Source organism: Hibiscus syriacus, unplaced genomic scaffold (assembly GCF_006381635.1).
Source record: "Hibiscus syriacus cultivar Baekdansim isolate YM2019G1 unplaced genomic scaffold, ASM638163v2 tig00111769_pilon, whole genome shotgun sequence".
NCBI lineage: Eukaryota > Viridiplantae > Streptophyta > Magnoliopsida > Malvales > Malvaceae > Hibiscus > Hibiscus syriacus.
Window position 1 is genome coordinate 4334310 of NW_024063172.1, and position 144179 is coordinate 4478488.

Here is a 144179-nt window from a genome sequence, read left to right on the forward strand (position 1 = left end):
TGTCGGAATTGGTTGAAAAAAGAAGACAAAATAATGGCGGTGACACTTCTTTCTAATGAGCCTTCGAATGACGATTCACGGAAAAATGATAGTTCTCAGTGAGGAGTTAGAGGGGTATTGGTCGCGGGAGGTTGACGGTCACGATGATCGGGGAGATGATGAACACAACGGTCAAAGGCGACGGTAATCGATGATGGAAATGGGCTATTGTCACCAAACTATCACCATACTTCAATAGCCTATAAAACTCTATCTCGTACTCTGAGATTGTCATATCTCCCTAGACCAAATCCTAAAACTGTTGTCGTCTCTTAGCCAGATAACGCCCTCCAAGGTAACAGTTCTTGAAGCGCTCCTTAAAGAAATCTCAAGTCATACGTCAGCAGGAAGGCTGCTCACTATAGACTCCCACCAGGTGTGAGCATTCCTATCTAGCATCGAAAAGACTCCCAATTATCTCCTCGGTGGATCTAATCCAGCTGATCCATGTGGCTCTCAGTGTCATAGAGCAAGTTCTTAGCCTCAATAGGGGCTCCACCAATCGGGCCTCAAACATCCTAACCTCATTATCGATCAAAGTTTGCATAATGGGAACTTCAGGTGTAGCACTCGTTGCTCTAACTACACCCTGAATCAACTGTCTACCTAATGTCTCATCCAAAACCATTCCCGCAGACTCAGTCCCAAAATTGACGTTCCTCTGACAAGTGTTGCCATACCAATCTTGAGAGCATACGGAGGATCACTTGAAACAGAAAAGCCAGAAGGGGCAGGAGGATCTATTGGCAGTGGTGGGTCCTCAGTCGGATCGAAGAATAACAGGTTGACCTCGCGTGCGAGAAGGTCGACGTCCTTGCCTAGCGCTCATGGCGACAGATCGCGGGGCTCACTACACAAGGGTAAAAACTTGGGATTAAATTTAACATTTGGAGTATCGTACACAATTAAACTTCTAAAAATTTGGTGACATGGGCCTTATAGCAAATTTGAAGGGAAAAAAAAATCAAATTAAAGCCAAATGAAATTTGGGGTGTTACAGGGTCGGTGTATAATACTCATATCAGCTGTTGCCAACTACATGAATCCGGGTCTGGATTTATACATTTCGATATCTAAATAGATCCTTTTAAATCTGCACCCTGCAAGTATTTGATTTTGGTTTAATGCATCATCATCGCAATTAGAGACTACTGCAAAGCAGTGATACCAACTGATGAACTATATGCGCAGATGTTTGGTTAGGATGAAGAAGATCAAATCATTTTCAGAATGCATGCGTCGCCTGTCAGGTTGTGACAATTATCATGAAGGGGGACGTACCGAATTATTCTCATATTATTACCATTATCCTTTGTGTTCTTTTAGCCCCTTATATTGGACCACTGGCTTTTACCCTTCATCTAAAGTATGGTATATTTTGTTTCCAAAACTATATAAGTTTATACATTATATAAAAGAAAAGAAAAAACATATTAAATATTTAAAAACTAGTTGAGTCTTGGTTCTTGAATGATGGAACTTGAGCATTAATAATCCATTATTCAAATCTATATAATCCCCCATCTCTTATTAGAAAATTCTCTTGATATTCAAACATCCTTGTTATGGTCGCGTGGTGTTTTCATATATGGTACCTATATATTGATGGTCATTGAACTATGTTTAGATTTTAAATTATTAAACTTTCAAAAGTTATAAATATCATTAAATTTATCAAAATTACTCTTATTGCAATGATTATCTGTTTTTTTTAAGTTTAATGACTATAATGATTATTTGAGTATATTAAGTAACCCGTAGTATACTTACCCCAATATTTATCGTATTACAAAAAACCTAAATGGTAGCATTTTGACCCTTGTAGAGCCTAAGAAACCTAAGCTCGCCCACCTTTTTATTACAACGCCAACTCTAATTTTAAATGTTGGTATAGGTGACGGGGATGCCTTATTTACACAGAACCAACTAATAACTTTGAATTATTTGATTTTCAACTACTTTAACCCATGAATTTTCACTGATAACCTACCAAATACCAACTACACCAACAGAAAATCTGCTTTGTGAATTGGAGTTTAGTTGGAAATTGGGCAGCTACCTTGGACTTTTTTCATAGTCAAGTTTAGGATCATTGCATAGGGATGTGTTATGACATCTTAATATAATTACCGAGGAAAGCCGTTATCGTTAATATTTTTTTAATATTTTCAGTAATTCGTTACTTAAAATATTATGTTTCTATCGAAAATATTAATATTGTTCGTTACCTAAAATATTTAACATTTGGTAAAGTGCTACCTAAAGCATTATTATTTTCTACCGGAAATATTAATATTGGGTGCTACATAAATGTTATTTTTAAAAAACATTACACCTATGTTTACCTCCTTACACCTATGTTTTTTAAAATACATTTGATTTGGCACAGTTAGAGGCTCTTTAAATTGTATTAAAAACATTTGGTAATCAATGTTGAATTACAATTAAAGAATATGGACGGATGCAACCATATCTAAGCTGCCTCATTCACGATGTTGTTGCAAATTTTGCACTCTAACAACGAATGAGAATGAAGCTCTATTTTGATGCATATCAAGTAACATATTTATTCGATTTCTGACGTTGTAGAAGAATAAAATTAGATTAAAAGAATTATTTTATAATAAATATTTAATATTAATTAATCAATTAACAAATCAATATTTAAACTTTTTTAGAATATGTTTTAACTATAACAATCACGACATCACCTGCGCAACCCAATGAATCAACAATATTTTAATGATCAACGAATTATAAACTATAATACGAATATACAAAATGAAGAAGATATAATCAAACATTAAACATCAAACTACCTCAGTTGTTAAATGGATAATTGTTATCTCTTAAGATTTCAGGTTTGATCACCAACGATGTAGAATATTATAGTGTTCATTGTCAAATGATTGAGAGTCTCTAAAACGTGATTTTGGTCTTCGATCATCTTACGGTTTTGTTTCAGTATTTAATCTGATTTATATGCTTCTGTAACGTCTTTAATTACTCTACATAAATAATACACGGATTACTCCATTTAGAATCTTTTCACATCTTTTACATTAATGTCTTTTCTAACTCATCATGCAAACACGGATCTTTTTATTCTATGTAACATTTAGAGTTAATTATGTCCTACATCCTCAAATTATAAATAACATTTTAATTTAGTCTTGCAATTTTTAAATATTTTAAACTCATTCTTAAATTAGTAGTTTTATTTTATAATAGTCTCCAAGCTTTTGAATGTTTCAATTTCATCCCTAAACTTTTCAATGATTTGGGGAGTTATTGGAGCGTTCAAAAGTTTGGGGACCAATTTGGAATACAAGTTATAATTTGTAGATGACTTTGAAATATTCAAAAGTTTGGAGATTTTTAAAATGAAAGCCATAATTTGAAGATGAAATTAAATATTGAAAATTTGAAGGTTCAATTGAAATGAGAATCATAATTTGAGAATCATAGTTTTGAAGATATGTATATAAAAAAATAATTCACATTATTATCTTATTTGAAATTACTACCTATTTAAATTAGGTAATTGATGCTATAAAATAAAAGAATCTCAATTATATTAAATTATAGGGATTAAAATCTAGAATTTAAGTATGATAGAGATAAATTATGCACCAAACTTAATTCAATGGCTTAATATATTGCAATAATGTGAATTTTTAGGTTTGCTTAGAAGATACGAATACTCAACAGTTTTATACAAATTACATGATCACACAATACTAGTGAATTTAAGTAATGACATCCTAGAGATTAAGTGAGTGTCACGTACGGAATCTTAAGTGGAAAGCTTACACGTTTTAACTTGTGTACAACAACGAGGAGATGAATTTATAAAGAATCTGAATTTGAATTGATTTTTAAATCACTTTTAAATAATAAGTGTAAAGCAATTATATATTTGAATAATTCTCTAAAATTACACAAGTATATGAATTAGTCATTTAAAATTAAAATAAAAAAATGTATGTCCCTTGTTCCCATATGTAATGGGATAAGGGGGAGGTAAGATAGTAGGCTGGCCCCCAACACTAGATTGAGAGCAACTTCTGTAGGAGACCTCCGAATTATAAAATGCCCTCCATAGGACTCGATCCCACGACTTTAAGATTAAGAACATTGTACTCTACAATTGAGCTAGATGGTCATTTTTCATTTAAAATTAAAATGATTCATATAAAAGAATACAAAATTCAATCAAACGATTTAGACAAATAATAGATACAAACGAATATCATTATCGACGATGAATGATAAACATTATAGTATGACCGTAAAAATAGACATGACAATATGTTTCGTTTACAATATAATATTATCGTAACTTATTATGTCTTTGGTGATTGGGGTGCCTACAATATTCACACTGATTCAAAGTTATACAATAATTTATAATATAATAATTACATGTGATGTTTGCAAACTAGGACTATATAATTAATATATTTTTAAAATAGTATATATCAATTAAGGATGGACACATGACTTGAATATGATGAATTCTAACATAATTAGATTCTATTATGTTAAGGTTTAAAAAAAATCAAGTATGGGTTAGATTGAGTCAATTTTTTAGAGAATAGGTTTGCCGTGTCATGTTCAAATTTAGGGTGAAAAATACTCGATTCAACCGAAAAATAATGTATATTTTATATATTTAGAGATGATTGCAATAACACTCTTTCTATCTTGTTTTTTCAATTAGATTCCTATTTTATCGAATAATATTAAGATTTTTTATAATATATTTGTTGGGTCATGCCAAGTCAGGTTGGCCAAAAACTCGATCCATACCCATTCGTAATGTTGATCCCTAAATTATGTCATATTCTAAATTGATCCATGAACTTTTAAAGATTTATATGAATCCTCAAACTATCAATATCATTCCATTTGATATGTTCGTTAAAATGCATTAACTCTACTGATTAAAAAGATAATATGTAATTGAAAGCCTCAAGAATTGAATTCGTGATCTTTTAAAAAATTCTCAAAACCTTCAAAATAAATTTATCATTTTAGAAAGTAACAAGTTCAATTTCCAAGATATTATAAAAGTAACTCTCATGAAACTAAAAAAATTTAAATAGAGATGATATCACGTGAACGAAATGATCAAAATGGAATAATATTGATAGTAAAAGATTGATGTATAATGTTTAAAAGTTTAAAGTAATTTAAAATGAAATCATAATTTAAGAAGTGATATAAATATTTTAAAATTTAGAGAATAATTTAAATAAAAATTATGTTTGAAGACACGTATGATATTGAAAGTAGCAAACACAAAGTGATGGCCCTCTTTTAATAAGGTTTCTCTGTCTGATGGAAGGGCCACATCATCACCATCTCCCCGTCCCATCTGCAGCTAATTGAGAAGAAAATTTTGAACAAGCGAGTGGAAACAAATCTATTCCCCTTTCTATATAAACCATTTTATCATCATCGCCTTTTCCTCATTAGTGAACTTTCCTCTTCAGCCATGGCTTCCAATCCAAACTCCTGTCTATCATCTTCCTCTTCGCCCTCTTCTCCATTCAGATCCATGCCAGAGAGTTCTTCAGCAAAATCCCAAGGGAAAACAACAATGAAAAACAGCCCACCGTCAAAGAAGAGCAGCAAGAGCCCAGGTTCACTCCCCAGACCCAGAATGGCTACGGCCTTTACGGCCCGGAAACCAAACCAAAGGAACCTATGAACCCTATGTCACGCCGGTTAAGTTCCACCCCGATGAGCCCTACAGCATGATCCCTGAATCCACAAACAACAAGGACACTTTCACTGGGAAAGGATGGAACACGAAGGAAAACAACAACTACTACAATGGCAACTATGAGTACAAGAAGAATGCCTACGGAGAAGCCATGTTCACAGAGAAAGGATGGAGCACCAAAGAGAACAACAATAACAACTACTACAATGGCAACAATGGGTACAATGGTGAGAAGCAAGGCATGAGCGATACTCGATTCTTGGAGAACGGTAAGTATTTCCATGATATTAGAAACGAGAACAATTACTATCCGAACCAGTTGGAGAACTCGAGGGATCGCTTCCAGGAACGAGTTTCAATGAGAATCGTTACAACATGGGAAGGTACAACAGAACCAAGAGGAGTTCGAGGAGAACGAGGAAGATTCGAGCCATGAAGGAGGGAACTGCTTGGTTTCTTCTTTAATTAAATCGTAAGTATGAAACTTTACTAGTAAAGAAGATTGAAGATTATTTATTGGGTCTTGTGTTTTACTTTGTTATTTTCAGGGTTTGCAACTTTTGCCTTTGAGGCAGATATGCTAAAAGATATGATATGAGAGACTTGTGTGCTTTATATTCTTTTACTTTATCAAACAATGTTGAATAAAAATGTAAGTATGTTTCAATGCTATTCTCTTCGTTTTTTATTTTCGATGTTGGATAAACGCATTAATCGAATTATATTCTAGATCGAGCCAATCTAAAGTCAAATCGGCAGTGATGGTTCATCCAGCATAATCTTGCCAAATATTAATCTTCATGAACATGAGTAACTTATATCCGATGAGTGACATTTCTGGATTTGTTCTTGTGCCTTGCCTTCTTGTTTATGAAATCCCCACATCCTTAAGTTCGCCTCCCATGAAATGATTCCATTGGGGAAAAAAAACTCAAATACAACCATGTATGAATAGGACTAGTGATGTTTATTGGCAGTGCTTTCTCCGGCACTCCACTCCACTCCACTCCACTCAATAGCTGAATATAGATGCATGTGCATGCCTTTGACACTAACCCACTTTGATCTGTTTTCAACTTGCACCCAAAAATCCAAATATATTTCATCTAATATCGAACCTCGAAATTCTTAATACATTAATTGTTTAGTCCACACAAACTATGCTTAGGTGAGGTTTGTTGATTTTGTTAGACTTTCAAAGCCAAGACTAGAAAAAGTAAACTTCATTACCTTCTTTTCTCAAACTGTTACCCTCCATCGTCCTTAGGCAACTTACAAGTGGTCCCTAAATTAGACAATGGAATAATAGCGTAGAGGAGCCAACATTAGGGGTTTAATCCCTTTTATTATAAAATAAGCAAGTAATTATGTGGTACATCTGCTATTCATAATTAGCTTTTAACTTGGAACTAAATAGGGGTTATCCAGTTGGGTTGGGTGTTCATTCAATTAGACTATATTTTGTATTGTTTTTCAAAAGTATTTTTGGAATCTTAAAAACTGATATTTATCATTTTTAACTTTTATTAATATTATCTAAGATAAAATATTTTATTTACTTAAAACTACTTTTAATAATACCTCTTCAAGACGTAGTATTCTTCTCCATTCAATTTTATGATGTTTTCGTCACATGTCATCGTTATGATTGTCTACCATTCATTTTTCACCCACTAGAACATTCGATGTCAAATTAAACAATCAAAAGATTAAATACCACTTATCATCAAATTAATATTATAGTTTTAAAAAATATGTATCTGATTGGATGTGTAACACCTTCGCTTTTAATTGCAAGATCTTTGACAATATCACTAACTTAATCTTCGATATAATTTTTTATTTCTCATTTCTAATTTGTATAATAAATCTATTAACCTTCACAATTTTTCCTCTTTAAAACGCTTCTCTATTTATTAACACTATCAATTAGCAAGGTAATCATCATAGTAAGTTGGAAAACTACAGAATTAAAGAAACATATATAATTCCAAATTCTAAAAAGAAAAAGTACATAAATAAATAAGAGAAAGGGAAAAATCATCCATTTCCATTTGGTTATCTTCTCCGTGAATGGCGGATGTAATGTTTTTGCCTTTACAACATTACCCGCTTTGGTCGGGATATATAAGAAAAAACAGGTTAATATAAGGTTAAAAAAGGCGATATCAACAAAGTTAATATTTTTTTAATATTTCCGGTGGAGCACTACCTAAAATAAAAAAATGTTAATAAAAAAAATATTCATTATAGGCAGCGAAATTAACATTTCTGGTATAAAAAATAACATTTAAGTAACGCTCTACCGAAAATGTTAAAAAATATTAACATTTCCGGTAACGTCTTTACTTAGTCTTATATTAGGTTGTCGTACAACATAATCATTGGTTTAACATATGAATTTATAACATATAACAATTTAAAAGACAATGTTTCTGCATGTCCATTATTTATTAATATATAGTCACTGTGGATTTAATGTTCATACTATACTTTATTAGGTTAGGCTCGACCGTATGTAACACCTTCAGACCGATGCGGATAGCCCGATCCGATTCAGAGTGTCACATTAGGGCCACCGGAGCGACCCACCGTAAAAATAGCAAAATTTAAAAACTCTTCTTAAAAACATGTAAAATCATAAAATGATTTATTATTTTTCAGAAATAAAACGGGTTTATAGACTCTGATATAAAAACAAAATACAATCTATATGCCCCCTAATCACATGTACCATACTCTACAAACAACGCCGGAAGAGCTCCTTTACTGAATTCGATAGATGCACTGATACAATTCGTTTAACCTGCAATGGTGAGTAATAGAGTGAGCTTCGGAAAGCTCAGTAATACAGAACTACCAGATGATGCTACATGACATGCAGATAAATGGGAAGCCATAATTTCCTTATTGAATCAAACGTATATCAATTGTGTATCTCAGTTCATAAGAAACCTTTCATACTATCACGTTTTCATGAGGTCGAATAGGATATCTAGTGTGTTCCATCAATACGATAAAATCATTATAGGTACAAACAAATGATAGTTCAGTAAAATCCCATAAACCATACTGTAGTGAGCTTTTAAACGTATTTTAAAACCATCTTACAAAGAGTTAACCTAAGGGAATCTTAGGGCCTGAGAGCCTACCCAAGAAAGTTTGGGGCCACGGGGACTACCTAAGAACACATCTTAGGGCCGCAGGGCCTACCCGCTACCGAGAATGATCTCAGAGCCGCAGAGCCTACTAAGAGTCACATTAGGTACATAAAAATTTTCCATCTTGATCAGAGCTGTACTTTACAAATATGTATCCAAGATACATATTATATCGTGATACAAAATCCATAAGCCATCACTATTAAGTCGGTGCATCCATAAAACAATAATCATAAATTCAGTGTACCTCATGTTAAAACAAAACAATTTATTAAATATAAGGAACACACTAGAGAAATCCCAATATTTATCAGAAGCATTTTATAGTCATCTGCATGGATAACACGAAACTTATGAAATTTGATCGAATTTCAAGAACGAGGTCATATTGAGAGAACCGATTAATAACCAATCTAATCAGACATTTAAGGTTAATACTTTAGAATCCCACTATGTTTTCATGTGCATCTAGAATAACCGGAGTGATTTGAGTCGAAAAAAAAGAAACGAATATTCAGGGTAATTACCATCCATGACAATCAATCGGATTATCGAACAACTTGAACTGAACAACTTTCAGAACTGATGTGTCGATTGATCAATTCACTGTCCTTCTGGTATTCACTCTATAATACCAACAATTCTTGTCCATAAATCATCTTCAGAATCATCGCTAAATATACCTTAAGGAATCGAAAGCATCCTTATAATCTTTATTTTCTTTCCACATTACAACAATATCAAGAATTGATGACGTATTTGATTCTTAGTTCATAACCATATGGACCGTACATCATATAAGTTTATTGTATTTTCCAGACTCATCCAATTACTTACTAAATTCTCCGTCATTAAGGTTCCTTGGTTCATTTAGCAATTAATGCTATCCCGGTTACTTCATATTTTTCCAGAGTAATTCAGACACTTCTGAGTTTCGGATACATGTTGTACTTCCGTTCAGTTCACTTGGTCATATACTAAAATCATTTGGTATTCGTGATTGATTTATCTCACGAATATCCACTTAATATCGAATGCGCTCTAGCGTTGAGTTGAGCTGAGTACTTCCATAATTATTATCAATCCAAACTTGAGTAGACGAACTATCATTCAAGTGATATCTATGCCATTCAAGTACTAATATAGCACTAGCATTGTTTGCCCGTCTTAAATTGTGTTTCATAACATTAAAGAGCAGTACAACATCCATGTTTATTTGAATTTCTTAATTAATCCAAGACATTTACTTAGTATAGACCATAAGGGCATTTGGTCATTTTGGTGCTCAATGTTTTTCCATTCATTCAAAGCTTGAAGATATCTATTCATTTCTAAACTTTGTGATATTCTTGAGTCATTCCATTACAAGGGTATTTCAATAATTTCTTTCCATCTGATCTTATCATTTAATTCAAATGTATCATCTTTTCCAGTCCTTTCAAACAATTCTGAAAAAATAGCACCATCGATAATTTATTCTTCAGGTATTTACTCATAATCGGAGATTTCCAGGTTAAAAGTCTTTTCAGACATTACTAACGAATTATTAGGAAATTTCCATACAAAAGTAGGATCTCAACCATTAAATCAGTAATTTATCGGTTTAAGAACAAATTCATGTTACTTTCTCATTTAGAGTCAACTTGGACCATTTTCACCTCTCAAAGGCATTTTCGTAATTTCTTAACCAGATAATTTCGGTATTAACTCTTAACGAAAATAATTATACTTTAGAGATCCAATGGTTAATTGCTTTCTCGAACATTCTTTGATCTCGAAATAATTCTTTAACGGACTTTAGTATCTTGCATAAACCTTATTGGGTTAAAACCCGATTATCCAAATTTTCTAAGCAAACTAGCATTTCTTATGCACATGTAGTTTTCTCAGATCAATATATTCCTTTCAAAGTTATTAGTCAACTTCCAGGGACAATTCTTGATATCTTACAACATAAGGGTATTTTCGTAATTTTACCCTACCAGAATATTCTCATAATTTCCCATCCAAGTACCTTTGATGAAATAATTATATGTTACATATCCAAGTTGATTCCTTTATCACTAAACACAGAACTTGAAATTTTAATTCTAACAATCCATCAATTTCTTAAAAGTCATCTGAACCATAATCAGTTACCGAATTTTATCTTATTCGGATCAAGTAGAAATTAATTAACTACACATATGAGACCAATATTATCTTATTCATGCATTTACCAATATTCACATGTTTCATAAAGCATAAAGAGGTAGTAAATATTACCCTCGATTTTCGTGCAATATTGATCGACCATTAAATTCCATTCGAATGCCCTCGATCTTGAAATCATCTTCCAAAATTCCTCAGATGCAAACAATAAACATTTCATCAAAACGAGGCTTAATTCTGAAAAACGGATCTATTCGGGGGATTAATCAGTGAAAACAACTTACCGATTTCGAATTTGGTAAAACGAACTTCAGACCATCAAATATACGAACTCGAACCCAAAATAATTTCCTTCACCATAAAAATAACTTATTAAAATCTAAATAATAATTTGAGGACTCAATTGGTAAAATTGAAAACTAATGATGCCATCACAATAGTTAATTACTTAAATTAGTGAATAAATTGATATTGTAAAACTATTATGTCATAACTATAACCACTTGAAAACTAAGAGACAATGTAAAGATCTCACCAAACTTGGATGACACACCTTGTGATTTACCCATTTTGCACTTTAATATATTAGTTTACCCTTATTCTCATATGTAATGAGATAATGGGAGGTAAGATAGTAGGCTGCCCCAAAACCAGGTTGAGAGCAACTTCCGTGGGAGACCTCTATTTTACACTTTAATACAACCCCAAAATCACGTGCACTCCATTTCATGTTCATTTTCAAAAAAAATTCCTTTCTTCATGTTCTGCGCTGCAAGTAAAGCAAGAAAACTTGCCATACGATCGGTACACTGCATCAACACCTATTTTGTCACCGTTCGAGACTTCATTTACATGTTCGAAGCATCTTATCCTCTTCATCCTAGATCCGACCTCCATTCATCGAGAAACCTTATGGATCATTGTAGATCTACCAAATGCCATTCGGTTTCCTTGAAGAAAAAGGCTCCGATTTGTCTCCTTAAACATTCGATGGAGCCAAGACCGAGCTATGCTGTTCCTCATTGCCATTCTTGTGTTTCCACCGCACGAATATTTCCTCCGACATCCGGATCATCAAAAATTCGAGAGCTTCACCCCACCGACCATTTTATTTCTCTTCTTGATCTACTGCTTCTTTGTTATGATATAAACGAGCTATATGATCGAGTTAGTTGAGTCACTTAAAGTAATTGATAGGATGGTGATCCCTCCTTGCTGTTTTTAAAACTGAAATGTTCCCACGAATATCTTCAATGTGTGGTTTATAGTAATCTAAATAAAATAATAATATTAAAAATAATAAAATTCCCATCTCACCCAATAATTTGTCCTCATTCTACCTAATTCATTATCCTCAATTTGTTTAATAAAATAATGATATGATAAAACAATTATTTGCCAACCACTTCATATCATTTTACCATAATAAACTAACGTATTTTATAAATCTCTTAAATTTATAATAAACAAGGGAGGAAAAATTAAACTAAAGTCCAAGAATTTTCTCCATAATTCTTTTGAATCTAATACTTTATAATTCCTAAAATTTAGCCCCTAAAATATTATTTTTTTACAAAAAAATGTTAATATCAGAAATATTCATTATAGGCAGCGAAATTAACATTTATGGTAGAAAAAAATAACATTTAAGTAACGCTCTACCGAAAATGTTAAAAAATATTAACATTTCCGGTACTTATTCTTATATTAGGTTGTCGTACAACATAATCATTAGTTTAACATATGAATTTATAACATATAACAATTTAAAAGACAAATGTTTCTGCAGTCCATTATTTATATAATATATAGTCACTGTGGATTTAATGTTCATACTATATTTTTTTATTAGGTTAGGCTCTGACCGTAATATATTTATAAAAGAATTGATTTAAACTTTAAAGTGTGATTAGGCCATCTCCGGCGCATCGCTGGAGTGGCGAAGATCTCTCGTTTAGAGATGATCTTATGCTCTAGCCCATCGTGAATTTGTAGTTATATTGTGGCGATCTGCTACAATGCACGCTACAACTGGCGTTGCATTGTAGTTGCGTTACATTTTTTTTTAATTTTTCTGATTTTTTTGTAAATTCAAATAGATTAAATTGCAAGATAGATAAAAATACATTAAAATTAGATAAATAAACATACTAATTTTTTGAAATATAAAAACTACAACAAACATAAAAACATAGAAATTACTAATAAAACTCAAACAACATTTTCTTATTTATTGTATTTTCGCAATGTTATTTGTGAATGTTATTTATGCATTTTATCTTGATATTATTAGAAATGTATATTTTTTTTTATTTACAAAATCAATATTATAATAGTTAAATATTGTGAATAAAGTAGAGTGGTGGTAATGTAGAGATAGTGGTAATGTAGAGATAGTGGTGGAGATGAATTATTGTTTGTCTTTAGAGTAGAGATAAAGATGCTGTAGAGTAGAGATGAGGACTCGAGATGACCTAAGTAATTATTTTGGGACCAGACTGTTTCAAATTTCCAATGAATATAGGGAACCCAATGTAAAGGAAACGGATAAATAATATAAATACACATAACATTTTGCAATATGTATCATATGATACATCAATTTTAATTCTATGAAATTATATACGAGGTATTGATTTCATTTAATTTTTACAAATTATTAAAATTATTATCAAGTAACATCATTATCTTATGGTAAAATGTTAAAATCATCGTGGCATTAAGTTTCACGACGAGATATTAAAATGAAACTTAAACTATATGTTAGGTATGATTTTTTTTAAAAAATAGGTATTAAAATGAAACATAAGTATTAAACTTGTAGTTTACCCCATGTAAATACTAAATTATTAAATTTATTATAAGAAAAACATGTATAATACTTATTAAATTTGACTTCTAAAAAACGTATATTACTTTAGAATTTGAAAACCACTTATATATCATTTATATAAAAAAGTTAACATCTATTTTATTATTATTTTATCTTTTAGAATGAAAATCTATTTTCTTTTCTCATTTCTAACTATAAGAAATGAATTTTTTTTTAATGTTTTTCTTGTTTGGTTGTTTATCTTCTTTGAATTGTTCATTCTTTTCTGAATTAATAACCTCAATCAAATTATTAAGTATTTAACTTTTAATTTCATTTAAATTGAGTGTAATTTTTTAAAAATAATTTTTAATTCAATTTATACTTATGGTTTATTTCAAAATCTATATTTATTAGGTGGTTCATGAATTATCTCTAAAACTTAGACACAATTTTAGATGATATTATATCGATATATTTTATTTCTTAAATTTTCATGTGAACAGATGAATTTTAGTATTTATAAAAATATTCTTTTTATTAATTAATTAATATATTTTTCCCTTAAAATGGTATTCTCAAAAAAAATTGTTGAATTTCGTCATTGGTTACAGGGTTTCATATTAACTAATTCAAATTGATGTATATCGCGCATTTTATTTTATTGGATAAATCTCTTCTTAAAAATTTTCTACATGTACATAGATTTAAATTCAAAATATTCTGAACGATATCAAATTACTTACCATTTGAACTAATATATCATAATTTTAATTATAAACATACAAATCTTACTATTCGAACCCACAAGCTGATTTGAATGATGAAAATCGCTAATGAACGCAAAGAATTGTCCAAAGGAGTATTTTGCCCATCATTTGAAAGCCCAATAGATGATCATTTGCAAGATTATACAAGCTTACCATACGGGAATATACACAGAAAACACCCCTAAATGCAAAACCCCTGGAAAGCCTAAACCCTTGTACAAACAAACCCAAAGACCTCCAAAATCCCGCCACCAAAAATGTCCGCCGCCAGGTCCGTCATCCGTTCCGCGGCCGCCCGAGCTTCAGCGGCAACCAGACTCGCTGGTTCAACCAAGTCTATGCCGCGACCCGCTTGCTCGCCCTTTCGGATCTCCAACCAGAACCCGTTACATGCTCGTATTTTCAGGTAATGGATATTAAATTCTTATATTTTATCTCCTAGGAAATAAATTAATAGAATATTTCTTAATAAATTTGAAAAAAATAGGTCACCGGTGGAGATGAGCTGCTGTGTGGAAACTGCTGCCGTATCACACGGCCACTGCTTCAGCTTTCCTGACTTCCATGCTTTCTGTTTCTCGCCGGAGATCCGGTTGGACCGCTGAAGGTATTTCTTTACACTTTTTTTTTGATCTGTTTAAATTATTAGGTATTAAAGCATTCGAAGTTTCTAACTTTTAACTACATAGGAAGTCTGCCTATTTTTCTGATAGAGAAAGCTTGCGTTCTTAATGACTGAATGAAACTTGAATTGAGAGTAACTAATTACAGAAGTGAGATACTAAAACCATATTTGGTCCTTAATAACAGAAGATGTGGTTTCCCGCCTTCCCTAAGGATAACCTTCAGTACTTTGTTGCCATGTTTGTTATTTGTCGGATATCTTGTAACCAGAAGAGGTGTTGGCAATAAAATAGCAGTAAGGGGAATTTTTTTATTATAACTAGAATTTATGAGGGAAAGTAGGCTGTATCTGCTAGGCATAAACGGCTGCTGGACGACAAGAAGTTTCATAGACAACCACTCAAAAACAATAGCCAAATGTTGCATTGCACTTCCCCTTTCATCTCCCTTCTCTTCCCTTCCGTTTTTGGATAGGTAAAATAATCACTTCTCTCTGTCTTGTAAATAAGTGGAAGAATGTAAACTTTTTTTATTGTTTTGTACGCCAATACAAGACTAGATGAAGGACAAGGCACAGAGAGGGAGTGAATTGTATTTGTTTTTCATTTTAAATTTTTTTGGGACTGCTACTGAATTTTTCTTCGGTGTTTGAGTGGATCATAATTGTGAAATGGCAAGAGTTTGAATGCTATGCCTATAGTTTCATGGTTTTAGAGCCATAAATGAAAAATTAAACGTTTTTAATTAGTAAGTTGATTGTTCCTGAAATTACTGTTAACCTTCTGAAAAGTGAACCATGTTATTTTCTGAATGTTGAGACTTGCTTACTCCTTGACGTACACTATGGATGGGAAAGGGATAAAAGGCTCTCGGTGATGCAATTCAGTACAACTTTTCAAAGAACAAATGCATGAAATCTAAACTTGAGATGATATGGGTTTTGCTTATGCATAATTGAGGTGAGATTGTTATTTGGTGGTTAATAATTAATAAGTTTTCCAACTTAACTTGAACTAAACCTATTTATGTTCTTATTCGTGCCAGTATAAGTAGATATGAGACCAATAATGATTTGTTGTTTCACCCAGATTGCAATGATGATGTATGATGAATGTCGGAGAGTTCGGGCAACATTTTTGATAAATGTACTCTAAGACAAGGTGGTGGAATAAAGCTTTTTATTAGGGTCTTTAGATACTTTCCCCTGTTCATAAATTTAACATTCTTATGGAGTTGGAAGGAATTTAATCATAGATAGGTGCTTTTGAAGGTCTTATGATCTTAGTTTAAAAAAGCGCCGCTTAAGCTCGATTAAAGCGCTAAGCGACTTGAGCGAGGCCTCTGGCGCTTCAGCATAGCAAAAGCACTACGAATTCATTAAGCGGTAGTAATCGGCGCTTTTACAGCGCTTTTAGCAAAGTGCTAATCGGCGCTTAATCGCGAATTTAGAAGATAGGATTCTGGGCTTTAGTAGATATAATTTTTGGGCTTGTTTAGGGTTTAGTGGGCTATTCAGGCTTAGATTGGCTTTTAGTTTAGGTGGGCTAGGGTAAAAAATGTGATTTAAATAAGCAGTAATATAAGAATTTAGAGAACGATTGAGGTTGACCTTGAGCAGTAAAAAATTCCCAGATAGCGATCATCTTCCACGCCTCTCGCCTCTCGCCTCACGCTCACGACTCCTGACTCACGACTCAAGTTTTGATCATCATCTTCCTCTTATCTCACTCGAGTCACGCTGCTGCTGCACTTCATCAACCGGTACGTAATTTTGTTGTTTATATACTTATAGTTTATTGCAAAATTGTGTTTTATAGTTTATAGAATACTGTTCTTCTTTATAGCTTATTGCTTTCTCCTTCTTTAAGTACTTAGTATTGCTGAATTTTACATGTAGACTAAGACAAGCAAAATGCTTGTTAAACTGTTTTATAGTTGTTACTGCCTTACTGGTATAGTTTGTAACTTTGCATACTGGATTACTGGTATTGTTCTGTTATTTTAGTTTGACTTTATGTTTAATTTATCTTTTATAGAATGACTTCAATGGCGGGTAAGGCGGGTTCTTCAAAGAACAGGTCAGAAGACCCGGTTAGGAAATATACAATACAAGATCTGAATAATAAAATCAGCTTTACATGCTCTTTTTGTGGACAAACATTTAAGGGAGGTGTGTTTCGGATCAAACTGCATGTGATTGGGGTTTTAAGGATGCTCGTAAATGTCCAAACTGTCCGGAGCATGTGCGGGAAGAATTAAATGTGTTCATGATGAAGAAACAAACGGCAAAGGCAGAACAACATATGCAAGCAAAAAACTGGATGCACCAACAACAAGCTGATGAATACGATGGTGAAGAAGATGTTGTTGAAATAGGCGGCCGTAGTAGCAAGATGCCCCCACCCAAAAACCAAGGCAAAAAGGTCCTATGGACATGTACTTCACTCCTAATCCTCGAGAAGCAATCAAAGCTAGGAAGGAAGGGAGACAACAACCATCAATGAAACGTGTCGAAAGGACCTTAGGGATAAAGTTTGTCATGAGATTGGGAGGTGGTTTTACGATGCAGGTATTATAATAATTAAATATTTAATTTTTTGAGTTTTAAGTTGCTGGAAGTCTTTTTTTTTGTTTATGCTGATGGAATTTTTTTTTATGTAGGCATTCCTTTTAATGCCGCAACATATGAGAGTTTTCAAATAATGATCGAAGCAATCGAACAGTTTGGCCCCGGGATGAAAGCACCAAGTATGTACGAGTTAAGAGTTCCCATACTTAACAAGGAAGTAGAGGAAGTTCAAAACCAAATTGTGGAAATAAGAAAGAATGGGCAGAAAAAGGTTGTTCAATACTATCGGATGGATGGCGTGATTCCGTTGTTCAAAACGATATCATCAACTTCCTGGTAAACTCCCCAAAGGGTTCGGTCTTCGTGAAGTCACTTGATGTTTCTGATGTTTCAAAGGATGCTGATTTGTTGTTTCATGTTCTTGATAAAATGGTGGAGGAAGTTGGTGAAGAGAATGTGGTGCAGGTGGTGACTGATAATGCATCAGCTTATGTGAAGGCAGGTAAGAGTTGAGTTGCAACTTTAGTCTTTTGATAATCTTTTGTCTAATGTCATCTACTCATCTTATTCCTCTAACTTTGTAGGGAAGTTGTTGGAAGCTAAAAGACCACTTCTATTGGACACCATGTGCTGCACACTGCCTAGACTTGATGTTGGAGGATATTGGCAAACACATTCCTAGGGTTAAAAATGCTTTAAAAAAGGCCATTTACTTAAATGGATATATACTGTCATGTTGGTTTGGTGAACTTGATGAGAAAGTTCACAAACCAAAGAAACTTGCATAGACCGGCCATCACAAGATTTGCTACTTCCTTCATCACTCTTGCCCAGATCCACAAACAAAAAAACAATTTGAGGAAGATGGTGACTTCTTAAGAGTGGGAAGCGAGCAAGTGGTCTAAAGAACCCACGGGTAAGAAAATAAAGTCTTACTTTTTGCAAGAAACGTTTTGGAGGAATGTACTTTATTCTCTCAAGTTGACGGGCCCCTTAGTGAAAGTTCTTAGACTAGTTGATGGAGAAAAAAATCCAGCCATGGGGTACATCTATGAGGCAATGGATAGAGCTAAGGAGGCGATTCGTGATAGTTTTCCGAATCGAGAGGATGATTACAAGAAAGCTTTTGAAATTATAGATCATAGGTGGGAATGTCAACTACATAAACCTTTGCATGCTGCGGGACATTTCTTGAACCCGGGGATCTTTTATGATGAAGTTGGTGGTGTGCTTTGTGAAGAAGTTGAAAACGGTTTTTATGAATGCATGTTGAGGCTTGTTCACTACCAAGAAACGCAAGACAAGATTTCAGACGAGTTAGTTAAATACCGAAAGGCAGAAGGTCTCTTTGGTATTAGCTTGGCTGTTAGGCAAAGGAAAACAAAATCACCAGGTAAAAAAATGCTACTTTATATTTTAAGTTTTAAATTATATTAATTATTCTCTCAAATATAGTTTATGCTTCATGTTCATTTTACATTTTTTTATAGCTGATTGGTGGACAATGTATGGATCTTCGGCTCCTAACTTGAAAAACTTTGCTATACGGATTCTTAGTCTCACTTGTAGTGCTACAAGTTTTAAGAGAAACTGGAGTTTTTTCAACAAGTAAGTTATTTTACATGTTTTTTCTTATAATATTGGAAATTATATATATGCATAATGTTGCTAACATCCAGTTTGGTTTTTTCTTGTAGCTTCACACTAAGAAACGAAATAGACTAGCACAATCTAGATTGAATGACATGGTGTTTGTGAAATTCAATCATGCCTTGGAGCGTCTAGCTAAAAGTAAGGAGATCGATCCTATTCTTTTGCAAGATATTGATGAGAGCAATGAGTGGTTGATGGGAAGAATGGAAGATGATGAAGATGATGATGAGGCGGTGTTTGTTGGTGAGGATTTGATATGGAGTGATGTTGCTGACGCTTCCGGTGCATATGAGTCTAGTTATCTAACTAGAGCATCAAAAGTAGTGAATGATGGAGCCGGACCATCGAGAAATGATAAAGGAAAATCTCCTGCTCATAATCCTATCTCTAGTAGACCATCTCGTAGATGCTTAGTTGATGAAGATGAGATGGAAGAAAATATTGGAGTGTCTACTGATGAAGGAGATGGTGTTGACCGAGTTGATAACGATGACGATTTAGAGGATTTTTAGTTATAAGGAATTGAGATTTAGAAAAATACTTTTGTTCATCTCACTTTAGACTACTTTTGGTGTTAGTGTAGACCATCTTTTGAGATTAATATGCTCTTATAGTCGTATGGTTAATGATATATAAATATTTAAGTGTTTATAATTAAGTAAATTGATATATTTTGGTGTTTAAGTACTTATAAGTTTTGAATATGCATTTACACTTTGATATTTAAGTATTTATAAGATAATTTTATAAATATTCTGTATTTTTGTGAATTTCGGCTTTTTTGACGCTTCGTGTGCATAAAGCGAGCGCTTTCGCTTAGCGCTTAGCGTTTCGGCGTCTAGGACCCTAGGCGCTTTACGCTTTTTAAAACCAAGCTTATGATTGAACGGATCAGATTATGAATATGATTATTTTGTTATTTTATTAATGCCTGTAAAAGCTAAATGAACCGCTCTAAATCTTTAGGAGCTGTAAGGGAATGAGCATTTTCATAAGTATTGTCTTTGACAAATTGAATTTCATGCATATATCGACTTTGGCTGTACCAAACGTCCAAACCCTAGATTTTGAACCTATAGCCTTCCTAGAATACAATCTTTTTCTTCCATTGGCCACTGCTCAAGTTCGTATTTTTTTAACCTGTATTCTCTGTATCCAAATCCTCACATTTTTTGTGTGTTGATGATAGAGATGTGATCTGAACCTTTATAAAATGCAGTTGAAACACAAATATCATTGTTTATCTTCTTTAGTGTGGATAAAATGGTAACAAATTTCTAATACCATGAACCTATTTTCTTCTTACTGTAGATGGATGATTGTTGTTGGGATGTGCGGTGCTATTCATCTCCATGAAAATTCGACCAACCTTGTAGGACTTTGATGCATGTATTATTCTTGGACAAATGTGAAAATCCTATGTTATTACAACATTTGTTTTGAGCGTCTGGAAGTAGGTATCACATACCAATTTTTTTATTCTCTGAATAAGTTAAATACCTTATATCACCTGGTTTCATGTTTCTTTTTCTTCCTGTTTCTCCCTTGAATAATTTGTAGCTTATATGATCAAATGTGCTCCCATGGATAGCATTCTTAACTGAATAATAAATCAACCATCCTTGGTTTCAAGTAGAGTTGATATCTTATTGATGCAAAGTGAGTAATGCCCTGAACTTTAGCACTTTGTCCAACTTGGTCCCTAAACATTTTGTTGTCCATAGTGGCCTTGGAACCTGGCAACTTTTGGATATTGTGACACTTTGATAAAGAAACATATTTTTCTAAACAAAAAATCAAGTGATATGTCAGAATCACATCATTCAAAGGACCAAAGATTCAAGTTCCGTGACCAAGTTGGGAAAGTTGTCATGCACAATAAAGGTTTAGTGGGCATATTGTGAAACGTGGTCAAGTTTAGGGGGGCAAAATGTGATATTAGAGTAGTACGATCTCCATGAATTTTCAATAGCGTCAATGTCAACTCTCATTTAGTTGATTTCCGAGTACTTGAAGTGAATATCCTTTTGCGGCATAATTAAGACTCTTGAGGCTATTCGTCCCACCATTAAGCAAAACATTGCCTTTTCTTTCCAACTTGAAATTTACATAGGTGGTAATTGGTTAAGCAACAACAATTAACTAATCCAAAGGCCAACGCATCTCCTCCCACAAGATATGGCATATAAGAGATTGCTGGGTTGTCACGTTATGCTGGTGCGCCTAAAACACAAACGGGAAAACATGGGGATGATATCCCTCTTTATTATAGAATTGCGTAATACAATAATTGTATTAAATAATTTCTCTTATAAAAGGAAAGTCTCATTATTGTAAAATACCTCACTTGTGCTAATTAAACGATAAAACTTCAACTTAACTATTCCTACGCATGGATTTAAAATAATTTATTTTTCAAGGGAAATATGATAGATTGGTATTTTAAATGTCACATATGTTTATGTACTTAGGGACAATTATAGCTCGAATCAGGTTATTTTTTATTGATTCGAGTTTTTGTCTTTCATATGTTACTTGATTTTATCCAAATTTAAAAAGTTTCATTAACTCAAAATTTAATTTAATTTTAAGTAAATTTACGTACTTGATATGGTATATATAATTTATTTATTAGATAAAATAGAGATTTAACTGAAAAATATATAGACAAAGATTTTATTAATTATTTTAAATATATGAGAATGAGATACTTGTACAATTATTCTCAAGTCAAGTTAAATTTTTTTTATCTTAAACTTAAATTCGATTTGATATAGTTCTTAAAAAAAACTCAATCTAATATAATTTTGACTCAATTTTTTTTAAAAAAAGACAATCTCATAAAATTGAATTAAGTTAAAATTTATTAGATTCGATTTTTTTAATATGTGGTAAATATAAAGTAATATATGTTCAAAGATAATTTTAACCTCTTGATATTGAACACTCACACTTTTAACATTCTCGATGCTCAAATCTAAATCTTCAAGAAATAATAATATTTTTTTACTACGAAGATAATTTATTTCATGCTATATTCTAATCTTATGTTTATCCGGATGTATTGGAATTAAATTTTCCATAAGAAATACAATACATCACATACGTTTGGGTTAATAATAATCCACCCGGCTCCATGTGTATTCAATTGATAAATGGATAAGACTCACTGAGGTCATGATGACTCGACATCCCAATAATAAACAAAGATTTAAACAATTATAGGTCAAACTGTACTTTTGGTCCCTTTGCTATTCTCACATTTAAGATTTAACTATTGTATTTCAGTTTGATATATATCAAATTTAACATAATTTCATTATTTTATTTCAGTTTTTCCATTAAGTGTCATTTTCTAAGCACACAAAAAGAAATTTATTTCAACGTAATGAGTTGGAATGAAGATTTTTCTAAAAAGTTGTGGCTTAATGGACAAACTGATGATAGAAAATGACTACATCTAACTAAAGTGTAAGGACTAGGTTCTAAATTTGAGTATAGACAAGGACTACAACTAAAGATTCGACCACCAATTGTGTAAACTGTAAGGCTTGATAAAGTAAAACAGGGGATCACTTGCAGAACAACGACCCATATGAAAACTAGAAGTCCAAGTAGACAGAGCCAGAAGTGCAGCATCAGTGGTTGGTGGCGGCGGGTCGGTCACAACTTTATCATAGCTTGTGGCTAAGCCTAAACCCGAGAATGGCAGTTGGCAGACCAGAATTTATATTCTATAGTTTTTATATTTAAGCGTAAATTATGCGTTTAGTACCTAAACTATCACATTTGATCCATTTTAATACCAAAACTTGCATTTTTCAAAACTATGTCTAATATTTAGTTTTTGTTTCATTTTTAGTATCACGCTGAAAACTTAACGGCAGCATTTTTTTATGTGTAAATTACATCATTCAAACTATCTTTTCATTTCTAGTTTGGAAAGTTTAAATTTTTTTAATTTAACTACTCAACTTTTAAATTTCTCTTATTTTAATCACTCTAATTTATTTTATTAATAATTTTGTGACATGAATTTTTTATTTATTTTATTAATATATAAATAAAATATTTTTTTAAAAAGTGATTAATTATGAGTAATTTGAAGTTGAGTAGTTAAATAAAAAAAAGTAAATTTTAGTACCAAACTAGAAATGAAAAGATAGTTTGAATGATGTAATTTACTCATAAAAAGGTGCCACAGGCAAATGACCCATTAAGTTCTTAACAATGAGGTACTAAAATTAAACAAAAACTAAAAGTTAGGTATGATTTTAAAAAATTAAAAGTTTAAATACTAAAACATATCAAAATTGATCATTTAAGTACCAAATACCTAGTTTATTCTATATTTAAATATATCTAGAATTAACTTGGATTATTTTTTATGTGTTTTTTCACCTTTTCAAAACATGATATTATCTTTTATTTAATCTTATGATGTTCTTATTATGAATCATTGTTACCGTTGTTCATTCAATTTATTCTATTTGATTATCAAATATTCAGTAGAATACCCAACGTAAAATTAAATAGTAAAGAAACGTTTTAATATCAAATATTTTAGGATCATCACTCTATTTTGAAAAAAAAAATATTTGATAAAATATATAATGTAAATGCTTATAAACTCTCAAAGTTGTGCCAACTAGTATTGGCCCAAGTGGTTGGGATTCAAGAATTTGAGCTTGTAAGGTCAAGTTCGAATCCCACCACCGTTACTCTTGGTGGGCAATTTGTAGAGTCTTATATAAATCTCAATTGAGTCTTAGGTATGTCATGACCTTGTACTGGGTATATATATATATGTGTGTGCGCGCACGCGCTTTTTTTTAAATATATTTAGTATCATATCCGAATTAGAATTTAATCCTAAGATGATGATTAGCTAATAAAATTATTCAATGGATATGTTTTAAAATTTAAGGATCAACATAGAATATAGATTACAGTTTGAGGACGTCTTATGGAATTAACCCAAATTGATATAATAACACCACTATGATAGTCTACATTTAATTAGATAATCATCAAGCAAAGTCCAATTATATAAGAATCTAGGGAGTGCTTTGACTCTGCCGCTGCTCTTTTTCTTTTGTATTTCGACTTTCCTTGGGTTCTGTTTTTGTTTGGCGAGATAAGGCTTCTTTTGATTTGCAACGATGATGGAGCTGTTCGTGCTGGGGTGTACCGGAGTTGTGGTGTTCCTTCACGGAGCCAACTTCTTCTTCCATGTTCTTTCCCCAGCACCTCGCTGTTCGTTCTCTCAGGTTCGTTCATTGTTTTCAAAATTCCCAGAATCTGGGTATTATTATTTCATAAAGCAAGGTTCTGGGAAAAAGATCTCAAATTTCTTATTTTACAAGCTTCACCTGCTAAAACTACGTACCGGGTATTGAGTATTGATTCTGTCATCGGATCAAGGTTCAATCTAGCGTTACAATTAGTAATTTAGTGTCGTTGTTGTTGTGTTTATTGATTCTGATGTTTTAATTTATGATTTTGTTTGGTTCAGTTTCTTGGGATTTGTTGGGTGGTAGAACGAAGGGAGAAACCAGAGGTTGAGAGAGGATTCATTTCTCTGCGTGCAAGTTTTGAATGTGGATCATGCTTTGTAAATATTTGATTATAACTTGGATTTCGTAGCATATCAATGTGATGATAATCATGTACGGTTAAAACAAAATGATATCATCCAACCTATATTACTATTGTTCATGTTGAAATGAAGTCTGATTTTAAGTTTTTGAAGACGTGATGAAAATGTCCTGTTTGAGATCCAATCTTCTCGACTTGGCCGAAAGTGATATTTGCAGATCATCTACAGAATATGATAGCCGATGAAATTGGAATCTTAATATTTTGTTGAGAACGTTAACAAATTATTAAAAGAAAACGTTTAAATTTTCATAGACGATGGCCTTGTCTGGGTTCATCCGTGTGGAAGGTGATCATGAGTGAAGCAGAGGGAATGTTGCAGAACTTGGAAGCAAATCATTTGGTGTACCCTTAAACTAACATTATTTCTATAAGGAGAGTTTGGTGGAACAATGTTTTCATTACATAGAATTCAAGTGTCGCCAACTTACAATTGTTAACTAAAACTGATTAGCTTCATCAAGAGGAGGAGGCAGGTCCATTTCCACTCCTATATATACTCAGAGTTCCACACAGAAATAGAAATGGTAACTTGGATTATGGATTCAGATATTAAAATTATTATTTGGCACATTTAAAATAGCATTTTTTATATATTTCCATTTCTTATGCATATGTTTATTTGGTTTGGAGCCCAAATAGGATTAAATTGCAGGTTCTTCAAATTAGGCGGCCACTTGGACTGGATTGTTTTTGTTTTTGCATATGGCATGGCCCAATTTCAAGTACTCGGTCTCTTGGCATGCGTTCACCAACTGAAACACATGTAGATTATGGCCAGTTGTCTTTCTACTTCATTGAAAAGCACAATGCATTAGCGCTATTAATATCCTCAACAATTTCATCATACATAACTTCGACTCAAAAGTCTATTTGAAACCGTTAAGATGGATAGTGGAGTAATTTTGCTTAATGAAGAGCGTATATTGCACTCAAAGATTGAAGGGAGTGGGGGAAGATGCCTGTCGGGTGAGATCAATACTAGATGTCAGAGCCTACTCATGTGGCGTTTAGAGTGCCCACCAACACGCATAATTGGAACGAAAGAAACGTGTGAGATTTGATTGGGCGGTGTGCGAACATCATTCGGTCATTGCTAGCGGTTCAACAGGTGAATTTAAATGAAGGCGTGGCTTTAGCGGCAAAGTCGCTCGGCTCCTTAGCCAAACATGCCGACAACTTTTCAACTCACGCGCTTCATTTTCTCAATAGAAAATTATTCTATTGATCACTAAATTATTATCATTTTGTTTTAATCACTGAATTTGCTTTTGATGCATTGCATAATCAAATAATATATATTATATTAGTGATGATTTTATTGAAAAACTTAATAATCAAAATTAAACAACGATGATGATGCAGTGACTAAAACGATAATTTACCTTTATATCATTAAATTTTTAAAAGAACTAATATCAATATGCAATTTAATACATAAATTTGAATTTAATTATAAATATATTTTTTTGTAATTATATAATAATTTTTTTTATTTAATAGTAGAATTAAAAATTACATTAATTTCATATATTGAATTAATATAATAATTTGTATTTATATATAAATAGTCAATAATATATGTTGATAAGTATGAAAACAATTTATGAAAATTGGATTAAATTGTTTTTACAATATATTTATTGTATGAATATTTTGGATGCAATTTTTTTTTAAAGTAGAGTGTTGAATGGACGCGCCGGAAGATTGAATGAGAGGAACTCATACCACCGCACACAATCAACCGTAGTATAACTGCCGTTAGATGATCAAAATGATGATAGAGACAGATAGAATGATGTCTTCAAGACAACCCACAAGCCACTTAATCTACGTTTGCTTAAATTTACAAACTGCCATCATTCAGTCAAATCTAGTTGACTGTGCCACCTCGCTTCCTTCAATTCCTCGCAGATTCGTCCTCCCATATAAAAACTCTCCCTCCCGCCCTTCGTTACAAGCACAAACGAAAATCTCAACAAATTTCGTCACTTTCTTTCTTAAAACGGGGTAATTGGAGTCCATTAATGGCGCCGAGGGAAAAAAACGGCGGAAGTAAAGGGAAACGGCAACGGAGATAATAAAGAGGCTCATTTCAGAGGTGTACGGAAGCGTCCATGGGGTCGTTACGCAGCTGAGATCAGAAATCCAGGGAAAAAGAGCCGTGTTTGGCTAGGAACTTTCGATACGGCTGAGGAAGCCGCCAGGGAGTTTCGCGGCGCCAAGGCGAAGACTAATTTCCCCCCTTCCCGGTTAAATTCTCAATATTGGAGGTAATTATAACAATAATGATAGAAACAACAATCAGAGCTCTAGCCAGAGTAGCACGGTGGAATCATCGAGCCGTGAGCCGACGTCACTCAAGGTCGATTGTTCCCCTTTAGATCTCAACCTCGGAAGCGGGGTGGTTGCCGGATACGGATCTTCCGCCTTTCAGTTCCCTTTCGGGAAAGTTTCGCCAGTCGTCGGTGTTTTCGCCAGTCGTCGTTGTTTTCGCCAACGGCGTTCCGGCTGTCGCGGCGTGTCCCCACGTTTTTTACTTCGATGCGTTGGCTCGGCCTAATGTTGTGAAAGGACTACAATTCCAAGTATTGAGATTCGACCATCGTGATTGTCATGAGACGTTCAACGGTGAGGTACAGAGCGACTCATATTCATCGTCCATCATCGATCTATACCACCACGAAATCAAACGGCGTCCGCTTCTCAATATAGATCTTAACCAACCTTGTAACACCCTACCAGTACGACACAATTGATCGATTTAAGGTACTACACAGAATTACTTAAGATGCTACACGAAATTATTGAAGTGGCTGATTAATTTTTTTTTATTTTTTTAAATTAAAATAAATTAATAAATAAAATCTTTACAATGAGGAGTTTCAAATTAAAATATTTATATTTTATAAAAATAATACAGATTGTTTTACTGAAATCAAAATTCAACTTAATAATAAAGCTTTTAATTATAAATGTCATTTTAAAAATACTGAGACGTACTCTAAATCTGCAATGTTCTAAATTGAGTTTTGGTTTATTTACTGCTCCTCACCTGCTGAATTTTACTGACATGTCCACGGAAACAATCCTAAGGCTGAGTTAAATACACTAATAACTAAAACATACTAATTGTATATCACTGAAATACTAGTTATTAAGTTTACTAATATGATATGCTAAATGAGGATATTCACTCTCTACACAACTGTAGACATCATGATACAACTGAGGGATTACTGCATCTCACTGCTCACGTACTCTTTTAGTCTACTAGGATATAGCCCCCGGAATTCTACATCGGATATCATATTCGTGACAAACCAACTTCTTGCGAGTGTCAGGCCTCAGTTTTAAGGACTGCATCTATACTTCGACTCCACCAGTTTTTCTAAGGAATTGGGTGTCCGAATCGTTTCCTAAGCATCAAACAAGACTAGTATTATTTTTCCTTAATTATTTGATTTCTACGTTTAATTAAACATTAATTATGTTCTCACTTGTAGTCTTATTTGGTGATATAAAGAAGTGTTGAGGTGCTTCGAGTCTAAATCTCTCGAAAATGAACTTTTTGACCCAAAACAAACTGAAAGTATCGATTCTAGCCAATAATATCGATACTCCCGTAAAGGTTTCAATATTTTATATAAGTATTGATACTTTTAAACATTCTATTATGCCTAGTTTCGATACTTCCTAGGAGTTTCGAAACTATGACCTAAAGTTTCGATACTCTTGCCCAGAAAACACGATTTTACCCATAAACGAAGAACATGTATCGATATTAACCTTATAGTATCAATACTCTACCTACATAAATCATAAAACAAGCACGATAAACTCTATTTTTCAATCCCAATGACCCTAGCGAGGTCCTCAAACATTCTTAAAGTCTTATATGATATTAGAGAGCATGACCAAGACTTAAAATATGTTGAAAAATTAAACATAAAACCTATCATGGAATGTTAATAAACAGATCATATTCAACTTTCAAAAAACTTTTTTCTAATGATCCTACAACTGGTATGGAAAAGCTAATAGTGTATTACCTGGATTCTTTAGATGCTATAATCTATCTCAAACAACTAGGAATCCACCTTTCTTTTACCCTTGGCTTCTGAACTCTCTTCAACCTCTTTCGTTGACAACATATTTGAAATGAGTTATTTACTCAACTAGAGGCTGAATAAAACTTAAATACATTCCTTATAACTCAAATCTTTTTTAAAATGGCTTGAATCACTTAATTTCTTAAAACCCATAAAAACCCATTTTTGAAAATATAAATCAAATCTTAAGATTAAAAGCTGTAATGGAAACTTATGAGATGAAGAATATGTTTCTTACCTTGATTTCTTCAATTTATGCTTGAAATCTCAAGGGCTCTCACCTCTTTGTTTAACTGTGGGAGAGGAAAGGAAAAAAGAAGCTTGAAATCTCAAGGGCTCTCACCTCTTTGTTTAACTGTGGGAGAGGAAAGGAAAAAAGAAGAGGATATATTTTTAGGCTGATTATTTTCATGGAATTCTCTGGAGAAGAAAGGTTTCATTGCCCTTGAAACAACTATTGATAAATTACATTTCTAGTCCTTCTTACTTTAACTCACCTTTAAAAACATCACTATCCTTAGCTTATTGGGCCAATCTAAGCCCAATACCCTTAAGGATTGGTCTAATTTAGTTTGAAAAATATAATGGGCTCTATTGACGGGTTTCGGATTGATCGAAATTACTGACTCGAAAATCAAGGCATTACAAGCCTGCCATCGTCGATGTCTAGAGCCGGAAAGCACTAATTTTTTATTTGTCGCGTTTAAATTATTAATCTTTTTAGCCTAAAAAACCACATTTATTTAAATAAATAAAACCCCCGGCAGAATGTTAAAAATTACGCGAGAGCGACCGTAAATACTTAATGAAGAAGTTGATCTCCCCTTTTTTGCAACAGATAAATGTTAGTTTTTGTCTGTTGTTTTTAACTATTTCCTGTATTTTTTTTTTCGGATGAGTTAACGTAAGATCAACTTCTTCGGACATATATATATATATATATTGAAACTTAAATCATGTTTTAATGTGTAATTCAGTACTTAAAGTATTGATGTCTAGTTAAGTATTTTAATTTAATTCATTGATCCAAATTGATATTTGTTTTCTACTTTCTTATCTATGATAAGAATCAATTTGAATCATGAAGTATCAAATGATTAAACATAAAAGTTATATTTAAATATCTAATTAGGAAAACAAGGTTCAATGCGGTGATTAGCTAAAATGTTTAATTGAGTAATCTAATGCGATTGGGGGATTACTACGTATAGATCTGCCAATTGGGTTCCATTGTGATTTGGGTAATTTGTTCTTTGGATACAAATCCATTGTTTGATGAATTGATAAGGTAACAACTTTCTTATTTTGCGAGTTACCCTATTATTTCGATGAACAGGATTGTGTGCTGGTAATTCCCCACCTTTGAAAGACACAGATTAACCGATTCCTCGTAGGGATAATGAACTCGAGATCCGTGATTTGAATTGCACGTGTTACCGTCCGATCCTTTTGAATCCGTATGTCTACCGCTATCCAAAATCCTAATCATTCTACTGAAAAAAATTAAAAGGAGGCAAGACCGGGTCCCACGAGGGCGCCACCGCTGTTAGTGGGAAGTGTGGAAGCGCGGCTGCCGCTTTTTCTCTGTGGGGTCCGGTCTTCTGTCGTCGATGCATATGAGGCTCATAGTCAAAGATTTCGCTTTCCCCACAATTATTGATTTCTTATAATAAAATATAGTTTCTTTATTATAATACATACTCGATTATGTCATACGGGGCGATTTTTTTCGATATATCATCAGTGGTCGATAATGTTATTGATCTAACACCTGTCAGATTATATTTTTTGATTTAATACCCTTAATAGTAAAGCGCGTCTCTTGTTTCGCGTTATACGATGATTTGACGCCACGTGGGGTATAGCGCGCCCCCTGCACCGCGTTATACGGTGAGCTGGCGCCACGTGGGTATAGGGCGGCCCCTGCAGCGCGCTATACGCCACGTAGGGTAAGCGCGGATCAGGTACTGCGCTATACCTTTACTCCTGACATAATTTTATATAGCGCGGGGTAGGTACCGCGACATACCTTTAAACATAATTTTATATAGCGCGGATCAGATATCGCATTTTGTATAACTTTCCTCGCTATAAATATCATTCTCCGCCGGTTAATTTCTCACATCTCTCATATCAACTTATAAATTAATACAACAATTCCATCAACGACTCAATAATTCTGGCAATCTTCTCATATTTTATTTAGAAGTTCGTGCGATTTTTCGTTATAAGGTAATTTTGTTATAATTTTTTTATTTATTGTTTATTATGATTATTTGAAAAAAATATATACTAATTATTTTCAATTAATTTTGTGTTTGTAAAATTGGAAAGCGGGAGCATACGTCGAAATAGTTTTGCGGTGCAGGTAATAATAAAATTATATTATTTAATTTATTTATGTTGATGTGTAAAAATTTTATTGTGTTATATGTTCGTTCATATATAATTTATTAAATCGGGTTTGTTTCATTTATTTTTTTTACATATTTAATAGTGTCGCACTTTTAAACTCAAATAATGGCGTAAATTTTATTGCGATATGGATATTAGAGAAAGATCTAGACAAGACAGAAGATGTGGGCATTGTAGAAACCCATGACACACTAGAAAATATGTCCACTTCTGTTGTCATCAAGTAACAATTGATGAGGAAATGATGTATTTTATGGTCAAATAATAATTCTTCTACTTTAATTTGCATTTACTTCAAGTTAATGTCATTTGATAATCACCGATGAAGATTAAAAAAATAAACAATCACTGCAGTATGCATGCCCGTGCATACATCTTAATCTCTCCTTAGAGGCGTCTGCGCTCAACTCCCGAAAATTGGCATCTAACCATTTAACGGTATCCTACCTCCGATAAAATTTTCCGGGACACGTCCTAGACTATCCCGACACAAAGCAGTTCAAGAACCGGAAGCTATCATCCATATCACATCTCCATCCACCGGAAGCCTCAGGTGCATAGAAATATCCTCAAGCGTGATCGTGCACTCTCCGCACGGAAGATGGAATGTGTGGGTCTCTGGCCTCCACCGCTCTACTAAGGCAGAAATTAGGTCTGGCTCTATCTTACAGTGACCCTGATATCTACCTATATAACTGAATCCAGCCTCTACTAAATATGGCAAGACACGACTGGTATCACTAACTTAAGATTCCTAATAAAAGGATCTAATACACGTCCTTCTCCTAAAATAAATAATTACAAAAATTAATTCTTAATCTAATAATCATGCATTAAATGAATCAACTAATTATTACTAATAATTTAAATTAAATTAAAACATTAAAATGTTACCGTATCGGCAAAGTGTCGAGATATTTAATTCTTAATCTAATAATCATGCATTAAATAAATAACTAAATATTACTAATAATTTAAATTAAAACGTTACCGTATCAGCAAAGTGTAGAGATATATGATTTCTATCTGAGCGAAGTAGACTGCATTCCATTATATATCAGCAAAAGAATTATATTAGTAAATATTAAATAAAGTAAAAACATAATAGTAAAAATATTATAAAATATACCTTAAAAAGAGAGTATTTGAGAGAAATTAGAGAATTTGAGAAAATTTAGTGTGATAAAAGTGATTGAGGATGTGGATATTTATAGGGAAGATGAGGACGTGAGTAATTAGGGGTATAGCGTGCCCCCTGCACCGCACTATACCCCACGTGTCAGATATATAGGTATAGCGCGCTTCAGGGGCCGCGTTATACCCACGTGACGCCAGCTCACCGTACAGCGCGGTGCAGGGCGCGCTATACCCCACGTGGCGCCAAATCATCGTATACGCGGTGCAGGGGGCGCTTTACTGCTAAGGGTGTTAGATCGGGAAATACAGTCTGACCGGTGTTAGATCGATAATATTACCGGTCACCGATGATATATCGGGAAAATCGCCGCCATACGGCTAACGTTCATTTTGTGGATTATAAACTATAAAATAGGATAAATTACCTATTTCTTTTTATTTTTATTTTTTAATTATTTTTAAGGATAAATTATACATTTAGTATTTAAACTATTAGTTTTGATCTGATTTAGACCTAAACTTTTAATTTGTTCAAAATCATACTTAATAGTTAGTTTTTGTTTCATTTTAGTACTCACTATAAAAAAATCAATGTGTTTAGTATGTAAACTATCATTTTTTTATGTTTAGCACCTAAATTTTCAAAAAAAATTCAAAACGTATCGTTAAATTTTGCAATGATGTTTTAAAATAAAACAAAAATTAAACTTTATGTATAATTTTAAAAAATTAAAAGTTTAAGTATTAAAATAGATCAAAACTGATAGTTTATGTACTAACTGCATTATTTATCCTATTTTTATATCATATTTAATATTATCATTTGCTTTCATAATAATCAATTGTCATTAAAAATTTACAATGATCTTTAAATATATAGTTTTTTTATTTTTTATTTATATATCATTATTCTTTTATTGTTTTAAATTGATTTTATTCAACCGATATAAATATAATGATATAAAAATTAAAAATATTATAAAATATCACATTATAATTGTTATAATTTTTTAATAATAGATTATCAAAATAAAAATAAAATGCAACGTTATATATATATATACATTTAAAAATAAATAAGTGACCAAAGAAATACACAAATGAATGACCAAACAAATAGTTTACCCTAAAAAATTATCCATACGTGTTTAGTTTCTAGAAAGATAACGTGGATGTATAGTACACATTGAATTACTTCACGTTAATTTCATCAAAGTTTGAAATTATGAGTTAATTAATTCATACATTTTTATAATTTGATATTAATAAAATTTCAATTAATTTTTTTGTTAATCTCATTATTTGTTTTGGTGTTAAAGTCTAACTTGGATTTTGATAGAAAATAAAATGAATGTCGAAAGGTCATTTTAAAATAAATTTGGATTTGATTCATAAAAACAGAAATTAACAAAGGTTAGGAAGCGTTGATGATTTGCATAAAGCGATGGCTGCCGACAGATTCTTGTAGCCAGGGTGCGGGTCCCAGAACGTTCTTATCTGTCCAAACTCCGTAGAGAGTGTTTGGACATTGAAATGGAGGGGCCTGCTACGTCAGGCAGCAACGGTGGCGCTGATGACGAAGTGTTTAAGTGGTGACGGTGGGAGTAGGTGAAGTGTTAGAGAAAAAGGAATCACAAACAGTTTGCGTATTGGGCTCTTCATACGTTTCATCAACTCCAGTAGCGGATTTTGTTTTTCTTACTAAATTAACAAGTTTTTTTTTAAAAATAAAACATTTAATTTTATTTAATTCTTGACTTGAAATATACTTTCTCTAATTTATGCATCCTCGTATTTAACATTGTAAAATATATTTACAAAAATAATTATTATAAATTTTGTACTAAATTCAAACTAAAATAAAATAATCACACAAAATATAACAATTAAACTCAAAATAAAATAACTAAACTCAAATAACGAAGATTGGGTGGGCAATCGTTGCCGATTACGCAGGCATCTACTATTATCTGACAATTGCTTTTCAGTCCCTCGATGCTTTAGTCATTCAAAATAGGGACTCCCTACATTTCCAAGTAGTATTATTTTCAGTCATTTCTTAAGTTGAGTAAAATATATTTAAATAATTGTTGTTTCAAAACGACAAGGGACTGGTCGTGGGTCATTTGAGAACGCATCTAACAAAATTACTCCAACATTTATATAAATATTCACTTTCGTCTTAATTCATTTTTTGGCATTTAAATTTAGTATTTTATTTTTTATTCAAATATTTTATACTAAAAATATATTATATTTTTCACATATATTTAAGTACATAACTATGATGTACCGCATCATTTATAGTAATAATGTGACATGTGTCATTTCATTTAAAGTAATAATACAACATTTTATATTCTCAATTATGTATACGTAAAAATATCGCGTCAACAACATACGTTGACCATCAGTCAATTAACAATTTTCTTCTAACATGAAATATTTTGATCGAAAATTAAAATAATAAGATCTAAAATATTAAAAACAATAACAAAAAATGACAATTTTTTAAATATTAAGGGATAAATTTGTATAATATAATCCTGATTAATTATAATATTGTCATGTAAGATTTATATCTTTTTATAAAAAAAAGATAAAAAATTTAAAAATATTAAAACAAATAATTTTAAAAAATAATTTTATAATATTATGATATGACATATCATATCACTTAATCGAAATAAATTGTTTAATTTAATAATTACTATTAAATTTTTGAAATTTAATTGTTTGAAGAAAAACAAGAAATTTAATTATATTTTTAAAGTTCGAGGGTTTTGATACCTTTAAACCTCATAAGAAAAAGAATTAATGTTTCAATGTTGATGATGATAATCTCATTAAAAAAATGTAGAGAGACTAATACGCTAACTTTTGTAGAGTAAAAGGATGAAATGTCTAAATAGAGAAAAAGATAAGTGAAAAGACACGTCAGCGTAGGTGGTTTTGCATTTTGTTCACGACATTGCCTTAGTGACGAAAAGAGGTATTCGTTGAAAAGAAATATTGTAATACTCTATTTGAGTCTGAGGTGTCACATCAATTTTTAAAACTCTTGTTCAAAATAATAAAAAATTTCTGTTAAAGAAAGCTTCATATTATTTCATCATAAAAATTTACAAACTTATCAGATCATATACTATTCAAATTATTTATATTACATGCTAACTATATCTAAAAGAATCAAATATATATTAAACATTTCTTTTCTGATCTGAAACGTTTTAAGGAAGATGCTAACATGTCTTGCTCCTCTTAGATTCTCTTCTCGCTTCTATAACCTACGTGTGAAACAATCACACGCTAAGTCTATGACTTAGTGAGACATAATTAAATTTACTATAACATATCATTTCTAATTGCTATTATGCATACTTCATGTAAACTTCATAAACTATGGAATGCATTATGTATCAAACATAACTACAAACATATGCATATCAATTCTTTATCTTTATTATAATTCTTATCATTATCATTGATTTCTTTGATCATATGACCCTTTACTCACCATGCATACACATCATATAGCACATATATAACTATATCAATTCACCAACGTATCATCATGAGATTTCTCTAACACACTTAACATTAACAAACATACATATCATGTATAGTGTATTTGTTATTATCTCTTGATTAGCCCATGTACATTGTGAGAACTGTAGATATGTGAGTCTATTGAGGTTGTGCATTAATACTATCACCAAAGCTCATATAAATGCACCGAAGTACCACGTAAAATTGCACTGTAGTGCCGCGTAGAAATGCACTGAAGTGCCATATAAGATTATCCCTAAGGACCACGTAGAAAATTCCTTAAGAATCATATACATATGTCAATGATCAAGTATGTGTCTCAAAAGACCTCACACATGTTCCAAAGAATACATATATGTCCCGAAGGACAGCGTAGGCCCTCGACTCTTGGCATGCCAACTATACCTCTAGCTCTCATGTCGCATAACATGGACATTAATATTTATGTTGTCACACATTCACATATACACGTAGTCTCATAGTTCTTTCACACAGTTCACTGTCATATAAATCACATATCATAGATATGTGTAGACACATGGTTCACTTACACGTAGAACATTTTCATATGATTCACATATCACAGAGCTTATCACATATAATTATATTTTTTTTCATATAATTACATAGTCATATAATATTTCATATGATCTCATAGGTCATATCACATAGATTCTTATTGCATATTTTATATTATATTCTTATACCACTAATTCATAATATAATTTAGGTCAATATTGATTAACTTATTTTACTCTTTCACTTATTCATATAATTTCATTACACCACTTTCTATAATTTATTACAACATCATGCACTCATTTTTCCTATAATTGATACATTAAGGCCATATAATTTATATTTCTAATTCCTATAACATCCTCATATGATTTCAAGTACTTTGTACTATACTTCATATCATATAAAAAATCTAACAGTTTTAGATCATTGTTTCATTTAACATAACGACCTTCCCATATTACTTATCTAACATATTCATATACTCATGTCACATAATAATTTCACCTGACTATATCTTATGTTCATTTCAGACTTAAATCATATAATATCTAAGTCTCCCTTATATAGTTTACGCTACATATTCATAGAATCTTATTTGAATCTTATAGGTGATTGTTATTTATCTTATCTCATTTCCCTTTTATCAGTTACATGATTTATTACACTAACTTTTTCAATAACATATAACTTATATAATTTATTTCACAATATTTAAATACTAGTTTACTCTATTTATTTAATTCCGTTTCATATAATACCTATAATCTTTCTCATAGGGATTTTATAGTTCTTCATTCGATAATTCCTATATCATAATTTCCTTTAAGTATATCACACTTCCTATAGTGCTTATCCTATAGGTTCATATCATCATTATGTTCATGTCCCCTAATATATATATATATATTATTATTCTCCTAGAGTCACCTAATTTATTATCTTCCGATTTATATTCGGTTCTCTTGAATATTCTCATAATCACATATCTTCATGACTTATCACTTATGTGTAGCTTACATTTCATTCTTATATATCATAATGACCATTGGCTTAATTATTCTGTAAATAGAATATACCTACATGCCTTTTCTTTTATAAGCATATCATTACATAACTTATTTTATGCTTTCCCATTAATATATAATAATATTTTCATAAATCATGTATCACACACAAAGTATGTCAACATATAGCACATATAATCATATCAAACCATGCTCATGTTCATTACTTCATGCATTCTACTATAGGAAATAGACTCATCGCGAGTCATATTTCCATTATCACAAGATACCAAAAGTATGCACTCACCTGGCCTCACTAGTCAATATCGATATCTTATCTATTCCCCCCGATCGATCTTACTTGTCAATGTTTTCAGAACTCATTTATGCTCTGTATCTACACAATTATACATTTTAAGGCAATTATTAGATACCTACACCTTGTAATTCGATACTAACAGCTTAAACGAACTTAATAAATCAATATTCACATTTTTCTTTAGGGGGTATCGATACCCTACTGTGGGGGTATCGGTTCCCCCATGACATTCTGTAATCCTGGTTCGTTTGAGGGGGTATCAGTTCCCCCTTGAATGGGTACCGATTCCCCTAGTCCAGAAATCACATTTTCATTCAGAAAATTACTTCATTTCAACTTAAACACTTCATATTCCAACCCCTTTTATATACTAAACTCAAACACACATACTTAAGCCCATTTGTACTCATTTATCCCATCTTAAATCTCAAAATCCTATCTTTCATATGGAATTCAAGAATCATACTAAATTTTCTACTTGTTCTAAATTCAATTCCATCACTCCATATCTTTTAATTAAGTTGACGACAAGACAAATTTATCTTCCAATTTGAGTAATGAACTCTATTCCAAAATTTCATTCAAAAACTCTTAATCTTTAATCTCTCCTAATTCCACCATCCTTTGTTTTTAAGATGATTTAAGCTTTCCTTAAGCTTAATTATCACCCAATGATCATAACCAAATCTTAAATTCAGCTAAATATCAACCAACAAGAGATCTTACCTTTGCTTATGGCTTCACGGTGGAGAAGAAGAGAATGAAGAAGAGAAGTCTGTAAACTTTCTCACATTTTCCACGTTTTATAATACTCAAAAAAATCTTTCCCATAAAAAGACCATTTTTCCCTTTAATTCATTCATCTTTTCTATTTAATCCACTATTAAAATTATTTACTTAAATCCTGAAACTTTTAATTTATTTCTAAATTGAACACAAAACTTTCAAAATTCCCATTTTAGTCACTAATCGGATTTTGGGATATTACAAATATATTGTTTTGTATTAAAGTGAGATTATTATTGATTATAGTATTTTGTTCAAGAATGTTTTCAAGGTGTTACTTGAGATTATTATATTAATATGTACAAACTACACCAACGTAACTAGTTTTTGAGTAAGTTTTCATATTCTCCATTGAAGTTTCAAAAGTGACAAATTTGTCACTAACATTATTGATTGGTAGCAAAATGATCATTAACTTATCAATTTGTAACAAAATGGTCTATCTACCATCATATTCGATAAAATAATGGCGTGACAATGTTAAGAAAACAATTAACATTTAGTTTTGCCCCTAAACTATAGCTAAAAAAATCAAATTAGTCAATGAACAATGATTTTATATTTAATTTAACCCTAAAACTTTCTAATTTCAATTTTTTCCAAATATCCCACAACCTACACTATATTCTACTGCCTTCCTTATAAAATAAAAAATGACGAAGATTTAAAAATAGTTATATATATATATTCTTCCTCATTTTAATTTTTTAAGATGAGAGATTAAGATTGTTATTGTAAGAACACAACAAACAAAAAATTGTAGTATTGTTAAAACAAATGGAGTCAAATGCATCTATTTTACCTAATCAAAGAGACTAAGAAACACAAAAGCAACAAACAAAACAACATAGCTTCAAAACTTGTTAAAGAAGCTAGAGATGGATAATCATACATAGCAAAAAGTGACGCGTGAGAGTGAAGGATGGTTGTGTCTCAAAACAATAAATTGGAAACACTACGAGAATAAATAGCTACCAACAATACAGTCGACAATATAGAATCATGGTGTGATGTTAAAGATCAACAAGACAAAGAAAGAACAAGAACGAATACAAACCCTATGATACTCCAAGTGTTTACGTTTTGGACTATACAAGAGTTGTTATATGGTTAAGTTAGCAAACAAGCTAATGCAAATTAGTAACACATTACATCAATCAATAACTCAAATGTTTTCGTTTATTGATCGTTTTGGGTCAAATTATTTAGCTAATTTCACGTGTTTAATGATGACATTTCTATGTTGGTATTTTTTTGACTTATTGAATAGTTTATGGTTGTCTTGTTAGTTTGAAGTTTGCTATGAAAACTAATGCTAGTTTCAGACCTGCAATTGTCAACATGATTTTTCCTATCAAACCATCAATTGTATGTTTTATTGCTTGTTAATCACTCGTGTAAGCATGAAAAGAACATAAAATGTGCATAAATATAATCATAACTATTCTTATTGTTGGAAGTTGTTTTCTTGAATTTGACCATAGTTTAAGGATTTAGTAAGATTTAAAGATTATTAACATAAGTTCAAGTTGCATAATTTTCATTCACTTAATGCAATGTTACTTCATGTAAAACATTAACTAAGTTCAAATGTCAATTACTAACCCAAAAAAAAAAGATTTTTCCTTACAAACGTAAACACTTGGAGTATCAAAGTGTTTGTAAACTATTGTTGTTCTTCTTATTCTTTCTTTGTCTTGTTGATCTTCAACCTCACACCATGATTCAATATTGTTAACTCCATTGTGACAACTACTTGTTCTCGTAGTGTTTTCATCTTTTTTTGAGACACAAGCATCACTACGGTCTCACGCGCCACTTTTTGTCATGTATAATTATCCATGTCCAATTTCTTCAACAAGTTTTGAAGCTCGATTGTTTTGTTTGCTGCTTTCTGTATCTCTTTGTCTATTTGATTAAGTAAAATCGATGCATTTGACTCTGTTTATTTTAACAATATTGCAATTTTTGTTGTTGTGTTCTTTCAGCAACAATATCAACCTCTCATCTTGAAGAAATGAAAATGAGAAAGTATATATAAAAAATGAAAAAGAAACAATTTTTAAATCTCCATCATTTTATTATTTTTAAGGAATGTGGTTTGAATTTAGTGGAGATAGTGGGGTATTTGAAAAAAAATAAAATTAGAAAGTTTTGGCAGTAAATTAAATATAAAATTATTGTTCAATGACTTATTTGATGTTTTAGCTATAGTTTAGGGGTAATACTAAATACTAATCATTCTCTTAATGTTGTCATGTCATCATTTAACGAAGATGATGGTAGAGTGATCATTTTGTTACAAATTCGTAACGTCAGTGACCATTTTGTACAAATCTACAACATTAGTGACTAATTTATCACTGTTGAAACTTTAGTGGGAAAAATGAAAACATACTCAAACATTAATGACCATTGGTGTAATTTGCCATGTAAACATTTATTCAATATATTATTATATTATTCCATGAATGTGATTCATACATTTACTTTATAAACATATTAAAATAAAGATGGACAAACAATGATTGATATATCTAAATGCAACTCGCCAATAAAGATGGACAAACAATGATTGATTTATCTAAATGCATTTACTAAATTTTTTTGAATGATACGAAATTTGATGTCTCTTAAATAAAATTTTAAGTTTGAGCTTAGTGAATAGAGGAAACAATATAGGAAGAGTTTGTTAAAACATAGACTAGCCTATACTTAGACCGTTAAACAAATAGGTAGGACAAAGATGGAGGCGTATGTATATTGAGAGGGGACAATTGCTTTATAGTCCCTCTTAATTTTGGAGTTGGGTAAATTAAGTCTGGACTCAAAATTTTAGGTTTGATTGTTTTCTAGGTCATGTCAATTTTAAAACTAGGTAAATTAAGTCTTGGTTCCCCAACTATCTTTGGGGTCAAATTGCTTTTTAGATTCTTTTTAATTTTGAAGCCAGGGACTCTAGTTTAAATACTTCTCCATCAATTTTAAAATTAAAGCAAATTAAATTTGAACCCCTTAATTTTTAAAATTTAAATTTAGACCTTAATAATTATATTTAAACACTCAATTTATTATGGTTTATGACTTCCGTGAAAGTTCATCCCGACTCCAGTCTTAGGTTAAAGATACTTGTAATTTACATTAGAGAAAAGAGTCAACCCAAACTGATTTTAAACTTTATTAGAAACCCTTAAGACTAACAAACTCTAAGACCCAACCAATAGATGATCTAAAATTTTAATATAACGAGGATGCACTGCCGGCAATACCATTCATTGTTTTTCCTATGATTTGCCAAACCCTAATGCATGATTTTAGGAACAGGTGCAGTTCGGTTTACCCTAGCTTAGGTAGGCCGGCTTCAGGCACATCGTTGCTGCTTTCCCTTTTGTTTGTCAATGGAGGATGGCTACCATTTTAGGTTTTTACTTTTTCTTCTTCTGATGGATACCATTCAAAGGAAGACTATATGACACGAGACTGCAATGTTACGACACCTAATAGATGATATCATAATTTATTTTCTGTAATATGATTTTATAAAATTTTAACTTTACAATATTTACTTTTTAGATGTTTAAATATAATATATTTTATTAAATAATTAAAAATAATATATATTTAATTATTATTCAATTTGTATTTGTGTTAAAACGTGTTATAGAAACTGAAACAGATATGATTTTAACAACTTTTGTAAGAGGTTTTATTTCAATCTCAACAAATTTGAAAATTATAATAAAATCATCCAATTTTGTAAATAATTTCTTGAAAAACCATATCCCCTATTCCCCAAAACAGTCTCCTTAATTTTGGAATATCTCTTATGTATAACCGGGATCTAGAAATTAAAACTATAATACTCTATATGCAAATTCTCTTAATTTTTAATTTTATTAATAAATTAAATTTAATTTAAAATTTTTCTCAAAATAATAGCCATACAAATTCTTGATGAGGAGTCGCATGGATCCACCACTTGTATAACTAGAATCGTACCAAATTCGGGAGAATAATAGAAACCTAGAGAGTATAGACGGGTTACAGACTTTCCCACGCGCTTGAACAGGCGAATTGGTCTAATATAATAGGCTGCTACTTTTATCTAAACCAGGTCCCTTAACACGCGAAATATAATATGAATGCAAAATGCACACGCATGGTTCGAATTTTAACTGTGTATTTGCCGTCGCCAAGTGTACAATCCCCACTCTCAATACACCACCACGTGCTTCAACTTTTTAACTCTATTTAAAAATCAATTTCTGATCGTCCGATTAAGTTTCCAAATATCGCAAACCGACGATTGGATAGTTTTTCAACAAATAAATTTCAACCTGATTCGAAGCGGTAAAGATTTGGACTGTTTCGGGTGAGTTTACACTAAAAACGGCTACGACTCAGTTTGAGTACCGAGTCGGAAATGGAAACGTATGTACACAGAGTTCTTCACTTTGTAATATACTCTGATGATTCTGATACTAAAAGAAAAAAAAAGGATTAGCCAAAGACAACTAACGATCGTTAAAAGTTAAAATAAAAATAGAACCTTAAAATGCCTGAGAAAACAACATTTCACAGCTAGAGGGGTGGCGGTTCATTCAAATCAATAGGCAAACCACGTCGAACAATCCCCAAAAATGACGCCGTGGACCCATTTTCCGGAACCGGAGGACCGGTCGAAACACCAACAACACCGGTTGGTCCCGTCGATGGCATTTCTTTGATAACCCCAGTTTGAAGAAACTCACCCATGGTGGCAAAATGGTGGTGATGATGATGGAGAGCTGAAGCTAAAGGCCAACGACGGTAAGAGGCAAGATTGAGACCCAGAGAGAGAGCCGGAGGCGGAGGTGGAGGTACAGATGATGGGGTGGTGGGGAAGTTGGTTTTAGCTTTGGAACCGCGGAGGGATCGGGCGGCGCCGTCGTAAGCGAGTGCAGCTTCTTCAGGTGTGTCAAATGTACCCAACCAAACCCGAGTCTTCTTCCATGGATCGCGTATTTCGGCGGCGTATCTTCCCCATGGCCTCTTCCTTACTCCCCTGTAGTGTCCTTCTCTTGAAGACGACATGAGAGCTAAACAATGATAAACAGATACTAAAAACCCCTGCGGCTGTTTTGACTGTTTTCTTCGTTCCTTCATGACTCCTATGTATATATTCATGTGTAATTTTTTAAAGATAAAATAATATCAGTGACCAAAAATCCCATATAATATACGATTTTAACCAACTTTTTCCGGATTTGTCAAAATGACCAACAAAATCGCAATGCGATCGCTAATTCGCAACACGATCTCCATTATCGCAAATTCGCGTTGTATTTTCGCAATGCGATAGTTGAAAATCGCGTTGCGATGGTCTACAGTATCGTTGCGATTTTCCCAATTCGCAATGCGAATAAGTAAATCGCAACGCGAATTGGGAAAATCGCAATGCGAATAAGTAAATCGCAACGCGAATTGGGAAAATCGCAATGCGATACTTACTATCGCAATGTGATAATACAAAATCGCAACGAGATACTGACTTTCGCAACGCGATTCTGACTTTCGCAACGCGATTTACATAGCGCCATTCGTATTAACGCGTTTTTTTTTCAAATTCCAAACACGAATTTTTTTTAATAAATCGGAAAATGAACCGTCCACAGTAATCGCAACTCATAACCTCAAACCCAAAAACACAACACTCAGTCCCATCTCCATCTCTCACTCTCTACGGCGAAATCCGTCCCCATCTCCGAAGATTTCCGTCCCCATCGCCGGCGAAATCCCTCACAACCATTCACAGTCAAAAATCCCTCACAATCATTCAGAAATGGAAAATCAACCTCCGAGGGTTAGTTTTTTTTTTATTTTTATTTTGAAATTTTTGCATTATTTTAGGTTTTTCATATTGAGATTGATGATAAGTTTACTGGTAATTTCAATAATAGATTAACCATTTCACTTAGATTTCTTATTAAATTCATTCGATTGCTGCCAATACTGCTAAATTGTTTAGCCTGTGAAGTTAGTATTTGTCTTTGCTTTGTCTTTTGGTTGAAGTAATGCAGAAGAAGAATAGTTTCGAGAATGAAAATCGCAACGCGGAAATAACTATCGCAACGCGAAATAAAAATCGCAACGCGAAACCAAAATCGCATTGCGATTTTCATTTCGCGTTGCGATTGTCTGGTCGCGATAGTCATTTCGCGTTGCGATTCTCTCGTTGCGATAGTCATTTCCGCGTTGCGATTCTCATTATCTCGTTGCGATTTTCATTTCAACCAAAAGACAAAAACAGTGTTGCAAATTTTAGTTTCAAGAATAAACTACTATTTATGTTTATTGTTTTGTTTTTGGTATATCTTGACAGTGTAATTTTTGGTATATCTAACTTGGTATGTTTATTGTTTTTTTGTAGAAATTTTTTTCGGCTTCATTGACATTAAGGAATAAAGTTAGCCTAGCCACTACAATTGCTTCGAAGCTTTCAACTGCACAAAGAAAATTGTTTGAAGAAACCTGCTTCGGGCCATGGCTGAGAGTACAGCATCCGGGTGGAGATGCTAGTTTGACCCATTTGTGGCTTCAGACCATGACTAGCGATCTACCCGACAGTATACAACGTGATGAGGAAGAGATATGGTTTCATTTTCCACCGGCGTATACTTGTTTTGGGCGGAAGGAGTTCTGCTTAATCATTGGTCTACGATTCGGACACGATGATGTAGGCCGGTACACTCGTCATATCACCCGCCCATCATGGTTATCCAGGGTTTTTCCTGATGAGTCAATAGAGAAGCCGAACTTACACGTCGACGACATGAAGAAATTGTTTAATAAGAAAGATGGTTTTACTCGGATGAATGACGTCGATGTTGTCCGAGTATGCCTTCTACTACTTTTGTATGCCGGCTTTTTAGGCAGAGAGGCCAGACAACCTATTCCTCAGGAGCTAATATTATTGGTAGAGGACCTAAATGCATGGAATCTGTTTCCGTGGGGTTCGTATATATGGAAAGCTACCTGGACTAAGTTGTCGTCTGCCTTTGATGACCGCAAAAGTTTGCGGGGCGATGGGTCGAAATACACTTTGTCAGGCTTTGTTTGGGCCTTTAAGGTAAGAATTTCTATATAATGTTTTCAAAATTATAATTAATTATTTAACAATTACTAATGTTTGTTATTATATTGTTTGTAGATTTGGATATTCGAGGCTTTCCCCAGCATGCGGACATATGCATTAAAATCCTCATATGATATTCCTAGGGCTATTTCCTGGAAGAGGAAACGTATGTTGGATTGGGAAGACTTAATACCATATGCGACAATAAATAATGTAAGTTAACACAAATACTATCATATATAAACAAGTTATTAATAGTAGACGTTTAACTTTGTTTTAGTTTTTATATTTTTAGGAGGCCAACACTCCATTAATGAGACTGACACCCACGGAGGCTGAACTTGCCATTGATTGGTGGCAAGCTAGTCAGCGTTTTTTTGATGGCACGAATGATGAGCAGCCTCCACTTCCTCCACTTCGAGAGCCATCACCTATCCCGTCACATCATCGAGTCTCTTTCTCCGCCTTCACCTCATGATAGGCGACCGACAAAGATGCCACGACTTCTATCTCCATGTTCTCCACATCCACGGGATGAGTCAAGGGAGTTACGTGATGAGGTCAATGCCTTGCGTGAGGAGATCGGTACTCTACGCGATAACGATGGTGCATGGCGTGTGGAGGTGTCTACTTTACGTGGTGAGGTTGCCGCTCTACGTGAGATGGTAGTATCATTGCAGAATGAGGTTCATACTCTACGCAACGAGGTAAGTTTGAGATTTTCCATATTTAACTTGATGATAAATTTACTCGTAATTTCACTTAAATTAACCATTTCACTTAGATTGCTTAGTAAATTTATTCGGTTGCTGCCAAAACTGCTAAACTTTTTACTTTAACACTGTGAAGTTAGTATTTGTCTTTGTTTTGTCTTTTGGTTGAAAGTTTGAAATATATTTATCTTTGTTTTCACTGTTTATATATCATGTCTGTTTATTTACTGATATTTGTATTTTTATATTTAGCGGACCGATAAGGTGGATGCTTTACGTCGGGTTTTTCTTGCACGGCAGAGTTCACGCATCAGACGGCGTGCACGTGCTATTAAGTCTCCGTATACCCCAATAGTGCGAAGACACCGCAAGAAGAAGCCCGACTCGCCTATCATCCCTCAAGAGTCCACTCCTATCGTTGAAAAGGCTCCTATCATTCCTCGAGAGTCCCCTCCCACCGTTCAAGAGGCCACTGTCATCGTTGAAGAGGTCCCTCCCACCATTCAAGATCCCGATTCACATGGCGTCATATGTAGGATTCTTGAGAAACCCTCTGACGTGCCGGACATGATGGATTCAAGTTGGCTCTCGTATGAGTTACCAGCCAGTACCATACCGGTATCTGAAGAGAAGAGGAAAAAACTACCGGACACAATTCTGGATTTTGGGCTATCTACATGAGCGAAGCCAGGGGTGTTTCACTAACATATGCAAGCTCAATGATAATCTATTTGTTGCTTGATCGGTCTTGGTGGGCGTATTATTAGGGGTCGAAGACAATGGCTATTTCGATGGAGGGGTAAGTCTTATATTTTCTTATTTTTCATTTGATTATTTTTTTTGTAATTTATGTAAGTTACTAATATGTCTTTTTTTGTAAAACAGCATATCGATGCGTGGGTGTCACGTCTTCTAATAATTAGGAAACTTAAGGAAAATAAAAGAAATACACGGTATACAATTATGCCGACGTCTTTTAACGCCGTTCACTTGAAGAATCAACGAGATGAATCATTTGCGTTGGGCAATGGACAAGCTAAACTTTATCCTGCATGGTGGGAGGTCGATAAGGTTAGTGTTTATTTTAGATTGAGTTTAAAGGTATTCATAAATAAGTGCGCAAATGAATGAATTATTACTTATGATTGCAGGTGTTTATCCCTGTTTTAGAACGTAACCATTGGCTTCTCGTCGAGCTTCAGATCCCATCCCTTAAGGCAATAGTATATGACAGCATGATAAATTACATATCATTGGCTGATTTAAGAGATATTATTATGGAGCTCTTATTTGGCTAAATACTTGGATGCGATAAATTATTGGACTCGTTCTGGAAACAAGAAGCCAATGAAGCTCAATATTACAGTTAGTAGAGACGAGACCGCACCACAACAAACGAAAGGACCCAGAGGGGATTGTGGTCCTCTCGTATGCTTGGCGTTGGACCGTTTGATCACAGGAAGTATAAAGTATCTACCTCCCACCGATATAGATAGAGCTGCAGTAGGCTTGTGGTTTCGACATTATATGGCTAGATCGATATATACGAGACGCTGCCTACCTGCATCCGCGTTATAAAAATGTCCATAAACAATTGGTATGTTTATAGGCTTGTGGTTTGAAAATGTTTGGTTAAGTACCTAGAATTCAATAATTTGCTGTTTGTAGGTTTTAGATGTGTAGAAAGTGTTGTTTGAGCAAATGTTTGGTTTATGCAGGTTAATCTCAGAAGTGAGCTGCGTGAAAATGATGTATGGCTGCAAAAGTTGATTCAATAGTAGAAGTGTTATTTTCTCTAATAATTATTGCTTATTTTTTTATTGTTTAATTGATTTGTAAAAGGTGATTTGTAAAAGTTGATTTGTTTAATTGATGTTAACATAATTCTTATTTGTGCTTGTTTAATTGATTGAAATGTAATGGTTGATTTTGTTGATTTCATCTGCATTATGTTGAAGGCAAAGTACTATCGCAATGCGAAATGAAAATCGCAACGAGAGAATCGCAACGCGAAAATGAAAGTAACGCGAAATTAAATTCGCGTTACGATTTTCATTTCGCATTGTGATTCCCTCGTTGCGATTTTCATTTTGCATTGCGAAATTAGCGTTGCGATTTTCATTTCGCATTGCGATTTTCATTTCGCATTGCGATAGTAATTTCCGCGTTGCGATGGACATTAAGATGATTGCCTATTAAGTCATAACAACTGGAACAGATCATAGATATTTTCAAACTCAAGTTACTAATACATGCCTAACTGAAAATGTTAAAAGTTCACACATAAATCTACATAATACAACGTTTGCATTTAAAAATCACCTAAGTTAACAGTCCCAAAAGGTGAAGCCAGTTGTGATTGGGATTTTAAAGATGATTGCGATTTTGATTGCCTTTTTCTTGACACCATATGAGCTTTGGATTTTGATGATGATCCATTTTGGTAGAGGAAAGATGATTGTGATGGCACTGGTGATCCACATGTCAACCTTGTATGACCACTTTCCTTGTACCGACTACATGTCGATCTCTTCTTCTCTTCACCCTTAGACGGTATACGATCGTGACATTTTGGTCGGCCAGGTAGCCTTCTGTCCATGGCTGGTGGCAAAACTGTTTGTAAGTCATCTGGTATGTCCCACTCAGAAGGATGTGAAATAGGGTAGACAATCTCGGCATAAGTCTGTCGATATACTTCTGTAGTGTAGCAATCCATAGCGTATGTGCTTGAATCATCTTGGTTTAGATGAAGAGCAACTTTTATAACATGGCCACATGGATAACCAGATGTTGCCATTTCATACAACTACACGTCCTTGCATTTAGATCGACAAGCCCATTTAAGTTTATTATCCAGTACTTCAAACAAAGTGTTTGAACATGGTTCAACTCTCCATGACGTTGACTTCACAACACGTTTCGTTATCTTTTTTCAGTCCATGGTGTAACACGATGTTCCAATGTTCCTGTAAATTTAAATAAATAATACTTAGTAAAATATATAAGTTATGAATTCAAAGAAATAATACCTGCATGGTTCTTTTCTTGTAGTACCACTGTTGAATAGAGGCTCGAAAAAACTCCATTAACATAGTAATGGGTAATTTCCGGGAATGACGACTTAGAGCGTTAATTGATTCTGCACTATTAGACGTCATGAAACCATATCTTGCTCCAAGTTGATGTACTCTTGACCATCTTTCAAACCCGACATCTTCTAGTGTTTGAGCACACTGAGGCAAAACACGTCTTAAACAGTTTATATGCTTATTGAAATCCACTTCCCGATAAGCCTTTACAGCCTTCCAGTATTTCCATTTGTGCTTTTTTATACCAGCAGACCTTGATTTTAGATTTCTATACAAATGAACACCACAAAGTCCATGAAAAGCATCTGGGAAACACCTTTTAACAACGTTGTCAATTGAGTTTGCCCTATCGGATATGATTGTCAGATTGCTAATAGGACCTATGCAATCCCTAAGATGCCCATAAACCATGTCCATGAATCAGGTTTCAGATTTGCCAACCCCGTAAGCTATTGGCAATATCCCATTGTTAGCATCCATGGCTACTGCTAATAAGTTTACTCCAAGGTATCGACCTTTCAAATGTGCTCCGTCAACTATAATAACTGGGCGCATGCAAGTAATAAACGAACGAATCTACAAAATAATATACACAAGAAATATAATCATTTAAATGTGAAATGCATGTAACTAACAGAAATGAGTCAACAGAATTATATTGATTTACTAACCGCAGCACCAATGGCGATAAACAGCAACTCAAAGCGTCCATCTCTATCTGTTTTGATATGAGTTACCGACCCAGGATTTTTCAGCTTTAAATTGTGACAATAAGCCGACAGTTGGGCAAACGATGCTTCTAGCAACCCCCTCAACAATTCCAAGGCATAACATTTGGCTCTCCAAGCTTGAGAATATGATATACTAATCTTGAACCGAGCATTCATGTCAGTCATAATTTCATGTCCCCGATATACCCTGCCATTCAAAAACATTAACTCAGCCAGAAAACCACCCAACACCTTTTTGTTTGCCTGTCTATGGTGAGGAAAAACTTGGGTTCTTGAACATGTATGTTTATCAATAAAAGTCCTAACTTGAAACATTGCGCAATCTTTTATCCTCTTTGCAATCATACGCCACGTACAGTTTTTTTCAATCGTACACCTTGTTTTGAAACGATCTTTGCTTGATTTGTTAACTTTTAGTTGATAGCCATCTTCCACACATTTCGTATACAAAGCTATCTTCAAGTCTTCCTTTGTATCAAAACAATTATCTTTCTTGATACGAATAACTTTTGTGTAACAATCAACTGCTTTCTTTGCCAACTCTTCTTCCGGTAGCTGAAGTAATTCTGGCATATTCCAGTTATACTCCCGTGGCATTTTCTTTTCTACGGGGACTTTTTCTTCTTCTTTTTCTTCTTCAGGATTATATGAATTACAGAATGGATGTTCAACATGTTCATTCACAGTCGTAACTTCCTCCTCATTATCATCAACAACATCTTCCTCGGTAACGGGTGTTTCATCATCAAAATTCGGTATTGACCAATATCAAAATCATTACACGCAGGGTCTGTTTCTTCTTCTGAAACATCATCAAAATCCGTGTATTGACCAATATCAAAGTCCGGGTATTGACCAAGATCAATTTCGAATACTGACTAGTACTCACAATTTTTTCTCTTGGCTCATCATCGTCTAATTGGTCAATACGAAAACCGGAATTTGGTGCTGAAAGTTGATTTGGATTTGGATTAGAGAAAGGTTGTGGGTTTTGAGACCCACTTAGTTGATTACTACCCGCTACTGACCCAACAATACTACTTCTAGGTTCAACAACATACAATGTAACATCATCACTTGAAACATTAATGTAAGCAATGAATCGTTCAACATCTTCATTGTCAGTTAACAAATAAACTTTACCATTTCTCTGATAAGATAGCCTAAATCCACTTAGGGGCTCTAAATTCAATTTCTTTGAAACACGTAACATTAGGGTTTCATAAGTTAACTTCTTTAATGACAGTTTTAGTTGAAGATTCATGGGTAAAGGCATATATTGTAAAACACCATGAACATTCTCCCATGATCAACATTAGATGATTTTATGGTTGTAACTAAACAAACGAGATGCGAAACTAAGACCTGTTGCCGGATGGGGAAGGATGTCGTTGGATATAGGAACGGATGTCGTCGGAGAGAGTGATAGATGGAGATGGAATGAGTTGCGATTTAGGGATTTAGGTTATGAGTTGTTGTTGCTGCGTATATATACACAAAAATTTGGCTTGCGAACTAAAACCTGTTGCGAACTTTGAAACTCGCATTGCGATTCTATATTATCTCGTTGCGAAAGTCAGAATCGCGTTGCGAAAGGCAATCATTTGACCATCGCAATGCGAAATGCAAATCGTAACGATAGAATCGCAATGCGAAATGAAAAAGGCAACGAGGATTAACATGCATAAACTTTTAACAATTATTGAATTCTAGGTACTTAACCAAACATTTTCAAACCAAAAGGAGTATATATGTTAACAAAACTTGCATTATGTGTATTTTATGTGTGCACTTTAAACATTTTCAGTTAGGCATGTATTAGTAACTTGAGTTTGAACATTGCTATGATCTGTTCAATTGTTATCACTTATTAGACATTCATTTGACTATCGCAACGCGAAAATGGCTATCGCAACGAGAAATCGCAATGCGAAATGAAAATCGCATTGCGATTTTCTCGTTGCGATTTTCATTTCGCATTGCGATTTTCTCGTTGCGATAGCCATTTCGCGTTGCGATAGTCTGTTTTTCCTTCAACATAAAGCAGATTGAAAATCAACAAATCAACTATTACATTTGAACACAAATTATATACACATCAATTAAACAAATCAACATTTACAAATCATCTTTTACAAATCAATTAAACAATCAAAAAATAATAATAATTCTTATTTCTTCATCAATTATTGAATCAATGAATCAACAACTTTGTGACCCCGTACATCCATTTCACGCAGCTCACTTAAGGATTAACCTGCAGAAACCAACATTTGCTCAAACAAGACTTCCTACACATCTAAAACCTACAAACAGCAAATTATTGAATTCTAGGTACTTAACCAAACATTTTCAAACCAAAAGGAGTATATGTTAACAAACTTGCATTTGACTTACCAATTAACAATGGACACTTTCATAACGCGGATGCAGGTAGGCAGCGTCTCGAATATATTGCTCTAGCCATATAATGCCGAAACCACAAGCCTACTGCAGCTCTATCTCTATCAGTGGGAGGTAAAAACTCTGTGCTTCTCGTCGTCAAACGCGCCAAGCAAAGGCATACGAGAAGACCACAATCCCCTCTGGCTCCCGGCGATTGCCGTGGCGCGGTCTCGTCTCTGACAACTGTGACATTGAACTTCTTTGGCTTCTTGTATCCAGAATGACTCCAATACTTAATCTCATCCAAGAATTTAGCCAAATGAGAGCTCCATCCCTTGAAAATATCTCTCAAATCAGACAGTGATATGTAATTGATCATGCTGTCATACACTATTATCTTCAGGGATGGGAGCTGAAGTTGGACGAGAAGCCAGTGACGACGTTCCAAAACAGGGATAAACACCTGCGATCATAAGTAATAATTCATTTATTTGCGCACTTATTTATGAACACCTTTAAAAAATTTAAAAAATAAACACTAACCTTATCGACCTCTCACCATACAGGATAAAGTTTAGCTTGTCCATTGCCCAACAAAAATGATTCATCTCGTTGATTCTTCAAGTGAACTGCGTGAAAAGCCGTCGGCATTATTGTATATAGCGAATTTTTTTAATTTTTCCTAAGCTTCCTTATTATTAGTAGACGTGACACCCACGCATCGATATGCTGTTTTACAAAAAAAATACATATATTAGTGAATTACATTAATTTTTAAACAAATTAATCAAAATCATATATAAGACAAATATAAGACTTACCTCCCCATCCAAATAGTCACTGTCTTCAACCCCTAATAGCACACCCCACCAAGACCGATCAAGCAACAAAAACATTTCATCGTTGAGTTTGCTGATGTCAGTGTAACACCCTTGGCTCCGCTCATGTAGATAAAAATCAACTGCGGTCTTAGCCCAAAGGGTATTATCCACAATTGTTTCCGGTAGTTGTCTCCTCTCCACTTCAGATACCGGAAGGGTACTAGCCGGTAACTCATACGAGAGCCAACTCTCATCTATCATGTCCGGAACCGGTGGGGGTTTCTCAATACTTCGATATATTACCCCATGTGAATCGGGCTCTGGAATTGTGGGAGAGACCTCTTCAACGATGACAGTGGCCTCTTGAATGGTGGGGGGGAATCTTGAGGGAGAATAGGGGCCTCTTGAACGATTGGAGGGGACTCTTGAGGGATGACCGGTGAGTCGGGCTTCTTCTTGCGGAGTCTTCGCACCATTGGGGTGAACGGAGACGTAATAGCACGTCCACACCGTCTGATGCGTGAACTCCGTCGTGCAAGGAAAACCCGACGTAAAGCATCCACCTTATCGGGCCGCTAAAAAAAATTAATACATAAATCAGTAAATAAACAGACATGATATTAAACAAAGACAAATATGTTTCAAACTAGCATTGTATTCACCCAAATCATTACTATCATAGTTCACAAAATGCTCAGATAACATTCCAGAAGTAAGCACTTATATAAACATTTAAAAGGACAACATATATAAACATTCCAGAAGAAGAATAGTTTACTTTCGCAACACGAAACTTAAAATCGCAACGCGAAATGACTATCGCAACGCGAAAATGGCTATCGCAATGCGAAATGAAAATCGCAACGACAAAATCGCAACGCGAAATGAAATCGCAACGACAAAATCGCAACGCGAAACACAAATCGCATTGCGATTTTCATTTCGCGTTGCGATTTTGTCGTTGCGATTTCATTTCGCATTGCAATTTTGTCGTTGCGATTTTCATTTCGCATTGCGATAGCCATTTCCGCGTTGCGATAGTCATTTTCGTGTTGCGAAAGTAAACTATTCTTCTTCTGCAAATTGAAACTTGAATGGATTGCATTACTTCAACCAAAAGACAAAAACAAAACCAAAAACAAATACTAACAAAAACAGTTTAGCAGTATTGGCAGCAACCGAATGAATTACGAGTATGAAAAATCTTAAACTTACCTCGTTGCGTAGAGTATGAACCTCATTCTGCAACGATACTACCATCTCACGTAGAGCGGCTACCTCACCGCGTAATGTAGACACCTCAACACGCCATGCACCATCGTCTTTGCGTAAAGTACCGACCTCCTCACGCAAGGCATTGACCTCATCACGTAACTCCCCTAACTCATCCCGTTGAGGTGGAGGTGGAGAACAGGGAGATAAACGTCGTGGCATATTTGCCGTCGCCTATCTTGCGGTGATGGTGGAGAAGAGGCTCGATGATGTGACAGAATAGGTGATGGCTGTCGTTGTGGAGGTGTATAGCCGGGTCGATCAGATGATGGCTCTGGGTGAGGTGATAGCTCTGGGCGAGGTGATGGCTCCCGAAGTGGAGGCTGCTCATCAACCGTTCCATCAAAAAAAACGCTTACTAGCTTGCCACCAATCAGTGGCAAGCTCAGCTTCCGTGGGTGTCAGCCTCTGTAGAGGAGTGTTGGCCTCCTAACAATATAAAAGCTCAAACAAAGTTAAACGTGTACTAGTAATAACTTGTTTATAAACATATGGTAGTATTTATGTTAACTTACATTATTTATTGTCGTATACCGTAGTAAATCTTCCCATTGCAAGGTCCGTTTCCTCTTCCAGGAAATAGCCCTGGGAATATCATTTGAAGTTTTTATTGCATATGTCTTCATGGCGGAAAGGCCTCAAATATCCAAATCTACAAACAATATAATAACAAACATTAGTAATTGTTAAATAATTACTTATAATTTTGGAAACATCATATAAAATTCTTACCTTAAAGGCCCAAATAAAGCCTGTCAAAGTGTATTTGGAACCATCGCCATGCAAACTTTTTCGATCATCCAAGGCAGACGATCACTTATTCCATGTAGCTTTCCATAAATACGAGCCCCACGGAAACAGGTTCCACGCATTTAGGTCTTCTACCAATTTGATTAGATCATTTGGAATAGGTTGTCTGGCCTCTCTGCCTAAAAAGCCGGCATGCAAAAGAATTAGAAGGCATACTCGGACAACGTCGACGTCATCCATCCGAGTAAAACCATCTTTATTATTCAACAATCTTGTCAGGTCTTCTACGTGTAGACTCGGCCTCTCCAGCTCAGGAAAAACCCGGGATAGCCATGATGGGCGGGTAATGTGTCTAGTGTACCGACCTACATCATCGTGTCCGAAGCGTAGACCGGTGATTAAGCAAAACTCCTCCCGCCCAAAACACGTATACGCCGGTGGAAAATCAAACCATATCTCTTCATCACGACGTTGTATATTCTCTGGTAGATCGCTAGTCATGGTTTGAAGAAACAGGTGTGTCAACATCACATCTCCACCGGGATGTTGTACTTTCAGCCATGGCCCGAAGCATGTATCCTCAAACATTTTTCTTTGTGCAGGTGAAAGCTTCGACGCAATTATTTTGGCCAGGCTGACTTTATTTCTCAAGGTCAATTGAGCCGAATAAAAGTTCTACAAAAACAATAAACATACTAAATTAGATATACCAAAAACTACACTGTGAAGATATACCAAAAACAATAAACATAAAGAGTAGTAGTTTATTCTTCAAACTTAAATTTGCAACACTGTGAATTTCGTATTTGTCTTTGTTTTTTGGTTGAAGTAATGCAATTCATTCAAGTTTCAATTTGCAGAAGAAGAATAGTTTCTGAAAATGAAAATCGCAACACGAAAATGACTATCGCAACGCGAATTTGACTATCGTAACAAGATAATCGCAACGCGAAACTAAAATCGCGTTGCGATTTGCATTTCGCGTTGCGATTCTCGGTTGATTTAATAAGCAATCTAAGTGAAATGGTTAATCTATTATTGAAATTACCAGTAAACTTATCATCAATTTCAATATGAAAAACCTAATAATAATGCAAAAATTTCAAAAAGAAAATAATTAAAAAAACTAACCCTCGTTGGTTGATTTGGTTGATTTTCCATTTCTGATTGTGAGGGTGGCTCTGAGAGATGGAGATAGACGGATTTCGTCGGAGATGGGGACGGATTTCGTCGGAGATGGGTGAGAGAGTGAGAGATGGAGATGGGACTGAGTTGTGATTTTAGGTTTTAGGTTATGAGTTGCGATTACGGGATATACTGTGGACGATTCAGTGTTCCAATATATTAATATTCGTATTTGGAATTTAAAAATAAAATACTTGGCCAGGATACTAATGGCGCTTTGAAAATCGCATTGCGATTATGTATTATCGCGTTGCAAAAGTCAGTATCGCGTTGCAAAAGTAAGTATCTCGTTGCGATTTTGTATTATCGCATTGCGATAATCAGTATCGCATTGCGATTTTCCCAATTCGCGTTGCGATTTACTTATTCGCATTGCGATTTTCCCAATTCGCGTTGCGATTTACTTATTCGCATTGCGAATTGGGAAAATCGCAACGACACTGTAGACCATCGCAACGCGATTTTCAACTATCGCATTGCGAAAATGCAACGCGAATTTGCGATAATGGAGATCGCGTTGCGAATTAGCGATCGCATTGCGATTTTGTTGGTCATTTTGGCAAATCCGGAAAAAGTTGGTTAAAATCGTATATTATATGGGATTTTTGGTCACTGAGGTTATTTTCTCTATTTAATATTCTTAGGCTCTATGCATGAGATAAATGCAACATAATTACAAATATTTCTAAGAGAAGATCGAGTTGTTACCCCTTTTGATGGATCACCTATAATTTCACCATCCTTGACATAGTTGTACTCTCTTGGATAAGATACTTCCCTTTCTTCAATGGTTGGATTCTCAAGAGGATCATGAGTTTCCTCATTTTTTCGTTTCTTCCTTTGATGATGGTTCTCTAACGTCATGTCTAACATCATTTGTATTTATAACACCTACATCATCATTCACACAAGAATCCTTCCTCGGAAGGGGATTATCATCGAAAAAAACATGTATAGACTCTTCTACAACTAAAGTTCTTTTATTAAATACACGATAGGCTTTAGAATTTAAGGAATAACCCAGAAAAATTCCTTCATCACTTTTAGCATCAAATTTTCCAAGGTTTTCTTTACCGTTGTTTAAAACAAAACATTTACATCCAAAAGGATGAAAATAGCTAATGTTAGGCTTTTTATTTTTGAAAATTTCATATGGGGTTTTCTTTATAATTGGCCTAATCATTACTCGATTTACAACATAACAAGCGGTATTTGTGGCTTCCGCCCAAAAATATTTTGGCAAATTATTTTCACAAAGCATGGTTCTAGCCATTTCTTCTAAAGTTCGATTTTCCTCTCAACAACTATGGTTCTAGCCATTTCTTCTAAATTGCACAGCGATTTACAGTGGTTCGACTTTCTCAAACAAAGTCTACGTCCACTACCTTAGCTATCCACACTAAGGATTTTCCAACAAATTCACTAATTTGTTCTTTCTTTTGAGGCCAAAGAGATAACCTTACAAAATCCCTCAAGAGTATACCCCAACTCTTGAGAACACTCTTTTTCCCAAAGAGAAGATTACAAATTTGCAAACTTACAAGAAAACCTCACAAGGTAAGATGTTTGCACAATTCTAGAACAAAGAAAAGAACACTCAAAGATAAATACAATTGAGTACAAAAGTGTTCTTGAAAGCAAATGAATATTGGATGAAAAATAGGCTTGAAATGCTCAAACTTGAGGTTTAATGCTTTCTCTTTGATTATCTCTTGATTCTAGTTGCTTGATGTTTCTTATTGTTTCTTCTTGTTGATCAATGGCTTCAAAACTTGTTTAAATACTCCTTGAATCAATTCTGAACGTTGGTGATAATTAGTGGAGTCAATAGAGCCGTTTAAGTGTGAAAACAATTAATTTTTCTAGGTAGAGCGTCTCATGCATCGATGCATGATCAAGGATGCATCGGTGCATTCGTGTAAAATTCAAATATTTTGACCGTTGGAACACTTGATGCATCGGTGCACCAAGTGTGCATCGATGCATGAAATGCATTCGATGTTTGAAAAATAGCCTGGTGCATCGATGCATGGCTTGTGCATCGATGCATCAAATGCATTCGATGTTTTGAAAATATTCAGAGTGCATCGATGCATGGAGAGTGCATCGGTGCATGGAATGCATTCGATGTTCAATTAATTCATCGATGCATCGATGCATGGACTGATGCATCGGTGCATGCCTTTGAATAATTGATTTAAGGCTTGTTTTTGGTTCAAAATACTTTGTGAAAATTGTTTCAAAAATAGTTTAAGTACAAATCACAATTTTACACATTTAGTAAGGATTAAAATTGATCTTGAGAAACTTGGAGTAATAATTTGATATTCGGTTAATTGAATCGAATATAAATTTGTAAAATCATTTGTAAAATCTTAAAATTCATTTAACTTAATTTGTTATATCGAAATATCAAAAATGTTTTCAACATTCTTGAAATTGTTGAAGAAGAAGTAGAAATTCAAAGTAATCTTCGAAACATTATTTAATACTTTGTTCATTTTCAAAACTGGCATTTAATAATTTATTATATAGTTGAAAATGTTGGAATGCACAAGACTCGAGGACGTACAACTTTGAAGGAATTATACCAACTTCGTCCTGGGCATCGTGTCAAAGTTTCAAGAAATGATATCGGTCAACCTATTGGCCCAGAATCACGTCTTCTAGCAGGTTACTTAGGCATAGTTGGACGTAACGTGAATCTGTTACCGATCAATTACGAGTCATGGTGCGAAATGCCTAATAGTAATAAAAATCAAGCGTTGGATTTTGTTAAGGTAATGATGTCATTATAATAGATACTCTATAGAAATTCAATACTAATTTATACTTACGGTGCATACTTATTTGCTGTATAGGAGAAATTTTCTTTAGAGGTCTCTGACGATTATGTGAAGCAAGCGTTAAGGAAGAGATAGAGGGACCACAAGAGCTCCTTAAATAAGAAATACTTCAAGAATGATCTCAGCCTTGAAGAGAAGTTGTAAACAGTCCCACCAGGAATGCTCAGGTACCAATGGGAAGATGCAATCAGATTTTGGAATTTAAAAAAATGACAGGTATGATGTATTTTTCAGAAATAATTGTAACAAATTTTAAATCATCATTAAAAGTGCTTGTTTGACATTGTAGGACCGAGAGTATGTTGGTGTTGCTAGCAGGCAACAAAAAAATTTTACGCACACGGCTGGATCAAAGAGCTTTACTTGTATAGCTCATGAGGATGTATTATAGATCATTGAAATAGCTTTTTGTATTTCATGTACATACTAACTCATAGTAATTATATTATGGTATATTGTAGGAAAATACATCAGGTTCTAAAGTTGGTCGAATTCAACTCTTCGATATGACACATACAAAGAAGGATGTCACTCCTATGACTGTTGACGCTGCAGAAATTATGGTACGCTTATTAGGTAGATGTTTTAAATTTACCTAACTTTATTTATATTTGTACCATGACATTTTTATTTTAATTAATTATTCACTTCATTATTAGGAAAAATTGAGGGAGAAAAAGGCGGAGCATCATGCTACTGCTTCGAGTCAAGGTCTTGTTAATGATGATGACATTGAAAATCAAGCTATTAATGATGTTTTGGGTCCTGAAAGATATGGTCGGGTGCGCTGTCAAGGATCATTCGTTACTCTCACCAAATATTTTGGTTCCAGCTCATCACAGTACATGTCATCACAATCTCGATCTTCCCACCACGAAGTTAGTCGTTTAAAAGAAAAGTTGGCTGAGATGAATTAACAAATGGCAACTTGAAAGCAGAAAATGAAGGAAAGGAAGCAGAGAGAGCAGCAGCGGAAACAGAGAAAGAAGCAGTGGTAGCACAGAGAGAAGCAGCATATCAGCAGAGATGTGAAGAATTTTAAAAACGACTCAATGATATGATGCTAATGATACAGAAAACGCAACCTCAGAATCCACCATCGTAGTCTCATTTATGTTATGAGAATTCTGTTAATGTTACTGAACCTTGTTTAACTGAACTTATATTACATTAATGAAAATTTATATTTATTATATTGGATTTGATGTTGTTTGTTATGGTTATAGAGTTTGATGTTATTGTTGTTTTGTTTGTTGGATAATGGAACAGGTTGGAAAAACAGATTTGGGGTAACCAAGCATTATTTTTAGAACTGTTAAATTCTGTGTTATTTAGCGGCGTTTGAAAAAAAAGGCCGCAATATACCATACATTTAGCGGTGTTTGTATACTAGAAATGTCGCAATATATCATACATTTAGCGGCGTTTGTATACTAGAAACGCCGCTAATTGTTAACCTTTATTGCGTCGTTTTCGATACAAACGCTGCTAAATCTGAAAACTTACTACGACGTTTGTGGGAAAAACGCTGCAAAATATCAAAACCTACTGCGGCATTTTTAAGTAAAACGCCGCTAAATCTCAACACCTACTACGGCTTTTTAGGGAAAACGCCGCTAAACATCAACACCTATTGCGGCGTTTTTTCTAAAAAATAACGCTAAATAACAACACCTATTGTGGTGTTTGTTGTTGTCACCTATTGCGGCATTTGTTTTTAAAAAACGCCGCTAACTTTAGCGACGCTATTTTCAGCGGAGCTTTTTGCGATGTTTGTCATAACGCCGCATGTGTTTTTAGCGGCGCTTAAAAACGCCGCTATAGGTAAAAAAAGCCGTAAAATACCTCTTTTGCTGTAGTGATGGTTTTTATATATAGTTCACATGTAAATTATACTATATAGTATATATAGTTTATATATATAATATATAGTATATAAATATAAACTATAGTTTATATATATATTATGTACTATATAAATAGTTTATATAATTCACTAATAAACTATATATATATATATATAGATCATATGTAAACTATATAGTTTATATATATAGTTCATATGTAAATATCAACTATAGTTTATATGTAAACTACAGTTAGTATATAAACTATATAGTTTATATGTAAACTATAGTTCATATATAAATATCAACTATAGTATATATATAGAGTTCATATGTAAACTATATAGTTTATATATACAGTTCATATGTAAAGTATAATTCATATGTAAATATCAACTATAGTTTATATGTAAACTATAGTTAGTATATAAATTATATAGTTTATATGTAAACTATAGTTCATATATAAATATCAACTATAGTATATATATAGTTCATATGTAAACTATATAGTTTATATATATAGTTCATATGTAAACTATAGTTCATATATAAATATCAACTATAGTTTATATGTAAACTATAGTTAGTATATAAACTATATAGTTTATATGTAAACTATAGTTCATATATAAATATCAACTATAGTATATATATAGTTCATATGTAAACTATTTAGTTTATATATATAGTTCATATGTAAACTATAGTTCATATGTAAATATCAACTATAGTTTATATGTAACCTATAGTTAGTATATAAACTATATAGTTTATATGTAAACTATAGTTCATATATAAATATCAACTATAGCATATATATAGTTCATATGTAAAATATATTTCATATGTAAATATCAACTATAGTTTATATGTAAACTATAGTTAGTATATAAACTATATAGTTTATATGTAAACTATATAGTTTATATATATAGTTCATATGTAAACTATAATTCATATATATAGTATATAAATTTAAACTATAGTTTATATAAATAGTATAAAATATAGTATATAAATATAAATTATAGTATGTAGTTTATATCATATTTGTCCAATTTAATCCTCCAAATTTTATTTGCATATAAAATTGACCCCTACTTATTACTTTTTTCTATTTTTTAATTGGCCCATAACTTTTTAAATGGGTATAATTTAGTACTTTTTTGTATTAATTTCAACCTCACAATTTAAAATTATTTCGATTTGATCCCTCATCAATGTGCATTGTTTAATTTATTTAAATTTTTATTTGTAATTTCATATTTGTTCAATTTAGTCCTCCAAATTTTATTTTCATCTGAAAAATTTCATATTTGTTCAATTTAGTCTTCCAAATTTTATTTGCATCTGAAATTGACCCATACTTATTACTTATTTCTATTTTTTAATTGGCCCATAACTTTTTAAATGGATATAATTTAGTACTTTTTGTATTAATTTCAACCTCACAATTTAAAATTATTTTGATTTGATCCCTCATCAATGTGTGTTGTTTGATTTATTTAAATTTTTATTTGGAATTTCATATTTGTTCAATTTAGTCCTCCAAATTTTATTTGCATCTAAAATTGACCTATACTGATTACTTATTTCTATTTTTTAATTGGCCCATAACTTTTTAAATGAGTATAATTTAGTACTTTTTTGTATTAATTTCAACCTCACAATTTAAAATTATTTCGATTTGATCCTACATCAATGTGTGTTGTTTAATTTAATTTAATTTTTATTTGTAATTTAATATTTGCTCAATTTAATTCTTAATTTTTTTATTTTTCATAAAATTGAACCATGATTATTTATATTCTTAGTACTTTACTCTAAATCATATACAATTACATATTACAATTCAAAATTCGCGAAAGACGAAAATAATTAATCCAAAAATAAAAATTAACCCAATTTAAACTCAATCTGTATCTGATAGAGATCCAACCTGAATTTTATATGCCAATAATGTGACCCGATCTAAACGATATCCTCCTGAAGTCCATCCGAACTTGAATTAACCTGCTTTTTAACTACTCCAAACCTGAACTGTTTTGAATCCAAACTGAAAGTAACTCGAATTGTATCTAGTGTCGAATCAACCTGAAAATGACCTGACCTGATTTGACCTGGACCTGACCTGATCCGAGTCGAAGCATCACATTTACCTGACTTGACTTGTATCCAATTTTACCCGACCTGATAGGATCCGACTGAAACTTGAACGATTACCCGATTTTACATCCCTAGTTTCATCGCACAACAAGAGGAATAGTTGCTGAAGTCATCACCGTACAATCGTCCATTCTTCTCTGCAATCATTGCTTGAAGCATGAGATTCGCATGGTGGGTGATCAGGCGATCTTTCGCCGTCCGAATTTTGATCGACGTTGGCAATAACCAATGGTAATAAAAGGATTGAAATAAATGGTTTTCAAGATTTTGAGATTTTTTTTGTAATTTAAAAAAAGTTTAAGTTTTTTTAATAATAATAACTTTAAGTATTTTTTTAAAAAAATAAATAATTTTTTTTGTAAATACTTAAAAAAAAGTGACGTTGAAAATGTTCAACACCTATTTCGAAAAATTCTTTAGACGCCTAAAATTAACTTTATGTATAATTGAAACACCTATTTAGTCAATAAAAAAATTTTGATTTCAAATCCAAAAATATTGTTAAACTATCCTAAATTGACATGTTTTTATTTATTTTTTTGTTTTTATAGAGTTAAGATTTTTAAACATATAAAAGAACGTGTTCACGAACACTAGCGATGGCAACGGGTCAGGCTGGATCAGATTTTTTGTTAATACAATCCAACCTAAAATATATATATCCTCAATCTGAATCTGACCCGACCCGAAAAATATATATTCTCCACCCTACCCAACCCAACCCGAAGAGCATATTTCTTCAACCCGAATCCGACCTGACCCAAAATTTTAAAGTATAAATATGATCTGACCCGAAATAAAATAATTGCCTAGTTTTAAAAAAAACTATAAAGAGATGGGAATTATCCATAAATTTATATAAAAAATAAGTATTATTCTCGGGTTGAGTAAAAGATTTTTCACCCTCCCCAAACTCAACCCGATCTCACCCCCTATATAAGATCCGACCATTTCGGGTTGGATCGAGTCGAAATCCATCAATCTCAGGTTAAATTGTCATACCTAACGAACACTAAACGTACCAAAAACAAACACTTCCGAACAGAGTTTCAAAAAACGTTTCGAAAACGCGATTTCATCCGCAATATAGCGGTTTCGCCGCCGTCTGAGTTACCCGCTACACCCGCAATAGCGCCCGTGACGGCCACAATCACGGTAAACCCGAAATGACCGAAATCGCGACCGCGATTTGAAACCTGCTTCCAAATATAAACAAATGAACCAAACACAAACGCTTCCAAATATAAACAAACGAACAATAACAAATTATTAAAAATTTAAACTATCACGAACGGAGCATGAATGCCTTAAAAAATAAACAAACGAATACAAACACAACCAAATTCGTTTAAACCGGATTCATTTACAACCCTAACCAGAATCTCTTAAGCTTCTTATGCAAATGGTTCAGCATTGAACATTCCCACCTGACTTGATCTGTAAAGCAAATGGTTAAGTTTCTTATTGCATGTTTTCACATGCTTCCCTATTGACACTACAGCTTTTACCTACAGCGCCATAGAAACCACCAAATCAACCCAATTTACAATTGAATTATTCGCTACTCACACAAGCTACTGATTCAATACCTTGGTAATATATTGAGGTCGCAACACCGTAATTTAGTACTGTGTTCAATACTCAAAGATTCAAAACGAAATTCGCATGCAAAATTTAATCTATTTTGTAGCATTACCAATCCAGACATGAATTTCTGGAAAACAAAACTTACATTATCATTATATGACAGCAAATTCAAGGCCCACCAGCTCCTTTCAATGCTTTCTTCAACTCCCCGCTCAAATCCCCTTCCACTGATTTCTTCTCCTTGTTTCCTCTCTCCATTCTCGTTTGATTTCTTCTCATTGTTTCCTCTCTCTCCGTTTTCGGTTTGCTGATTGAAGTTCTTTCGAATTCTCTATATTTTCCCATGGATATTTCATGCCTGAGCTCCTCCACGGCTCTCCTCAGTGACCCATTCTCGGATTTCAAAGCTTCCAGCTGTCGTTTGATTGTATAACACACTTCCGCCGCGTCGGAATTAGGGCCAGCCTCTGGACCCGATTTACTGGCGGTGGATATATCCTGCTTGGATTCAGTGCCGTCCACGTGTTCGATCCCGATCTTTTCCATCACCAAGAATGGAATCTTCGCCAACGAAAACCCAGTCTTTGGATCGGCAATTCCGCCTACACCACTCTTCATCTCCGATGGAATCCTCATCCCCCAACGGAATTTCACCAACGCCTTTCCCTTAACCGGCACGGCCGTCCTCGCTGCTATCTCCATTCCGGAGAGTATCCCCGCGAAATCCTTCGAATTGAAAGCCGCCAGTTTTCTTTTATCGGCAAAGAACCCGATCGAATCGCCACTAACAGCAGGAAAATCCACCACTTCAATCAACGAATCGTCCTCCAAAACGCCGCCATTGCTAGGCTTCACGGCTTTATCGAAAACAGAAGACTGCGACTTCTTGATCGAGAAATCCCCAAACTGGGGTTTGAAGTGAAGCATAAAGCTAGGGTTTCCACGGCCAAGGAGGTTAAACTCGGCACTCATGAGCATGGAGCTGGAGACGGGGGAACCAAAGGCTCCGGTTCCAGTCTTGATGATAAGAGAGAAAGGGCTCCACGTGTCGTTAGGACGGTATGCAATCTTGATGGACGGTCCAGATTCGAAGAAGGTGGAGAGATTTAAGGCGAACTCCTTGGAATCGCCGGCGACGATCCCCGATTGAAAGGGCGGGCCTAAGATGCTGAGAGGTATTTTGGCTCTCAAAACTGGCTTCTTCTCTTCACGAAATTTCAATGAAGCTTTCATCTTTATTGTTTCTACCTTAAAACCCTAAGTTGAAATTAGCTTATCAATTGTATTTATAGCAAAAATTGCGCCAATTTGTGAGGGTGGACTGTTTGCTGTTTGGGATTGGAGAAGAAAATGAAGGAAATTACAGAAAGTGAAAGGAGGGTGGATGCGTAATTGCCGGAAATCAACGGGGTAATTTTATTGCTAGGAGTAACGTTCAACCCCCACCAAGCTTTCTCTCTGCTTGGATTTGTAATTTTTTAGGATAAACTACGTATTTAGTCATCCTATTATCACATTAGTTTTGTTTTGGTCATCCAACTATTTGTTTTTCAAAGGAATAATACCAAAATTAGTCCCCCAATATTTACCAAAATAGTCATTTGGCTCTTATTCCTTTTTAGCATTTTTTCCCCAAAATATTTTATTTTATGAAAAATATCCCTTCGTGATGAAATCGATAGTTAACAAACGATTTCAAAGTAAAGGCTTTTTACTCTAAGATAAAACGTTGAGAGTTAAAGTGCTCCAAAAAAAATAAAGGTCAAAGTGACTATTTAGTCAAACGTTAGGACAATTTTGCTCTAAAATGAAATGTTGGGATTAAAATACTCTAAAAAAAATATGAGCCAAAATGACAATTTTGGTAAATATATGGGGTTAATTTTGATTGTATGTCTTTTTCAAATGATACTTAACATTACATTTTGATTCCATTTTGGTTATTTTCCGTTAAAAATAAACAAAACTACTGATGTGTAATTTTTTCTTCAATGATGATCTGACATTATCTTATGGTGATATCTTAACGTTATTGTTAATTTTTTTTAAGGCGGGTGACCAAAACGAAATCAAAATATAAATTTAGTTATTATTTTGAAAAATTTTAATTGAGTAATTAAAACAGAACAAAATAATAATTGAGTGACTGAATATGTAATTTAACCTTTTATTGTGAAAATTGGCGACATATTTTTGAATTTCAAATTTCAAAAATTTTATAACCCAAGTTATTTATGTAGCATAAACTTCAATACCATACCTTTTTAAAAGGGTAAATTACAAATTTACTCACTTAATTTTATTCTTTCTTCTATTTTATTCATTGTATTTTTAATTTTTTTCAATTTAATCACTCAATTTTATACATTGAAATTGTTTTACCATTTTCTGAGTAACAACTTTATTATATGGCTTATTTTAATAATAAAACCAGCCACGTGGATACAACTGACCAGTTTAAATTTGTTTATTTCATGTTCCACTTTGTTTGGTTACAACTATCTTCTTCTCTAAAATGAAAATTGAAGGAATCGAAGGAGACGCCTCTGTGGGCGGAGCACACCGTTAAACATAGAATCCGACGCCTATAAAAACTAACGAAATCAATAGCAAATCCAAAAATATTTTTTAAGGTAGATACATTTGTATTAATAAAATAAACTTTTTTGTATGAAATAAGCACCAATAAAATTTTATGATATACATTTTAAATAAAATTAACAACTAACACAAAAAATTATAGATTTAAAACAGACACGTGCCCACCATGAATAATACGTACATCCGCCATTGGACGACATACTATTTTGCGTGGATATGGACGTAGAGTCGCTTGTTGAAATGAAAACAACCGGAATCACTAGATTGCATTCCATAAAGCAAGCCATCCTTCTCTTCTTCAACTCTAAGCTCACGATCACCGCTTCGCTTTCACCGCTCTCTCCAAAATCGCCTCTTGGGTGCTTTCCTCTCAACATCACCGCTTCGCTTTCGCCATGCTTCCCCCCTTGCTACTTTCTTCTCCATTATTGGAACTGCCTTCCATTCTCTATTAAGCATAGGCAGACAAGGTTGTGGCTTGTGCTAAGCACTTTATAGGCGATGGTGAGACAACTCATGGCATCAACAAAAACCACACTGTGATTGACATGCATGCATGGGTTGCTTAGCATGTACATGTCTGCCTATGCTTAATCGATTATCAAGGGTGTTTCAACTCTCTATCACCGTTGGATCAAGACCTTTTGGACGGAACCTTTGAGAAGAGGAAGTTGCAACGGCAGGAACGCAATGGTCATAGCGTGAGCTTCGTTACGATCACATATATAAACGGAGAGGAAGCACCGACCCTTGGTGGAGCTGTTGACGGTAAGAAGATTTGACTTTGGGTAATTGATTTTTACTCTTCTTTTAACTTTTGTTTTCTGACATGTATTTTAACAATAAAAAATATTTAATTTAAACCAAGTCCTGTTAGAAAATTAAGGCTGAGTGAAAAAAATTAATTTATAAAGTTTAGTAATTAAATTGAAAAATTAAAAATATAATGAATAAAATAAGAGAGAATAAAATTCATAGGAAAATTTACCCTTTTTAAAATATGTTTTAATTAACATACATCATAGGAAAATTTACTACTACTTTTCGATTTAAAAAATGGTAAACTACACTGTAGATCACTAAACTATGATTAAAAATCAATTTGACCATCAAAGTTTTAATTGAATCAATCAAACCACTCAATTATATAAATGTTTCAATCAAACAACTGACCCGTTAATTTTTAACGAAAGTGATTACGTGTACGTTAATAAAATTGACATAATTCTATATTTGATCATTAATATTTACATATTCTATCAATCAAGCCACCTGTCGATATCTTTCTCAAGATTTTCCCACAACTAAAACAATGGCAGCTTCTATTTACAAACTTGCCACTCTTTTCCTATTTTGTATCATCCCTTCTTCCTTCTGCGAGTTGGTTCAAGAGTAGCCTCTGGCGTTGAATTACCACAATGGCTCTCTTTTAAAGGGAAAAATCGCCATCAATCTCATCTGGTACGGCAAGTTTACCCATTCCCACGCTCCATAATCGTCGATTTCATCAACTCGTTATGTTCCGCCAACCTCAAGCTTCCTTCGGCATCTTCATGGTGGAAAACGACTGAGAAATACAAGAGCGGTTCATCCACCTTAGTTGTGGGCAAGCAAGTCCTCCTCGAAAACCTATGTTGCACTGATACGGATACGAGGACGGATACAGGGACGGGGACGTAAAATGACAATTTTTTAAATTATAGGGTACGACATATAAAATAATTTTAAAATTATAAATATATATAAAAAATCATAAATAAAGTTAAATATCAAGATTCAAACCACAACATTAAAATGTCAAATTTCAAGATTCAAACCATAATATTAACTCTAGAGTAATAAAATCCATAATAAAATCATAATATTAAAGTGTCAAATCTTAAGACTCAAACCATAATATTAAGTCTAGAAAAATATTAAATCAAGATCAAACATTGTTAACATCTTCCGAGATTAACTGACTCTCTAAATCCGGCTCATCAAGCAAGTTGTATACATTGTTAGAATAACGTATAATATAGAAGAACAAATAAAATATATATGTTGTATGCATGTACAAAGGACTGCTAATATCAACACTACAACTACTAGAAAAATAAAAATCAACACTATTTAAAATCTCAACTCAACTATTTCTACTCTTGCCAAAACCTACGACCTAGACATCACAAACAGAAAAACCCACTGTTAACCTATAACCATTCCCTAAACCCGAAGCCCTCTATTCAACATACCCATAAAACAAACCTCACGCCCAAACAGTAGCTAGAAACATTCAAAGAACGAGAGGTTTACCTTAAACCTGAATGGATTTTGGTTCCTAGCAATGCGGGGGAAGGCCTCTGGATTATGAAGGTAATTTTTTTCTTTCTTTTGGATGCTTCTCCCTAATCGTTACTGGTTTGGTTATTGTTGATTTTTGCTCAAATGGGTTCTCTCATTACTGCTGATGGTTGTTGGTGATGTTTGCTTTTTGGTTCTGCTGATGACTGAGCTGTCTTCAATTTTTTTCTTCTTCTAAATTCGCCTACTTTATTTCCCCTTGTGCCAACTTTCTTTTTTGGGAATTATGTTTTCTTCATCTCCTTCAACTGTAGTGAGGCGGAAATAACAGAGCCTGGGTGTCGCGACCGTCTTTCGGGTTGTTCCAGAATTTGGCTTCGACTTGGAATAAAATATTGGAGTCACCACCGATCATTTATTTTTCGTAAAAAATTTGGTTGATCGGATACCATCTTACCTGATCTACGTTTTACCATAAATATGTCGGATTCGGGAGTCGGTTACAGTCAAGGAAGGATTAACACCCTTGAACTGCCCTTTCGGTACCATTTAATTTATCGGTTGTCTTAATTACGAAAATTACAATTTAAATTAAAATTTAGAGATTCGATTCAAATTACTTACCTTTAATTGATTAAAATTATCCTAAAAAATCATAAATAAAGTAAGAAAATAAAACAAACAAACACAAAGAGTTAGTATTAAGATTGAAATAAAATAAATAAATAAAAGGAATGAAAAAAAATCAAATTAAAAATTAAATTGGAAACAATTAAAATTTATGGGTCGAATTAATCTTAAGAACGAGCTGCAAGAAAAAAAAACTTAAGGGATTAAATAGCAAAAATAAAAAATAAAGTACTAAAATAACACAAACGAAAAATTAAAGGATTAAAGTAGAAGGATCTAATAAATATATATGAACAAATAAGATCCTCAACAATCAATTTAAAATAAATACATGGCCTAAATTGTAATAAAATCTAATTATGTAGATTAAAATGCAAAACATAAAATAATAATTAAATAAAAAATAAACAAGGATCCAAATGAAAAATAAAATAAAATAACAATGGCTAAATAAAAAACTAATAGTGACTAAACTAAAATAAAAAATAAAATAAATATCATAATCAAATGATACAATAACTGATGCTACGGGGTCTAAATTAAAATAAATGTAAACATGATGTCCTAAATAAAATACCATAAAACATATAAATGACTAAAACAAAATAAGACATGATATGTAGCCCAAATTGAAATAAATAACAAAAATGCCAATTTTAGTAATCTAAATAAAACACTACAAGAATATAGGGACCTAAAGGATGTTTACCCATGATTTAATGCTCCAAACGTTACTTGGGCTAAAGAAAAGGACTCATACAGTGATTTAGTCTTAACTTAGTGACGAGAATAATATGTATTTCCTAAATTTAGAGGACTTATGCGTGATTATACCATGAGTTAGTGATAAAGCATGAAGCATCTTTAGAACCTAAGGACCTATTTCCAAATTTACCCAAAAATTAAAAAAACACATAACCCCACTTTTATTATTTCCAGTACACGCTGAACCAAAACCAAAATCAGCTTTCCCTTTCCCTATTTTCAATTCTGCCCTTGTTTCTTTAATCCCTAGCCTTCTGCTTTCTTTTCCTTCACCATCGCGACAGAGCAGCCATGGCGACCAAATATCCAGTGAACCCGAGAGTTACACCGACCACTCGACTTTAGACCCGACGACGGTGACACCCATACTCCGACGAACACCGAAGCAAGGTAACCTAACTCCCTATCTCTATTTTAATTATTTTTTAGAACTCATGGAATTTACGTTAACTACGAACAAAATTACAAATTAAAATTCTTATTATTAGCTGCATTCGAATTGAACAAATAAATTAAAAAAACTGAAATATAAACTGAAATACCTTAGGATTGCTGAAAAAAATCTGTATTTTATTGTTATTTTCCTTGCTGAAAAACCGAGAGCAACTGTATCCTACAATTGTTTCTCTTCGTTTCTGTTTTTTTCCCCCTTTCATACATGCATTCAACTTTTTTTTATAACCAAATTTACACTGATTTTTTATATTTTAAAATCGTGCAACTTGGTTGGTGTGATGATGCTTTGATTTTTTTAGCTTATCCTCTAATAGTGGGTGGCAATGACAGCGGCAAGTGGGCATAGGATGGCTGGCAGCTTCACGTGGGCATGGGTGTAGTGTTGTGAATGAGGACAAAATCTGGGGTCTACAGCTGCCCCTCTTTGCACATTCTTGTGTTAACAAGAATAGGGCAAAGACGAAAAAGACAACCAGTTTTTGTCCGGTCCTTTCTTGTTTTGAGACTTGATACATTTATTGGGGAGTAACTGTAATTGGGCTTCAGCCTGAGCCTGAAATTGGGCCTTGGTCTTCTTCTCGGTTAAAGATCTCGGCTTGAAAATTCTTCTAGAAGGTAGTTCCTCGTTGCTACCATGCAGTTGATATGCCTCTGAGATGAATGAAATCGAACTCGAAAGTCTTGATGTTGGTATATAACCCTTCTAGCCTTGAGTTATGCTGTAAAAGATGTGTCTTTAAGCTGAGTGTAAGAACTCAAAAGGTCTTTTGTTAACAGATAACCCTTCTAGCCTTGAGTTTTGCTATAAATGACGTGCCTTGGAGCTGAATGAAATCGAATCTCAAAGGTATTTGATGACAGATAGCTCTTCTCGCCTTGAGTTTTACTGCAAATGATGTGCCTTTGAGCTGAATATAATTGAACTTGAAGGTCTTTTATTGACAGATAACCCTTCTAGCCTTGAGTTATGCTGCAAATGACGTGCCTTAGAGCTGAGCGTAGTCAAACTCAAAGGTCTTTGGTTGGCAGATAACCCTTCTCGACTTAAGCTATACTACAAATGATGTGCCTTGAGCTGAGTATAATCAAACTCGAAGGTCTTTTGTTAGCAGATAACCCTTCTTGCCTTGAGCTAAGCTGCAAATGAGCACGATATCATTCGTCGTGAAGTTGAAATCGTGAATGACCCATTCATTGTGAAGTTGAGCCTCGAATTGGATATCCTTCGTCGTGAAGTTGAAATCCAAGGGTTGCATTGATGCTGGTGGACACGATATCCTTCGTCGTGAAGTTGAACCTTGAATTGGATATCCTTCATCGAGAAGTTGAAATCCAAGTTAAGTTGCATTGTTTCGAGGCCAATATCCTTCGTCGTGAAGTTGAAGTTGACTATGAAACTGGAAAGTTTATTGACAAACACTCCCTCTCTGAGTTGGATATCATTCGTCCTGAAGTTGAAATCCAACCTAGAGATAGATGATGCTTGTGTGTACGATTCCCTTCGTCATGAAGTTGAAACCGTGGATGTGTGGGCATGATATCCTCCGTCATGGAGTTAAAATCATGGATTCGTGGGTACGATATCCTCCGTCGTGGAGTTGAAATTGTGGATGGCCCATTCGTCGTGAAGTTGAGCAACTTGAATATCCTTCATCGTGAAGTTGAAATCCAAGCTTGTGTTGTTTCGAGTCCAATATCCTTCACCGTGAAGTTGAAATTGGCTCTGAAACTGGAAAGTTTATTGACAAACACTCATTCTTTGAGTTGGATATCCTTCGTCGTGAAGTTGAAATCCAATCAAGAGATGGATGCTGCTCGTGTATACGATTCCCTTCGTTGTGAAGTTGAAACCGTGAATGTATGGGCACGATATCCTCCATTGTGGAGTTAAAATCGTGGATCTGTTGGTACGATATCCTCCGTCGTGGAGTTAAAATTGTGGATGTGTGGGTACGATATCCTCCGTCGTGGAGTTGAAATCGCAGATGACCCCTTCATCGTGAAGTTGAGCATTGACTTGAATATCCTTCGTCGTGAAGTTGAAATCCAAGCTTATGCTGTTGCGAGTGGACAAGATTCCCTTCGTTGTGAAGTTTGGCTTCGAGTTAGATATCCTTCGTCGTGAAGTTGAAATATACTCTCGAGCAAATTGTGAGCTCAATATCCTTCGTTGTGAAGTTGAAATTGACTCTGAATGAAACTGGAAAATTGCTTGTTGAGTACAATATCCTTCGGTGTGAAGTTGAAATTGACTCTGGATGAAATTGAAAAGTTGTTTATTGACAGACGCTCCTTCGCTGTGAAGTTGAGCACCCACCATCAATTTCTAAATGTGCTTTTGAATCGAGTATCTTTCTTCTTGAAGTTGAAACTTGAATCTAAAAGTTGCAAAAAATATGTATAAAAAATGATGAATGTGATGATCTTAAGTATGTCTAAGATGCATGCAACATGAATTAGTTTTATCTCCTCGTGCTTTGTCTGCTTGTTCCTACATGTGGAGGAAATGCCTTCAGAAGATCTGATCATTTGTATCAGGATGTTGAATCCCCAAATATGCCACAATATTCAATGTTGAATCTCCAAATATGCCCCAACATTTACTGTTGAATCTTTAAAGATGCCCCATTATTCCTCATTGATTGCTTCAGCACTAATTCTAAGCATGAGCTTTGTGTCTGAGAGCCACATGTCAAATACCAAGATCCACCCCAGAGAGATTGTCTTGTTTGAAAAGTGTTTTTCTTCTTCTTTTATTTTCAAAAGTTTTGAAAATGTATTAGAAGAGTTTTGAAAAATGTTTAATCAAAAGTTTTGAAAATATTGCCCCTTTCTAGGTTTCACATTTAAGACAAATCATAAAACTAGAGTTCATTGGACATCAAAGAATTAATTACACTGTTAATCCTTCAATAAATTATAGCTATTTGACAAGTGTCAAGATCAAAGCTATCTTTGGGAAATAGTTAAGAAAGGAAACAATAAGAAAGTCTCAAGTTATTGTGTTTGGTCAATGGTTTGGCCTTCTTATTTCTTTGATGTTTACTGATCTGATGGGGTAGCTTGTATGCTCATCTACTGGACGTGTTCACCGGCTCCCTGCTCTTATCGTCACACATTGTGCGATACCTTATCAAGTAATTTGTGCGATTGCCTCAGCTGCACAATTTTTACATTCAAGCCGCCTTTTCAGGTTTTCAACTCAAATCCTCTTTTGGTTTCAAGATGTCATTTAGAATTTACGTCTTGAACACCCCTTTGTTATTTTTCTCTATCATGCATTAAAGATTTTAGAAAACTTTTTGCAAATAAAAATTAATCCTGATGGGCAGGATGAAATCTGAAGATAATCTCTTATGTTTAGAAATCCATGTATGATTAGAAGGGACTTTTTAAGGCACGTAATGTAGGTCATGGTTCATGGTTATGAAAGAAAAGGATAAATAGGCCCAAACAAGTGTTTCAAGGTATTGAACCGAGGATCAATTCATTCTGATGCTTTCAATCACGTCTTGCTCAATTTGAATATGCTCGTATGTCTCTCTCTCGATGCTCCATAAACTTCGTGTGAAGTGATTCTGGAATAATTGTGCTTGATCAATCTCATAATTTGAAGCTTGATGCGTCATTTGAGTCGATTATCGTTTTTTTCCTTTTTTTTCGATTAGATCTTCGCACTTGACATTTGGTTCTCCTTTTGATATCTCCTCTGATTTTATGTCTTCACTCATGTGAGCAGATTTCTTCCATCTTGCCCCCCAGTGTGGGGGTGATCCTTGGTTAGGGTTGAATCAGAAGAAAGAAAAAATACTATAGGCTCAAAAGGGGACAACAAAGGATATATATATATATATGGATAAATGAAACAAAGCCGTTCATCATCTCATACACAAAAGTCTTCGCAGAAGAGGTATCCCCAGGGGGATAGATTTTCAGGATTAAGTTTTATTCACATGAAAAAATGTAATTAATGCATGATAGAATTATTTCGAATTAATTCTCCTTTCTGCTTCTTGTTCCCAGCATGCCTCAATTGTACAAGCTCGTCTTCAGAAAATTGATGAGTGATGCCCCAAGTTGTGTCTTCTGGTAGGAAGGTTCATGTTCAAGTGAACATCTTGTACCTAATGCCTTAGGTTTTATTGGTAAAAAAATGTTGGGTTTACGTCTAAAAGAACGATGATGTGACTTTATTGACTCAAAGGTTTCGGTATGACTCTTTATATCTCCATGAATTATTCTGGGTAAAAAAATCGAGGGATTTTTTTTGTTTTGTTTTTTTAACAGTATAAGAAAGGTCTGATCTTGCCATATGTCAAAAATCTATAATTCTTGAAGAATTAAAAGAATATTTAATTCATTTAATATTCAAAGAACTAAAAATTAAAATTTGCTCAATTATTTCACCTTAGAAGGTAGCATAAATTCAATCATTTAAAGGATTAAGCAAACATGAAATATCAAAATACGTTCAAACAAAACAATGCTATCAATACAAATGGTAGATGTAATGCCCCCTTATTCGATTATCCATACTCCTGAATCCATCAAGTTTTGAATCTTGCGCTTCAGTGCCTTATAGTTCATAGAGGAATGTTTGGAGCTTCCTATGTGATAACTGTGCACGATATCAATATCGTAACCCTCGGGATATAAGGACTCTTTTCTCAGATCATCTTGGCAGGCTTGGCCATACAATCAGCTGATCAGGCTTCCACTGTACTGATTTCAGTTTTAATTGATAAAATCTTTCTTCCATGTAGTGTCACGTGATTAAGAACACTACCTCGAATCCTCCATGAAGAAATTTCATGTTATGAACATGCTTAAAAATGAAATATATATGCAAAAATGCATGAAATACTCGAGGCATTGATCCGAAAACATGCTTGTTATTATAAATAATCCTTATTAGGGACAAAAGTGTTTTATCTTTTAAGAGACAAAAATATATTGACAGCTTCTGACATGTTGACTAGTCTTCTGCCTTCGTCTGTCACCGGTTGAATAACCTGTCAAACCGCTCCGGCTTCTCTGGATAAACCGTGCAAATGTTAACCTCTCCAGATTCTCTGGATGAACTGTGCAAATGTTGAGTTACTTTTTTACTGGTCCAAGAAGTCTCAAATGACTGCATCTCTGCATTTATCTTTTATTGAACCTGTTCCCATCGAATACGTCATTGGAGCCCTCAATTGATAGGAACTATGTGAAGTTAATTTGTCTATTTCTTGAATTCATCAGCAATGGTCTCCAATTTCAGCTATCGTTTTGCCATTGTTATCTTTGAAGGGACTCCCAAAATCAGTAACCTTCATCTTGCTCCTGCAATCTCTGCCAGTCAGTTCTTCAAATATAGGCTTTCATTGTGATTGATGTAAACCCGGTTCATTGTGAGTCCTTTATAATGAACCAGAGTGATATACTCTTCAATTGTGGGCACAACGTCTTCTGGATCGAATGTGACACATAATCGCCTTGTAGACTATCCCCTGTATTTTCATCTCTTGTATTACAACCCCTTTATCTATTAATGCAAATTATTTACGTTTAACGAACACGTTTTTATGGATCAACACCTCTTTTAAATGATGTAAATAATAAACAATAAAATAGAACAATAAAAAAAAGGGAAAATGAAATGAAAAAAAATTAGTGAGATAACGATAATAAAAAAAATAATAATGAAAATAAAAAGTCCTACCCCACATGTTTAGTATTCCTACTCGTACATGATCTCTATCCCGCAAGTTGATTTTGAACAAGTCCTAACCGCATAAATTTCTAGTTCACATGCTTTGAACATAAAATAAGGCAGGAAATGAACTCAAAATAGCCTAGGGTTTGAAATGAGGTTTTGGGGTGACTATAATTTTCTGTAGTCTCTCGGTTTAGGTTCTAAAAAACGGTACCCGAGTTCTCCTTGCCGGTGCCCCCTTGGGCTTTCCAGACCCTTAGTCCTAAACCCATCACAGGCTTGTGTGGACTAAGTTAAACTCGAGAGGACACATTTCCTTATGCCCGCACGGTGAATAAATTCACACGAAGACATAAGGTATATGAATCCCGAAGGTTACTTGCTAGGCCCGCACGGAGAATAAATTCTCACGAAGGCGTCGCTTTCACCCCCACTTAAATAGGGTTCGGAGCTCGGGTATAGAGCCTTAGAAGAAAAATCTTTAAGGTCTGAAATCATTAGAAAACAGTTAGTACAACTATTTACTTGGAAAAAAAATAATCAAAGATAAATAATTGGAATCGAATAAATAAATTAAAATTTAAACTTGTAATTTTCGCTAAAAAAGACAAACGAAAATTAATTATGGCCTGACTCACTTACCTATTCCCAGCGGAGTCGAACTATTTACTTGGAAAAAAATAATCAAAGATAAATAATTGGAATCGAATAAATAAATTAAAATTTAAACTTGTAATTTTCGCTAAAAAAGACAAACGAAAATTAATTATGGCCTGACTCACTTACCTATTCCCAGCGGAGTCGCCAAGCTGTCGCGACCATCTTTCGGGTGGTTCCAGAATTTGGCTTCGACTTGGAATAAAATATTGGAGTCACCACCGATCATTTATTTTTCGTAAAAAATTTGGTTGATCGGATACCATCTTACCTGATCTGCGTTTTACCAGAAATATGTCGGATTCGGGAGTCGGTTACAGTCAAGGAAGGATTAACACCCTTGAACTGCCCTTTCGGTACCATTTAATTTATTGGTTGTCTTAATTACGAAAATTACAATTTAAATTAAAATTTAGAGATTCGATTCAAATTACTTACCTTTAATTGATTAAAATTATCCTAAAAAATCATAAATAAAGTAAGAAAATAAAACAAACAAACACAAAGAGTTAGTATTAAGATTGAAATAAAATAAATAAATAAAAGGAATGAAAAAAAAATCAAATTAAAAATTAAATTGGAAACAATTAAAATTTATGGGTCGAATTAATCTTAAGAACGAGCTGCAAGAAAAAAAAAACTTAAGGGATTAAATAGCAAAAATAAAAAATAAAGTACTAAAATAACACAAACGAAAAATTAAAGGATTAAAGTAGAAGGATCTAATAAATATATATGAACAAATAAGATCCTCAACAATCAATTTAAAATAAATACATGGCCTAAATTGTAATAAAATCTAATTATGTAGATTAAAATGCAAAACATAAAATAATAATTAAATAAAAATAAACAAGGATCCAAATGAAAAATAAATAAAATAACAATGGCTAAATAAAAAACTAATAGTGACTAAACTAAAATAAAAATAAATAAATATCATAATCAAATGATACAATAATTGATGCTACGGGGTCTAAATTAAAATAAATGTAAACATGATGTCCTAAATAAAATACCATAAAACATATAAATGACTAAAACAAAATAAGACATGATATGTAGCCCAAATTGAAATAAATAACAAAAATGCCAATTTTAGTAATCTAAATAAAACACTACAAGAATATAGGGACCTAAAGGATGTTTACCCATGATTTAATGCTCCAAACGTTACTTGGGCTAAAGAAAAGGACTCATACAGTGATTTAGTCTTAACTTAGTGACGAGAATAATATGTATTTCCTAAATTTAGAGGACTTATGCGTGATTATATCATGAGTTAGTGATAAAGCATGAAGCATCTTTAGAACCTAAGGACCTATTTCCAAATTTACCCAAAAATTAAAAAAACACATAACCCCACCTTTATTATTTCCGGTACACGCTGAACCAAAACCAAAATCAGCTTTCCCTTTTCCTATTTTCAATTCTGCCCTTGTTTCTTTAATCCCTAGCCTTCTGCTTTCTTTTCCTTCACTATCGCGACAGAGCAGCCATGGCGACCAAATATCCAGTGAACCCGAGAGTCACACCGACCATTCGACTTTAGACCCGACGACGGTGACACCCTTACTCCGACGAACACCGAAGCAAGGTAACCTAACTCCCTATCTCTATTTTAATTATTTTTTAGAACTCATGGAATTTACGTTAACTACGAACAAAATTACAAATTAAAATTCTTATTATTAGCTGCATTCGAATTGAACAAATAAATTTAAAAAAAACTGAAATATAAACCGAAATACCTTAGGATTGCTGAAAAAAATCTGTATTTTATTGTTATTTTCCTTGCTGAAAAACCGAGAGCAACTGTATCCTACAATTGTTTCTCTTCGTTTCTGTTTTTTTCCCCTTTCATACATGCATTCAACTTTTTTTTATAACCAAATTTACACTGATTTTTTATATTTTAAAATCGTGCAACTTAGTTAGTGTGATGATGCTTTGATTTTTTTAGCTTATCCTCTAATAGTGGGTGGCAATGACAACGGCAAGTGGGCATAGGATGGCTGGCAGCTTCACGTGGGCATGGGTGTAGTGTTGTGAATGAGGACAAAATCTGGGGTCTACACTGGGGAAACGTCTCCAGGTCTTCGTGAAACGTCCCTGACGTTGTTCAGTCGTACCGTGGCACGTCCCCGGTACGTACCCCAGTCGTCCCCGTGTCGTCCCCGTGCCGGGGACATAACGAGTACTTAAAACGACACAACTATGGCGTCCCCGTGCTTCCTAGTCGAAAACTACCCACTCGGTAAAACCCTTAAGAACCCACACTTGTCGGACTTACCCGGAAAATTTAACGGCGTCAATACTATCAGCATCATCCTCACGACCAAAGATGTAGCCGAGAAAGGCTTTTGCATGAGGTGCGGAACTCACGGGTCTACCCGTGGTCTGGTTCGTAGTGCCTTTATCTTGGTCGGGAACTCGGAGACCCAGTGTCCCGGTCAATGCGCCTGGTCGTTTCACCAGCCTATTTATGGTCCTCAAACGCCGCCTTTGGTTGCTCCCAACGAAGACGTTGGGGTTGATGGAATGATCATTAACTTGGCCACCCTTTTGGCTAACACTGTTACCAATCCGTTTAATAACGGGTATTTTTAGGGGCCGGCCAACGCGCCATTGGAGGTTGTTTCGGTTTGCACAGGGATGTTCGGGTCGGGTTCGTACCCGGGATATCCGGATAATCTTTTGGTGGAGAATAATCCGGGGCGAGCTATAATGCAAACGACGTTAATGGCCGGAAATACTTGTAGTCGGCGATGTGGTGAAGGGGAAACGAATGTAGATATTTGTATGTATGGGTTTGTTGTAGTAGGTTCACGTGATGGGTGAATTCTAGTTTGGTCTTGCCTAAGAAAAAGGATTATGGTTTGTTGTGAAAAAGGAAAACAAAATTGATAGAATATGTAAATATTAAAGACTAAATATAAAATTATGCCAATTTTATTAACGGACATGTCATCACCTCCGTTAAAAATTAACGGTCGGTGGCTTGATTGAAATATTTAAATAGTTGGGTGGTCTGATTGATTCAATTAAAATTCGGTGGCCAAATTGATTTTTGACCATAGTTTAGTGATCTCCCGTGTAGTTTACCCTTTAAAAAATAATATAATATCAACTTAATTTTAATTTAATTTATATTATTCAAAAAACGTATTTAAACATATAATATATTTTATTTGTAGAAGAGATAAAACTATCTAATTTAATTGTTTTATAAAAACTATATATTTATTTGACTTATCTTATTTTTACTCAATATTTTCTAAAATAATACTATTATTCTTTACATATTATGAGTTTACAGTTGATATATTATCATTTATAGGATAAATAACACTACTGATCCCTTATGCTTTTTGGCTTGCCCCATTTTAGTTATCGATTTTAAATAAAATGACTTTGATTGCTAATTTTTCCGTTCCGTCTTACTTTGGTCACTGTATTGTTAACTCCTGTTATTTAACATTTAACTGACGCGACATATTAGTAAAAATAATTAAATTTTAACTTGACTCCTGAATTTTAGGAAAAAAATACTAATTTAACCCTTAAACTTTATATAAAATATCAATTTGACCATTAAATCTAATCAAAATTCACATTACTAGCCGCTACTCATCATCGTGGCTGGTCACATAAAACTAATAGGGGTTATCCACATAAAACTACAAAATTTAGGGACTTTATAAAATATTTCAGACATGTATCAGGAGCAAGTGTGCAAATGCCTACCTATTTTAAGAGTGAAAACGTATGGCTTTGTTTAAGCTAAAGAACTCAAATGTTAACCACAAATTTTATTACAGTATCAGTGAAAGGAGAGGCCCCAAACATGTATTGATGGAAAAGGACATTTATTTTAGGGTAAATATAAAAATTTCATGACCATCCGCTGAGTGAACATTGCCTCTCTAGCTTCACTTGTCTTTTGGAATGTCAAGATTCGCAAACACCGGACTGTCGACTCCGACTCCCATTGCGTTTAGGCCATTGTCAACATACACAACAGCTCCTGTGATAGCCGAAGACAAGGGTGACGCCAGAAAGGCAGCAGCATTCCCCACCTCCTCTGTCCAGTTACGAAGCAAAATACAAGGCATGGTGTTTTTAGAACATACAAGGGTGTTTGAATGATGATTCTTCATTTTTAGCACCACGAAATGCCAATAAAAGCCGTGGTAGATTATGACTTACCTGCTGATAGTTCTTTCTGCAGGGGCGCATTAGCCAGTGAGTAATCAATCATCATGTCGATAAATCCAATCGCTTTTGCAGCTCTACTCCTTAATGGACCTGATATATTTTGGGGCAAGAATCGAAAACAGTAATTGAAACCGGATATTCATCCCATTTGTAAAAGTAACTTCGAACTTTCATGTAAGTGGTCGGATTCCTATGGAATATAAGCATGCTTTTCTAACATTATTCCTACCAGACAATTGGGGGATTACAAATTACTATATGCACTTGCAATTTCCTTACAAATACTCCATCTGTAATTCTTTTCATACTTCTTCCATGCATGCAATTAGGCTCAGCAGGTGAACTAACTAATGGGACATAATTATCTCCGGAATAAGAAAATATTTAAGGTTTTTCGAGTATGCCTGTTCCAGGGTAAAAAGGGGTTATATTTTCTTATTAATAAGCTACTGACCTGCAGAGATCGTATTGACTCTGACTTTGTGTTTTCTTCCAGCTTCGAAAGCCATTACCTGTATCAAGCAATTACCAAGCTACCGATGGTCAGACAAAACACCAAATTATTGCAAGAACAGAAAGCAACCCTAAGATAGCAGAAAAAGAAGAAAAGAAAAACTCACACGAGTATCGCTCTCCAAAGCAGCCTTTGCCGAACTCATGCCTCCACCATATCTTCCCATAGAAAGGCATGATCAAAAGTAAATAAAAATATTTATAAAAAGGATCTCCTAAATAGGAAAATATCAATGGAAAAATACCCGGGGATTATTCTTTCGGAAGCAATGTATGTTAAAGAAATTGATGCACCTCCTGCAACATCAATAGGCAAGTTTAACTTCAAGCAACAATTGTATGTTCATTTCCATGGATTGTTAAGAAGAAAAATTAAAGCGAGAATGGATGAGAAACATGCCTGGATTCATTATTGGAAGGAAATGTTTGAGTAGAGAAACATATGAGTAACTTGATGCAGATAGGGCAGCAAGATATCCATTTCTTGATGTCTCTAAAAGTGGTTTGCTTACCTGCCGATGAATGTTCAGAATATATAAGCAACTACGACATTGTTTGAGATAAAAAGAATATTGTCATGAAGAACACTACACCTCTGGTCCATTTGCAAGGGAGTGAACAAGAATGTCGATACTGCCAAAATCCTTTTTCACAGATTCAACAAGCTCCTGTGATAAATGTATGCAAAGTAGTCAGTTATGGCATCATTCCATTACCATATGAATTACAAAGCAAGAGTCATTTTAATCACTGCACTGGGGAACTATAATGAACTTGATACATTCATTACAGTTAAACACCCAAGATTTTTAATATAAATATCCATAATACATACAAAGTTTGCAGCTTATTGAGCCCATAAAAACATAATAGAGTATGACTATGGCCTAGTAGGACAACGTTTTCGTGAAAAGCAATTTTTTTTAAATCTAATTAACAGGGGAAGCCAAAGGATCACTAGTAATACATAATCCATCCATTGATTTAATTTAACTAAATGGACTCAAAATTTCAACTTTTCTTTTTCTGGAAAATCAAAGATACATGAGAAAAATGGTCAGCAACATAAATTTGAGTTTACATGGCTCTAAGCCTCTAACTATTGAGGAGATAGCCATGCAGTTTATTAAACCATACAAAAGGTACCATTGCTGCTTGATTTGATATCAAAAGTTGAGTATGTCATGCAGCTGAAATGAATTTTGTAATAACCCATAAACACAGAAACCATGACAATATGTGCCTAACTTGGGAGAATGTGAGATGTAAGCCAACTTTAAAAGTTACATATTATGAATTTGACTGAACACTTTTTCACCTGAACTGTCCAATTCGAAGACCCGGCATAACGTTTATTCGTTTTCACCTGAAAGGAACTAAAAATTAGGATACCACAAAACTAATTTTGCCTACTTCTAAAATCATATGGAGAAGAAAGCTTACGTCTTCAGGTACATCCTCAGGTGAGTCATAAACAGCATCCATGGGATAAACTTTGGTGATCTCCATTAACGACCCATCAGGCAATCTGGGAAAGTAAAGTTCCAATTAGCATACTGTAAGGTGAGAGTTCAGCAAATAACAAAATCCACAGAATCAAACAAGAAAGGCCATTTTTGTTCTTACACACGTGATTCATCAAATTTTCCACGTCTTAGACTGCTCTCGAATATGTTGAGTGCCTTTACAAAGAAATACATGTAATCGTAAGAAAGATTGAAAAAAAAGTTTACTTAAAATGAAAATTTTGCTTCTAAATGACCAATATATTAGATCGAGATACATACAGGCACCCATGTTCCAACAAGAATTTCGGCTCCAGCAGCAGCAAGAGATTTTGCTATTGCCCAACCATATCCATTGTCATCAGCAACACCAGCTATGAATGCTCTTTTACCTGCAAACCAATGCATCGTATTAGATGTTCAAGTATTTTTGTTCATAAATCAAAACAAATTTCATGCGAGTCAAGTCAAGACACAAAGAGGTAGAAAACATTTTAAGGTTCAATAAACAGGAGCACATGGCTAGATGACACAAGTAGTCATGTAGTCTATCAGTATTCAACATTATTTCACCTATTAGAAAAATGCAAGTAGGCTTTTGAATTAAAGCTTAGAGGCTAGAAGACGGTGGTGAAAAATAGAAGATAAAATATCATTGATAGACAGGTGACCTCTCAAATCAATAGGAAGTCCAGACAAAGGCTTGGTGTCACTTGCTTCAGACATTGCTCTTGTAACAATCTTTTCAAATTTCACAGGTTTTGAAGTGATCCTATGGAGGAACGGCTGCCTTGATGAGATGTTAGAGAAGCTCGCAAGCCTTGTCCAAGACGCTTCTTTATGCTCAGTGCTGACGTTCACCGTGCTTGAAACTAGCATTTTACGAGAAGAAGAAATGCAAGGCTTAATGTTTGCCATGTAAGAACCAGGAGCTGCTGCCGTTCCCATCTTTTCTTTTCTTTTTCTCTTATTTGAATCACCCAAAGTTAATACGGTTCTGCAAGATCAGGAAGTACAGTTATATAATCAAATGAAAGACACAACAATAAGGTTCACAAAAAGACAACTTGTAATCAAATATCACTAGCTAATATAATTAAAAACACCAGGGATTTTAATTGCGGTTGCGGCCACGTTTATCGTAGTTGCAAACATAACAGATGTTATTGTGGTCACTTTAAAGTAGTTGATTTTTTTTTTTGAAAGGAGCTGATTTTTTATAAACAGAATAGTGGAACAATAGTAGGAATAGCGGCCCACTATTGCCGCAATTAGACGCTTTCGGTTAAATTGCGGCCACGGCACTATTTTCTGCTATTTTCTGCAATAGCGGCTGCCGCTATCGCTATATAACTGCCACTATTCTACTATTTAAATCCCTGGAAAGCACAAACATTCCCATCTTAAAAGTTAGGGCATGCAATAAGATCACACATTAAAAAGTTTCATTAATCAAAAGTTTGTCACAAACACCCAATTCAAATAAGTTGAAATGTATAAATCAAAACTATGATCTTTTCTGTAAGGGCAAAGTTTGGTTAACGGGTTCTTCAAGAAATCGTTTGACATACATTATGTACTGCAATGCTCAGACATGTAGCACATCAGTGTTCATTTCCATCATATTTCTCAGCAATCAAATAAGAAACACAAGATTTCTCATATCAGTTTCTCTACATGGTCAACCAACATGTAACTAAAAACAGAAGATCAAGTTCAAAACTTGGAAAAAAGACATCAGAAAGACGAAAACAAATGAAATTAAACAAAGAGATGGAATGAACCCATTACTAAAGTTTCAAAAACAAACCACATTTCATAGTAACTATGGAGAAAGAAATAATGAGAACCGAGGAAACTGAAGAACAGTATAACGTTGAAAGATCCGAAAACTCACCAAAGCAAAGAAGGAGAAGGGTGGATGGGAATGAGCTTTAAATGGTATAAAAAGTGAAGTTGATGAGGTATATAAATGGGGTTGGGCCTCTTGTTTTGGTTTTTCGATGAAATCGAAGTGGTTGATGAAGTTTGGTTTCCAACAGTTGGGAAGCAACGAGGGCAGCTTTGGAAATGTCGACTGGAGTTTGGTTTTGGTGCCTTCCCGTTTTAATTACCTAATTTTAGGGGTGATAAAATTATAGTGTATTTTTTTATAGTTCCAAAAATATTTTTCTCCACTTATAACTCTTGTGTTTATTAAGATTTCTTTCGGTGGAACTCTCCAATAAGATGAGTTCTTCGTCTGACCATAAATCTTAGAAAATGATTAAATTATGGCTTATATTGTAAAAGTAAAATGTGAGATTGAAAAAATTAGGAGTTTCAGTTATAAAGGTAAAAAGTTAGCTTAATTAGGGGCTTCAATTATAAAAGTAGAAAATGAGATTGAAAAAAATTAAGGTCTCATTTATAAAGATAAAAAGTGAGATTGAAAAAATTAGGGGCCTTGAATCTCGATTATAAATGTAAAAAGTGGGATTTAAAAATTAGAGACCTTAATTATAAAGGTAAAAAGTGAAATTAAAAAAAATTAAGGACCTTGAATCTCGATTATAAATGTAAAAAGTGAGATTTAAAAATTAGGGACCTTAATTATAAAGGTAAAAAGTTGTATTAAAAAAATTAGGTGCTTCAATCATAAAGGTAAAACATGAGATTACAGAAATTAGGGACTTTAGTTATAAAGATAAAATACAAAATTGAAAAGATTAAAAATTACAATTATAAAATAAAAAAGTATGATTGAAAAACTTGGATCCCTATAAAAAGTGAGAGGCTCGAGCAATCGTTCAGGGTGCACCCCCTTATAGCTGGCTATTCGATGAAGTATGTCTATGTTTGTCAGGATGACATAACTTGAAGTGTCCAAAATAAAAATGAGAAGATAGTTGAGAATTGTGAATGATGTAATTTATCCATAAAAAATACAACATACAATAGTTTTGTTAAATTTTAAACAATAAACACTAAAATAAAACTTAAAATAAATATTAGATATAATTTTTAAAAAATAAAATTTAAATATCAAAATGAAATAAAATTAATAATTTAAATATTAATAAAGTTGTTGTTTTTACCTGAATAATATGTACATAATAAAATGCAAGAGAGAAACAAGACCTATTAAGTATTGAACCCCGTACCTCTCTCTCATAATAGAAGGCCTGTACCACTTGAACTGCATCCCCAATCTGCATGCTTTTCAAATGAAATAATATATTTCTTAAATACATTCTTAGATCTATAAAAAACAAAGTAGAGTTGGGCAAGTAAAGAAATTTCAGTCTGCAACCTCATAGTTTTCCCGCCATGGAAGTCGACTCGCCAGAACAGCTGCAGAGGAAGCAATCCACTTACCTCTCTTTCGTAAGCTATTTCTACCTTTGAATTCAGTTCTTGGTTCGGTAATTTCCTAAAATCTGTTCAGAACGTTAATCCCCCTTTCTCTTTGGGTGTTATAGGATGAGAATTTCGAGATTCAGAAGGAAGTTTACAGAGGCCAACAGTACAGTCAAATTTATTTTGCTCGTCTTCACTGCATGAGAGCTTTGCTTTATTCCCTTGTTCCCAACTGGAAATCCCATCTCCCTGGTATCCCCTCTATATAAAATATATATTGAACTTTTACATTTTAGCATGTTTCCAGGGTCAAAATTTGGTTTTTCTTTTCTTTTTAAAGTTTAATTTACTAATCTGGTACCTTTGCTCTGCTGTTTTTTTGTGGGTTTTGGTTTTTTAAGTAAGCAGCAGCTTTAGCGGCTAACAGATATCAGCATTTCAAATGAGTTAGTAGTTTGATTGAGTTTTAGTTTCCATGGAATGATTTAAATGTGATCTCTCTCTTTGTAGTTTGTACGGTTTTAGGGCTAGAGGAAGGCAAAGAATGCATCATCGTTGGGACTCTTTACAAGCATATGAAACTCAAACCCTGTATCCTTGATGAATACTCAAAGGAGGTAATATGGTTATTAATGGATGTAGTTCATTTCATTGGTTTTTATTTCATTTTGTTTATTGAACTCTATATGGAAATTCAATGTTGTTTGACTTCAAAAGTTCTTTGTATAATCTTTTTATAATCTACAGAGATCTGTTGCCCCTCTTGTAAAACCCCATAATTTTATTCATCAAGATGACTATTTGGTTTTGGAAGATGAAAGCGGAAGAGTTAAGCTTGGTGGGACTGTGCTTTCACCCTCCGTTTATGTAACAGGTCTGTATTGCCATCAGTTGAGTATAATTTTTGGAATTTCTGTTCACAATTGAATTGTTTGTCAACACATTGGAAATGAATGCATTTATTGCAATTGATTACTTCAAAGTTTTGTTTACAGAGCTACTAGATTTTTATCATATGAGCTTGTCAGGAGCCTTAACTATTTGGCTCATTCTATTCAGTTTTGAAGTTTTTTTTTCTTTCTTCCACTTCCTTTTAAACATATGCTTCTACAACCTAGAAATGCTTATGATTGAGTGATAACCAATAACCTTTTGTTTCTCATCATAACTTATTGTTTATTCATTATTGGGGATTCAATTAATGAAATATATGCTTCAAATATTATTCTAATGAAGCATGCTGATTTTTCACTTACATAATCCATTTGATAGGTGTTGTCATTGCATTGCATGGAAAGGAAACCAGTGCAGGAGCCTTCTTTGTTGAAGATGTTCTTGAAGCTGGCCTACCACCTCAGATTGAGCGGCAGCTGAAATCAAGTATGGTCTGATTGCCCCCTTGCCTTCGAAGTTTATGTTCTTACGTCTAAAGTTGCATCTACTCTATAAAAGAGCCACTTCTCTGTTGGGTATAACCATTCATATCTTACCTAGTCTGAATAAAGCGTTTATCCCTGGTTAAATTGATATTAATATCCAATATGCTAAGAAAAGAAAACTACTAATGGTTTGCAACTTATATATATATATATTGCTAGAATAGAAATTAGTAGAACAAGTTGCCACTTTGACAGTGACGAGTGGCGATATGAATGATACATTGGTCTTTTAAGTTGTAAGAACTCTTGCATTAAAGCTGCAAATTTCTGCAAATTCATAATGTGATTTTTTTCCATCAAGAATTGATAAGTAGAGCTCTCTTTCTCTCCAAATCTATATATCTGTCTTAACCTGAAATTTCAGGACATGAGATACTTTATATCCAAGGAATCCTGACAAGTTGCACCTTGTTTTGTCTCATGTTTGTTATTGCAGCTTTTTGTTTTACTTTTTGAAAAAAAAAATCAATTTTCTCTATATTTTCATAGGAATAATGAGTTTGAGTATTGAGAATGGTAGGAAGACAATTAGCTTGATTATTGTTGAACCTTTTCTTAAATATTCGTACTTAATTTGTCTCATGAAACTTGGGCTTCCATTTTATCTAAGCAGACATAGGCTGTATCTTAAAGTTTGGTCTTTCTCTGTCTGTAAACAAGGCCTCAAAGTCTTCAAATTTTAACTTTGTGGACAGGAGAAGACAAGTATGTTGTTTTTGTCTCTGGGCTTAGCATTGGGAGCAGCTCCTCTAATCCCCTTCTGTTTCAGCTTCTTGTTGATCACATAACAGGGCATCTAGGAGATGAGGAGGTTCTTGTCAATTCTATTATATTATTCTTTTTACAAAACATTTTACCACATCATCAACTATTACAGCTGGCTGGCTTCATAATATTGATGAATAGGAGCAAGGCCTTGCAGCAGAGATAGTTCATCTTGTGATTGCTGGGAACTCTGTTGAAATTTCTCGTGGACTTCTTAATGGACAGGTAAAAACTTTAACTTATTTTTTCCTTAATCTATTACTATGGAAAGCCTGTATGCATTATCCTTCTCTTTCATAAAGTTTGACCATTTTTTTTAAAAAAGGATTTTTTTCCCCTTCAGGACCTCTCTTCAGAGTTGTTTGACAGTAATAATAGTTTCATTGTAGATTGTAGATATAGCACCGACCTCCTTTGAAAATTCTCTAATAACCATAATTTTGCATCCTTCCCTTCCTCTTTTAAAGAAATAAAAAAGATTGGACTTTCCATTAGACTAAATGTTTCCAGGCAAAAGTCTTGCTGTTGTAATAACTCTGTATGATGTGAACAATAAAAATCACCATTCTTGATAGCTGATAATCTTAAAATCCTGAATGCATCTTACACTGATATTTGGATGATAACCTTTGGGCAGAATTTAGCTTCAAAGGATCAGTCAAGGTTGTCTGAGCCATTTAAAGAGTTGGACATTCAGTTGACTCAGGTTTTACTTCTGCCCATTTTATGGTCTTGTAATTTCCATACTGTTCTTGTTGCTTATCATTTTCACGTATGTTCAGATTGCTGCAAGTTTGCCATTGGATATCATGCCTGGATCTAGTGACCCTGCAAATTTTTCCTTACCTCAGCAGGTTTGATGTTTTCTATGTGTGTTGAGAGTACATAAAACACAATTGCATTTGTATCATTCCTAATATCCTTCTCCTTTCAGCCTTTGAACAGGTGCCTTTTTCCAGGGTCAGCAACTTATAACACTTTTAGGTCCTGTACAAATCCTCACTGTTTTGAGCTTGATAACATCAGGTAATACATGGATATTGTACACTGTAAGTGGCTCAGCCTAAATAGATGTATGCTGATTGCTCAGCTGTGCTCCTTTATTTTCTAGATTTCTTGGAACATCAGGTCAGAACATAGATGATCTCACTAAGTATTCGGAGGCAAAGGATAAACTTGACTTTTTGGAAAGTACTTTAAGATGGAGGCATCTGGCACCAACAACACCGAATACTCTTGGTAAAAGACATTTATATGTTCTTATATATGTGTCGTTGTGCATTTATTCATATTTATACAGTTTTGGCAAGGCTGTGACTATACGCGCCTGCGCCTAGGATTATTCACCCCTTAGACCCCTTAACGCTATGCCCATTTGATTAGGCGCATGCCTTGGTGTGCTTTTTTTGTAAGGCGACATGCACAAAAAAGGCCCGCCTGATTGAATTTCTCTCTAGTTTATTTTAATTTTCACCTTTTTAAAAAAATTTGATCTAAATTTTCTTGTACGAAAAGGATAATATCAAAATCTATACTTTGTAATATTTGAGCATTCAACAGGAAACATTGACCTCAAGGAAATCATACATATTGACCATTATAAAAATTTGCATGTTTTGTATATAAACTATACTCCACTTTAGAGTTTATTCTGTATCTTATGCTATATATAAATATATATGTATACACAAAAAATTACTCGTATACATATTGCACTTTACTTCACTCAAGCTAGTTTCCTTTTTTTTTTGCCTTGCGCCCTTGACAACATTTTTTATATGTAAACTTGTTTGTTAGTTTGGAAATTGAGAGGCTTAGCACCCATCAGTAAGTTATATAATCTTCATAATAAAAAAGAAAAAAAAACTTTATGCAGAAAGGTTCCAGATTTTGTAACTTAAAAATCGATCCTGAGAAATGACAACATTAACATGCTTCAGGTATTGATTTTAAAATGATATTAGTTTTTTGGCTCTGTTATTGCTTGACAGGGTGCTATGATGTAGTGATACAACATATTATGTACAACAGAAATCAAGGAGCTTACATCAATTGTTAACTGTTTTTTTTTTGTCTGACAGGATGTTATCCTTTCACTGATCGAGATCCCTTCCTAATTGATAGCTGTCCTGATGTTTACTTTGTTGGTAATCAGGAAAAATATGAAACTCGCTTGGTAAAAGGTTATTACTCCAAGACTTTCCCTTACCTATTGAAAATTACCTTTCAAACAAAAGCAACAGCTGAAGCAGCATCCTTATTTTATTACCTGGCCATTAAACTCTACTTGCTATTAATTGATACAGGGTCGGAAGGGCAATCAGTAAGACTTATTTGCATTCCTAGGTTCTGCGAAACAGGAGTTGCTGTTGTGGTAAGTGTTTGTCACCTTCCAAGATGTTGAAAGTAGGAAATGAAGTTACCATGTTTGTAGTTGTTTGAGGGAACACATATATGTGTTATTCATTAACTAAGCCCTAAGCTACCATCGTGGAAATGGGAGGTTATGTCATTCCTACAGTATGAACACTGTATTCAACCTATTATATGGTGTAATATTACTTTACAAGCAGTCCAAAATAGAGTAAATCTTGTTCTGGTCTCTCTTTATCCAAATTTATCTCTCTACTAAATGAAAAATAAGTAGGTGCGTTGTTTGTCAGCCTGTTCAGATGACAAGAAACATTGTAGTCATCTACCAAATGTATGTGTATAGAAAGGTTATTATTATAAATCTAGGACATTTCTTCAGAGTCAATAAGGGAGAGAAAGAAAGGGGAAGTGCATATCAAATACCATTGAAGTTTCTCTCTGCCTGCTTGTTTTCCATTTCAGTAGTGTGCCTTGTTCTGTTTGAGCATATAAATACAAGTTTCCTCTGAGTTGTTGGTTGTAATTAATTTAAGTTTCGATAGTGAACGGTTATAGTGTGCAAGTAGAAAATCACCCTATGGAGTTTCGGTTTTTCAATTCATTTATCCATAGTTGCTAAAAATAAGAAGAAAGGTATACTTGCCACACAGCCAGTTTTCATTAATCATGAGTGGTCGGATAATATGCAAATCTTATTGGGCACCTATATTCTCATGAACTTAACACCAAGTTTAATAGCCTCCTACCTTTTCCCTGCCCCACCTCTATAATAAAGTAAAGGAAGGTTGGGAGTGTTCAAATAACTGGTAATAAGCTTCCATGATATGTGCTAGTTTTCTTGGTCTCCAGTTTGATTTGTAATTTTTGCTCAGTTTTGTCGGTTACCTGAGTTCCCAAACAAAAGATGTATTTATTTGTTACATCCTTTATCAAATGGCCGGTAAATGGGAATGATACAATTTAGTAAAGTTTTCTATCGTCTTTATCAGTTGCACTCAGACAAGTAAAGCTGAATAGATTTTTAAGAGATGTTTTGCAGGTTTAGAGACAGGCTAATATAGTATTTCTATCATATAGCTTTTGTGTGTGTAACATGCACCATCCATGCTGACTTTTGTGTGTGTGTTTTAATGTTTGTAGGTCAACATGAGAAATCTTGAGTGTCATGCTCTAACTTTCGGGATGCAATTCAGCTCGTAATATGGTATGGAGTTCGAATACCCTGAAATTCAGTTATGAACCATTTATGATTAAGTTCTGTATGGCAATGGAACCTGCATCGAGTAAAAGACACAATGGAGTTGGTGACTGATTATTAGAAGGGACGGAATTATTATGATGTTTAATGTTTGATCTTCATCTGTCTTGATACACATAGGACCTGCCATCATTTTTCATTTTCCTCTGTCCTAAAATTTTACTTTATTGTCATTGTATGCAGTTATCAGTCAATAGCTTCTTTATTTGATATGTGAATGAAGGGTGAAATCTCGTGTCCCATGTGCCATGTTAGATAAAAGCAGGCTAAAACAAAATATGATCCTCCCCCCTAATTTTAATCCTACGATATAAAAACTGCACAAACCAAACAACCTCATCGGTTAAAGGGTTTGTTGTTATCCCTCAAGGTTCCGAGTTCGAGTATCACGTATGTAGGGATATGAACTTTCATTGTTAAAGGATTAAAAATCTTTGAATTGATATTATATTATATTATTCCTTTCATATTTTTTAATGATTTTCTTTGGCTAAAATAAAATCTAATTAAACGATTTTGGAAGTTCCTGTTCCATCGACGGTGGAGATTCACTTGACAAGGATGAGAAGTTCACCACCCTCTGATGATATTTGATTATTGATAGATGCTTTTATAGGTAAAAAGGCTTACAAGTATTCACAAGCTTGTGTTTGTATCACATGATTTTAAGCCTTTTTCAGTTTTGGAAAATAACACCACAACTATCTTTCCCCCTTCTTCTATATATAATTGTTGACTTATCTCCTCCTTTAGATTTCATCATTTTTTTCATGATTCATAATTATATCTAATGTATATTTATATATATATAATTGTCAGTGATTAAGAAAAATATCGACCAGATAGTACCTTTGTAATTACTCTAGATTAATAAAAAAAGTGTATTATTTTTTTTATAGTTAATTGTACCATATATCCCCAAACTATGTCTCTTATTCTATAATGATCTTTAAACTTTTAAATATATTAATTTCATCCCTAAATTATGACTCACATTCTAAATTATTCCCCAAACTTTTAAACATTCCAAAGTTATCATTAAACTATGACTCTTATTCTAAATTAGTCCCTAAACTTTTGAGCAATCCAATAAAATCCCCCTAAATCATTCAAAACTTTAAAGTTGAAAATAGAAATATTTAAAAGTTTGGGGATCAATATAGAATGAGGATTATAGTTTGGGGATGAATTTAGTATGTTCAAAAGTTTGAGGATTTATTTAAAATGAGACCGTAATTTGAGGATGAAATTAGAATGTCTAAAAAATTAGGTGAATGATGATCATATTTTAGGGACATATGGTGCAGTTAACTATTTTTTATGTATAATTATATAGTTTTCATAATATTCTTTTATATTAATTGAGTCTTAGTGTTGTTATTATTGCAATATATTAAATAAAATGAGTTCATTTATGAGTAGGAAAAGATTAAGGTAAATTGTATAAAAATAATAAATTTTGTTACCTCCCACAACTAAGAGTTAATAAATTTTAATGAGAAGGAAAATTACTATAAGATAGAATTTTAATTTCGAGATTTGGAAATTTATTATCAAATGATTAAGAGTATTTAGAACATATATTATATTATAATCATCTTACCTTAATAAAAAAATAATTTCGAGATAAATCAAAATTAAAAGATTTTATTAACAAAAGTGTATTTAGAAAACGTTTAAATTTATTATATTTTTATTTAATGTGTTAATTTTGTGTTAAATAGAATATACATATTAAATTATGACATAATGGGTGAAACATAATATTTTATATTAAAAATTCATCTAAAAATGATCATAGATTAAATGTTAAAAGATTTATATTTTATATATTGATAATACTAAATTCGGGATTGATATCTTATAAGTTATTTTTAATTTTCCTATATAAAAATTATATAAGGATGTTAAAAAGATAAAATTATCATTATAATAATTTAAATAAAATTAAATTAAAAACATTAAATTAATATTTAATATTTTTCAATCAAAAAACTTATATACCCAATTTTCTTTATTATTATTGTTATTTATTTTTGTATAATTCCTTCCGTTGAATTGGACACGAGATCTGAATTTGACGGGTTCCGATTTGATCCGGTTTTATTACGTTGGATTTTTATAAAAATCGGGTTCGGATTGGATCGGTTTGAGTTCATGATTAAGGTGAAAAATACCTGACCCGATCTGATCCAAAAAGTAATGTAGTTATACTTGATATATTTAGGGATAATTGCAATAATATCCCTTTCTATATTATTATTTTTAATTAGATCCTTATTTTTATTGAAAAAAAAAGGTGATATCTTCTTATAAATATATTTATTTCGGATCAGATCGGGTTTGAATTTTATCTCAAAAAGGTGAGTCAGGTTCGGATCGGGTAAAGTCACTCCTAATTCGGGTTAGTTGGGTTCAGGTGATGATATATATTTTTCAAGTCGAATTAAATTGGCTAGAAAAACGACCTAACTCGATCCATGTCCATCCCTAACCCTAAGTAACACTAAGTGGATCAAATAGTTTATATAAGGATGTTAAAAGATAAAAATGATAATTTCACTAATAATAGCCAAAATAATACTACTTAGTTGATAAGAAAAATGACAACTTTTGTTTTGTAATAGGAAAAAAGGAAATGAAATGAAAAAAATAAACATGGGTAAACTACACATTTAGTACCTAAAATATTACTTTTGTTATGTTTTCGTATCTAAACTTTATTTAAAAAAATCATACATACCGTTTAGTTCAGGTTTCAATTTGGTATCCCATTATTAAAAAATTAACATAACTGTTAATGTAATATTTTTTCAATGAAGACGTGATATTTATATTATGATGATATGTCAAAATTACTATTAATTTTTTAACTGTAAGTACCAAAATAAAACTTAAATAAAATGTTAAAAATGATTTAAAAAATAAAATTTAAGTATCAAAACGGAATAAAAGTAAGAGCGCAGGGAAGCCTTAACTTTTTCTTTCCTCTCTAAAACTCTCACGGTCACTCAACTTTCTCTAACCTTTTTGTTTTACATTTCTTCTTCATCATCTTCTCATTTCATTCATCACTCTAACTATTACCCCTTCAAACTCTTCATACTTTCCTCACTTTTCCAACAAACCCAATCTAAATTTTACTTCCACTCATCAAATAATTTGGTGGGGGGTTCTCAAACTATCCTTAAAACCTCAAAATTTCCCATTTTTCTTTTGCTTGTTCCCGAGGGAAATGAGGGATGTTTTCATGGTTGCCAAGGATAGCTCTCGCTTGTTGGAGACCAGTAAGTCGATATGCCCGTATGAACAAGGATTATAACAACACCAACAGTGATGAGCTTGAAGACGATTCTTCATCTTCACCAGACTCACTTCTTTGGTGTAAAGACCTTGAAAAACACTCTTGTGGCGATTTCTCATTTGCCGTTGTTCAAGCCAATGAGATCATCGAAGATCATAGCCAAGTTGAGACCGGCAAAGATGCAACTTTTGTTGGTGTCTATGATGGACATGGCGGCCCTGATGCTTCCCGCTTTATCTCCGATCATCTCTTTCAAAATTTGATTAGTAAGTTCATGTCTTGTATTGGTTTTTGGTAATTCATTCTACAAATTATCTTAAACATCGTTTGACAGGGCTTGCTCGAGCGAATGGAACGATTTCTGAAGATACTCTTAGAAGTGCTTTCTCCGCAACGGAAGATGGGTTTCTCGGTCTGGTTCGTAGGACATGTGGAATAAAACCATTAATGGCTGCAATCGGATCTTGTTGTCTGGTTGGGGTTATATGGAGGGGCACGTTGTATGTTGCTAATTTGGGTGATTCTCGAGCTGTAATCGGCTGTTCGAGTCGATCGAATAAGATAGTCGCCGAGCAGTTGACTAGAGATCATAATGCAAGTAAAGAGGAGGTCAGACAGGAACTGAGGTTGCAGCATCCGGACGATTCTCATATCGTCGTTATGAAGCACGGAGTGTGGCGTATCAAAGGCATCATTCAGGTATGCTCGTTTTCATTCATCGGTTATCCGCGATTATCGGGAGGTTCGATGAATGTCATCGTCCTATGGCTATAGAATCACCAAATATCAAAGATTTTCAGTTGAAATGTTGATGATTTTCATATTTTACAGTACGGTTGGTTGTTACTATGAACATTTTATCCTTGAAAGTTGCGTTTTTTCTGTTACTTGGCACACAAGTCAATCTGATATTGATAATTTGCTTGCGAAGCTTTTAGTGCAAGTCACTTGTGTTTTTGACTGTTGTATACTTGTATGTTCACCTGTGAACTGGTTCAGGTATCTAGATCCATTGGAGATGCATACTTAAAGAGGCCCGAGTTTTCTCTCGATCCTTCTTTCCCACGGTTTCACCTTTCCGAACCCATATGTCGACCGGTGTTAACAGCGGAGCCCTCATTGTGCACCAGGGTCTTACAACCTAGTGACAAGTTTCTCATTTTTGCATCCGATGGACTTTGGGAACATTTGACGAATCAGCAGGCCGTCGAGATCGTTTCCCGCTCTCCACGAGCAGTAAGTGCCTGCTTTCATCGCGTTTCTTTGCGTCTTAATGTACCATGGAACTTTTACCTCTCTTATTTTATTTAGTCGAATACTAATGACCGACAGGGAATTGCAAAAAGGCTCATCAGAACAGCTTTAAACGAGGCTGCTAGGAAAAGGGAGATGAGATATGATGACCTTAAGAAAGTAGATAAAGGGATAAGACGATTTTTCCACGACGATATTACGGTTGTCGTCGTCTTTATAGACCACGGGTCGTCGGTCGGTACGAAGACGTCTGTTCCAGAGCAGTCGGTAAAGGGGTTTGCCGACTCCAGCGGACCATCAAACTTCAGCATTGATGTAAGTCAGGAAATGAATGGGTCCATCATCTGAATTAATAGCTCCTCACTTGAAATAATCAGTGGGGTATTTACCAAGTTTCTGTAAGGATTCTTTTTACTTTAATTTCCGAACATCTGGTAGTTGTTTCTTCTCCCATTACCAAGCAAAACAAGAAAACTTTGATTTCCTTTTATGGGAAGCTAAATTTTGATCTCCAAGTGGGTATTTATATGTAAATTATAACTCGAAGAAAAGGAAAAAACAGGGAAATGAAGTAACAGAGCAGAAAAGGAAATGAAAGGAAAGGAAAAGCATCCACTTGATTTATAAGCTTTTCTGTAATACAAAATGTGTACCAAGAGGCTGAGTTTTGTACCTCCTTTGAATCTTTTCTACTAATTGTGTCTTCACTACCACTTCTCCATCTATTGAAGTTTCCATAAGAATTCCTTCACCGAATGAAACTTCCAGAGTTTCATATCTTTTTGTCAGTCGATCTCTTGACAAGACCTCTAACAGATTCATATGATTTACCTAGAACGAATCTACTGTCATTGGACCATATTTATTGGTTCCTATCAGTCTATGAATGGCCATCATGATCTTAGCCCTAACACCAACATTAGATGTCAATATAAAAGTTACCATGCGTGGTTGGAGAAAAAGAATTGAATTCTCCCTCTACAACTTTAAAATTATTGTTTATCATATTCTTCAATCCATCATAACCCTTGGCTGTAATTCTACACTTAAACCACAAAATGTCCAAAAAGAATGAATCGTCTAGAATTGTCACAATATACGTTTTTATTAGGGATGGAAATGGGTCGGGTTTCGGCCAACCAGATCCGACCCAAAAAATATATATCTTCCATCCAATCCGAATCCGACCCGACTTTTTGAGATAAAATCCGAACCCCGATCCGACTCAACCCGAAATAATAAAAAATACTATTTTTATTCAATAAAAACATTGATTAATTGAAAAAAATATATATAAATAAATATTATTATAATTATTTCTAAATATATAACAATTTCTACTTAGAGGAAGGAAAAAGAAGAATTTTGCTCCTAATAGATATTGAATGCACAACCTAAAAAAGATACAATGTGTCAACATAGAGTTTTCAACCACCTACTCTAGAGATTATATAATTTTGAATTAAATATACGAAAGAGATGATTATAATTACAAACCTAACATAAAGGCCAATAAAACATGTTGAGTTAATCGAATGACGAAATTGGCCAAGAGGGGGGTGAATTGGCAATAAAAATTTTGTGGAAGCTTTTGCAGAAAATTGAAAGTAATTGTACAGCGATTTACAGTGGTTCGACTTTCTCAAACAAAGTCTACGTCCACTACCTTAGCTATCCACACTAAGGATTTTCCAACAAATTCACTAATTTGTTCTTTCTTTTGAGGCCAAAGAGATAACCTTACAATTCCCTCAAGATATACCCCAACTCGTGAGAAGATTACAAATTTGCAAACTTACAAGAAAATCTCACAAGGTAAGATGTTTGCTCAATTCTAGAACAAAGAAAAGAACACTCAAAGATGAATACAATTGAGCACAAAAAGTGTTCTTGAAAGCAAAATGAATATTGAATGAAAATAGGCTTGAAATGCTCAAACTTGAGGTTTGATGCTTTCTCTTTGATTCTCTCTTGATTCTAGTTGCTTGATGTTTCTTGTTTTTGATCAATGGCTTCTAAGCTTGCTTAAATACACCTTGGATCACTTCTGAACGTTGGGGATGATTAGAGAAGATATTATAGCCGTTTTAGTGTGAAAACATTTAATAAAACAGCTTGGTGTGTGGGGGGAATCGGTTCCCCCTTGAAGGGAATCGGTTCCTAAGTGTAAAATTCAAATATTTCGACCGTTGTACAAGGGGGGAATCGGTACCCCCTTGGGGGGATCGGTTCCCTCCGAGCATACTGGAATTCTCGGAGCAAAACTGTTTAGGGGGGAATCGGTTCCCTCCGAGCATTCTGGAAATCTCGGAGCCAAACCATTCAGGGGGGAATCAGTTCCTCCTATGGGGGGGAATCGGTTCCCTCTGAGCAATCTGGAATTTTTGGCTTTGAATTGGTTCGAAATACTTTAAAATTATTTTGAAATTGTTTTATGATTAAACTTAATTTTACACTTAAGTAAGGATTAAAAATGATTTTTGAAATATTTGGAGTAATGTTTTGATATTCAAATAGTTATCGAATATACTTAGAAAATCATTTGGAAAATATTAAAATCCATTTAACTTAATTTGTTATATCGAAATATCAAAATGTTTCAACAATCTCCCCCTTTTTGATATAACAAAACATTTTAGTAATTTTAAGATTTTTTACTCCCCCTTACTTTAACACTTCTTCAATTTATCAAGTAAAACATTTAACACTTATTCTTCTCCCCCTTTTTGTTAAATCAAAAAAGACATTGTAAAACAAGGTTTTGAAATCATTTAGCCAATTGATTTATTAATTATAAGCTTAAGCTGCTAAGATCACAATCAAAAGAGAGGTTAGCCATTAGTTTCATAAATCAATATTCATAAATAATGTGATATGGCAAAATTGGTCATATTGCTAATGATGATGTAAATGATGCAAAAATGAATAAAACACCAAACATATAAGTTCACACCATTCATAAATCCAAAATCCAACAATCCACAAAATCAAACAATCCAAAATGTTGAAACAATATTCTTTTTGTTCAAAGTTTTAAAACTAAACACATAATCAAACATCCGGATCGGTAGGAGGAAAACGGGCTCGCATAGCAGCCATTTCATGAGTTAGTTCATTAATACGAGCATTGGTTGCTTCATTGTTTGCACGCATCTCCTGAAGAATCTCTAATTGTTGAGCTCCTATTGTGGATAAATGAGACTCTATAGAGGAAAAGCGCGAATCCATTGTAGCATAACGGAAATCAAATGTCTCCATAAAGGATTGAAAATATGGAGGCATTTGAGTCGATTGTTGTGCGTGCTCCTCGGGTTGTTCAGGTTCTTCTTCAGCTTCATCAATATCCCTCATTAATTGTTCAAACTCGGGATCTTCGTCAGCTTCGGGTGGAGCTTGTGAAGAACTAGCTCCCGGAGTAGAAGATCGAACCCATGCACCGGTTTCCTTATTTTTGACCCATCCCGCTCTTGTTAAAGAAAGAAGATTGATTTGTTTCTTAAGAGGAAATGAGGCATCTAGACCAACTCGGAGTTCAGCTTTAGAAAGAGATTACTAAGAATACAACCGTAAACTAGTGAAGAACAGAGTTTCTTATTTGGCACTAGGTTAACGGTTTCAACAATTTCAGCAAAGATAATCTCAGAGAGGTTTATTTTTATATTGTTTTCAAAACAGTGCAACCACCAAAGATCTAAAGCTCTAAGAGTTGAATATCGACCCCCGGATGGTCGAAACCACCAAGTGATCATGAGATGAAGGAAACACTCATGGAGATCTAAAACACTTGCACTATCATTCCGTTTATATCGTGAACCTAAAACTTGTTTTTCGTTTGATAAACCTTCATTGTCCAAGCCTAAGGCATTGGCTATGTAATCCGGATCAAGATGGAAATATTGACCTAGGAGGTAGGAACGCACTCCTATGGTTTTGGTTTTGTCACGATTTTTGATACAAACGGCATTACAGTAGAAGATACGAACAAGTTGATGATAGACAATGGGTTCAAGTTCGAAAAGTTTATCAAATTTCCATTCGTGCAAGATAGGGAGATATTTAAAGTTAATGTCAACCATAGTTTGAAGAGATGGGATACGTTCTTCCCTAATCTTATATGAGTCAAAATATTGGTAAAACCAATAACGATAATCTTTAGGACCCGGTTGATTGAAACAAGAATTTTGGATAGTCAAGTTAGGATCAAGATTTGGAATAGGATTTTGAGGAATAAGAGGAGGACTTGGTTGACGACTAGAACGACTAGATGAAGACCTAGGACGTTTAGGATTTGACATGGTGAAGGAAATCGGAATAGATAGAATAACCTGCATTTTTAAAAACAAATGTATGCAATTCAATTAATCCCAAAACTCAAATGAGTCCTCAATATTTCAAGATTCTCTAAATCAATCCTAATGGGCAAAGTTTTTGAAAAACTTTTGGAAAATATGGTTTTGAGAAACAATATATGTATAGTTTTTCATAACAACAACATAATTTAATCAAAACACAATAATTTGAAAAATAATTTTTTTTATATTTCGAAAATTTAAAAAAAATTTGAAAAATTCTTGTGTTTTTGATGAAATTAGTTGTAACATCTAGTTTCTAATCACTAAATAATCAATGCTTGATCACTATTTCAACCTAGAACTAATTGAAACTAATCCTATGTTCAAAAATAATGAAATAAAGAGTTTAGAAAAATTTACCTTGAAAGATGAAGATTGAGGGGATTTAGATGTTGTTTGCACGATTTTAATGATTCCAACAGGTTTAGAAGATGATATTTTGATTCGAATTCCGATTAATATCGATGATTTGAGGCAAGAAAGGAGATTTGAGTGTTTGAGGAGGGTGAGAAACGGTTTGAAGAAAATATTAGGGTTTTGGGAATTTTGGGGTGTTCTGCCCGATTTTAACAGAACCCCAGGGGGGTATCGATTCCCCTGTGGGGGGAATCGGTTCCCCTTCAAAGGGGGAATCGGTTCCCTCAAGGGGGGATCGATTCCCTCTGCACCAAAATGCTAAAATCCGATTTTTTTAAGCATAAAATGCTAAATTAATCTTTTCTAGTGGTATTGGCAACTCATATATCAAAAATTAATTATGTTCAAACAATTAAATTAATCTTTAATCGATTTTTGAGCATAAAATTAATTTTCACTAAGAATCACAAACTCCCCCTAACTAATAGCAAGAATGCAATCAAAAATTATTATTATTATAAGCATTTTTCAAGATTTATTAAAAGTGCTAAAATTATTTTAAACACTAAGTGAAGATAGGTTGGTCAAACCTAATTCTCTCCTAAGTGTCCAAAATCTTTCCTTGTCTAAGGGTTTTGTAAAGATATCCGCTAATTGGTGCAAAGTATCAACAAATTCTAGAACTACATATTCCTTAGTGACATGGTCTCTAATGAAGTGATGTCTTATTTCAATGTGCTTAGTTCTAGAGTGTTGGATGGGATTTTTAGTGAGACAAATAGCACTAGTATTGTCACACTTGATAGGAATGGTACCTACTTCAATTCCATAATCAAAAAGTTGTTGTTTCATCCATAAAACTTGTGCACAGCAACTACCGGCTGAAATGTATTCCGCTTCAGTGGTAGATAATGCAACACAATTTTGTTTCTTTGAAAACCAAGAAATCAACATATTTCCAAGGAATTGACAAGTACCGAAGGTGCTTTTCCTATCTAATTTGCATCCTCCATAATCCGTATCAGAAAAGGCATGCAAGCTAAAGCTAGAGTCTCTAGGATACCAAAGTCCTAAACTAGGAGTGTCCTTAAGGTATCTAAAGATTCTCTTAACAGCTAGTAAATGTGATTCCTTAGGACATGATTGAAATCTAGCACATAAGCAAACACTAAACATAATGTCCGGTCTACTTGCAGTTAGATAAAGCAAAGAGCCAATCATTGACCTATATAATTTAGCATCTATACATTTACCTCCTTCATCTAAGTCAAGCTTTGTTGAAGAGCTCATTGGAGTGTTATGAGGTTTCCCATTTTCCAGTCCAAATTTCTTGAGCATATCTTTGACGTACTTAGCTTGATTGATGAAGATGCCATCTTTTCTTTGCTTGATTTGGACCCCCAAAAAATATGAGAGTTCCCCCATCATGCTCATCTCGAACTCACTTTGCATTAGCTTAGAAAATTCTTGGCAAAGAACATCATTAGTAGAACCAAATATTATATCATCAACATAAATTTGTACTACTAATAAATCTTTACCTTTATGCTTTAAAAATAATGTAGTGTCAACCTTTCCTTTTGAAAACCCTTTTTCAATTAAAAAGTTTGACAATCTTTCATACCAAGCTCTAGGAGCTTGTTTTAAACCATAAAGAGCTTTTGTCAATTTAAAAACATAATTCGGAAAAATTGAATCTTCAAAACCTGGAGGTTGTTCCACATACACTTCTTCTTTTATAAAACCATTTAAAAATGCACTTTTAACATCCATTTGATATAATTTAAATTCATGAAAACATGCAAATGCTAATAACATTCTAATTGCTTCCATCCTAGCTACGGGAGCGTATGTTTCATCGTAGTCTATACCCTCTTCTTGAGTATACCCTTGAGCAACAAGTCTAGCCTTGTTTCTCACTATATTACCACTTTCATCAAGTTTATTTCTAAAAACCCATCTAGTACCTACAATAGATTTATTACTAGGCCTTTCAACTAATGTCCATACTTTACTTCTCTCAAATTGATTTAATTCTTCTTGCATAGCCATAATCCAATGTTCATCTTTTAATGCTTCTTTGATGTTCTTAGGCTCTATGCATGAAATAAATGCAACATAATTACAGATATTTCTAAGAGAAGATTGAGTAGTTACCCTTTGATGGATCACTATAATTTCACCATCTTTGACATAGTTGTACTCTCTTGGAAAAGATACTTCCCTTTCTTCAATGGTTGGATTCTCGAGGGGATCATGAGTTTCCTCATCTTTTATTTCTTCCTTTGATGATGATTCTCCAACGTCATTTCTAACGTCATTTGCTTGTACAATACCTACATCATCATTAACAGAAGAATCCTTCCTCGGAAGGGGATTATCATCGAAAGCAACATGTATAGACTCTTCTACAACTAAAGTTCTTTTATTAAATACACGATAAGCTTTAGAATTTAAGGAATAACCCAGAAAAATTCCTTCATCACTTTTAGCATCAAATTTACCAAGATTTTCTTTACCGTTATTTAAAACAAAACATTTACATCCAAAAGGATGAAAATAGCTAATGTTAGGCTTTTTATTTTTGAGAATTTCATATGGAGTTTTCTTTAAAATTGGCCTAATCATTACTCGATTTACAACATAACAAGCGGTATTTGTGGCTTCCACCCAAAAATATTTTGGCAAATTATTTTCACAAAGCATGGTTCTAGCCATTTCTTCTAAAGTTTGATTTTTCCTCTCAACAACTCCATTTTGTTGAGGGGTTATAGGTGCTGAAAAATTGTGGCTAATACCATTAGAATTACAAAACTCAATAAATCCAAGATTTTCAAATTCAGTTCCATGATCACTTCTAACACTAGTGATAGAGTAACCTTTTTCATTTTGGATTATTTTTGAAAATGTGATGAAATTTTCTAATGCTTCATCTTTAGTACTTAAGAATAGAACCCAAGTATATCTAGAATAGTCATCTACCAAGACAAATGCATATTGTTTTCCTCCCAAGCTAGTAGTTCTAGTTGGCCCAAAAAGATCTAAATGGATCAATTGTAATACTCTACTAGTTGATACATCATTAATAGATTTAAAAGAAACTCGTTTTTGTTTTCCTTTAGCACAAGCATCACAGATTTTATCATTATCAAATTTAAGCTTAGGCAACCCTCTTACTAAGTCTCCTTGAATTACCGTTGCAAAACACTCATACTAGCATGACCTAGTCTCCTATGCCATAACCAACTATCATGCTCATCCTTAGCAACTAGGCATAAATTAGTCATATCAATAGAATCTAAATGCACCATGTAAATGTTTCCTATTCTATGACCAACAAGCATAATCCGATTAGATGCAATGTCAATGACTTTACAACCATTAATTTCAAATAAGACATTGAATCCTTTATCGCATAATTGACTAATACTCAATAGATTATGCTTTAATCCATTCACATATAAAACATTCTTAATTTGTATGGAAGAGGTATTACCTATTGTACCAATACCTTCAATGTAACCTTTTTAATCGTCTCCAAAAGTCACTTCTCCTCCATTTTTGGCGTTAAGCTCAATGAACCGGCTTTTGTCTCCGGTCATATGTCTTGAGCATCCACTATCAAGGTACCATGAATTTGAATTTGTTTCCCGTGCCTTGTAGCAATGCTCCTTTCCCTACAAACATAGATTAATTTTTGATTTTTGGTACCCAAATTCTTTTGGGTATATATTCATTAGTTTCCAAAATCCTAGTTCCCTTAGGTATCCATTTGTGTAGGATATCTTTATCTTTAGTAGTAATGAGTCCTTTAGGAACCCATATACTTCTAAAGATTTTACCATTTAAGGTTCGTTGAGGATTTCTATGATTGTAGTTTCTAAAATCTTTTCTAACAAAGTTGGATTTTGAATTTTCTCCTTTTTCAAAACGCTTTGTTCCAACTTTATCAAAAGAAGTTTTAAGATCATCAATTTTCTTTTGATGATCATCATGACCTTTGAAAGTAAATTTTGCAAATCTAAATTTTCTTTTCAAACTCTTCTAGTTTGATTTGCAAATCTTGATTTTACTTTCAAGATCATTGTTGGTTTTGGATATGAGTTTATTTTCATTTTTCAACTTTGAAACATTATTTTTATATTTTAAAAATAATTTCTCATAATCCGAAGCCAACCCATTATATTCCTCTAATAGCTCATCATAAGATAAATCATAAAAATCAGATGAGTTAGAGGTTACCTTAGAATCTTCCCCAAATGCCATTAAGCACAAGTTTGCTACTTCTTGTTCTTCTTCATCGCTCCATGTAGCCACATGAGCCTTGTGCTTATTCTTTGATTGACCCTTCTTCTTCAATTGTGGGCAATCATATTTGACATGCCCTGGCTTTTTGCATTCATAGCAAATGATCGGGTCCTTCTCTTTTGGTTCATCTTTGAGGCCTTCATTTCGTTTGAATTTTCTTCCTCGGTAAGGTCTCATCATTTTTCTGAACCGTTTGGCAAACAATGCCATTTCCTCGTCATCATCATCATCATTAGAATTACTCTCATCTTTTGTGGATTTGAGAGCAACTCCAATGTTTTTCTTCTTCTCCTTCTCCTTTGGTGTCTCTTCAACTTATCAAGATCCACCTCATCTTCAAGCATCATCTCATGAGTGAGGAGTGAACCGATAAGTCTTCAAGAGTTAAGGACGATAGGTCCTTAGACTCGATGATTGCCGTCTTCTTTGATTGCCATGATTTGGGAGGGAATAGACTAACTTCCTCACAAGCTTTTCATTTGAGATGATCTTCCATATGATTTGAGACCATTGACAATCGTTGAAAATCTATCCGTCATAGCTTTGATGTCTTCATTTGGTTTCATCCTGAAATTTTCATAGCTATGCGTTAGAATACTAATTTTTGATTTCTTTACCTCATCGGTACCTTCATGTGTGACTTGAAGCTTGTCCCATATTTCTTTGGCGGTTGTACACGATGAAACTCTTCCGTATTCATCTGGTCCAAGAGCACAAAAGATAATATGGATGGCTTTGGAGTTGAGCTGGAATATTTTTGTATCTCCTTCACTCCACAACCTTGGATGAGTGATAGGCTTAATGTATCATTCTTCTACGGCATTCCATGCTCCCATGTCACTTGCTTGAATGAAGTACATCATTCTATTCTTCCAATAGGCGTAGTTAGCTCCATTGAAGAAAGGAGGCTTGTTGACGGGCATCGAATCGAGACCGGAGTCGAAGTTTGAAGTGGAGGCCATTGATGACTTTAATAATCGATATAACTCTTCCCGAATCGACTCAAGAGGCGATAAAACCTTCAAATGAGTTAGGCTCTGATACCAATTGTTGAGTTAATCGAATGACGAAATTGGCCAAGAGGGGGGTGAATTGGCAATAAAAATTTTGTGGAAGTTTTTTGCAGAAAATTGAAAGTAATTGCACAGCGATTTACAGTGGTTCGACTTTCTCAAACAAAGTCTACGTCCACTACCTTAGCTATCCACACTAAGGATTTTCCAACAAATTCACTAATTTGTTCTTTCTTTTGAGGCCAAAGAGATAACCTTACAATTCCCTCAAGAGTATACCCCAACTCTTGAGAACACTCTTTTCTCAAAGAGAAGATTACAAATTTGCAAACTTACAAGAAAACCTCACAAGGTAAGATGTTTGCTCAATTCTAGAACAAAGAAAAGAACACTCAAAGATGAATACAATTGAGCACAAAAAGTGTTCTTGAAAGCAAAATGAATATTGAATGAAAATAGGCTTGAAATGCTCAAACTTGAGGTTTGATGCTTTCTCTTTGATTCTCTTGATTCTAGTTGCTGATGTTTCTTGTTTTTGATCAATGGCTTCTAAGCTTGCTTAAATACACCTTGGATCACTTCTGAACGTTGGGGATGATTAGAGAAGATATTATAGCCGTTTTAGTGTGAAAACATTTAATAAAACAGCTTGGTGTGGGGGGGGGAATCGGTTCCCCCTTGAAGGGAATCGGTTCCTAAGTGTAAAATTCAAATATTTCGACCGTTGTACAAGGGGGGAATCGGTACCCCCTTGGGGGGATCGGTTCCCTCCGAGCATACTGGAATTCTAGGAGCAAAACTTTTTAGGGGGGAATCGGTTCCTCCTATGGGGGGAATCGGTTCCCTCCGAGCATTCTGGAAATCTCGGAGCCAAACCATTCAGGGGGAATCGGTTCCTCCTATGGGAGGAATCGGTTCCCTCTGAGCAATCTGGAATTTTTGGCTTTGAATTGGTTCGAAATACTTTGTAAAATTATTTTGAAATTGTTTTATGATTAAAACTTAATTTTACACTTAAGTAAGGATTAAAAATGATTTTTGAAATATTTGGAGTAATGTTTTGATATTCGAATAGTTATATCGAATATACTTAGAAAATCATTTGGAAAATCTTAAAATCCATTTAACTTAATTTGTTATATCGAAAAATCAAAATGTTTCAACAAAACACTTATAAATATGCCACCATTTCTAGGATTCAAAAACACAATATAAATGTGTGTATATAGCAATAACTTGTGATTTGATTAAAGATGTGATCCTTGGACTCAATGTAGTCTCTCATTAAAGCCTGTAATGATATCAAAGAACATAATGAGCTTCAATAAGATAATCAAAATCCAAAAGTAACTAGACTGATACATGAATCAATCAACCCACACTCCTATTGTATAAAGCCCCAACCAACACTCCGGGGTGAATAAAACTCTAATTTTGACTTTAAAAAATTGATTTTTTTTTACTATATTTGACGTTAAAGAATTTGATTCGAATCATAATTTCATAAACTCAACTCGAAAAAAAAAATCAAATAAAGTTTGAGTGACATGAGCCAAGCAACCTCAGTGGTTAAGGGATTGTTATTATCCCTTGAGGTCAGCACCGAGTATACAAGGTATGAACATTCATTGTCAAATGATGGAGAGTCTTTGAACAGATACTATCTTATATTCACCTCAAAATTATAAAAAAATTGAGTTATAAAATAGAGCTTGAAAAACTTGATTTTTTTTAATAATTAGATGATTCGCTTTTTAAGTTCGAGTTGAGTTCCTCAACTATGCATGATATATGTATATCGCATATGAAAAAAATATATATATTATGATTTGTAGAAAGTCATTTAGATTTGAATCAATTGGTATCATAACATTATAAATATTTATAATTAAATTTAAACAAACTCGAACAATTCGACTCTACTCAAATTTCATAAACTCGACTCTAAAAACTTCAAACAAAATTTGAGTTATAAATTAGGACTCGTTAACTCAATTAACTCAAAAAAAATTTACTTATCTCGATCGAATATCCACTTCTACCAATAATGACACCGATTACCGAAGTAAACACTTAGTTTGCAGTTTCCAATTGTACACTGAAATGCTTAACTATTACAGTTATGCACGAAGTACACATAAGCATTAATTTTTTTTATTAAGTAGAAAAATATTATATTTCTAAAATAAATATCAAAATTTAAACACACATAAGATAAGATAATATAAACGTCTTTTACTATTCAAATAATTTCGATTGCTTGGATAGTTTTGGTATTATTTTCCAATCATATCATATCAAACGTACAATTATTAATTGTACATAACACATGAATATAGCATGTCATTTATTCAATTAAACTCTGTTTCATTTATACTCACCTATTTCAAGCTTACAAACAACACCGTCTCAAATAATTGATTGTTAACTTTTTCTTTGCCCTTTGTATTAGAAACCTTAACTTGTTCCTAAGCTTTATATATATAAATAAAAGGATAAGAGAATAACAAATTAACATTTTCACAATCAAACCGTTAAACTAAACGTGAAGTCCCCTTGTTTTACCTTGAGTTAATTGCATCATATGTCCCCAAACTATAAACCTCATTTTAAATTAATACTTATACTTTTGAATATTTCAATTTCATCCCTAAACTATGACCCTCTTTCTAACTTAGTACTTAGACTTTTGAATATTTCAATTTCATCCCTAAACTATGACCCTCTTTCTAAATTGGTCTCCAAACTTTTGAATATTCTAATTTCATCCCCAAATTTATCCAAATATGTAATTAGTTTCAACCCTAATTTAACCTAATTTTATTTTCAAACATATAATAATATAACTTGGCCTAACGATTTTATTAATAAGGGATGTGATTAGTGTATATGTATACTTTGGGATGAAACTAAAATGTTCAAAAATGTTGGAGACCAATTTAGAATGAAGTTCATAGTTTATGGATTAAAAATAAAATGTTCAAAAATTTGAGGACTAATTTAGAATAATAGTCATAGTTTAGAGATTAAATTAAAATATTTAAAAATTTAGTGACCAATTTAAGATGATGGTCATACTTTGAGGACATGTGATGCAATTAACTCTTTTACATTGTCTTATAAAACAATTCAAGGAACCTTACACTATGGCTCTAGGTTAGCTAATTGATATCAAGGTGTTGTTAGACAATTTCTCTCTAATTTGATGTACATTTCTAATTTCTATTTCTTATTATTTGTTGTAACCGATTTCTAGTGGGAAGATCGATTCGACGTTTTGGAAGTTAAAAATCTTATGAAAGATGGGAGTCACCACCAATCATTTTTAAGGTGAGATTGAAATAACTAAAATCAGATAATTTTAATAAAAAAAATTTATTTTATAAAAAAAACCAAGTTTTGGTCTACGAAATCAAAAATCGGGTTCGGGAGTCAGTTACGCGTGGGAAGGGATTAGCACCCCACAACGCCCAAAATTGGTACATAGTCGATTATTCTATATTTTAAAGTTGAAAATTTCGAGTTCAGAATTTTATTTAATTTAAAATTCATCGTGTATGCATATTTTAAAAAGGATGTTGAGTTACCAAGACCAATAACGATCACTCACAAACAAAAGCGGAATCTTCGTTATCAATACTAATAAATGAACATTGCCTTGTAAATTTTAAAATTATGATGCAGGATTCTAAAAAAGGATGTCGATTTATTTCGGGAATCGATAGCGATCACCCCAGGCAAAAGCGGGAGATAGACTACTAATCTCCTAATAAATGAACATTGTCTTATTTTTAAAACAAAATGCAATCAAACAATCGATTATTGAATCTAATTATACTAAATGAGTTAATTAAGGGCTTCCCTTTAAATTAAGGTGTCAAATTATGAAGTTTAAAGAACCTAGGGGATTAAACCTAAAAATACATACTCTAATATTAACCCTAATCAATTATTAAATATTTAAAATAGAACCTCGATCGGACCTTGACCTCCCGTCTTCCTCGAACTCCGACAACGGGATCCCAAGCGACCATAAAGAGATCAAAGGGACCCAATACCAGGCTCAAAAAACAGGTAAGCAACCTAGACCTAGACTCTACTTTGCTTCGAATGAAATGGAAAATGGCACTATATATATATATATATATATATATATATATATAAAAGGGCAAAAATGTTAAAAAATTGTTTGGTTTCTATTGTTTTCTTGTTACCTTCCTGTTCCTTTGTTTGTATTGCTTTTGAAAATGAAAAAAACATACACTGTTTTTTTTTCAAAGAAAAATATGGGAATCCTTTATACGGTTTCTTTCGATAGAAATAATGGGAGAGAGACACCTTTACAATCGTTTCGGGTGGGTTTTATATTAACCCTTTTTATAGATTGAAAAAAAATGACAAATTACACTCATTTTCTTTTTTGTTTTCATGTGATTCTGATGTGCAATGGAGAGCTCGCGTGGCAACGTTCGGGCGAGGGACCACCTTGGCTTGCTGGCGCTAAGGCATGGCAACGTACGGGGGCTGCTTGGCTCCTGCTGTGGAGCTGATGAGCTCGGCGGCACAAGGGCTAAAGATGACCCTAATCCATTTACATTAGAATTTGGGCTTTGATTGACTTATTGTGTGTTTGGGTTTTACAAAATGTAAATGGACTTTGGTTGTAACATTTTATGGACTTCAAATTGGCCTTCGATCGTCCTTAGCCGAATGTGGATTGTTTAGAGGATGTTACATTATTCATTAAGTTTGCTTCATCGGAGGAGTTTATTGTAGAAAGAAGATGAAGTTTATTCTTCAAACCATTCCATGATTGGGGGTTCAATGTCCCAATTCATCCACCTAAAACAAATGGATGGCTAAGATCCAAAGTTTATCGGAGATCAATGGCTTGGATTTCATCATTACCTAACAACTACAAGTTTGAGCAAACCCCTTGATTCTACTGCTGATATGGGTTAGTCTTGCATTCTGATTTAGAGAACCCCATAATCACAACTTGGGAGAAACAATTTTCAGTATTCATTTATAAATCCGGGCGTGGAATATATATATAATGTATAAATGATAAGAGAATATGAATTAGTAAACTAAAATTTCTCTTAAAAGGGTAAATTACAAGTTTAGTACTTCAATTATCATTTTTGTTTCATTTTGATCATCCAACTATATTTTTCAAAACCATTCCTAACAATTAGTTTTGGTTTTATTTTGATCACCCGTCATTAAAAAATTAATGGTGATGATAACGTGTCACTATAAGATAATATCACGTCATTGTTGAAGAAAATATCACGTCTATAGTTCTACAAATATTTAACTGTGAGTGATCAAAATGAAACTAAAATGTAGCAATAACAATGATTTTGAAAAAAAATAAATAGTTGGATAGTTAAAACAGGACCAAATTATAATTGAGGTACTAAACATGTAATTTACCAAAAAAAATTTGAAAGAGGCCAGCTTTGCTTGCCGACACTGAACACTAATAGGAGAGGAAAAAGATTCTATTGTTAAGAAGAAAACGAAGCTTCATAAAGTGAATGTCAATTTGATTAAGACAATGTAGGCTGTTTTCTTATAACTTTCTAATGTTACAAATAGGGATGATTATGAGATCCGAATTGGACGAGTTCCGACCTAATTCAATCGGGTCAGCTTTTTTTTTTTTGGTAAAAAAATTAGGTTCGAGTTGAGTTTTTAGATGAAAAATTCAGATCAGATCGAGTTTAAGTTTCGGATAAAAAATACCCAACCTAATTCAAAAAATAATATAATTATATATTATATACTTGAGGATAATTATAATAATATCTCTTTATATTATTATTTTCAATTAAGTCCTTATTTTATTTAATAAAACTAATAATTTTATATTATTTTAAGTCAGGTCGGAGTTATATTTTATCTCAAAAATCAGATTGAGTTTTGGATAAGATGAAATTACCCTAAACTCGAATCAAGTCAGATTTCAAGTAGAGAATATAAAATTTTTGGGTCGGGTCGAATTGACCGAAAACCCGATCCAATTCAACCCATACCCATCCCTAATAACAAACTGAATTAAGATGCATATATTTATTTTTTTAATTGACAAAATGAACACAAACAACTCGATTTTAAATCAAATAATATTTTTTTAAAAAAATCGAATAAATTATTTCTATTAGATTTAAACTCTATTACAAGGAAGGGTTTGTCAAAACATCCCATGTGATTATTTAGAGACAACAAATATGGGCAACCTAATCAATATTTTATCAACATTTTTTTAAGAGAAAATCGCCTCAGTGACCAAAAAAAAGTTATAATATACGATTTTAACCAACATTTTTTGGATTTGCGAAAATGACCAACAAAATCGCAACGCGAAATAAAAATCGCAACGCGATTTAGAAAATCGCAACGTTGAAAAGAAAATCGCAACGGTCAAAAGAAAATCGCAACGCGATATTCCAAGAATCGCAATGCGATTAAGAGAATCGCAACGCGATCTTCCAAGAATCGCAACGCGATTCAGAAAATCGCAACGCGATTCAGAAAATCGCAACGCGATAAGAAAATCGCAACGCGATTCAGAAAATGAGTAAATTTTTTCAAAAGCTATTGTATTTGTTTCTTTCTTAAGAATTTTCTCTAAAAAGATAGTATCCGCGCGGACGTGTCGAAGACACGTATTACCACGACCACGACCACGACCACGACCACGACCACGACCACGACCACGACCACGACCACGACCACGACCACGACCACGACCACGACCACGACCACGACCACGACCACGACCACGACCACGACCACGACCACGACCACGACCACGACCACGACCACGACCACGACCACGACCACGACCACGACCCGAGACGAGACGAGACGGCGGCGGCGGCGCGCGAGAGTCCCCCTTGTTCTCTTTCACTCAACAAGGAAATGGGAAATCCAAGCCTTAAATACACTTCCCAAGAGTGTTTCCAATACTATGTGGATTGAGCATTACTCAACACTTCAAAGAAAATAGCATTTTTGTAGTATTTTCCCACTTAATCCATATCTAAAAATATTAAAACATTTTATCAAGAGAATTAAAAGAGTTGTAGATATCTACATTTCAATTCAAACTTATATATATAGTTTTAATATGATAAAATGTTTTAATATTTTTAAATATGGATTAAGCGGGAAACATGCTACAAAAATTGCTATATTTTCTTTGAAGTGTTGAGTAATGCTCAATCCCACATAGTATTGGAAACACTATTGGGAAGAGTATTTAAGGCTTGGATTTCCCATTTCCTTGTTGAGTGAAAGAGAACAAGGGGGACTCTCGCGCGCCGCCGCCGCCGTCTCGTCTCGTCGTGGTCGTGGTCGTGGTAATACGTGTCTTCGACACGTCCGCGCGGATACTATCTTTTTAGAGAAAATTCTTAAGAAAGAAACAAATACAATAGCTTTTGAAAGAATTTACTCATTTTCTTAATCGCGTTGCGATTTTCTGAATCGCGTTGCGATTCTTGGAATCGCGTTGCGATTTTCTGAATCGCGTTGCGATTCTTGGAATCGCGTTGCGATTTTCTGAATCGCGTTGCGATTCTTGGAATCGCGTTGCGATTTTCTTAATCGCGTTGCGATTCTTGGAATCGCGTTGCGATTTTCTTAATCGCGTTGCGATTCTTGGAATCGCGTTGCGATTTTCTGAATCGCATTGCGATTCTTGGAAGATCGCGTTGCGATTCTCTTAATCGCATTGCGATTCTTGGAATATCGCGTTGCGATTTTCTTTTGACCGTTGCGATTTTCTTTTCAACGTTGCGCTTTTCTAAATCACGTTGCGATTTTCTAAATCGCGTTGCGATTTTTATTTCGCGTTGCGATTTTGTTGGTCATTTTCGCAAATCCAAAAAAAGTTGGTTAAAATCGTATATTATAACTTTTTTTTGGTCACTGAGGCGATTTTCTCTTTTTTTAATTGCTTCATAAAAGCCCCAATTGGTCGGTCGTTTACAACCCCAACTTCTCTTATTATATTAAAAAATATATTTTTAATAATCAGGATGATTACATGATAATCTCTCTTCATAATTTTTCTTAATTATTGACAATACATACATAGTAACTATTCCAATTCAGCACAAGATTCACCTCTCCCTTGATTCTATTATCTCACTTCCACAATTTCGTATTGAAATAAAATAAAAACTATTTTCTTTTCTTTGTCCACAATTCCAAAATGAAAGAATTTAAGCTTTGTATGATTACCTAGCTCTTCTTTGATGTTGTCTCATCTTGTTTTCTTTTACAAGAATCTCTGCGTATAGAAGCTCATTCCATGAATCCGGCACACCGGGAAGGCACCAATGGCTGCAGTCCTGGTATTTTAGGGGTGCTACTCGTTCATCCTCCGACACCTTTTGCTTCGGGTGTTTCCGGTAGATTGACGGGTGGCCATCCTTACGGATATCTGTCAGCCGGGTGATGTTTAGGAAGGTGACATGAGTTTTCATCCCCTTCAGCACCCTTTCTAACACCACCATCTTTGGTGGATATGGTATTAGATATGTCCCATTCTTGATCGGCTCAGTTTCACTATCGCATGCCCCTCCGGAATTCCACTGTCCGCCCCTGGACAAACCGATAACTCGTTTAGAAGTAGCATTGTCATAGACTCATAGTTGAACTAACATGAAATTCACAATGAATACCATTGTCCCGCCCCTTCTATTTCAAAACTGGACTGCACAATGGAACAAATAGCATTGCACATCCAAAACAATGTCGAATATATATCGGTTTACCTGAAATGCGACGCGGAATAACCCCTGAAGAACACCATAGTCTTCATAGGATTTACACTTGCATCAACCCATCTAGCCCATGTTGTCAAAGCTTTCCGAAAGGCCTCGAGAACATTCAGTTCATTGTAAACATGACTACCTTCTTGGTAATAATCTTTCCTGGAAAAATTTCAATTTTCAATACAAAAGAACAACATTAGAACAATGGATTACAAATAACAGCCATATATGGTATAAAGTTCAACCGAAATACGATCAACCAACCCTTTGGAAGTTTTCTCATGAGTCCACCAATGACCCGTATTGAAAATGAGGATATCTGCCGATTTGTATTGATCAGACGATTTTCCAACAAGATCAAGCCGCAACGTCTCCTTTTTTGCTCCGATTTTATCTGGTATTTCCCATTCCCGGACCAAGAAGGGAGATACGTAGAACTCTATAGTGAAGTTATGATCCTGTTCATCGAGCCCGGAAACAAAATAAGTTCCATCAAATTTCATGTACATCACCTAAAATATGCATCGCAGACAACAATTTCGATAAGAAAACGTACGTTGAATATGAAAGAATACGATGCTTCGCCTCGAAAATAATGTCTTCCATGGGCTTCATAAACATTTTCTGGTGTTTTTGCAGCATTTTTAAGGATGCAAACTAGAGATTCCCACATATTCCTATTTAAAGAGTCCCCAACAAAAACAACCCTCTTCCCTCTCAATATCTCCAACATATGACCACCATTCAATCTTAAACACAACAAATGATCAAATCATGTTAATCAATATCAGTTTAGTTAAAAAGAACAAAATTCAACAGTAAGATATTACAATCTATGATGAAAATACAATCAGTGGTTTAGATCCTCAAATTACCTTGGTAAAGTGCAGCCTTTAGGCTTCCATTTCAGTTTCTGATAATCTTTATCAGGCCTTCCATTGGCGATACAGCTAAATTGTTCATCGATGAACGAACAAGAACCAGGTTTATAAAGTGGATACGAATCATCCTTCACCCATTTCCCATCAAACAAATCGCAATTCATCAAAGAATCGATTAAATTTCCAATCCCTTGTTTAGCTGACAGCCCTGAATCACTCCCATTGCTCTGTTTCTGCGTTAAGGAAGCTGAGTTGTTCGACCCCACACCCCCAGAACTTGGCTTGAAGGAAGATTCAGACTTGGTTGAAGAATTTGTGCTCTGATTAGCTGCCACCAGGGATTTTCCAGTGAGAGTTGCATTCTGATTAGACTTCAAAACATGAGCTTTATCAGAATTTTTATTCACATTGGGGGAAGGAGAAATGGTGGCTTGATTTGTATGCAAAACTGAACTCTGGGTGTTGTTTAAACGACTGTTGGGAGGCCCAAAAGTTGTGTTTTTGGAGCTGGGGAGTGGCTTATTTGTGTCGAAAGATTGAGTTTTGTTGGTGTTTTTGCCAGAAAGTGGCTTGGCTAACTGAGCTGAATTAGATCTGGTATTGCTATCAGAATCGGTGGAGTTAAGAGCATGAGATGAAGAAGAGTTGCGAAAGAAATAATTGAAGAGAGAGGATGATTGAGATCTATAAGAAGCAGGTGATGAAGTAGATGAGGAGCTTGAAGAGAAGATGTTGGTGACCCAAGGAGAAGAAGAAGGGGTGAAAGCTAAGAAAACAGTGAAACCGACAAAGGCAAACATGAAGAAAGCAAGTATTCTTCTAGTTTTGATGAATGAAGAGAGATTCTTAAACTCAGAAGGGACTGTCGTTGTTGTTGTTCCTCCATTGATGGGAGTGTACTTTGCTGTATCCGCCATGGAAGAGACCAATACCTTTATCCCTTTTCAGTTCCGTCTATCTCGCAAAACTCAGGAAGTGGAAGGGAAAAACAGGTGGGAAAGTGGAGAAAATTAGTGTTTGGGGAGAGAGAAAGCGGAGAAGTGTGAATGTGACTGTACAGAAAGTTGTTGTCTATGTTAGACTTATTAAATAATTGAGATTCATAAATTACAATATATATGCTGGATTTTCCCCTAACTTCTGGTACAAGAACTCCTTCAAATTATAATCCATGTGTTTTGGTTGAACTATAATTTTACGGGCTCATTTTTAACTGAACTAGAAGATGTCTTTCGCTACGATTTGATTTTTTTTTATAAAGTTTTAAATGAGATATTTTACATGTGTAATTAGGGGTTCATGAAATTGAACAATTTGTGAGTAGTTCAAGTTAAATTCAATTAAAGTTTAATTAATATTCGACTCAAATTAATTTGATTTGAATTCGAGTTCGACTAGATGTTTTAATGAGTCAAGTTGGACAATGTCTAACTTGACCCGATAATTTTTTGAGCATCTCATTAATTTTTTTTAAATAATGTGTATTAAAATTATGGATGACATTTTTTAATTTCTAGATCCGTCGTTGGTTTTAATTTACCCCCACAGTGTGTTACTAGAGGATTAAGACGAAGATCCTCCCGAAATACAACAAAGTTTGAATTTTCTTTAATAAGCAAAATCAAGAAATTCTCTTATTTTTACTCGTATTAGAAGATCGGATTGTTTGTAAAAAATTAATTTAGAGAACATCATGAATCATCTATTTATATGCATCCAATATATACCACTTTGAAATGTTACAATCTTTCATGTAGGAAACGTCTCTTTAAAAGAAATGTATCTCTTTAAAAGAAACATGTCCCATGATATGTAACCTTTGGATAAGAAACATGTCTCACGACAAAGAAAAAAAACATCGTTGAACGACATCACTTCATGTCCGTATAGGTGGATTTCGTGACAATTAATGTCCGTTCATTAAGAGTAGAACTCATCCTCCTAAAACATAAACACTAAATCATATTTTTTTAGTACGTTATTATTTGTTAACTTGTTATTACCCATCGAACCTCAAAACTAACTTTTGGCTAGAAGAAGGTATAATTTCCATTATCAATGATGTGATTATAATGGTTTTAGTCCCATCTTAGTGGTTGTACTCTTAATCATATCCCTTGTCAATGGATCCGTTAAATTATCAATTGACTTAACATAGACAATAGTTATCACACTGTCCCTAATCAATTGTCTTTCATACATATGTCTCGGACTTATATGTCTGTATTTTTCATTGTACACCGTATTTTACGCTCGAGCCATGGTGAATTGACTATCACAATATACAGAAATGGTGGACTTACGTTATGGCTATACCTTTATATCTAACAACAGATCTCTTAACTATTTCGCTTCCTTGACAGTAGCTATTTTAAACCATATAATGACTTGATCAACTTACAAACCTTACGTTCATTTCCAGGAAGCACAAAGCCTTCCTATTACTTCATGCAGATTTCCTCTTCGAGATTATCATTTGAAAAGGTCGTTTTAACATCCATTTGATGTACATGTAGCTCATGTATAGACACAAGTGCCATAAGAATTCGAATAGAAGTCACCTAGCCACTGATGCATATGTATCAAAATAGTTTAGGTCTTCCTTTTGCGTAAATCCTTTAATCACCAATCTAGAATTGTCCGTCCAGCTCAGTTGGTAGAGGGCAAGGCTCTTAACCTTGTGGTCGTGGGATCGAGTCCCACGGTGGGCAATTCATAATTCTGACTGCTGGAGGTCTTCTACGGAAGCTGCTCTCAACCTGGCGTTGGGGACAACCTACTACCTTACCTCTCCCTCACCCCATTACATATGGGAATAGGGTCAGCTTTAATCACCAACCTAGCCTTAAACGTTGAAAAACCCCTATTGGAGTATTCTTCCTTTTAAACACTATTTAAACTCTATTGGTTTCGATCTTTGAGGAAGATCAACTAGAATCCAAGTATTGTGGGATAAGCCTCTTTCTAAAATGTTGTATCCCTAGAAGTTATGACTTCATCCTTCTATATTAAACATTACGAAGATCTTCCTAATTACCGAATCTCTGGTTCTCTCAACAAGGAATGCTAGAAAGTGTGAGGAAATGAAATCGGGACCAAAGTCTTTTACCTTTCCTTGGCTGTGTATCGTTATTATCATATAGACTTCTCTTAGTTTGATCCTTTGAGATCATCGATTGATGTTCTTTTTCCAAATCCATTGAATCATTGAAAACTTTATTTTGAATGTACACAATATCTCTTGATTCAATCATCGTACTTGACACTAAGTCAAGAATACGACAAGCCTTAGATTATTGAGCATATCCAACAAATGCACCTTTGACAGCTCTTGTTTAGGAACTGTTGGTTAGGAACTCTATAGTAAGCCAAACATCCCCACACATTGAAATAATCTAATTTTGGCTTCCATTCTGCTACAAAGTACGGGAGCGGAACATTCATGTATCAAACATTTTTTCCCACAAAATACATTAAATTCATCTGAAAAATATTCACCACCTCTATCATTACGAATCACTTTGATTTTTTTTACTAAACAAATTCCCTACCTCATTTTTAAAATGTTTAAACATATCAAAAGCCTCGTATATTTTTTTTTTCATGAGATACACACAAGTAAATCTAGAAAAATCATCTATAAAAGTGATAAAATAATGTTTCTCCCCCTTGATAAAGTTCCATTTAATTCACAAATATCTGAACAAATTAAATCTAATACTTGTGAATTCCTTTCACGCTTACTATGAAATGACTTCTTGGTCATTTTTTATTGAATACAAATTTCACATTTATCCAAAGACTTATCAGCACTTAGATTGATACAACTGTTCTTTTGCATATATTGTAAGGTTTTATAGTTAAAATGTGTTAAAGGTTGATGGAATATTACAACAAAGGAATAGAAACTTGAGGAATGAAGAACTATATTATTCAATAATGTATACAGAGATTTATATACACCAAATCACATGAATACAAAGGATCTTAACTGCCCAACAACAAGATAACCACTTTAGCTGACTAATTCTTAACAATCTAACAACTATTTGTTTCATCTAACATTCACCCGACTTCTTCGACCTTCTTGATGTAAAGATGAACACTTGAATTGAAAGTGTGATGCTTCCTTCCGTTCTACTTGAATCGAAAGTGTGATGTTTCCTTTCATTCTACTTGAATTGAAAGTGCGATACTTCCTTCCGTTCGACTTGAATCGAAAATGCAATGCTTCTTTTCATTCAACTTGAATCGAAAGTGCGATGCTTCCTTATGTTCTACTTTATTCACCTTCCTTTTCTTCTTTTTTTTCTTCTTTTTTTTTTCTTTCATCCGGAATTCCTTCAGGATTCAAAACTGTTTTTCAGCTTCCTCGTTCATATTAAGCACCATGTGTATCAACCCTTGACAAAAATACGACTTAGAATCAGTCGGGTCTTCTTTGGCCAGTTGCTGATAACTCATCAAAGCTTTTTCCAAGTTGTTTTGGAGGAAGTGTAACTGGGAAATTATGAATCGAACATCTTCGGATTCTTTGGCTTTCTTCTCTTTCTGGGAAAGGGCAACGATCCCTTCTAACATCTTGAGAATATACTCTTTCCATGCAATGATCCATCAGCAAAGCATACTCGTGCAGTCTAGTAAGCGAACAGATTCAACTTGAGGATTTAGTCGAACACTTCACATGCTTTCTCCATTTGACCCATGTCTTCCAGCTACAACTTGGCATGCTCCTTGACCAATTCACTTCACTCAATGAACAACTCCAGTTTGTTAATTTGCAATTTCCTCCATCTTGCCTCCAAAGTTACATTCTTTTCACTGTCAACCATATCTAAACCATGCTTTAGAACTTCCTCTTTCAAGCTCGACACACCGAACCTTGTATCAAACAAACTACTAACCAAACTCTTAGGCACCTTGTCGACCTCTATTGGCATGTCGTCGTCTACTTTCTTATCAGGCGAAGAATGAAACTATGCTCTCAATCTTTGCCCCATATCTTTTTTGACAGCTCGAAAACATTTTGTTCATAGGCTTTAGAAAAGGTTTGATCATCACATTTTTTTACCTTTTCTGACGTTGTTTTCAAACTTTTTCTTTAACCTTATAATCTTATCCATCAACCGTGCTTTAATAACACTAGTATAAATCGATTTCTTAACAAAATTATAAAATGCATTCATATCAGCACAAGGATCAACCCCTCTTTTAGCAGAGTATTCCAACATACCTTTCAACAGAGGAATCTCGTCGTCTTCACTGAATAATCGCTGGAAAAGCTGTTTCTTCGTATCTTCACCATTTTTCACCTCCTCAACAACAGGAGTCACGGTGTTATTCCCTTCTTTCACGGATTTCTTCTTGGGTCGTTTTGCTTCCTTAGTATCCAACTCTGTCTCGTCAGGCCATTTCGATGAACAAACCCTAACAGGAGAAGACAAGGGCTTATTGGATATGAGTTTCTTCATGTTCATGTCATCCATGGGTTTCGTTGCAAGAGGCTTGACATTCGGCGTGGCCGTGTCAAATTCGTATTCTGACTCAGACCTATATTCCTGAAATTCTTTGTTCCCTATGATAGTTGTTGTAGATTCAGGCTTTCTGGGAGGCAGACTCTTTTGGATTAATGGAGTAGACTAGGTTTGAGGTTCTTTATCATCTTCTTCTTCCTCAGATGAAGATTCAACTTCTTCGTACTCGGAGTTAGTCTCCTCATCTTCTTCAGAAGTAGAAGCGGTTGGTGGGAATTCAATGTGGTTTGAATGCTTTGGTTCGATTGATTTTCAATTCTGAGAAAGAGGAAGAGCAAGGCCGATTGAATAAGAAGACCAACAAAACGGAAGAGAGATGGCCGCAGGATCATCGACGAATGATACCATGATGGAATATTACAACAAATGAATAGAAACTTGATGAATGAAGAACTATATTATTCAGTAATGTATACAGAGATTTATATACAACAAATCACATGAATACAAAGGTTGTTAACTACCCAACAACAAGATAACAACTTTAGCTGACTAATTCTTAACAATCTAACAACTATTTGTTTCATCTAACAAAGGTGCATGCCAAAAATGATAAGATTCAACAATATAAGCAGAAAAATTAACTTTATTTATATATGTTGGAATTATTGAGACTCTAAGGGTATATTGAAATAAGTCAAGAGGGGTGAATTAGCCTTTTAAAATTCTTGGTGTGGAAGCAAAAAAAAAAGATAGAAAATTCTACAACGATTTATAGTGCCTCGACTTCTCAACCAAATCTACATCAACTACCTTGGCATCCACACTAAGGATTTCTAACAAATTCACTAATTTGTTCTTACCTTTCAACAATAAGGTGTAACCTTTACAACTCTCTAGTTTTCTCAAAGGCTAAACTAGAACATCTCGCTTTTTACAAAGGTTTACTTTATGTAAACAAGAAGACCTCTCAAGGTAGGTATTTATAAGAATTAAACTCACAAGAATAAAATGAAATGATTTTCAATAAGGTTCAATACATTGCATACAAGAAAATAATAAAAGAATAAAGAATGAAACATTTTCTCTTCATCTTTAAGCTTGGATAGGTGTAGTAACTTTTTTTTCAAGTGTTCTTGGAGTGTTTTTATATGTTAGAATGATTTTCTAGTCGTTCAGAGTAGTTGGGATTGAATTTTAGTCATTGGGGTAATTAATTTCAACATTAGAATCAACCCGTGGTATCAGTACTCCTCCTTGTAGCATCAATACTACCTTTAATAAATTCAAAAAACTAGCCATTAGGGAAATAAGAGTACTGGTACTATACCTAATAGTATCAATACTACTTATATAAGTGGTATCAGAACTCACACAACATCAAAAATGTTCTTTAGCGGCGTTTTTAGCAAAGTTTTGAGAGTAAATGCCACTAACTTTAAACATATAACGACATTTACATTCCAAACGCCACAAAATGGTAACTTTAGCGGCGTTTCTTTTTAAATGCTGCAATAGTGTTCATCTATAATGGTTTTTTTTCGACAAACGCCACAATATAGTAGTAATTTAGCGGTGTTTTTATACAAATACTGCAATAGGGTTAACCTATAGTGATATTTTTCAATAAACGCCGCAACATGTTTGTACTTTAGCAGAGTTTTTTTATATAAATGCCATAATAGGGTTCACCTATAGTGGCGTTATTTCAATAAACGCTGTAATATATTAGTACTTTAGCGGTGTTTGTGTTTACAAACGCCGCGATAACTCATACTTTAGTGGCGTTTATTTGACAAACGCCGATACATATATGTACTTTAGTGGCATTTGTGTTTAGAAACGCCACAATGTTTTATAATTTTAATCATGCGAAACCCTTTCCCCTTTTACTATTTCCCATCTCTGCCAGACATACGCAAAAAAAGACGCAAAACTGCCACTGCTCGTTGTCGCTCGAAGCCGTCGATGCCTCCATCTTTACGCCATCTCTTTTGAACCTCTTCTTCCATATTATTCCCTAAAAACTAACATCTCTTTCATATCCAAGTTATACCTAGCTGTATGCACAACATCAAAGCAAAATTCCCAAATCCAAGTATGTTTGATTCAGATTTTCTTGTGTTATTTTTTTAGAAAGTTTAATGTGTTTTATAATTAAGCATCAAACTTCATTTGGATTCATTTGTGTTCTTCCTTTGTGGAGAAAATTAACCGGCAGATGCACCAATAGTAAATAGAACAATAGTCAATAGAACAACTGTTATGCATCAAACTTCGTTTATACCTTCAATGCAGTTTCAAATGTGTTGATCTTATCTCGTTAAAGGTTTGAATTATTAATATTTTAGAAAACATATCAACACAATAAACAAACACAATTGAAGAGAAAAATCATAGGCCAATAACCTTATAAAGCTAATTAAATGACTCTTGAAATACTTACTTTTAACTACTTAGAATGACTTTTATAAAGGGGGAAAAACTACGTAGGATGGTTCTTATGATCTTCCATTCTCATGATTGTTACATAAAACCAGGCAGTATCACAATGAACTCCCACATCCAGTAAATCACTGCAATACCCCAAATATTGGGTTAGTGATTATAGTGAAAAGATTTAAATTTTGTGGGTTAATTTGAATAAATTGAAAAGTACATGGATTGATTTAGGAAATTGTGTTTATGACTTATTATTAAGAATGAAAGAATGGAGGGGAATTATGGTCCTTTAGATGGAAATACATTTAATATTCATTTATTTTAAAGATATTTAAGTATTGAATAGGGGAATAAGAGGATAAGTATGAAAATAGTTCTCTACTCTTTTTTTTTCCGTTACCCTCCATAGCTAAGGTAATAATTCTTCAAGTTGATTTTTCTTTATGGGTTGGTTTTAAAACCTTAAGTGATATAGAGGCTTAAGGAAAGTTCAAGGATGATTAAAACTAAAATATTAATGATTTATTAGAGATATAATAAAATGAGTTTTTAAGTGATTTGATGAAATATAGTCAATTTTTGGAGTTTAAAAGCATATTTGACTTTTCAAAGAAGTAAATAAGAGATTGGAAACCTTAGAAGTGTTTAATAACAAGTTTGAAAATTTGGTGTGATTCTTAGTTTTGAGTGTATTTGGAGATTTTGGATGTTATAAGGATATTTTTGGATGTAAGTTAACTTGGATAAGTGATAATGAGTTTAATGGTATGGTTGGAGATAAGAGTAAGAGATTTAGGTGAAATTTGGTAAAATTCGAAGTAAAAGAGGTAAAATCTAGGCAATGGTATCGGTACTGGAAGAACATTATCGATACTATAAGGTTAAATTAGAGGATTGGGTGAACAATATTGATACCGATTTAAATAAATATTGATACTGAGGTGTAGGTATCGATACCAAGAGGAAGGTATCAATGCCGTAATCAAAAATGAAATTTTAGAATACTATAATGGTATTCTAGAAGTGGATATCGGTACCATAGAAGAGAAATATAGATACTGTATGATGGGTACCAATACTATTCAGTCTGAAATGTTAAGTTAGGATGAATTTTAATATAATTAAAAATTTATAGTACTTTTGAGTATTATTATTTTGGATAAGTTTTAGTAAGTATACTAACATCATATTTGTATGTATGATTATAGATGCTTGTGTAGATCGTAATGAAGCTATTGAGTCAAGCAAGAAAAAGGGCAAGAATAATGTTGTCGAATAGTTGGACATCATTAAGGCATAATAGTGAGACATACAAGGTGAGTGCATTTTTATGTACTTATGTGAGATGAGGATGACTTGCGATAACTTAACCTTAAATGTTTTGATAAAAGTATGATTTACAGTATTTTGATATAATTTCATAATGGTTATGAAAATGATTTTACGACTAATTTTAGAGTATGAACTGCTCTAAAATGAATGGATGAACTTTTATATGGTTTTTAACAGTTATTGATGTTTTAGAAATAAATGTTTAATTTGTGAATTTGACTTAAAGGCCATTGTATGTGCATTGAGAGTCATAGGTGCATTTTGATATATAATGTATATGATGGTTATCAATCGATTTTGTTTAATTCATATGTTGCATTTTCATATAAGTACTATGTGTACTTCTGGCGCTAGATGTGCAACCATGGTATTCATAATGAGTTTGTGAATTACCATTTCGACATAAATTTGTGTATGAAGGTTATTGATTGATTTTTAATGCATAGGTTGCATTTTCATATCAATACTATATGTATTTTCGGCACTATGTGTGCATCCATGGAATTAATAATAAGTTTGTGAATTTCCAGTTTAGCACTTAGGTGCAACACATGTACCTTGCATTCTCATTCAATATACATTGGGCAAATAAAAGGATAATTTGGAAAGATACTAAATTGTAGGCATGTTGGGCATACTAAATATTGTTTTGCAGGTTATGGGAATGAACTTGGTTTACCAAGCCATTTTATGTATTATTATGATTTATATGATTTAAATTCATATTTTGATATTTTATTATATACTTATGTTTAGGTTATATCTCATTTGTATTATTATGTCTCATTAAGTGAGAACTTAGCGTGTGTTGGTTTCACGCATTGGTATTAGTACGAGCGGAGTAAGGAGTGCATCTGATATCATCAATCCAAGGTTGCCTCATCAGTAACTGTATGACAAATATGTCTACTTTTGATATTATTAGATGGCATGTAATAGACTTATGAAAATGCTTTGGAATGTATTTGACTTATGATAATTGTAATATTTAATATGTTATAACTTTAAGACTATTTTACATATTGAAAGTTAACAAATATTTTATTATTATTATATTAAAATGTTTGATTTATAGAAACAAAATTTTATGGGCGTTAATTTATAGAAACATATAATATCTATAACTTGTGTACGGAAACATATACATGAATTGGGCGTTAATTTATTAGTATCAGAGCTACAAGTTTAGCCTAATTCTGGCCGAAAATGATGTATTTTACTTTAAAATGGTTTACATGCCACTAAGATATCAAGGTTACTGATATGGTGTAGTTAGAATATGATTTATGTCACTCATTGCTAACTTGAGTGTTATCTTTATGTATATTCTATTAGATGTCGGAATCTACGAATTCGCGGAGAGTGACTGATCAAGAAGTTAGAGAAGGGTCGGGTAGCGAGAGTAATGAAGTTAATAGTGAGCATTCGATTCCATCGAAAAACACTAGTGCACTGGTACATCAAGGTATGCCAGTGCCAGAGTTTGGAGCTTTTATGCAGGCTCTCGATGCAAGCTTGACTCAATTTCAGTCTACCTTACTCCTCTAGCACTGCGGATGTTAATCCCAAAAGAGCTGAAGAGTTTGGGAGCTCTTGAGTTCCGGGGAGAAGATGATGAAGGTCCTATAGATGCTGATTTATGGTTAAATGACATTAAAGTGATACTGGAAAGTCTTCACTGCTAAGATTCTAAAAAGCTGGGAGGAGTTATATCTTTACTTAGAGGATCAGCTCTGTGGTAGAAAAAATACTATGATGTATGCACCACCTGAGCAAATAATCTGACAGTTCTTTCAGAATGAATTTAAGAACAAGTACATCGGTGAGCAGTTTAGGAGAACGATGTTGCTGAAGTTCTTAACCTGAAACAAGGTGATTGAGCAGTATATGAGTACGAGGTTGAGTATAACAAGCTGAGTTGTTTTGCTACTGAGGTAGTTCCCAATGACAAAGCTCGACGTGATTGGTTCATCGAGGGTTTGAAGCCTAATTTGAAAGAGATGATGTTGGCTTTAAACTTGCCTAGCCTACAAGAAGTCATAAACCGAGCTAAGGCCATTGAAAGAGCTCAAGAGGAGACTCTAGCAGCGGAGGAGGGTATGCAGTCGGGAAAAAGAGTTGGAACGTCCTCAACTTTGTATCATGCTAAGAGAAGCAAGGGTTCGATCTTTCAATATAATAATAGAGATGGTTTTGTTGCAGCTTCATAGAAGAATAAACAATCACAATCTTTTACTGCTAGTTCGGGTAGAGCGTATGGAGAAAGAACTACTCCATGTCAAACGCGTGGCAAATTTCACCATGGAGTATGTAGATTGCTCAGTGGAGCTTGTTTCCAGTGTAGTGAAACTAGTTAGTATGCTCGAAATTTTCCTAAGCGATTCGGAGATAATTCAGTGCAAACTGAGAGATCAATAGTAACATCTAATAGAAGCAGAGGAAGATGTAGATCCAGAGGAAAAATCTGAGTCAATTCCACGAAAATAGATTCGTGGAGTAGCTAGAATTTATAATATTAAGACTAATGAGGATCGGGATGACCCAGAGATTTTAACAGGTACATTATATCTTTTTGATGAACTTGTATTTGTTTTGGTTGACCATGGTTCTACACACTCTTATATTAGTACAAAGTTGATTAGAATTATAGGAATTCCTTTAGAACCAATCTTTAGTGAGATGATAGAGGTAAAACCTATGGGCCATAGTGCAAGAGTAATACGGGTATGTAGAAAATGCCTAATAAAGATTCAAGGGATTGTATTCCTGATAAACTTGATGAAATTACCTTTCGATGAGTTTGAAATTATATTGGGCATGGATTGGTTGTCTCTACATCATGGATGGGTTTATTTTCGCAAGAAGCGATTATTTTTGAAGGATGCTGAAGGTTCAGAAATCATAGTAGTCGGTGAAAAAGAAAAATCACCTTCCAATGTGATATCAACATTAACTGCAAGGAAAATGATGTCGAAAGGGTGTATAGCTTTTCTGGCTAATGTGATAGACACTATAATATCATAAGCAAGATTAAATGATATTCCAACAGTTAGGGAGTTTCTGGAGTTTTTTCGAAAGAATTATCGGGCTTACCTCTAGACCATGAGGTGAAATTCCAAATTGATGTTTATCTGGGTACTGAACCTGTTTTTATGGCTCCATATCGAATGGCTCCAACTGAGTTAAGAGAATTAAAGGCTCAATTGTAGGAGCTGCTCGATAAGGGATTTATTAGACCCAACGTTTCTCCTTGGGGACACCTATTCTTTTTGTGAAAAAGAAAGACGGGTCTATGCGATTATGCATAAATTATCATTAGTTAAATGAAGAACAATTAAGAATAAGTATCCTTTTCCAAGGATTGATGATCTGTTCGATTAATTGAAAGGCACACCAGTGTTCTCTAAGATAGATCTTCGGTCATGATACCACCAATTAAATATTAAAGAGGAAGATATTTTAAAAAAAAGCTTTTTAGACTCGGTATGTACATTACGAATTTGTGGTGATGCTATTCAGATCGACTAATGCTCCTGGAATATTTATGGATTTGATGAATCGAGTGTTCCAACCTTACCTGGATTATTTTGTGGTGTTATTTATCGATGATATTTTGGTGTATTCAAAGTCAAGAGAGGAGCATGATGCTCATCTTTGTATTGTTCTTCAGTCTCTTTGAGAGAAGAATTTGTACGCCAAACTATCCAAGTGTGAATTATGGTTAGTCGAGGTTGCTTTCCTTGGCCATATAGTCTCCGCAGAAGGCATTATAGTAGATCCTAAAAAGATTCAAGCTATAAAGGATTGGCAACCTCCAAAGAATTTTTTGAAATTCGAAGTTTCTTAGGGCTTGCTGGTTCTTATAGATTGTTCATGATAAACTTTTCGATGTTAGCTTCAACGCTAACTAAATTGTTACGTAAAGATGTGCCTTTTGTTTAGACGGAGAAATGTCAAGAACGTTTTGAAATGCTAAAGAGGATTGTAACAGAGGCACCAGAGCTTGTACAACCTAATTCGGGTAAAGACTATGTAGCTTTTAGTGATGTATCTCATAATGGGTTGGGATGTGTACTTATGCAAGAAGGGAAAGTTATGGTCTATGCCTCGAGACAGCTGAAAAATCACGAGAGAAATTACCCAACATGTGACTTAGAATTAGTAGCGATTGTGTTTGCTTTGAAGATTTGGCTTCATTATCTGTACGGTGAGCGGTGTCATATTTATACATATCATAAAAGTCTAAAGTACTTGATAACTCAAAAAGAAATGAACTTGAGGCAGAGAAGATGGATCGAGCTTTTAAAAGATTATGATGTGATCATCGATTATCATCTAGGGAAGGCTAATGTGGTAGCTGATGCACTTAGCCGAAAAATTTTTGCAGCTTTACGGGCTTTAGATGTACGTATGTCATTAAAGGAAGATGGCACATTGATTACCGATCTTAAGTTAAAGCCGATGCTATTGGTTCAGATAAAAGAGTTACAAGGAAAAAATAGGAAATGTTTGGCAAGATTTGCACAAGTAGAAAAATGTGAGACTGAAGACATCGAAATCAGGACTGATGGATGATTATATTATCATGGAAGACTTTCCATTCCAGATAATGAAGAACTGAGGAAATATATTCTCTCCTAGGCACACTATAGTCATTTGACTATGCATCCAAGCGGGAATAAGATGTACCAGGATATAAAAAAGTCGTTATTGGTGGTGTGGCATGAAAAGAGCTATACCAGAGTTTGTTGCAAAATGCATTGTAACACCCCAACCCGTATCCGACCCGGATCAGAGTCTGAGGTGTCACATTGACTTTTCAAACGTTTTTCTTTACAAAACAACAAAAATTTAAATTCACAATTCAAAAGCAAATGACTACTTTTCATTAATTAAAAGTAATTGGTTTAAAAAAAACATATCAGAGCATATTCAATTCAAATTTAATAGCACATTCCAACTATATTCGTAAGAACAAAAATACATATTATCTCCATTTTTCTGATCTGAACTTCGTAAGGAAAAATGCTAACATGTCTTGCTCCTCTTAGCTTCTATTCTCGCTTTCCAACCTACGTGTGAAACATTCACACGCTATGTTGACGACTTAGTGAGACATATAAAACTTATAATGCACTTAATAAAATTTAACTATGCATGCATGTTTAGTTCTATCATGCCATACTAAATCACCTTATTTCATCATATCATATAAAATCATATCAAATTACCTAACAAAATATACATACACACATATAAAGCATCATTAACAGATTATCTTTTAATCATATACTTATTACTTAACCTTCTTAATCAAACAATATACACACACAACATCATATCATTTCTATAACATTTATCATGTCACAAACATATATTTGTTATTATTTCTTGATTAGTTACAGATGTGAGAACTATAGATATGTGAGTCTATAGAGGTTGTGCACTAATGTTGTCACCACAGCTCGTAGAAATGCGCCGAAGTGCCACGTAGAATTGCACTGTAGTGCTGCGTAGAAATGCACCGAAGTGCCATATAAGATGTCCCGAAGGACCACATAGAAAATTCCTTAAGAATCATATACATATGCTAAGGACCAAATATGTGTCTCAAAAGACCTCATACATGTCCCAAAGAATACATATATATCCCGAAGGACCGCGCAGACCCTCGACTCTTGGCATGCCAACTATACCTCTAGCTCTCATGACACATAACATGGGCATTAATAATTATGTTATCACATATTCCCATATTTATATCACAGATACACATAATCTCATAATTCTTTCACATAGCTCATTATCACATTTCATAAAATCACACGTAGTCACGTAGTTCATTTCCATATAAATCACATATACACGTAGATCACTTGCGCGTAAAACATCTTCATAAAACTCACATATCACATAGCTCATAACTTGTTCTTATATCTTCTCATAAACATATTCTCTTACAGTTTTCTGTCATATCATTCTCACCACTTAATTTCACCTAACTCATAGTCACGTGGCATATCTTATATACCTATATTCATATATCTTATAATTACCTAGTTTACTCTATTTATTTAGTTCAATTTCCCATGACATATAATCTTATATGTCCTATTCCATAACATATAGACTTATGCATATACTCATGTGTACTATTTAATATAATTTGCATAATACTACCATATACTCATATCATATAATTTCACCTAGGTCTCTCTCTTAAATTTTATACTACATGTTCATATAATCTTAATTTATTCTATAAGATATTTCTACTCATCTTATCTTACTTTTCCATTTTTTACTCATATAAATCATTTATAACTGCTCACATGATTTAATTTCACTAATATGTATTCATACAGATCATATAATCTATTTTACTTATCTCACCTTATTTAGATATCAATTTAATCTATTTTATTTAGTTTAGTTTTACATGACTCCTATAATACTCTTTCATAAAGATTTGTAATTCTTCACTTTGTAACTCTTCACTTTGTAACTCATAAACCATAGTTTCCTTTAAGTATAAATCTTCCCTATATAACTTATGTATCATTATTTATGTTTATGGCCTCAAATTGATACTATCCTCATAGAGTCTCCTAACCTTTCTCGTGTAATCACTTATACTATATAATGTGACTTATACTTGGTTATCTTATGTTCATATATATATATATATCAATGATTCATTAACTTGTAGCTTATGTCACATGTTCATTTCATTTCTTATTTCTTTATCATATAACTTATTTCATGTTCTTCTATTATTACATAATAGTGTTTTACACAAATCATATAGCATATACAAAGCATATCAATATCTTTAGTCATGCATACATACATTTAATGTAATACATATAATCACATATATCATAACAAACACATAATCATGTTCATGACTTCATGCATATTACTAAGGAAATAGACTCATCGCAAGTCTTATTTCCATTAAACAATACACGTCACTAGTATGCACTCACCTGGCCTCACTAGTCAATACCTATCTCTTTTTCCCTTGATCGATATTATTTGCCAAATGTTCCAGAATTGCTTTAGGCTCAAACTACATAAATATACATTTTAAGGCAATTATTAGATGCCTACACCTTGCAATTCGATACTAACAACTTAACTAAACTTAATAAACCAATATTCACTTTTTCCTTTAGGGGGTATCGATACCCTCCTTAGGGTATCGGTACCCTCATTGTATTCTGGAATTTTTTGTTTGAGAGGGTATCGGTACCTGTTGAATGGGTATCGATACCTGTTGCCCATAATTCACATTTTAAGCACGTAAATCACCCAAACATTCTTAATTCTTCTTATATAACCTCCTTTTAGCCCTTTAAACTTAACTACACTTCTTCTAGCCAACTTATATCACTATAACTCACCTTAATATTCAATATTCTATCTTGAATTTGAAAACCAAGAATCTTATCAATTTCTCAACAGGTTCTAAATTCGTTTCTAACACTTTAAATTTCTTATTTTGACTAATGACAAGTCAAATTTAACTTCTAATTCTACTTACTAACTATTTTCTAAGATTTCATTTATAAACTCTTCTTCTTAAATCTCTCTTAACTCCTTCATCTTATAGTTTTAGGATAACTTAAGCTTTCCTTAAGCTTAAGTATCATCTAAAGAACATAAACCAAGCTTAAAATTAAGAAATTATCAACCAACATAGAACTTACCTTTTTCAATGAAGTTCACGGCTGAAGGAGGAAGAAGACTCAACTCTCTAGACTTTTTTTTCCTTTCCCATTCCACGTGTTTATATCCCCTAAAAGAGAAATAAAAAATATTTTCTTAGAAAAGACTATAATACCCTTCATACTTTCAAACTTTACTATTAAATCCAACATCAAAATTCTTCCAATTAAATCACTGAACTTTTCAAATTTTCAAAATTAAGCACAAAGTTTTCAAAACTTCCATTTTAGTCACTAGCCCTGATTTTGGGATGTTACAAATCTCCCATCCTTTAAAGAAAATTCATCCTCGAAGTTTCATTGCACAAATCGATAAATACAATGCTTAGACATATCTTCTAATATTCTCTTGTTGTTTCTCTTACTTTCTCTTTCCTGTTCACTGCTACTCAACTTACTTTTTCCTTTACTCAATTATTCAGCTACAGTCATCCTTATAAATCTATATAATATCACCCATCACATCGTCAATAATCCCAATTTCTTATTATTCACGATCATAATTCAGTTGATTTTTTCTTCCTTTTCTAATTGCTTTGATATCTATACCAAACCTTTCGCCTATTATTACCTAAAATAATATGCTTGTTTTTAACAACTTGATCAAAAAGAATATAATCATTCAACCGCATTTCGAACTTCCTTAATACATATACATAAATCCTTATCTTTCTCTGACTACATCTACTGGACAAAACTCTGTATATATCCTTACCTACTTTTCTTACTTCTGTACCAAACTTATAATATACACCTCCATATAATCCTTGTCATACTTGATCATTTAAATTCCCATACTCTTTTATATCACTTATACTTATTCATGATCACCAATCTTTATCACATGTTCATAACTTTTATAATCCACATGAATTACATAAAATCTTGTTCTTAAACCAAATCCTTATTCTATTTCCAATACTCATATTCTACTATAATCTTTAGCTTCCTTTGGATATACAAATTCTTATCTTATTAACTATACCACATTTACATAATCAAAATACATCATCATATCTAGATCCACATCATACTTAATTAGCTTAACGTTATATCTTTTCAAATCTTACAACTCTATCATCTTGACCATATAACTAGTCAATAACAACTTCTCAATTTAGGGCACAAGCCCTAGTCGAACCAATCATATACATCCCTTCCAATCGGAATTATCTCAACAATAGTTTTCTTAACTTATCAAATCCATATCCTTTTCTCATACACCATACAATTTCCTTTGTTCAAACGTAATATTTTAACTTCCTTTGTCTTATCCATTAATAACCGACGTACCCATTCTTAAACTTTTCCGAAATAATTTCCACATCACTTGATCCATTTTAAAATTTTTGTTCTTCAATTAACATAATTTCTAACAGAACTCTGAATCTATTTTTCCACTTTCATATATTTCTTCATATTCAGCTTCAATTCCTTATTAAATTTTCCAGTACCAGACTTTACTGCTTAAATGGGTTTGACTTTCGTCAGATATGATCCTTTGACATGGAATACAACTAATTCAAACCGAGTCTGTAGTTGAAAATCATAATCTCTGTCTCTCTTCGATAGTGCTGATTTTTTTGTGAGATACGGATTCTCTTAATCCTTCTGAGATCTCTCTAGATCTTTAACACAATTCATCACTTCTTGAAAAGAACAATTTTAACACCAATAATATTCTTTTAGTCTAGGCACAAGCCCTCCATACCTCACTTACATACATCATTTTCCTTTGAATAACTTAACAACAATTTCTTTGACTTATAAAACTACATTCATATCCTTACACATTATGATTCCTCTGTTTCCAAACTAAAGCATTCTAACTTTCTCAGTCTTATAAACTGATTGCTGATATATTGATTCTTAAACTTTTCTATTACTCTTTAACTTTCCTTAAACATACAAATCCTTATCTCCTTCACTACGTCACATTTACATGATCGAGATACACAACTATATCCATATCCACTTCATATTTCGTTAACTTATCCTGACAATATCTTCAAATCTTTTAATTCCAATACACTTTTTATCATATAATCTTGTTAGCCAACACTAACTTTTCCCATCTAGAATGCAAACCCTTATTGTATTCATATTCTTGCTTAAACATAGTACTATCATTTTGTCTCAATTTCATAAACTCTATCTCCATATCTCTTATACACTTGTCACTGATGCATCTATTCGGGAATTCTTATACAAATACTCACCACATCCTTTAATCTTTTTAACGTTCTTATGGTGACACTTGTTCACCATATTCTATCTTATCCACGTAATAATAAAACTATTCCATATCGCTTTTCTGATTCAAAACAGTAAAGACCTTTTATCACTATTCTGATATGATTTCAACTTTCTGAAATCAATCTTTGATCTTATGAGGCATTTCCTGAGGTGTCCGCTCTTCATCCTGCCTGGCCAAGGTAGGTGAATTGCTATCACAATCACGAATATCGCTCTCACTTTACTTCGAAATCATCCTAATCATACTTCTATTATAACTTAACAATCTAATTCTATTAGCAAGACAACATACTCCTTACACTATCAGATCATAATTTTTCGCTCTATGTTGGCATGTACACATTTTTGAACTTTTTTACCTTCATTTTAAGCCTAGAATCGGCTAAACCTGAGCTCTAATACCATTAAATGTAACACCCCCAACCTGTATCTGACCCGGATCCAAGTCCGAGGTGTCACATTGACTTTTCAAACGTTTTTCTTTACAAAACAACAAAAATTTAAATTCATAATTCAAAAACAAATGAGTACTTTTCATTAATTAAAAGCAATTGGTTTAACAAAAACCTATCAGAGTATATTCAATTCAAATTTAATAGCACATGCCAACTATATTCGTAAGAACAAAAATACATATTATCTCTATTTTTCTGATATGAACTTTGTAAGGAAAAATGCTAACCTGTCTTGCTCCTCTTAGCTTCTCTTCTCGCTTTCCAACCTACGTGTGAAACATTCACACGCTAAGTTGATGACTTAGTGAGGCATTTAAACTTATAATGAACTTAATAGAATTTAACTATGCATGCATGTTTGTTCTATCATGCTATATTAATCACCTTATTTCATCATATCATATAAAATCAAATCAAATTACCTAACAAAATATACATACACACATAAAGCATCATTAACAGTTTATCTTTTAATCATATACTTATTACTTAACCTTCTTAATCAAACAATATACACACACAACATCATATCAGTTCTATAACATTTATCATGTCACAAACATATATTTGTTATTATTTCTTGATTAGCTTATATACAGATGTGAGAACTATAGATATGTGAGTCTATAGAGGTTGTGCACTAATGCTGTCACCACAGCTCGTATAAATGCACCAAAGTGCCACATAGAATTGCACCGTAGTACCGCGTAGAAATGCACCGAAATGCCATATAAGATGTCCCGAAGGACCATGTAGAAAATTCCTTAAGAATCATATACATATACTAAGGACCAAATATGTGTCTTAAAAGACCTCATACATGTTCCAAAGAATACATATATGTCCCGAAGGACCGCGTAGACCCTCGACTCTTGGCATGCCAACTATACCTCTAGCTCTCATGACACATAACATGGGCATTAATATTTATGTTATCACATATTCCCATATTTATATCACAGATACACATAATCTCATAATTCTTTCACATAGCTCATTATCACATTTCATAAAATCACACGTAGTCACGTAGTTCATTTCCATATAAATCACATATACACGTAGATCACTTGCACGTAGAACATCTTCATAAAACTCACATATCACATAGCTTATAACTTGTTCTTATATCTTCTCATAAATATATTCTCTTATAGTTTTCTGTCATATCATTCTCACCACTTAATTTCACCTAATTCATAGTCATGTGGCTTATCTTATATACCTATAGTAATATATATTATAATTACATAGTTTACTCTATTTATTTAGTTCAATTTCCCATGACATATAATCTTATATGTCCTATCCATAAAATATAGACTTATGCATATACTCATGTGTACTATTTAATATAATTTGCATAATACTACCATATACTCATATCATATAATTTCACCTAGGTCTCTCTCTTAAATTTTATACTACATGTTCATATAATCTTAATTTATTCTATAAGATTTTCTACTCATATTATCTTACTTTTCCATTTTTTTACTCATATAAATCATTTATAACTGCTCACGTGATTTAATTTCACTAACAAGTATTCATACATATCATATAATATATTTTACTTATCTCACCTTATTTAGATATCAATTTAATCTATTTTATTTAGTTCAGTTTCACATGACTCCTATAATACTCTTTCATAAAGCTTTGTAATTCTTCACTTTATAACTCATAAACTATAGTCTCCTTTAAGTATTAATCTTCCCTATATAACTTATGTATAATTATTTATCTTTATGGCCTCAAATTGATACTATCCTCATAGAGTCTCCTAACCTTTCTCGTGTAATCACTTATACTATATAATGTGACTTATACTTGGTTATCTTATGTTCATATATATATATATATATATCAATGATTCATTAACTTGTAGCTTATGTCACATGTTCATTTCATTCCTTATTTCTTTATCATATAACTTATTTCATGTTCTTCTATTATTACATAATAGTGTTTTACACAAATCATATAACATATACAAAGCATATCAATATCTTTAGTCATGCATACATACAATTAATGTAATACATATAATCACATATAATCATAACAAACACTTAATCATGTTCATGACTTCATGCATATTACTCTAGGAAATAGACTCATCGCAAGTCTTATTTCCATTAAACAATACATGTCACTAGTATGCAATCACCTGGCCTCACTAGTCAATATCTATCTCTTTTCCCCTTGATCGATCTTATTTGCCAAATGTTCCAGAACTGCTTTAGGCTCAAAATCTACATAAATATACATTTTAAGGCAATTATTAGATGCCTACACCTTGTAATTCGATACTAACAACTTAAATGAACTTAATAAACCAATATTCACTTTTTCCTTTAGGGGGTATCGATACCCTCCTTAGGGTATCGGTACCCTCGTTGCATTCTGGAATTTTTTGTTTGAGTGGGTATCGGTACCTATTGAATAGGTACCGATACCCCTTTCCCAGAATTCAAATTTTAAGCACGTAAATCACCCCAAACATTACTTAATTATTCTTATATAACCTCCTTTTAGCCCTTTAAACTTAACTACACTTCTTCTAGCCAACTTATATCACTATAACTCACCTTAATATTCAATATTCTATCTTGAATTTGAAAACCAAGAATCTTATCAATCTCTCAACAGGTTCTAAATTTGTTTCCAATACTTTGAATTTCTTATTTTGACTGATGACAAGTCAAATTTAACTTCTAATTCTACTTACTAACTCTTTTTCAAGATTTCATTTATAAACTTCTCTTCTTAAATCTCTCTTAACTCCTTCATCTTATAGTTTTAGGATAACTTAAGCTTTTCTTAAGCTTAAGTATCATCTAAAGAACATAAACCAAGCTTAAAATTAAGAAATTATCAACCAACATGGAACTTACCTTTTTCAATGAAGTTCACGGCTGAAGGAGGAAGAAGACTCAACTCTCCAGACTTTTTTTTCCTTTCCCATTCCACGTCTTTATATCCCTTAAAAGAGAAAAAAAATCTTTTCTTTGAAAAGTCTATAATACCCTTCATACTTTTAAACTTTACTATTAAATCCAACATCAAAATTCTTCCAATTAAATCACTGAACTTTTCAATTTTTCAAAATTGATCACAAAGTTTTCAAAACTTCCTTTTTAGTTACTAGCCCTGATTTTGGAATGTTACATGCATGACATGCCAACAAATAAAAGCTAAACATCAAGTGCCTTCCGGATTGCTACAACCGATATCCATTCCTGAGTGGATGTGAGAACGAGTTACAATGGATTTTGTTTCAAGGCTACCTTTGACACTCAGTAATAAAGACTCAATATGGGTAATTGTGGACAGATTGACCTAGACAGCTCACTTTATTCCAGTTCGGATAAATTATTCAATGGATAAATATGCAGAGTTATACGTAAAAGAGATAATTCAACTACATAGAGTACCTGTATCGATAGTATCTGACCGAGACCCAAGGTTTACTTCAAGATTCTACAATTCTTTACACGAGGAATTGGTTACTCGATTGAATTTTGGTACGATTTTTCATCCACAGATAGATGGTCAGTCAGAGCAAACTATTTAAGTATTGGAGGATATGTTGAGGGCATGCATGATAGAATTTAAAGGATCATGGGAAAGATATTTGCCTTTAATAGATTTTGCTTATAATAACAGTTACCAATTGAGTATTAAGATGGCTCCGTATGAAGCCTTGTATGGGAGGAAGTGTCAAACACCATTGAATTAGTTTGAGCTAAAAAATCGAGATCTGGTTGGCCCATATTTAATGAAAGAAATATAATGTAAAATGAAAGTTATCCAAGATAATCTTAAGATAGCTTTCGATCGAAAAAAGTCTTTTGTTGATCTAAAGAGAAAATAGATTAAATATCAAGTGGGAGATAAGGTATTTCTGAAATTTTATCAGAAAGTATTGCGGTTTGGGAGAAAAGGAAAGCTGAGTTCGATATTTATTGGACCTTATGAGATTTTAAAAAGGGTTGGACCAGTAGCTTATCAGTTAGCTTTACCTCCCGATATGGACAAGATCCACATTGTTTTTCATGTGTGATGCACAGGAAGTACCGATAAGATCCATCGCATATTATCACACTAGAGGAAATAGAGATCCGACCAGATTTGACTTACAAAGAAGAACCATTGCGGATCTTGGTTCAAGAAAACAAAGAACTGCGTAACAAGAAGATTCCTTTAGTTAAAGTGCTTTGGAAAAATCATAAAGTCGAGGAAGCTATATGAGAAAGAGAGAGGACATGTGGTAGCAGTTTCCACACCTCTTCGCATGAGGTACGTCTTAAAATTCGAGGATGAATTTTCTTAAGGGGGAGAATTGTAATACCCAAAATATCAGGTCAGTGATTATAATGAAAGGATTTAAAATCTTTTCTTAGAAAAGACTATAATACTCTTCATACTTTCAAACTTTACTATTAAATCCAATATCAAAATTCTTCCAATTAAATCACTGAACTTTTCAATTTTTCAAAATTGAGCAAAAAGTTTTCAAAACTTCATTTTAGTCACTAGCCCTGATTTTGGGATGTTACATGAATGACATGCCAACAAATGAAAGCTAAACATCAAGTACCTTCCAGATTTCTACAACGATATCCATTCCTGAGTGGAAGTGAGAACGAGTTACAATGGATTTTGTTTCAAGGCTACCTTTGACACCTAGTAAAAAAGACTCAATATGAGTAATTGTGGACAAATTAACCTAGACAACTCACTTTATTCCAGTTCGGATAGATTATTCAATGGATAAATATGCAGAGTTGTACATAAAAGAGACAGTTCAACTACATAGAGTACCTGTATCGATAGTATCTGACCGAGACCCAAGGTTTACTTCAAGATTATAGAATTCTTTACACGAGGAATTGGGTACTCGATTGAATTTCTGTACGGTTTTTCATCCACAGACAGATGGTCAGTCAGAGCGAACTATTCAAGTATTGGAGGATATATTGAGGGCATGCATGATTGAATTCAAAGGATCACGGGAAAGATATTTTCCTTTAATAGAATTTGCTTATAATAACAGTTACCAATTGAGTATTAAGATGGCTCCGTATGAAGCCTTGTATGGGAGGAAGTGTCAAACACCATTGAATTGGTTTGAGCTAAAAGATCGAGATCTGGTTGGCCCAGATATAATGAAAGAAATGGAATATAAAATGAAAGTTATCCAAGATAATCTTAAGATAGCTTCCGATCGACAAAAGTCTTATGTTGATCTAAAGAGAAAATAGATTAAATATCAAGTGGGACATAATGTATTTCTGAAAGTATCGCCTTATAAGAAAGTATTGTGGTTTGGGAGAAAAGGAAAGTTGAGTCCGATATTTATTGGACCTTATGAGATTTTAAAAAGGGCCAGACTAGTAGCTTATCAGTTAGCTTTACCTCCCGATATGGGCAAGATCCACATTGTTTTTCATGTGTCGATGCACAGGAAGTACCAATTAGATCCATCGCATATTATCACACTAGAGGAAATAAAGATCAGACCAAATTTGACTTACAAAGAAGAACCATTGCGGATCTTGGTTCGAGAAAACAAAGAACTGCGTAACAAGAAGATTCCTTTAGTTAAAGTGCTTTGGAAAAATCATAAAGTCGAGGAAGCTATATGAGAAAGAGAGGAGGACATGTGGTAGCAGTTTCCACACCTCTTCGCATGAGGTACGTCTTAAAATTCGAGGATGAATTTTCTTAAGGGGGAGAATTGTAATACCCCAAATATTGGGTCAGTGATTATAATGAAAGGATTTAAAATTTGGTGGGTTAATTTAAATAAATTGAAAAGTACATGGATTGATATAGGAAATTGTGTTTATGACTTATTATTAAGAATAGAAGAATGGAGGGGCATTATGGTCCTTTATAAGGAAATTAATTTAATATTCGTTTCTTTTAGATATATTTAAGTGTTGAATAAGGGAATAAGAGGATAAGTCTAAAAATAGTTCTCTACTCTTCTTCTTCTTCCTATCTTCCCCATACCCTCCATAACTAAGGTAAGAATTCTTCAAGTTGGTTTTCCCTTTTGTTTATGAGTTGGTTTTGAAACCTTAAGTGATATAGAGGCTTAAGGAAAGTTCAAGGATGATTAAAACTAAAAGATTGGTGATTTATTAGAGATTTAATAAAATGGGGTTTTAAGTGATTTGATGAAATATTGTCAGTT

General features: G+C 33.6%; 7 protein-coding genes, 1 long non-coding RNA gene and 4 pseudogenes across 9 annotated transcripts; 7 read left to right on the forward strand and 5 right to left on the reverse strand.

Annotated features, from left to right (window-relative positions):
* The first annotated feature begins 1269 nt into the window (after positions 1-1269).
* Positions 1270-6435, forward strand: LOC120169455 (annotated as a pseudogene).
* Positions 6436-14844: 8409 nt separating this feature from the next.
* On the forward strand, positions 14845-17388 carry LOC120169524 (annotated as a pseudogene).
* A 1139-nt stretch (positions 17389-18527) lies between these two features.
* LOC120169675 lies at positions 18528-20007 on the forward strand. Its single transcript, XM_039177787.1, has 3 exons — positions 18528-19250; positions 19348-19465; positions 19555-20007. The coding sequence occupies exons 1-3, from the start codon at positions 18896-18898 to the stop codon at positions 19580-19582; spliced, it is 501 nt and encodes a 166-aa protein (XP_039033718.1). The 5' UTR covers positions 18528-18895; the 3' UTR covers positions 19583-20007.
* A 7173-nt stretch (positions 20008-27180) lies between these two features.
* LOC120169456 lies at positions 27181-34428 on the forward strand (annotated as a pseudogene).
* Positions 34429-39518: 5090 nt separating this feature from the next.
* LOC120169693 (ethylene-responsive transcription factor 12-like) lies at positions 39519-44101 on the reverse strand. Its single transcript, XM_039177812.1, has 2 exons — positions 43525-44101; positions 39519-39528 (listed from the first exon to the last, which is right to left on the reverse strand). The coding sequence occupies exon 1, from the start codon at positions 44083-44085 to the stop codon at positions 43594-43596; it is 492 nt and encodes a 163-aa protein (XP_039033743.1). The 5' UTR covers positions 44086-44101; the 3' UTR covers positions 39519-39528; positions 43525-43593.
* A 16161-nt stretch (positions 44102-60262) lies between these two features.
* On the forward strand, positions 60263-60614 carry LOC120169756. Its single transcript, XR_005520691.1, has 3 exons — positions 60263-60300; positions 60380-60481; positions 60578-60614. It is a non-coding gene; the product is annotated as an uncharacterized LOC120169756 (long non-coding RNA).
* A 5060-nt stretch (positions 60615-65674) lies between these two features.
* LOC120169585 lies at positions 65675-66811 on the reverse strand. Its single transcript, XM_039177702.1, has one exon. The coding sequence runs from the start codon at positions 66752-66754 to the stop codon at positions 65690-65692; it is 1065 nt and encodes a 354-aa protein (XP_039033633.1). The 5' UTR covers positions 66755-66811; the 3' UTR covers positions 65675-65689.
* Positions 66812-82364: 15553 nt separating this feature from the next.
* On the reverse strand, positions 82365-86849 carry LOC120169579 (enoyl-[acyl-carrier-protein] reductase [NADH] 1, chloroplastic-like). The gene is made up of 13 exons (XM_039177695.1): positions 86745-86849; positions 85519-85844; positions 85130-85239; positions 84969-85024; positions 84786-84870; positions 84661-84708; positions 83936-84010; positions 83743-83854; positions 83588-83639; positions 83450-83501; positions 83284-83341; positions 82821-82919; positions 82365-82695 (listed from the first exon to the last, which is right to left on the reverse strand). The coding sequence occupies exons 2-13, from the start codon at positions 85793-85795 to the stop codon at positions 82544-82546; spliced, it is 1176 nt and encodes a 391-aa protein (XP_039033626.1). The 5' UTR covers positions 85796-85844; positions 86745-86849; the 3' UTR covers positions 82365-82543.
* A 1218-nt stretch (positions 86850-88067) lies between these two features.
* Positions 88068-94147, forward strand: LOC120169661 (DNA polymerase delta small subunit-like). Its single transcript, XM_039177769.1, has 14 exons — positions 88068-88213; positions 88309-88438; positions 88697-88803; positions 88934-89060; positions 89459-89566; positions 90321-90436; positions 90532-90615; positions 91028-91096; positions 91173-91244; positions 91325-91416; positions 91502-91629; positions 92472-92573; positions 92697-92764; positions 93904-94147. Exons 1-14 carry the CDS (start codon positions 88157-88159, stop codon positions 93961-93963), a joined length of 1320 nt encoding a protein of 439 aa, XP_039033700.1. The 5' UTR covers positions 88068-88156; the 3' UTR covers positions 93964-94147.
* A 2848-nt stretch (positions 94148-96995) lies between these two features.
* Positions 96996-99039, forward strand: LOC120169520 (probable protein phosphatase 2C 68). Its single transcript, XM_039177646.1, has 4 exons — positions 96996-97591; positions 97660-98024; positions 98325-98561; positions 98658-99039. The coding sequence occupies exons 1-4, from the start codon at positions 97264-97266 to the stop codon at positions 98925-98927; spliced, it is 1200 nt and encodes a 399-aa protein (XP_039033577.1). The 5' UTR covers positions 96996-97263; the 3' UTR covers positions 98928-99039.
* Positions 99040-116688: 17649 nt separating this feature from the next.
* On the reverse strand, positions 116689-119241 carry LOC120169925 (protein trichome birefringence-like). Of its 2 annotated transcripts, XM_039177985.1 has the most exons (6): positions 118822-119225; positions 118277-118776; positions 117958-118150; positions 117666-117859; positions 117402-117560; positions 116689-117228 (listed from the first exon to the last, which is right to left on the reverse strand). In XM_039177985.1, exons 1-6 carry the CDS (start codon positions 119197-119199, stop codon positions 116862-116864), a joined length of 1791 nt encoding a protein of 596 aa, XP_039033916.1. In that variant the 5' UTR covers positions 119200-119225; the 3' UTR covers positions 116689-116861. The 2 variants fall into 2 exon arrangements, with proteins under 2 accessions (XP_039033916.1, XP_039033915.1); XM_039177984.1 differs by having other exon boundaries at positions 118277-119241.
* A 3708-nt stretch (positions 119242-122949) lies between these two features.
* LOC120169457 lies at positions 122950-124062 on the reverse strand (annotated as a pseudogene).
* Between the last annotated feature and the right edge of the window lie 20117 nt (positions 124063-144179).

Coding starts and splice junctions, on each gene's coding strand:
- LOC120169675 (XM_039177787.1), top strand. CDS start 18,896: ATGGGGTACATCTATGAGGCAATGGATAGAGCTAAGGAGGCGATTCGT. Junction 19,251..19,347: donor AAGGAAAACAAAATCACCAG/GTAAAAAAATGC, acceptor ATTTTTTTATAG/CTGATTGGTGGACAATGTAT. Junction 19,466..19,554: donor AACTGGAGTTTTTTCAACAA/GTAAGTTATTTT, acceptor TTTTTCTTGTAG/CTTCACACTAAGAAACGAAA.
- LOC120169693 (XM_039177812.1), bottom strand. CDS start 44,085: ATGTCGTCTTCAAGAGAAGGACACTACAGGGGAGTAAGGAAGAGGCCA.
- LOC120169585 (XM_039177702.1), bottom strand. CDS start 66,754: ATGAAAGCTTCATTGAAATTTCGTGAAGAGAAGAAGCCAGTTTTGAGA.
- LOC120169579 (XM_039177695.1), bottom strand. CDS start 85,795: ATGGGAACGGCAGCAGCTCCTGGTTCTTACATGGCAAACATTAAGCCT. Junction 83,640..83,742: donor CCTTCCAATAATGAATCCAG/GCATGTTTCTCA, acceptor TTGATGTTGCAG/GAGGTGCATCAATTTCTTTA. Junction 82,696..82,820: donor GCAGAAAGAACTATCAGCAG/GTAAGTCATAAT, acceptor GTAACTGGACAG/AGGAGGTGGGGAATGCTGCT.
- LOC120169661 (XM_039177769.1), top strand. CDS start 88,157: ATGGAAGTCGACTCGCCAGAACAGCTGCAGAGGAAGCAATCCACTTAC. Junction 88,804..88,933: donor TTGATGAATACTCAAAGGAG/GTAATATGGTTA, acceptor TATAATCTACAG/AGATCTGTTGCCCCTCTTGT. Junction 92,765..93,903: donor AAACAGGAGTTGCTGTTGTG/GTAAGTGTTTGT, acceptor TAATGTTTGTAG/GTCAACATGAGAAATCTTGA.
- LOC120169520 (XM_039177646.1), top strand. CDS start 97,264: ATGTTTTCATGGTTGCCAAGGATAGCTCTCGCTTGTTGGAGACCAGTA. Junction 97,592..97,659: donor TCTCTTTCAAAATTTGATTA/GTAAGTTCATGT, acceptor ATCGTTTGACAG/GGCTTGCTCGAGCGAATGGA. Junction 98,562..98,657: donor TTTCCCGCTCTCCACGAGCA/GTAAGTGCCTGC, acceptor AATGACCGACAG/GGAATTGCAAAAAGGCTCAT.
- LOC120169925 (XM_039177984.1), bottom strand. CDS start 119,199: ATGGCGGATACAGCAAAGTACACTCCCATCAATGGAGGAACAACAACA. Junction 117,860..117,957: donor CGTATTCTTTCATATTCAAC/GTACGTTTTCTT, acceptor CTCGATGAACAG/GATCATAACTTCACTATAGA. Junction 117,561..117,665: donor CATGAGAAAACTTCCAAAGG/GTTGGTTGATCG, acceptor AAATTTTTCCAG/GAAAGATTATTACCAAGAAG.